The sequence below is a fragment of the Triticum aestivum genome, chromosome 6B (assembly GCF_018294505.1).
Source record: "Triticum aestivum cultivar Chinese Spring chromosome 6B, IWGSC CS RefSeq v2.1, whole genome shotgun sequence".
Lineage (NCBI taxonomy): Eukaryota > Viridiplantae > Streptophyta > Magnoliopsida > Poales > Poaceae > Triticum > Triticum aestivum.
Window position 1 is genome coordinate 501,378,275 of NC_057810.1, and position 144,179 is coordinate 501,522,453.

The 144,179-nt window shown below is 45.4% G+C and overlaps 5 protein-coding genes across 5 annotated transcripts; all 5 read right to left on the bottom strand.

The window, feature by feature from the left end:
- Window positions 1-75,567: 75,567 nt before the first annotated feature.
- On the bottom strand, window positions 75,568-75,999 carry LOC123134301 (GDSL esterase/lipase At2g04570-like). Its single transcript, XM_044553570.1, has one exon. The coding sequence runs from the start codon at window positions 75,997-75,999 to the stop codon at window positions 75,568-75,570; it is 432 nt and encodes a 143-aa protein (XP_044409505.1).
- Window positions 76,000-76,502: 503 nt separating this feature from the next.
- Window positions 76,503-76,895, bottom strand: LOC123134302 (GDSL esterase/lipase At5g33370-like). Its single transcript, XM_044553571.1, has one exon. It carries the CDS (start codon window positions 76,893-76,895, stop codon window positions 76,503-76,505), a length of 393 nt encoding a protein of 130 aa, XP_044409506.1.
- Window positions 76,896-79,392: 2,497 nt separating this feature from the next.
- Window positions 79,393-82,982, bottom strand: LOC123137674 (GDSL esterase/lipase At5g55050). The gene is made up of 5 exons (XM_044557499.1): window positions 82,565-82,982; window positions 80,748-80,878; window positions 80,364-80,600; window positions 80,016-80,265; window positions 79,393-79,912 (listed from the first exon to the last, which is right to left on the bottom strand). The coding sequence occupies exons 1-5, from the start codon at window positions 82,824-82,826 to the stop codon at window positions 79,686-79,688; spliced, it is 1,107 nt and encodes a 368-aa protein (XP_044413434.1). The 5' UTR covers window positions 82,827-82,982; the 3' UTR covers window positions 79,393-79,685.
- Window positions 82,983-105,310: 22,328 nt separating this feature from the next.
- Window positions 105,311-110,216, bottom strand: LOC123137675 (uncharacterized). The gene is made up of 2 exons (XM_044557501.1): window positions 109,956-110,216; window positions 105,311-106,024 (listed from the first exon to the last, which is right to left on the bottom strand). Exons 1-2 carry the CDS (start codon window positions 110,110-110,112, stop codon window positions 105,618-105,620), a joined length of 564 nt encoding a protein of 187 aa, XP_044413436.1. The 5' UTR covers window positions 110,113-110,216; the 3' UTR covers window positions 105,311-105,617.
- A 121-nt stretch (window positions 110,217-110,337) lies between these two features.
- On the bottom strand, window positions 110,338-111,616 carry LOC543250 (dehydrin COR410-like). The gene is made up of 2 exons (XM_044557500.1): window positions 111,230-111,616; window positions 110,338-111,129 (listed from the first exon to the last, which is right to left on the bottom strand). The coding sequence occupies exons 1-2, from the start codon at window positions 111,488-111,490 to the stop codon at window positions 110,611-110,613; spliced, it is 780 nt and encodes a 259-aa protein (XP_044413435.1). The 5' UTR covers window positions 111,491-111,616; the 3' UTR covers window positions 110,338-110,610.
- Window positions 111,617-144,179: the final 32,563 nt, after the last annotated feature.

The window sequence follows — 144,179 nt, forward strand, 5'->3', positions numbered from 1 at the left end:
GCCTTGTGGCTTCGGCTTCTCTCCGGCTTCCCTTTCCTGCCCTGTTTATGCGTGGTCGTGGCGGGAGGCTCTGACTGCTCGTGCACAAGTAAAGGGGTCAAAAGCAGAGCCCCTAATTTTGTACACCGACAGTTAGAGAATGTTCTTGATGACCCACTACCTATTGATGATAGCTTTCCTGATGAACAATTAGTTTTCATAAATACTTCTCGTACTACTCCATGGTATGCTGATTATGCTAATTACGTTGTTGCTAAATTTATACCACCTAGCTTCACATACCAGCAAAAGAAAAATTCTTCTATGATTTGAGACATTACTTCTGGGATGACCCACACCTTTATAAAGAAGGAGTAGGTGGTGTTATTAGACGTTGTGTGCCTGAGCATGAACAGGAACAGATCCTACGGAAGTGTCACTCCGAGGCTTATGGAGGACACCACGCTAGAGATAGAACTGCACATAAGGTATTGCAACCCGGCTTTTATTGGCCTACTCTCTTCAAAGATGCCCGTAAGTTTGTCTTGTCTTGTGATGAATGTCAAAGAATTGGTAATATTAGTAGACGTCAAGAAATGCCTATGAATTATTCTCTTGTTATTGAACCATTTGATGTTTGGGGCTTTGACTATATGGGACCGTTTCCTTCCTCTAATGGATATATACATATTTTAGTTGTTGTTGATTACATTACTAAGTGGGTAGAAGCTATTCCAACTATTAGTGCTGATCATAGCACCTCTATTAAGATGCTTAAAGAAGTTATTTTTCCGAGGTTTGGAATCCCTAGATATTTAATGACTGATGGTGGTTCACATTTTATTCATGGTGCTTTTCGTAAAATGCTTGCTAAGTATGATGTTAATCATAGAATTGCATCTCCATACCACCCATAGTCTAGTGGCCAAGTAGAGCTGAGTAACAAAGAGCTTAAATTAATTTTGCAAAAGACTGTTAATAGATCTAGAAAGAATTGGTCCAAGAAACTTGATGATGCATTATGGGCTTATAGAACTGCATATAAAAATCCTATGAGTATGTCTCCATATAAAATGGTTTATGGAAAAGCATGTCACTTACCTCTCGAACTAGAACATAAGGCATATTGGGCAATTAAAGAGCTCAACTATGATTTCAAACTTTCCTGTGAGAAGAGGTTATTTGACATTAGCTCACTTGATGAATGGAGAACCCAAGCCTATGAGAATGCCAAACTGTTTAAAGAAAAAGTTAAAAGATGGGTTTAATGTAGGTGATTATGTATTACCTTTCAACTCTCGTTTAAGATTTTTTGCAGGAAAACTCCTCTCTAAATGGGAAGGTCCTTATGTTATCAAGGAGGTCTATCGTTCTGGTGCCATAAAAATCAACAACTTCAAAGGCACAAATCCGAAGGTGGTGAACGGTCAAAGAATCAAACATTATATCTCAGGCAATCCCATAAATGTTGAAACTAATGTTACTGAAACTGTGACCCCGGAGGAATAGACAAGGGACACTTTCCAGAACGTTTCAGACTTCGAAAGGGAATAGGTATGTGGTACGGTAAGTAAACGGACTCCAAAATAGTTCTAAAGCAATTTTTCTCCGTTTTGGAATATGTAAGAAAATAGGAAAATAAGAAGTAGTCCGGGAAGGACACAAGGCATCCATGAGGGTGGAGGGCGCGCCCCCTGCCTCGTGGGCACCTCGTGTGCTCTCCGGACTCCGTTTTCTTGCACGATACTTCTTTTGGTCAGTAAAAATTCATTATATAATCTCCTAAAAGTTTTGACCACCGTACCATGATGAAATCCTCTGTTTTTGTTTCGAGCTATTTTTCTGACAGATCTGGATCACCATGATGTCTTCAAGCGCCCCCAAGGACAAGTTTTCCGTGAAGGTCATCAATCCCTACCTCGCGGAGGTGCTGCAACACCCTCAAACCATTGAGATGTGTGAGGGGGTGCTGCACATCTATGATGTTGAGGGACCAAGGAGGACCGGAAGCATGGAGACAAGACTCGAAGCAATGGAACAACAAGTTTTCAAGTGCCAAGGGATGGTAGAACACGGACTCAACGCTAACCACATGATGATCGCGGAGTTTACCAACAACTACAAGCTGGATGCCAAGAACATTGGGGAGGCCATCTTCAAGCTTCATGAGAAAATCGAGCACCTCCAAGCCCAGATCTATGACCTGCAAAACCAAAACTGTGAGTATGAATATAGATTCAAGAGGATAAGTTTGGCTGCAGATTTGAGGATCCCGGAGACTCGATCATCCTTCTATGATGGTGAGCCTATGCCTTGGAAGACGGACGACAAGCCTACCTCATCAACAACTCCATCATCTTCACCAGCAAAGAAAGAGATATGATCACATGGGTATGGGTACTCCCCTTGGCAACTTCCAAGCTTGGGGGAGGTGCCCCGGTATCGTATCACCATCACACTCCTATCTTTACCGTTTTACTTAGTCGATCCTTTTAATAATATCTTGATCTAGTAGAATAAAGTTTTGGTATGATTTAGTTTTGAAGTTTTGCCTTATGATCCTTCTATGTAATTGAGTCTGTGAGCTATATATAATAAAGATTAGTATTGAGTCAAGGGCTTTGCTATCTTGTTATGATCTTGAAGTGAGAAAAGAATAAAAAGAAATAAAGAGATCATATTGATCTTGTGGAGAGTAATGACTTCACATATTAAGAGTATGATGAATAAAAGTTGTTGAGAGTTGGCAAACATAGTTTTGGTCATCATTGCAATTAATAGGAAGTAATAAAGAAAGAGAGGTTTTCACATATAAATATACTATCTTGGAAATCTTTTATGATTGTGAGCACTCATTAAAATATGACATGCTAAAGAGTTGATGTTGGACAAGGAAGACAATGTAATGGGTTATGTTTTCTTATATTCAAAATAAAGTATATTGTCATGGATCATCCAACATGTTGAGCTTGCCTTTCCCTCTCATGCTAGCCAAATTCCTTGCACCAAGTAGAAATACTGCTTGTGCTTCCAAATATCCTTAAACCCAGTTTTGCCATGAGAGTCCACCATACCTACCTACGGATTGAGTAAGATCCTTCAAGTAAGTTGCCATGTTGCATGCAATAAAAATTGCTCTGTAGATATGTATGACTTATTAGTGTGGAGAAAATAAGCTTTATACAATCTTGTGATATGGAAGCAATAAAAGCGACGGACTGCATAATAAAGGTCCGTATCACAAGTGGCAATATAAAGTGACGTTCTTTTGCATTAAGATTTCGTGCATCCAACCATAAAAGCACATGACAACCTCTGCTTCCCTCTGCGAAGGGCCTATCTTTTACTTTTTGTCGTATACATTATGCAAGAGTCATGGTGATCTTCACCTTTCCTTTTTACATTTTATCCTTTGGCAAGCACCTCGTGTTGGAATGATCCTTATATATATCCAAATGGATGTAAGTTAGCATGAACTATTATTGTTGACATTACCCTTGAGGTAAAAGGTTGGGAGGCAACACTATAAGCCCCTATCTTTCTCTGTGTCCGATTAAAACTCCATACCCATAAGTATTGCGTGAGTGTTAGCAATTGTGAAAGACTAAATGATAGTTGAGTATGTGGACTTGCTGAAAAGCTCTTATATTGACTCTTTCCGATGTTATGATAAATTGCAATTGCTTCAATGACCGAGATCATAGTTTGTTGGTTCTCAATGAAGTTTCTGGTTCATACTTGACATTGTGATAGATTGTTACTTTAGCATAAGAAATCATATGACAATATATATATATATATATGTGTGTGTGTGTGTGTGTGTGTTGTTATAAGAATGATCATGATGCCCTTATGTCCGTATTTTATTTTAGACACCTCTATCTCTAAACATGTGGACATATTTTTCGTTATCGGCTTCTGCTTAAGGACAAGCGAGGTCTAAGCTTGGGGGAGTTGATACGTCCATTTTGCATCATGCTTTTATATCAATATTTATTGCATTATGGGTTGTTATTACACGTTATGTCACAATACTTATGCCTATTCTCTCTTATTTTACAAGGTTTACATGAAGAGGGAGAATGCCGGCAGCTGGGATTCTGGGCTGGAAAAGGAGCAAATATTAGAGACCTATCCTGCACAGCTCCAAAAGTCCTAAAACTTCATGGAAGTTATTTTTGGAATTAATAAAAAATAGTGGGCGAAGAAAGTACTAGAGGGGGCCCACACCCTGGCCACGAGGGTGGGGGCGCGCCCTACCCCCTGGGCGCCCCCTGCCTCGTGGGCCCCCTGGCAGGATTCCGGTGACCATCTTCTGCTATATGAAGTCTTTTACCCTGGAAAAAATCATAAGCAAGCTTTCGGGACGAGACACCGCCGCCACGAGGTGGAACCAATCTAGGGCTCCGGTGGAGCTGTTCTGCTGGGGAAACATCCCTCCGGGAGGGGGAAATCATCACCATCATCATCACCATCGATCCTCTCATCGGAAGGGGGTCAATCTCCATCAACATCTTCACCAGCACCATCTCCTCTGAAATGCTAGTTCATCTCTTGTATTCAATCTTTGTCCCAAAACCTCAGATTGGTACCTGTGGGTCACTGGTAGTGTTGATTACTCCTTGTAGTTGATGCTAGTTGGTTTATTCGGTGGAAGATTATATGTTCAGATCCTATATGCATATTAATACCCCTCTGATTATGAACATGAATATGATTTGTGAGTATTTACGTTTGTTCCTGAGGACATGGGAGAAGTCTTGCTATAAGTAGTCATGTGAATTTGGTATTCGTTCGATATTTTGATGAGATGTATGTTGTCTCTCCTCTAGTGGTGTTATGTGAACGTCGACTACATGACACTTCACCATTATTTGTGCCTAGAGGAAGGCATTGGGAAGTAATAAGTAGATGATGGGTTGCTAGAGTGACAGAAGCTTAAACCCTAGTTTATGCGTTGCTTCATAAGGGGCTAATTTGGATCCATATGTTTCATGCTATGGTTAGGTTTACCTTAATACTTCTTTTGTGGTTGCGGATGCTTGCAATAGGGGTTAATCATAAGTGGGATGCTTGTCCAAGAAAGGGCAGTACCCAAGCACCGGTCCACCCACATACCAAATTATCAAAGTAACGAACGCGAATCATATGAGCGTGATGAAAACTAGCTTGACGATAATTCCCATGTGTCCTCGGGAGCGCTTTTCTCCATATAAGAACTTGTCCAGGCTTGTCCTTTGCTACAAAAAGGTTTGGGCCACCTTGATGCACTTTATTTACTTTCATTACTTGTTACCCGTTATGAATTACCTTATCACAAAACTATCTGTTACCGATAATTTCAGTGCTTGCAGAGAATACCTTACTGAAAACCGCTTGTCATTTCCTTCTGCTCCTCGTTGGGTTCGACACTCTTACTCATCGAATGGACTATGATAGATTCCCTACACTTGTGGGTCATCAAGGCCACATTATATTAATGCACACACCAAATTACAGCATGCATGTCATCTCTTAAAAGAATTGCAGAGATAGCACTAAGGGGTTTACAGGGAGGCAGTATTGGATTAGAATCACATCTGCATTACAAAGATAATCTCGCTTGTTTTTATGTTTTCATGCATGTCAGATATTGAACATTGGCAAAATGAATATGAGAATGGGCGCACGAGAGGAATATTGCAGAACAATCCACTGGCTAACAAAATTGGCATGGTGGAGGATGGTCTATCTTATTCACCCATCAAGGTGCTTGCTCTAACTTGGTAAGGTTGTATTGGTCGCACATATTTTGCATCCGACCTCTTGTATTACTTCTACTTTGTTACACCATCATCTTAGTTTAAGCATCATATATGAGTATATGCCATACCTATCCATTTTCTGTACCTATTCCATGTGTCGTCATACTATGTTTTTCCAGTCAAATGTTGTTCTATCGTAATAGATGTCCAAAATGAAGAGGGTGAGTGCAGATCCTCAAGGAGTACAAACTAGGTATTTGGAAAATGTAGTGATACCTTTTAAATCAGATAGATCAGCAGCCACAGAAAACACAGGCCCAACTGTACCACACTTTATCCCTACTCAAATGGCCAAACCCCTATTAGAACTGCTGAGAGCCCACCGTCAGGTACTGTCTATGATATCAGTTCAAAATTTGAACTCCTAAATTTCTGCATGTGCCTTACCTTCTCTCTTGTATGAAAACTAATTTTAGACGAATCTCCTTGCTCAAAGGATAAAACGATCTCACAACAATACTGGGCTCTGCATTGCTCTTGTGAGTACCTCTCTCCCTTTTGCCTTGTAATGATGTACTTAATTAATTGCTATATGATTATGTATCATCAGTCTGCACCTGAGCTTCATTATCCTCTGTTTCTTCTAATATTATTTGATCTATATTTACTCTTTGCAAAATGTAGAATAGTGGCAACGCTTATAAAGAATTTTCTTTGGGGAATTTATTGAATTTTCCTTCCATCAACATGGAGAAGGGCTTTGTCCAGCCCGTGTTAACATGTAATGTAAGTTCATCCTTCTCAAGCCTTCAAACTTTGTTCTAGTATAGATTTTGATAGGCATCATTTCATCCACTGTTGTTTACTTTGTTGTTTACATCTGATTGGATGTTTGCAACAACTACCAGTTTCAAATTGTAGTTGTAAAAACATGTTCCTTATGCAGAACAGATCCATTTATTTGCTTATATAATTGTGAAACCTGTTACATGCCTCCTTGTTTCTCTTTCAGAGTTGTATCTCTTATGCCAGGCAGAACTTTAGGGAATATAGTGAGCCAAACCATCTTGAGGACAGCGAGATGACCCCAAGGTCTTGTCTTGATAAAGACAGTGAGTTGAAGCTACTCAGCAGCAGGTGTGAGACAACCTCTGTGCAGTCGCTGCCTCAATCAGTTCGACTTTCAGTCTCAACTTAAAGCCTAAAGGCTTGCTTCAGCTTAGCTCCGACTTGAAGTCAAAGATGTAATGAAGATGTCAGAGGACTGCCTTGCGCACTATCGTGCCATACAGCTAGGGGTGAAGCATCTATCGTTGACACAACTGAGGTCTAATCAGCTTCTTCGGCTGTTTGGGGGGCCGACCTAGCCAGGCCTAGTGCCTTCTGAAGTTCTCTCAGTTTTGTATATTCTTTTGTCGGCGCGTTTATTTGCACTGGTGGCGAACTTTGATGCCTAGTGGATGTAATATGTGTAATAGTCGTGATAGCCTAGCATAAGTTGCTTGCTTATTTATTTCCTTGTTGTGTTGTTTATTTGTTTGCTTGTAGTCAGTGCAGTTCTTTTTTGGCGATTTGCTAGTGGCCGCAATAACATATTTTTTTAAACTAGGCCACAATAACCATGGGCTACATATTTACTGTAGTGACACTAGGCCTCCTATGGGCCGTAGAAACAATGGGCATTCTATGGGCCGTAGAAACAATGGGCCTTCTACGGGCCGTAGAAACAATGGGCCTTCTACGGGCCATAGAAACAATGGGCCTTCTACGGGGCGTATCATCAATGGGCCTTATACGGGCCGTATGATCGATTGGCCAAACATGGAATAATAACAGACCACATTATGGCCGTAAAAGGGCTAGAGTTGGAATCCTCCGTTCATGGGCCAACCATAAGGGTCATTGTTAATAGGTCGTATTTGATGATGCTATGAAAACGGCCCAATGTATTAACGTGCCACAAACGGGCCGATTGTAACCACGGGCTGAATTTGGCCAACAAGCAGAAAATGACAGTAAAGGGCCATAAGTAACCGAATGCTGGAAATGAGCCCAAGAATAAATGGGCCCTGAGAAGGCCGAAAGATAGCATGAGCTGCAAACGGCCCAATGGATTAATGGGCCGTTAATGGGTATAAAGTGATACAGTGTTCACTATGGGCCAGTTTCACCACGGGCCGTTAATGGGCCAAGAGTTACAAAAGCCCTCATATGGCCCAAATACGTTATGGGCCATACATGGGCCAAAAATTAAAATGGGCTGGAATCATATTGGACGGCCCAGATGACGCTACTGGGCCTAATTCGGATAGGTCGTAACGGGCCCTGGGTTAGCGGGCTATAAATGGGCTATATGCGAACAGGCCGTGAACAGGCTTTCCGTGGGCCGGCCCGCCACCTTTTGACCAAGTCAAACGGGCCTGCCTTTTCACAGGAATGGGCCTCTATTGGGTCATGCCATGTGTCGATGTATCATAGGCGCCTTCGGTCCAATGAGTGGATGACATCTGTCCCAACGGTGAGCCGACATGTGTTTCCTCCAGCCAATGATGATTTTACACGTGGAAAATCCCCATTGGTCGGGGCTGTTAATGGGTTATCGGATCAACCGGACCCGATAGCTTAACGGTGTTCCGTTATGGTGGATGCCACGTGTCGGTCACCCTTGACGAAAGCACTTATGTGACGCGCGATTTATCGTCATGGAAGTGGTCACTTCCGTGATGATAATTTTGGTAATGTCATGGAACACTTCTACGACAGCACAGGTATGACTATCTTGATTTTGTCATAAAATCGTCATGGATGTACACGCATGACAAAAAATGTGACCTACTGTGACAAACACGTATCATCACGGAAGTGTATTTTTTTTGTAGTGCCTACATATTCTACAAAGATCTTGATTGGTCAAACCGCATAACAACATATGTTGTTCCCTTTGTCATCGGTATGTTACTTTCTCGAGATACGATCGTCGATATCATCATACCTAGTTCAATCTCGTTACCGGCAAGTCTCTTTACTCATTCTGTAATGCTTCATCCTGCAACTAACTCATTAGTCACATTGCTTGCAACGCTTATAGTGATGAGCATTACCGAGAGGGCCCAGAGATACCTCTTCGATACACGGAGTGAAAAATCCTAATCTCAATCTATGCCAATCCAACAAACACCTTCGGAGACACCTGTAGGGCATCTTTATAATCACCCAGTTACGTTGTGATGTTTGATAGCACACAAGGTGTTCCTCCGGTATTCGGGAGTTCAATAATCTCATAGTCTGAGGAACATGTATAAGTCATGAAGAAAGCAGTAGCAATGAAACTGTAACGATCATAATGCTAAGCTAATGGATGGGTCTTGTCCATCACATCATTCTCCTAATGATGTGATCCCGTTCATCAAATGACAACACATGTCTATGGTTAGGAAACATAACCATCTTTGATTAACGAGCTAGTCAAGTAGAGGCATACTAGCGACACTATGTTTTGTCTATGCATTCACACATGTACTAAGTTTCCGGTTAATACAATTCTAGCATGAATAATAAACATTTATCATGATATAAGGAAATATAAATAACAAGTTTATTATTGCCTCTAGGGCATATTTCCTTCAGTCTCCCACTTGCATAGAGTCAATAATCTAGTTCACATCGCCATGTGATTTAACACCAATAGTTCACATCTGTAATTGATTAACACCCATAGTTCACATCACCATGTGACCAACACCCAAAGGGTTTACTAGAGTCAATAATCTAGTTCACATCACTATGTGATTAACACCCAAGGAGTTCTAAGGTGTGATCATGTTTTGCTCGTGAGAGAAGTTTAGCCAACGGGTCTATCACATTCAGAGCAGTATGTATTTTGCAAATATTCTATGTCTACAATGCTCTGTATGGAGCTACTCTAGCTAATTGCTCCCACTTTCAATATGTATCCATATTGAGACTTAGAGTCATCTGGATCGGTGTAAAAGCTTGCATCGACGTAACTCTTTACGACGAACTCTTTATCACCCCCATAATCGAGAAACATTTGCTTAGTCCTCACTAAGGTTAATTTTGACCACTGTCCAGTGATCTACTTCTAGATCACTATTGTTCCCCTTTGCCAAACTCATGGCAAGGTACACAATAGCTCTGGTACACAGCATAGCATACTTTATAGAACCTATGACTGAGGCATAGGGAATGACTTTCATTCTCTTTCTATCTTCTGCCATGGTCGGGCTTTGAGTCTTACTCAATTTTACACCTTGTAATACAGATAAGAACTCCTTCTTTGACTGATCCATTTTTGAACTATTTCAAAAATTTGTCAAGGTATATACTCATTGAAAAATCTTATCAAGCGTCTTGATCTATCTCTATAGATCTTGTTGCCCAATATGTAAGCAACTTCACTGAGGTCTTTCTTTGAAAATCTCCTTTCAAACTCTCATTTATGCTTTCCAGAAAATTCTACATCATTTCTGATCAACAATATGTCATTCACATATACTTATCAGAACGGATGTAGTGCTCCCACTCACTTTCTTGTAAATACAGGCTTCTCCATAAGTCTGTATAAAACCATATACTTTGATCACCTTATCAAAGCATATATTCCAACTCCGAGATGCTTGCGCCAGTCCACAGATGGATCGTTGGAGCTCGCACACTTTGTTAGCACCTTTAGGATTGAAAAAACCTTCTTGTTGCATCATATACAACTCTTCTTTAAGAAATATCCATTTAATGAATGCAGTTTTGACATCCATTTGCCAGATTTCATAAAATATGGCAATTGCTAACATGATTCGGGCGGATTCAAGCATCGCTACGGTTGAGAAAATCTCATTGTAGTCAACACCTTGAACTTGTCAAAAACCTTTTGCGACAAGTCGAGCTTTGTAGATAGTAACACTACTATCAGCATTTGTCTTCCTCTTGAAGATCCATTTATTTTATATGGCTTACCGATCATCGGGCAAGTCCACCAAAGTCCACACTTTGTTCTCATACATGGATCCCATCTCAGATTTCATGGCCTCAAGCCATTTCGCGGAATCTAGGCTCATCATCGCTTCCTCATAGTTCATAGGTTCATCATGGTCTAGTAACATGAGTTCCAGAATAGGATTACCGTACCACTCTGGTGCGGACCGTACTCTGGTTGACCTACGAGGTTCGGTAGTAACTTGATCTGAAGTTTCATGATCATCATCATCATCATTAGCTTCTTCACTAATTGGTGTAGGAATCACTGGAACTAATTTCTGTGATGGACTACTTTCCGATTTGGGAGAAGGTACAATTACCTCATCAAGTTCTACTTTCCTCCCACTCACTTCTTTCGAGAGAAACTCCTTCTCTAGAAAGGATCCATTCTTAGCAACGAACATCTTGCCTTCGGATCTATGATAGAAGGTGTACCCTACAGTTTCCTTTGGGTATCCTATGAAGACGCACTTCTCCGATTTGGGTTCGAGCTTATCAGGTTGAAGCTTTTTCACATAAGCATCGCAGCCCCAAACTTTTAAGAAACGATAACTTTGGTTTCTTGCCAAACCACTGTTCATAAGGCGTCGTCCTAACGGATTTTGATGGTGCCATGTTTAAAGTGAATGCAGCTGTATCTAATGCATAACCCCAAAACGATAGTGGTAAACTGGTAAGAGACATCATACATCACACCATATCCAATAAAGTGCGGTAACGACGTTCGGACACACCATTACGCTATAGTGTTCCAGGTGGCGTGAGTTGTGAAACTATTCCACATTGTTTTTAAATGAAGGCCAAACTCGTAACTCAAATATTCTCCTCCACGATCAGATCATAGAAACTTTATTTTCTTGTTACGATGATTCTCCACTTCACTCTGAATTTTTTTGAACTTTTCAAATGTTTTAGACTTGTGTTTCATTAAGTAGATATACCCATATCTGCTCAAATCATCTGTGAGGGTCAGAAAATAATGATACCTGCCGTGAGCCTCAACACTCATTGGACCACATACATCGGTATGTATTATTTCCAATAAGTCATTAGCTCGTTCCATTGTTCCGGAGAATGGAGTTTTTAGTCATCTTGTCCATGAGACACGGTTCGCAATTATCAAACGATTCATAATCAAGTGATTCCAAAAGCCCATCAGCATGGAGTTTCTTCATGTGCTTTACACCAATATGAGCTAAATGGCAGTGCACAAGTATGTTGCACTATCATTATCAACTCTGCATCTTTTGGCATCAATATTATGAATATGCGTATCACTACGATCGAGATTCAATAAACCATCAATATTGGGTGTATGACCATAGAAGGTTTTATTCATGTAAATAGAACAACAATTACTCTCTGTCTTAAATGAATAACCATTTTGCAATAAACATGATCTAATCATATTTATGCTTAACGCAAACACCAAATAACATTTATTTAGGTTCAACTCTAATCTCGAAAGTATAGGGGGGTGCGATGATGATCATATCAATCTTGGAACTACTTCCAACACACATCGTCACTCCACCCTCAGCTAGTCTCTGTTTATTCTGTAACTCCTGTTTCGAGTTACTAATTTTAGCAACCGATCAAGTATCAAATACCCAGGGGCTACTATGAATACTAGTAAAGTATGCATCAATAACCTGTATATCAAAATATACCTTTGTTCACTTTGCCAAACTTCTTATCCGCCAAATGTTTGGGGTAGTTCCGCTTCTAGTGACCATTTCCTTTGTAGTAGAAGCACTCAGTTTCAGGCTTGGGTCCAGCTTTGGGCTTCTTCCCAGGACTGACAACTTGCTTGCCATTCTACTTGAAGTTCCCTTTCTTTTCCTTTGCCCTTTTCTTGAAACTAGTGGTCTTGTCAATCATCAACACTTGATGCACTTTCTTGATTTCTACCTTTGTTGATTTCAGCATCACGAAGAGCTCGGGAATCATTTTCGTCATCCCTTGCATACTATAGTTCATCATGAAGTTCCAGTAACTTGGTGATGGTGACTAGAGAACTCTGTCAATCACTATCTTATCTGGAAGATTAACTCCCACTTGATTCAAGCGATTGTAGTACCCAGACAATCTGAGCACATGCTCACTGCCTGAGCTATTCTACTCCATCTTTTAGCTATAGAACTTGTTGGAGGCTTCATATCTCTCAACTCGGGCATTTTCTTGAAATATTAACTTCAACTCCTGGAACATCTCATATGGTCCATGACGTTCAAAACGTCTTTGAAGTCCCGATTCTAAGCCGTAAAGCATGGTGCACTAAACTATCAAGTAGTTATCATATTGAGCTAGCCAAACGTTCACAACGTCTACATCTGCTCCTGCAATAGGTCTGTCACCTAGAGGTGCATCAAGGACAAAATTCTTCTGTGCAGCAATGAGGATAAACCTCAGATCACGGACCCAGTCCGCATCATTGCTACCATCATCTTTCAACTTAGTTTTCTCTAGGAACATATAAAAAACATAGGGAAGCTACAACGCGAGCTATTGATCTACAACATAATTTGCAAAATACTATCAGGACTAAGTTCATGATAAATTAAAGTTCAATTAATCACATTACTTAAGAACTCCCACTTAGATAGACATCCCTCTAGTCATCTAAATGATCACGTGATCCATATCAACTAGCCCATGTCCGATCATCACGTGAGATGGAGTAGTTTTCAATGGTGAACATCTCTATCTTGATCGTATCTATTATATTATTCACGCTTGACCTTTCGGTCTCTAGTGTTCCGAGGCCATATCTGCATATGCTAGGCTCGTCAAGTTTAACCAGTGTATTCTGCGTGTGCAAAACTGGCTTGCACCCATTGTATGTGAACGTAGAGCTTATCACACCTGATCATCACATGGTGTCTCGGCACGACGAACTATAGCAATGGTGCATACTCAGGGAGAACACTTATACCTTGAAATTTACTAAGGGATTGTCTTATAATGCTACTGATGTACTAAGCAAAATAAGATGCATAAAAGATAAACATCACATGCAACCAAAATATGTGACATGATATGGCCATCATCATCTTGTGCTCATGATCTCCATCACCGAAGCATCGTCATGATCTCCATCGTCACCGGCTTGACACCTTGATATCCATCATAGCATCGTTGTCGTCTCGCCAACTATTGCTATTGCGACTATCGCTACCGCTTAGTGATAAAGTAAAGCAATTACATGGCGATTGCATTTCATACAATAAAGCGACAACCATATGGCTCCTTCCAGTTGCTGATAACTCTGTTACAAAACATGGTCATATCATACAACAATTTATATCACATCATGTCTTGACCATATCACTTCACAACAAGCCCTGCAAAAACAAGTTAGATGTCCTCTAGTTTGTTGTTGCAAGTTTTACGTGGCTGCTACGGGCTTCTAGCAAGAACCGTTCTTACCTACGCATCAAAACCACAACGATTTTTCGTCAAGTGTGTTGTTTTAACCTTCAACAAGGACCGGCCATAGTCAAACTCGATTCAACTAAAGTTGGAGAAACAGACACCCGCCAGCCACCTATGTGCAAAGCACGTCGGTAGAACCAGTCTCATGAACGCGGCCAATGTCGGTCCAGGCTACTTCATCCAACAATACTGCCGAATCAAAGTAAGACATTGGTGGTAAGCAGTATAACTATTATCGCCCACAACTCTTTGTGTTCTGCTCGTGCATAAAACATCTACGCATAGACCTGGCTCGGATGCCACTGTTGGGGAACATAGTATTTCAAAATTTTCCTACGATCACGCAAGATCTATCCAGGAGATGCATAGCAACGAGATGGGAGAGTGTGTCCATGTACCCTCGTAGACCGAAAGCGGAAGCGTTTAGTAACGCGGTTGATGTAGTTGAACGTCTTCGTGATCCAACCGATCCAAGTACCAAACGTACGACACCTCCGCGTTCAGCACACGCTTAGCTCGATGACGTCCCTCGTGCTCTTGATCCAGTTGAGGACGAGGGTGAGTTCTGTCAGCACGACGGTGTGGCAACGGTGATGATGATGTTACCGGCGCAGGGCTTCACCTAAGCACTACGACGATATGATCGAGGTGTGTAACCGTGGAGTGGGGCACCGCACACGGCTAAGGCAAAACTTGGTGTGTCCTAGGGTGCCCCTGCCCCCGTATATAAAGGAGGGAGGGAGAGGCTGGCCGTCCCTTGCTAGGCGCGCCGGGAGAGAGGAGTCCTACTAGGACTCCAAGTCCTAGTAGGATTCCACCGCAAGGAGGAGGGGGGAGGAAGGAAGAATGGGGGCCGCGCCCCCAACTCCTTGTCCAATTTGGACTAGGCTTGGGGGGCTGCCACCTCCTGGCCGCTGTCTCTCATTCCCACTAAGGCCCACTAAGGCCCATCAACTCCCCGGGGGGTTCCGATAACCTCCCGGTACTCCGGAAAATACCCGAACTTCTCCGGAACCATTTCGATGTCCGAATATAGCCTTCCAATATATCAATCTTTATGTCTCGGTCATTTTGAGACTCCTCGTCATGTCCGTGATCCCATCCGGGACTCCGAACAAACTTAGGTCATCAAAACACATAACTCATAATACAAATCGTCATGGAACGTTAAGCGTGCGGACCCTACGGGTTCGAGAACTATGTAGACATGACCGAGACACATCTCCGATCAATAACCAATAGCAGAACCTGGATGCTCATATTGACTCCTACATATTCTAGGAAGATCTTTATTGGTCAAACCGCATAACAACATACATTGTTCCCTTTGTCATCGGTATGTTACTTGCCCGAGATTCGATCGTCGGTATCATCATACCTAGTTCAATCTCGTTACCAGCAAGTCTCTTTACTCGTTCCGTAATGCTTCATCCCGCAACTAACTCATTAGTCACATTGCTTGTAACGCTTATAGTGATGAGCACTACCGAGAGGGCCCAAAGATACCTCTCCGATACACGGAGTGACAAATCCTAATCTCGATCTATGCCAACCCAACAAACACCTTTGGAGATACCTGTAGAGCATCTTTATAATCACCCAGTTATGTTGTGATGTTTGATAGCACACAAGGTGTTCCTCCGGTATTCGGGAGTTGCGTAATCTCATATCCTAAGGAACATGTATAAGTCATGAAGAAAGTAGTAGCAATGAAACTGTAACGATCATAATGCTAAGCTAACGGATGGGTCTTGTCCATCACATCATTCTCCTAATAATGTGATCCCGTTCATCAAATGACAACACATGTCTATGGTTAGGAAACATAACCATCTTTGATTAACGAGCTAGTCAAGTAGAGGCATACTAGGGACACTATGTTTTGTCTATGCATTCACACATGTACTAAGTTTCCGGTTAATACAATTCTAGCATGAATAATAAACATTTATCATGATATAAGGAAATATAAATAACAACTTTACTATTGCCTCTAGGGCATATTTCCTTCAGTATTCATGCCATGTTTACAACAATTTTGTATGATTTTGGTATGATTTGAATGGAACCAACCCGGACTGACGATGTTTCAGCAGAACTACCGTGGTGTTGTTTTTTGTGCAGAAATAAAAGTTCTCGGAATTGTACGAAACTTTTTGGAGATTTTTTATGGAACAAATGAAGAATATTGGAGCAAAGAACCACTGGAGGGGGGGCCTGCTGCCCACTAGGCACCAGGGCGCGACACCCCCCCCCCTCTAGCACGCCATGGTAGGTAGTGGGCCCCTCGAGGCCCATCTCAATGTGAGACTGACGCCAAAAAATCATATAAATGCAGAAACCCCCAGAAATAACCCTAGATCAATAGTTCCGCTGCCGCAAGCCTCTGTAGCCATGAAAAACCAATCTGGACCCTGTTCCGGCACCCTGCCGGAGGGGGAATTCATCACCGGAGGCCACCTTCATCATCCCGGTGGACACCATGATGACGAGGGAGTAGTCCACCCTCGGGGCTGAGGGTTTGTACTAGTAGTTGTGTGTTTAATCTCTCTCTCTCTCTCTCTCTCTCTCTCTCTCTCTCTCTCTCTCTCTCTCTCTCTCTCTCTCTCTCTCGTGTTCCCGATTTGGCACGATCTTGATGTATCGCGAGCTTTGTTAATATAGTTGGACCATATGGTGTTTCTCCCTCTCTATCTTGTTGTGATGAATTGAGTTTTCCTTTTGAGGTTTCATTATTATCGGATTGAATACTTTTATGGATTTGAGAGCACTTGATGTATGTCTTGCTATGAATACTCGTCGTGACAATGGGGTATCATATTGATTCACTTGATATATGTTTTGACACTCAACTCGCGGATTCCCGAGGTGACATTGGGGTAACCTATGCATAGGGGTTGATGCACGTTCTCGTCCTCATTTCTTTGGTAGAAATCTTGGGGCACTCATTGAGATTCTTTGTGTTGGATTGAGTATTATGAATCTAAAATTGTTTGATGCATATTGTATAATAAACTTACAGATACTCGCGGTGACGTTGGAGTATCTAGGTGACATAGAGTTGGTTTATGTGTATCATATGGTGTTATTTTAGTACGAACTCTAGGGCTATTTGTGACACTTATAGGGATAGCTCAAAAGATTGATGGGGAAAAATAAATTTGAGGTGGTTTCGTACCCTACATACAATTTCTTCTTATGTTCTCCGCTAGATAAGAACTTTGGAGTGATTCTTTGTCGCACGTTGAGGGATGGTTATATTATCCAATTATATTAGCATTGTTGAGAGATTTCTCTAGTGAAAGTATGAACCCTAGACCTCATTTTCAAGCATTGCAATACCATTTTGTGCTGACTTTTGTTATTTGTTACCTTGCTGTTTTTTATTGTTCCTATTACAAAAATCAATATCTACTACATTACTACACTTGTATCACCATCTCTTCGTCGAACTAGTGCGCCTATATAATTTACCATTGTATTTGGTGTGTTGGGGCCACAAGAGACTCTTTGTTATTTGGTTGCAGGGTTGATTGAGAGAGACCATCTCCATCCTACGTCTCTCAAGGATTGATAAACCTTAGGTCATCCAACTGAGGAAAATTTTCTACTGTCTTACAAAACTCTATGTTTGGAGGCCCAACAAGTCTATAAGAACAAGTTTTGTGGTAGACATCAAGGGTACCGATTTAAGGGATTTGAATGTGAGGGTCCAGTTTTGAAGGGCGCACGAGTTCAAGTTTTTTTCCAGACTTTACTCTTGTGGGTACATGGGTCGGATACATGGATACAATGAAAGCATAAAATGTGACAGATTTTCTCTTGTCAAGCCTTTGGCGTTCCCTACTTGGCGCCCGGTGATTCGAACCCGCGATCTCGGTGTACTAGATAAACTCCCCTAACCATACGCCCACAACGCATCTTGTGATAACTTTTTCCTTTTCCTCACATTCTTCTTTCCTTTTCTCTTTTTCTTTTTTCCTTTCTTTTCTTTTTCTTTCTCTTTTTTTTCCTTTTTTCTTAAATTCGTGAAATTTATCAATATCCATGAACTTGTTTCAAGTTGTTGACATTTTTTTCAAAATCGATGAACTTTTGTTTCCCTTTTGTGAACTTTTTTCAAATCGATGAACTTTTTCGAAATTGATGAACTTTTTCTCAAAATCAATGAACTTTTTTCCAAATTTCTGAACTTTTTCAAAATCGAAGAACTTTTTTCCATATTCGTGAACTTCTTGTTGAAAATTGATGAACTATTTTGAAAAAACGATGAACCTTTTTCAAACTTGTGAACTTGTTTTAAAAATCTGTGAACTTTTTTCAAAATTAATGAATTCCTTTTTGAAATCGATTAGCTTTTTAAAATTTGTGAACTTTCTAAAAATCAATGAAGTTTTTCTCAAAACAAATGAACTTTTTTCAAAATCAATGATTTTTAATAATTCATGGAATTTTTTAGTAAATAATTTTATTTTCTAATTCATGATTTTTTATAAAATCTGTGAACTTTGAAATTTTGTTCACATACTTTTTTTTTGAAAAAGGTCACCTATTTCTAATATGTATGTGCAATAAATAGCGTGGCTACAATATGTGCAATAAATAGCGCGGCTACAATTGTTCTTAAACTAGTGCTTGCCGTATAGGAGCTTCCAAGCCTTTTTTTTGGGGGGGGGGGGGGATCCTTTGTGACGCGCGCTGCGCCAAGTTGTTGAGCTTTCACATAGAGGTTCGCGAGGAAGGGATGATCTGGGCCGGCCCGCCCACCACTTCTGCCATCCCGGTTTTGGGAACCTTCTAGGAGGTTTCTGAATTGTTTTTTTTTCAGTTTTGGGAACTTTCTAGGAGGTTCTTGAACCGGTTATTTTGCTGTCCCAATTTCTTTTATTCCTGTTTCTTTTTCTTTTCTCTCCTTTTTTGGTTCATTTTTATTTTTCGTTTTTATTTAAAAAAACATCCGTGTTTCTTGACAATACTTCACAAATTTATAATAATTTGCATTTACAAAAATGTGGGAGTTTCAAAAAATCTAGTTTCTCAAGAAATGTTTGTGTTTCCCAAAATTGTTCACGTTTTCGAATTTCTTTCGTAGTATCACAAAATGTACGCGTTTTAAGAAACCCTTTTCTTTTTCTGTATTTGTGTTTCTTTACTTCATTTTTTCTATTTCTTTGTAATTTTCTTTTTCTTCTCTTTCCTGTTCAAAAATTCAAAAAATGTTGCTGTTATTATCTTTGTTCACAAATTCAAAAACCAGTTCTCCATTTTTTATAATAATGTTCGCATATTTAGAAAAAATCACCTTTCAAATAATGTTCATAATTTAAAAAAAATGTTCGCATTTTCAAATTTTCTTCAGGAGCTTGAAAAAATGTCCCTCTTTCAAAATTCATTCGTAAATTTAAGAAAAATGTTCATTTTTCCAGTTCTATTCGGTAGTTTCAAAAATTATTTCCATTCCAAAAGTTATTCACATTTTTCAAAAATGTGTCTGTTTCTAATTTTGTTTGGGAGTTTCAAAAAATGTTCGTAATTTTTTTTAAATAATTACATTTTCCAATTATTTTCAGGAGTTAACATTTTTTGTCCAATTTTTAAGAATGCTCACATATCTAAAATTTGTTTTGGAATCTGAATAATTTGCATCCTCTTTTTTCGTTTTTAATGCTTATTTTCTCTTGTTCCTTTTCCATTTTCTAAGAATATTTCACAGTTTTAGAAAATGTTCTTGATTTCATCAAAACTTTTCATGTTTTCCAAAAATGTTCAAATATTTAAAAAATGTTTTCATTTTCAAATTTGTTCTTAGTTGGAAAAAAATTTCTTGTTTCAAAAATGTTCATGGATTCCAAAAATATTCGCGTTTCCAAACTTTTGTTCGGAGTTTCAAAAAATGCTTCCTTTGACATTTTTTTCACATATTAAAAAATGTTCATGATTTTCAAAAAAGTGTTCAGTTTATCAAAAAATTGTTCACATATTCAAAAAATATTCACACTTTTTCAAAATAAAAGTTTGCTTACAGAATTTGACAAAATGTTCGGATCTACGTTACATTTAGCTTCGCATGCCATAGTAACCAAGAAAGCTTATCTATCCCGTTGCCTAGGCTCGCGCGAAAGCAATTGGAGGTTTGTTTGATGCCTCCCTTGAGCACTCTTTTTTGGGATTTTTCACTATGTTATGCTAATGGACCAGCCCACCTGGAGTCGCGCCTGTGCCTCCGCTCGACAATTCACTGCAATGAGCGGCATAGGAACTCCCCTTTTTGGCAGTAAATTTCTTATATGAGGCTCTCTGTGTCAAAGGGTAGATCAAACCCACAAGGACGGCCGAGCGAGCGATGGACAGGGCCGGCCTATTATCTAGCTTTAGCATATTGTTTTCTGTAATATTTTCTTCCGGTTCCGAGAACCTTGTAAAATATTACTGTACACGTTTTACTTTCTATTGGTTTTCGTTACAGTTTTTTTCTGTTCCATCTAGGTTTCAATTTTTTTGTACCTTTTTTTGTTTCCGTTTTTCATAAATTCACAATTTTGTTCGTCATTTCAAAAAAGTTTGTCCGATTTTCCGAAAAATGTTAATGTTTTAGAAAATATTTATTTTTTTAGAATAGTTTGTAATTTCAAAAATGTTCACATTTTCTGAAAATTTCAGTTTCAAAAAAAACATAATTTCAAATAAAATACATTTATCCAAAATTGTTTGATTTTCCACAAAATGTCCACAATTTTCAGAATTTTTTGCCTGTTGTTAAAAAAATTGCTGGAATTTTCCAAAAAAATGATACAGTAGATTGCTAAACATGCAACTTTTCTAATGTACCGCACGAACAAATAGGTATACTAGAGTAATTGCTACAAGGCTAGTGGCCAACCCAGTTGCTGGGGTGGGACGGCCAGTTTGCATCTTCGTTCATTTTTTGTGCGCTTGTTTTTCTCGGGAGCTCTTATATGCCGCCCTGTACTGTAGTCTAAAAAAATCACGCTCCCCAGCAGATCAATCCCAATAGACAGAGGATGAGATGCTATCCAGTGGAGCTGGTGAGCGTTCCTAACATTCTCAAATGTTACAGCGCAGCGCAAAAACAATAAGAACCAATGCCAGCACGGATCCAAACATTTTTAAAATTTCGAACATAAAACTTATTTTGGAAAACAAAACATGAATGTTTTATGAACCGCTGACACTTTTCAATTATTTACAATTTTCTAAAAAATACAAACATCTTAGAAAAAGGAAAACATATTTTGAGTCTCATGAATCTGTTTTGAAAACACAAATATTTTTCTAAAAATCAGATTTGTTTACAATTCCAAATCAAAATTTGGAAACATGAACAATTTTAGGAATGTGAACATCTTTTGAAACTCCCGAGCAATTTTTGAAAAACACAAACATTTATTAAAATTTCCAAAAATTCTTCAAACAGAAACATTTTTTGAAACCCACAAACAATATTTGAAGAACACATTTGTTTTGAAATTTATGAACAATTCAAGAAACAAGAACATTTTGGAAACTCCCGCACAAAATTTGACAAATCAAATATTTTTTTAAAAAAATTGTAACATTTTTTCAGAACACAAACATTTTTTTGAAATTACATGTTTTCAGAACACAAACATTTGTTGAAATTTCCTGAAAATTTCGAAATAGAGAAATAGAAATTAGAAAGGAAAAATTAAAAAAAAAGTAAAAAAATTAACCAGAAAAAACGAAAACCAAAAGAAACCGTAAAAATGTTTGAAAGAAAGAGAACTGGAAACTTTTTTATGGTTCCCAAATCTGGCAGGCTTGCTGATGTAAAGTTAGCATTTCTCGTGCTGGGGGTTTGTGGATGTCCGCGCGCCCGACAACTTAACGCAATGTGCGGCAAAGAGGGTATTTCCGATCATTCATTTGTCTTTTGTGATTTTGTTTTTTCCTCTTTACTCTTTTCCTCTTGTTTCTATTTCAATATATTCAAAATAATTATGTTTAAAAAATAATTTACTGAAATATTTTGTACATTTGCTTATTTACAAAATGTATGCAGTCTTGAAATTTTGTCTGCACAATTAGAAAAATGATTATATGTAATATGAAAAATGTTTGTCACACTTGAAAAATGGTCACGCATTTCTAAAATATTTTGTTGACATTTTATAAAATGTTTCCACGCTGTAAAAATTGTTTCGTATCATTCCAAAAGATGCTCATGGAATTTAAAAACAATGTTCACATGTATAAAAATTCTGTTTGTGCCATTTCAAAAACATATACAACATGTAAAAATTATGTATTTAATTTCTCTTACCACTTCACGTGCCCCCACCTCCGTCCCATAGCTCCATACCACCCAGCTAATCATGATGGTAAAACTGCATGCAAGAAAAAGTAATGGGATTAAAATGGTTACTGCTAGTCATGACAACACTCCGCTTCGCAAATTACTTTGCATAGTAACTTGGAGTGAAAGAAATAGTAATCAAACTAATTAAGTTACAACCGCACAGACCATTTCTCTGTCACTCCGTCCCAAAATAAGTGTCTCAACTTTGTACTAGTTCTAGTACAAATTTGTACTAAGCTCAAGACACTTATTTTGGGACGGAGGGAGTAGAATTTAAGCACATAGTAAAAGATCGTTCAAACAATGGTAATGGAATTACTATCGCACTCGCAATTTCCATGTCACGTACCGTAATTAGGGCACATAGTTTTCCCTTGGTAGTAACCAACACTAGAAAATATAGTAACTGAATTAATACATTACTGCTCACACACCACAAGGCAAAACAACATGCATTACTATAAGATGCCCATACTTTACGACCAATACCTTACGAGATTGCATGCAACCACACTACACCCAACGTCTTGTACCATTATCCATGGTAAAAAAACTGGCACATATGGTAACAGACTAAATCCGTTACGAGATGCCACACACCTCTCCTTAATTCTCTGACATAAAATGATAGCTTTTGTGCAACCAGTAACCCAATTAATTATGTTACTATGTTTTACATGGTTGATTACCATATGTGATTGGAGCAGACAAGTAATAAAGCAAAACCGTGGTGATGTGATGAACCATCGCATACATACGTAACCAAATTAATATGTTACTACATTTTCCATGGGTGATTACTAAAAGTAATCAGGAGGACGCATATAATAGACAAATTGTGGGGGAACGGTGAACCATTGCTGCTGCCAATAACCGAATTAATTCAGTTACTATATCCAACATGGCTCATTACTAGTAGGTGGAAGAAAAATTGGAAGCCAAGGCACTAGCCATGCGCGGGTTGGTTGCGCGATGTTAGGCCGGAGCGTAGAATAAACGCATTGCGCTCAGGCTCATTTTAGCGCAACGGCAGAGGCGAGACGGTAGCTCGGCTCGTAATAGGTGATACATTGCCTGCAAACTGAGCATAGATTAGATGGTTGGACTTACTAGATACGTCCCCGTCGACTACGATAGTGTGAGTGGCGACTTTTGTCAATCCCAAGATGATGTGTCAGCTCAGTATCTAGAAGATGCTCAAACAGGTTGTGTGTGCGCGCGTTATACCTGGCCATACCTCGGGTCGGGTCGGGCTTCGTGCCGGGCCTAGCCAAGCCCGACGCAAAAAACCTAGGCCCGAGCCCGGCCCGGCCCTAACACGTAAAAGCCCGTCGGGCTTCGGGCCGGCCCGGCCCGTCCTTCAGGAAAACACGAAAACGACTCAGGCTCAAAATCTAGGCCCGAGCCCGGCCCGGGAGCGGCGTCGGGCCGGGCCGGGTCGGGCTTTTTCGGGCCGGGCTGCCCATGGCCAGGACTAGTGCGCGTGCATTCAAGGCTGAGTGTACGTGCGTGTATGTGAGCATTGTTTGTACTGTGTTAAAAAAAAGGTGAGACATAGGCGTGGCAGAGCCTTTGACCTCTCAGCGCCTTGATTAAGGAGAGGGGCATCCCTTTATCTCGCCTTCAGTGAGAGGGTAGGAACCCTCGCTGAAGGGGGGGGGACCGGGATGGGCTGGCCCAAGAGCGCGGGTGCCCACAGCCTCCCTTTTTGTTTTTTTGTTTTCACTTTTGTTTTTTTACTTTTGTTTATACTTAAAAAATTCTAATCATATAGATATTACAAAGCACACTTTATAGAAATATTTGAAAAATATTGACCAAGCATTTTAAAAAGGTTAAATGAATATAGAGAAAATGTTTATCATGTATACAAAAAGTATAAAAATCTTTATAAATTTTATGATCATTTATTTAAAAAATCTTAATCAAGCATTTGAATTTTTTTGGAAGATATATAAATTTTTCATCAAGTATTTGAAAAATGTTAAATGTGTATAGCAAATTTTTTGATCATGTATTAATAAAATGATGATTTTTTTATCACGTATATAAAAATGTTAATCAATCTTTGAAAAATGTTGATAAAATATTTGAAAAGTGCTGATGAAGGATTTGAAAAAAATATGAAATATGTTTAAAAAAATGTTGACCATGTATTAAAAAATAATGAATTTTTATCATATATAAATAAATGTTAATCAATTATTTGAAAAAACATGTTGAAAAAGTATTTGAAAAATGTGGATCGAGTATTTGAAAAAATTTAAATGTGCATACAAAAAATGTTGACCATGTATTTGAAAAACAAACTTTTTTTTGATCATTTATATAAACAATGTTAATCAAGCATTTGAAAAAATGTTAAACAAATATTTGGAGAATGTTGAATGTGTATTGAAAAAATGTTGACCATGTGTTCAAAAAATGTTAATTTTGCATTTAGAAAATGTTAATCAAGGATTTAAAAAATGTTAAATGTGCATAAAAAACGTTGTGCATGTATTAGAAAATGTTAATCTAGTATTTGAAAATTGTTAGTCAAGCATTTGAAAAAGTTTAAAAGTGCGTATAGAAAAAATGTTGACCATGTATTCAATAAATGTTAATCTTGATTTTGAAAAACCCTTAATAAAGCATTTGAAGTATGTTAAAAAATATGTATAGAAAAATGTTGACCGTGTATTGAAAAAATGTTAAATTTGTATTTGAAGAAAATAATTAGCGTTTATTAGAAAAATGTTGTTGATACATAAAAAATATAGAATGAAAACAGGAAGAAACAAAAGAAAACTCGAAATATGAAACGAGAAAAAGGAAACAAAAATAAACCAAAGAAAATAAAAAATAAAACCGAAGTAACAAATCCAGAAAGAGTAAAAAAAAGAATGAAAAAAAGAAACTAGAGAAAAATAAGAAAACCAAAAAAAGCATTGGAAACTAAGAAAGAAACAAAAAACCGAAGATTAAAACATGGAAAATGTGTAAGAAAACGTAAACGATAACAACAATGAACGAAAAAAAAGAATGACAAAAAAATGGAGAATTAACAAAAACAAACAAAAAAACAAAAAAAGGGGGGGAGAGAAAAAACCCGGAGATAACCGAATATAAATGAAAAAAAAGGAAAACCCCAGTAAGAACAGGAATAAGAAAATGGACCAGTGTGAAAACCCGTCTCTATTCTCCTTCTAATAAGTTGTGCCCTAGCTATTCTACATGAAGTCGGTGCTAGCACAGTGGCTGCTGCCACGAAGAAACATGGAGGTCCTAGGATCGATCCCTTGCAAGCACATCGTTTTTTACTCTATTTTTCTGAGAATATGCGCTAATAGGTCGGCTCAATACGGCGAAATATGTGCGGTGAGTTGTTAGATGAGGATTTGGTGGAGCTCATAATTGCGTGTAGTCATGACGATGCGAAGCTATGGCTGGGAGAAGTCCAAGATCAATGGATCATCAAAGCTTTGTGAGAACGCTAGTGACCTTATCACCCTATGGTGGGCACGAAGAGAAGCAACACCAGTCTCCTCTCACAATGTTCAGGTTCATCAAGAATTACCTAGATAATCGATTGAAGTTTCAGGAAGGGCACAAGTGAGACTTTAAGTTCGTCAAACTGAAGTGGAGTGGACTGCGCCACCCTTGGGTGCAATTAAGATTCATGTGGATGCAACTATTGGCCGTCGTGAAGACAGGGGTGCTTTCGCTGCAGTCTGCCAAGATGAAACTAGCATGTTTTATTTTGGGGGGGGGGGGGCATCGGCAATCATAGTCCGAATCTAACGTCACTATGTAACGATGAGGCATTTGAAGGGTGAATACTTTACGTGTTATCAAACATCACTCTGTAACTGGTTGATCATAAAGGTACTCTACAGGCATCTTCGAAGGTGTCCGTTGGGTTGCATCGATCGAGAATGGGATTTGTCGCTCCGTATGACGGAGAGATATCTTTAGGCCCATTCAGTAATACAGCATCATAAGAAGCTTCATGTGACAAATGATTTTAGTCACGTGATCTTGTATTATGGAACCAGTAAAGAGACTTACTAGTAACGAGATTGAACTAGGTAAGGAGATATCGACGATCGAATCTCGGTCAATTAACATATCACCGGACAAAGGGAATTGCATACGGGATTGATTGAATCCTTGCCATTGTGGTTCAATCGATAAATATCTTTGTTGAATATGTGGATATCAATATGGGCATCCAGGTCCCGTTGTTGGTTATTGACCGGAGAGGAGTCTCGGTCATGTCTACATTATTCTCGAACCCGTAGGGTCGCATGCTTAACGTTCGGTAGCGCTAGGGTAGTATTGAGATATTGAATAGCGGAAAGTCCGAAGGTTGTTCGGAGTCCCAGATGTGATCTGGGATATCACGAGGAGCTCTGGAATGGTCCAGAGGTAAAGATTATATATGGAAATTTGTTGTCGGGGTTCTGGGAAAAAGTCCGGTTTGTTCGGTATTGTACCGGGAAGTCACCAGAAGGTTCCAGAAGGTTCCGAAGGGGTCCGGAAGTCATCGGAGGGTTCCACCACATCCCATACAGTAGCATAGGCTTATTGGGACATGCGCACCAGCCCCTACTTGGCCCATGCGCCTAGGACAAGGGAAACCCTAAGGGGGAGGCCCTCCACTTGGGTTGGAGGGCACTCCTTCTCCCTTGGATATCTCCCCTCCTTGGAGGAGGGGCTAGGGCTACACCCCCATCCCTCCCGCACTGCTATATATAGTGGCGAGGGGGCACAAGGGCTGGAGACACAAAACCCAAGCCTCCTCTCTCTCCCGATAAGCCTCCACCCCGATCTGTCAGCGCTTGGTGAAGCCCTGTCGGGGTTTCGCTGCCATTATCACCACCACACCGCCGTGTTGGTTCAGATCTCATCTACCTCCTCTCCCTCGCTTGCTGGATCAAGAAGGAGAGGACGCTATCGAGCCGTACGTGTGCTAAACTTGGAGGTGTCGTCCGTTCGTCACTAGATCGGATTGGATCGTGATTGGATCACGACGAGTATGAGTACATCAACTATGTTATGACGCTAACGCTTTTGGTCTACAAGGATACGTAGACACACTCACCTCTCATTGCTATGCATCTCCTAGATTAGATCTTGGGTGATTCGTAGGAAATTTCTTAATTTTCATGCAACGTTCCCAATCAGCTGTGTGGATGACGAGGTAAATAATTGGCAAAAGGCTATTTTTTGTCTGATGTGCAGTTCGGCAGAGGATACGTGGAATCATGTGTTGATACAGTGCACAATGGTGAAATATGTGTGGTAACTTGTTAGATGAGTATCTGGTGGAGCTCATAATCGCGTGTAGACATGATGATGCGAAACTATGGCTGATAGAAGTCCAAGATCAATGGATCATCAAAGCTTTGTGAGAATGCTAGTGACCTTATGGTCCCTGTGGAGGGCACGAAGAAAAGCAATACCAGCCTCCTCTCACAATGTTCAGGATCATCAAGAATTAACTAGACAACCGAGCTGAAGTTTCAGGAAGGGCACAAGTGAGACTTCAAGTTCCTCAAACTGAACTGGAGTGGATTGCGCCACCCTTGAGTGCAATTAAGATTCGCGTGGATGCAGCTATTGGTCGTCATGAAGATACATGTGCTTTTGCTGCAGTCTGCCAAGATGAAGCTGTCATGTTTTGGGAGGCATAGGCAATCGTAGTCCGGATCTAATGTCACTCTGTAGCGATGAGCCATTTGAAGGGTGAATACTTTATGTGTTATCAAACATCACTCTGTAACTGGTTGATCATAAAGGTACTCTACAGGTATCTTCGAAGGTTTCCATTGGGTTGCATGGATCGAGAATGGGATTTGTCGCTTCGTATGACGGAGAGATATCTCTGGGCCCATTCAGTAATACAACATCATAAGAAGCTTCATGCGACTAATGATTTTAGTCACGTGATCTTGTATTATGGAACCAGTAAAGAGACTTACTAGTAACGAGATTGAACTAGGTAAGGAGATATCGATGATCGAATCTTGGTCAAGTAACATATCACTTGACAAAGGGAATTGCATACGGGACTGATTGAATCCTTGACATTGTGGTTCAATCGATAAATATCTGTGTTGAATATGTGGGAATCAATATGGGCATCCAGGCCCCGTTGTTGGTTATTGACCGGAGAGGAGTCTCGGTCATGTCTACATTATTCTCAAACTCGTAGGGTCGCACGCTTAACATTCGGTAGCGCTAGGGTAGTATTGAGATATTGAATAGCGGAAAGTCTGAAGGTTGTTCGGAGTCCCAGATGTGATCTGGGATATCACGAGGAGCTCTGGAATGGTCCAAAGGTAAAGATTATATATGGAAATTTGTTGTCGGGGTTCCGGGAAAAAGTCCGGTTTGTTCGGTATTGTGCCGGGAAGTCACCAGAAGGTTCCAGAAGGTTCCGAAGGGGTCCGGAAGTCATCGGAGGGTTCCACCACATCCCATACAGTAGCATAGGCTTATTGGGACATGTGCACCAGCCCCTACTTGGCCCATGCGCCTAGGACAAGGGAAACCCTAAGGGGGAGGCGCTCCACTTGGGTTGGAGGGCACTCCTTCTCCCTTGGATATCTCCCCTCCTTGGAGGAGGGGCTAGGGCTGCACCCCTAGCCCTCCCGCACTGCTATATATAGTGGCGAGGGGGCACAAGGGCTGGAGACACAAAACCCAAGCCTCCTCTCTCTCCCGATAAGCCTCCACCCCGATCTGTCAGCGCTTGGTGAAGCCCTGTCGGGGTTTCGCTGCCATTATCACCACCACACCGCCGTGTTGGTTCAGATCTCATCTACCTCCTCTCCCTCGCTTGCTGGATCAAGAAGGAGAGGACGCTATCGAGCCATACGTGTGCTAAACTTGGAGGTGTCGTCCGTTCGTCACTAGATCGGATTGGATCGTGATTGGATCACGACGAGTATGAGTACATCAACTATGTTATGACGCTAACGCTTTTGGTCTACAAGGATACGTAGACACACTCACCTCTCATTGCTATGCATCTCCTAGATTAGATCTTGGGTGATTCGTAGGAAATTTCTTAATTTTCATGCAACGTTCTCAATCAGCTGTGTGGATGACGAGGTAAATAATTGGCAAAAGGCTATTTTCTGTCTGATGTGCAGTTCGGCAGAGGATACATGGAATCATGTGTTGATACAGTGCACAATGGTGAAATATGTGTGGTAACTTGTTAAATGAGTATCTGGTGGAGCTCATAATCGCGTGTAGACATGATGATGCAAAACTATGGCTGATAGAAGTCGAAGATCAATGGATCATCAAAGCTTTGTGAGAATGCTAGTGACCTTATGGTCCCTGTGGAGGGCACGAAGAAAAGCAATACCAGCCTCCTCTCACAATGTTCAGGATCATCAAGAATTAACTAGATAACCGAGCTGAAGTTTCAGGAAGGGCACAAGTGAGACTTCAAGTTCCTCAAACTGAACTGGAGTGGATTGCGCCACCCTTGAGTGCAATTAAGATTCGCGTGGATGCAGCTATTGGTCGTCATGAAGATACATGTGCTTTTGCTGCAGTCTGCCAAGATGAAGCTGTCATGTTTTGGGAGGCATAGGCAATTGTAGTCCGGATCTAATGTCACTCTGTAGCGATGAGCCATTTGAAGGGTGAATACTTTATGTGTTATCAAACATCACTCTGTAACTAGTTGATCATAAAGGTACTCTACAGGTATCTTCGAAGGTGTCCGTTGGTTTGCATGGATCGAGAATGGGATTTGTCGCTTCGTATGACGGAGAGATATCTCTGGGCCCATTCAGTAATACAACATCATAAGAAGCTTCATGTGACTAATGATTTTAGTCACGTGATCTTGTATTATGGAACCAGTAAAGAGACTTACTAGTAACGAGATTGAACTAGGTAAGGAGATATCGATGATCGAATCTTGGTCAAGTAACATATCACTTGACAAAGGGAATTGCATACGGGACTGATTGAATCCTTGACATTGTGGTTCAATCGATAAATATCTTTGTTGAATATGTGGGAATCAATATGGGCATCCAGGTCCCGTTGTTGGTTATTGACTGGAGAGGAGTCTCGGTCATGTCTACATTATTCTCAAACCCGTAGGGTCGCACGCTTAACATTCGGTAGCGCTAGGGTAGTATTGAGATATTGAATAGCGGAAAGTCTGAAGGTTGTTCGGAGTCCCAGATGTGATCTGGGATATCACGAGGAGCTCTGGAATGGTCCAAAGGTAAAGATTATATATGGAAATTTGTTGTCGGGGTTCCGGGAAAAAGTCCGGTTTGTTCGGTATTGTGCCGGGAAGTCACCAGAAGGTTCCAGAAGGTTCCGAAGGGGTCCGGAAGTCATCGGAGGGTTCCACCACATCCCATACAGTAGCATAGGCTTATTGGGACATGCGCACCAGCCCCTACTTGGCCCATGCGCCTAGGGGAAGGGAAACCCTAAGGGGGAGGCCCTCCACTTGGGTTGGAGGGCACTCCTTCTCCCTTGGATGCCTCCCCTCCTTGGAGGATGGGCTAGGGCTGCACCCCCAGCCCTCCCGCACTGCTATATATAGTGGGGAGGGGGCGCAAGGGCTGGAGACACAAAACCCAAGCCTCCTCTCTCTCCCGATAAGCCTCCACCCTGATCTGTCAGCGCTTGGCGAAGCCCTGTAGGGGTTTCGCTGCCATTACCACCACCACACCGTCGTGTTGGTTCAGATCTCATCTACCTCCTCTCCCTCACTTGTTGGATCAAGAAGGAGAGGACGATGTCCAGCCATACGTGTGCTAAACTTGGAGGTGTGGTCCGTTCGTCACTAGATCGGACTGGATCATGATTGGATCGCGACGAGTATGAGTACATCAACTACGTTATGACGCTAACGCTTTTGGTCTACAAGGATACATAGACACACTCACCTCTAGTTGCTATGCGTCTCCTAGATTAGATCTTGGGTGATTCGTAGGAAATTTCTTGATTTTCATGCAACTTTCCCCATCAGCTATGTGGATGACGAGGTAAATAATTGGCAAAAGGCTATTTTCTGTCTGATGTGCAGTTCGGCAGAGGACATGTGGAATCATGCGTTGATACGGTGCACAATGGCGAAATATGTGTGGTAACTTGTTAGATGAGTATCTGGTGGAGCTCATAATCGTGTGTAGACATGATGATGCGAAACTATGGCTAATAGAAGTCCAAGATCAATGGATCATCAAAGCTTTGTGAGAATGCTAGTGACCTTATGGTCCCTATGGAGGGCACGAAGAAAAGCAATACTGGTCTCCTCTCACAATGTTCAGGATCATCAAGAATTACCTAGATAACCGAGCTGAAGTTTCAGGAAGGGCACACGTGAGACTTCAAGTTCCTCAAACTGAAGTGGAGTGGACTGCGCCACCCTCGAGTGCAATTAAGATTCGCGTGGATGCAACTATTGGTCATCATGAAGGTACATGTGCTTTTGCTACAGTCTGCCAAGATGAAGTTGTCATGTTTTGGGGGGCATCGGCAATCATAGTCTAGATCTAGTCGGATTTCGGGTTCTGCAAACCCTTGAGAGGTTTGAACTCTAGGGTGCGTGCGGAGATCTCAACCTACCCAGCCTGCCTACTCGCGATCCTCACAGCCTAGCGCGTCGAGCTCAAAGGGACAAAGAGACACAACAGTTTATCCTGGTTCGGGCCACCTTGTAGTGTAATACCCTACTCCAGCTTTTTGGTGGATTGCCTCGAGGGGCTGAGGATGAACTAGTATAGTGGATGAACAACCTCAGGAGGATAGGTGTTCTTGAGCTCAAGCGAGCTAGTGAGGTGGTGAGGGAGGAATGGTTTTGATCCGTTCGGCCTTCTCTCTATGGTGGTGGCTAAGTCCTATTTATATTGGACTTGGTCCTTTTCCCAAATGTTGGCGGGAAGGGATCCCACAACGGCCAGATTTGAAGGGAGACAACAAGTACATCATATCTTGGCTAAAGTGGTCTTCGCCTGCAAAAGCCCCTGGTCGTGACGCTGCGGTGCGCTCGGCGGTGACCTTTGTCCTGGCGGTCTTGGTCTTGTTGCAACAGAATGGAAACCTTTGGCTAATTCCTCCGGACTCTGCGCCTCCTGCTTGCCTCCTTTGCACCAAAGAGGAAACTGGTACTCTGCGCCCACTGGCGCCTGCCTGGGCTTGATCGTCATGGCTCACGTCAGCTAAGCCTCATGAGGTGCACCTTGCATAGAAATCTCCACTCCTCGGGAGCCAGCCTGATGAGGCTGGTCCCCTTGGAGGTCTTGGCGTCGTCCGCCTCGCGAAGCTTGGCCCCTCGCGAGGGTCTTGAGTTGTTGATGCTGAAGCTAGGACATACCAAGCCGCCGATGGAGCCATGCAGTGGGCCACAGCAGGCAAGTATGGGTACCCCCTTATCCAGAACACCGACAGTAGCCCCCGGCCCCAAGGTGCGCTCATACTTGGCTTCTAGGCGAAGCCAAAGGGAAAGTGTGGAGCGCCGCATGCTCTAACCGCCTGCGGCCTTGAACGACGCGTGTTGATTGATGTGACGTGGGCGTTTCCACTTCCCCACGCTGCCTTGAAATCCATTCGACTTGATGAGTCGATGTCGCATGCGGAGGATCATCATTGCGCGAGTTCGTGGAGACTGGCGGTTGGCCTCCCTCTGGCTATAAATGAGGGGAGGGGCAGAGCCCCTCTCGCTCATCTCTCCCTCCGTCTTCTCGCTTCTCGTCCTTTCTCCTTCTCCACCTTGCTGTAGCATCCATGGCGCCGACGAGGAGGTTCTCAGCTGCTGAGAAGGGAAAGGCTTCCAAGGAGGGGCCGGCTTCTCCACCATCCAAGAAGGGTCGCGACCGTCCCCGCAAGCATGCCATGACCCCGGCAGTGGCCCCCAGGGGGCGCGGGCGTGCATCTCCAAGGGCCGGCGTCTCCCTTAGCATCTGTGGTGGTACTACTTCATGTGACAGGGGCCACTGGCCCCGGGGCAGCCCCCACGACGAGGGGAGGTGCACCATGGTTGCGCGCTCTCCTTGGCCACGCTTCTCCTTGCTGGACGTGCTCCTAGAGTTTGTGGTGTGGTCAGAGAGGCCCGCTGGTACCTCGTTCCGGCTTCCACGCTTCTTCTCCGGCGAGCTGCCGTCCTCGAGGCTCGATGACCTCTGGCTACAGGTCAACGGCTGCTGTAGCAGGGCCTCGTGGATGGGGACTGAGGTCACCACCACGGGCAGCGTGGTCCTGACCCGCGGCTGGCAGGCGTTCGCCCGTGCATGAGGCCTGAGCGGGAGGTTCACCCTCCACTTCAAGTACGACGGCCTGGCAACCCTTTTCATGAGGGTGTTCAGGGAGGAGGGCCGCTGCATGGGGTGCTACCCAGAAGACAGCAGCAACGATGAGCTTGGCCTTGACATCGGCCGCACCGACGGCGGGGGTGAGCTTGGCCTTGACGACGTCCACTCCTCCTCCCACAGTGGCAACTCCTCCTCGGACGAGAGCTCGAGCAGCAGCGTCTACGATCAGCCTCTGCGTTGCTGAGCTCGGATCGAGGGAGGCAGCGGATCATCTCGCCGCCAGGTCCCAGTGAAGCAGGAGGAGAGCCCGACCTGAGCTCGGGGCCACCAAACTTGGACTCAAGACCTGCCGTGGCCCTTCAGGCCACTTTTTGTTTGACCTTTCCTTTCTTTTGCAATTGGAAAAAAGCAAGGTGCCCCGCTAGGGTGTGTAATGAACTATGGCAGTTATGCCCCTTTATGCAATGCTTATTATCTTAATGTTGTGCCATGATGTCTGTATTCTGGGTAGGAAAGGGTAGGATAACTTAGCTTGACATGTTTGTGGTGGATTCCCACCTCACGAGGCCGAGAACCTTCGCATCTGGTGAAGCCCCCATTCCTGGTGACTCGGGAGGCGTTTAAGGCCTCGAGAGGCGCTGTGGACCTGCTGTAGAGTTGTTTAAAAAAAGGAACTAATGAGCACCTCATTCCTCCTTGCGCGAGCCCCCTGTCATAGGTTAGCCGTGTCTTAATGCCCCACGTCACGCTGCCCGAGGGGCACAAACATGAGGGGGTGCTGGTGCTCGTGAGCTTGATCGAGGGCTCCTTGCGAGGATAAAGCCAAAGCACTAGGGCAACGGGGTTCGGCGAGGTGTGCTCGTGCGAGGGCGGGCCCGTGTGCACACACCTGTCTAGCCCCCACGCGCGAGGCGCGTGAGGAAGAGCGACGGGAAACTGCCACATCTTCCTGGCCAAGGCTAAGAACGAACGAAACGAGAGGAGAGAAAATACAACTTGGCGAACCAAAGCACGAAAACACCAATTCCATTAAAGATCACTAAAAGATTGCGAATCAACTCCGAAAGAAAATGACCAGTCACGTCCGGCACCTAGTCTAGTCTTCTCACCAGCGCGGAGCTAAGTGCTGCCACTAGGACGTGGGAGGGAGCCCCCGTGAGGCCCCAGGGCGGCTCTCAGGAGAGTCCGGGGCGTGTACAGCCCCACTCATTATTACGTGAGAGTGTCACGAGTGGAGACCTTCACAGGCCGGAGCCTTGCTTCATGGGTAGAACTTCCGGAGGTGCTGGATGTTCCAGGCGTTCTGGATGGGGACCCCGTCCTGTGTCTCCAGGCGCGCGACGCCAGGCCTGGAGACACGGGCAATCCTAAATGGGCCCTCCCACATGGGAGAGAGCTTGTACAGCCCCTCCCTGGAGAGAACCCACCTCAGGACAAGGTTACCCACCTCCAACATCCTGGAACGGACGCTGCGGCAGTGGTACCGCCACAGCGCCTGCTGGTACCTTGCCGCTCGGAGCGAGGCTTGACGGCGGCATTCCTTCCCCAACACGAGATCCATCCCCGCGTGGCGTCCTGACGTGCCTCGTCGAACGTCAGGACCCGCGTGGAGCGATGCTTGACCTTGTGTGGGAGAACCGCTTCAGCTCCGTAGATGAGGAAGAATGGAGTCTTGCCTGTCGCCTTGGTCGCAATGGTGTGGATGGACCACAACACAGACTGGAGCCCGTCGAGCCAGCCCCTGCCGCAGGCCTCAAGCTTCTTCTTGAAGGCCCTTGCCTTGAGGCCCCTCAAGACTTCTGCATTGGCGTGCTCAGCCTGGACGTTGCTCCTGGGGTGCAACACTGAGGTGTAGCATATCTGCGTTCCAAGGTTAGCACAGTATGTTTTGAAAAGGTTTCTAGTGAACTGCGAGCCGTTGTCGGTGATGATGCGGTTAGGGACCCCAAACCGGCTCACGAGGTCTTTGATGAACTTGACGGTTGATCCAGCTGGGATGGTGCGAACGGCTTCTACCTCCGCCCACTTGGTGAACTTGTCGATGGTGACATAGAGGTAGCATTAGCCCCCTGGCGCTCGGGGAAACGGCCCCAAGATGTCTAGCCCCCAGACCGCGAACGTCCAAGTGAGCGGAATAGTCTGGAGGCCTTGCGCGGGCTGGTGGATCTGCTTGGCATGGAACTGGAATGCATCGCAGGAGCACACCAGCTCAGTGGCGTCATTGAGTGCAGTGGCCTAATAGAACCCACTGCGGAACGCCTTGCCCACGAGGGTTCGTGACAAAGAGTGGTGTCCGCAGTCCCCGCCATGTATGTCTGCCAGCAGCTTGAGCCCCTCCTCCCTAGAGATGCATCACAAAGAAACGTCATTGGGCCTTTTGCGGTACAGCTCACCATCCCAGATGCAGTACGCCGTGGCCTGATGAGCCATGCACTCGGCATCCTCCTCCTTCTCCGACATGGTCCCCTAGAGCAGGTACGTCTTGAACTCCTCAGTCCAGCACCCCTCCTGACGCTCGAGCATGAGGAGCAGGTGGGCCCCTGAGGATGGGCCGCATGCCGGGGCACCTATCGCTGGTGCTTGGGGTAGGTCCTCCTGAGGTGGTGCTGGTGCTGCGGTGGGGGGAGCCGCCAATGGCTTGAAGAGCCGCTCTTCGAACACTCTTGGCTCCTGAGGTAGTAGTCTAGATGCCCTTTTGGCTATGTTGTCCGCCTCCTTGTTCGTACCTTGCGGCACATGCTGCAATTCCAAGCCCAAAAACCGTTTCTCCATTTTGCGTATATCTTCCAGGTATGCCTCCATGTGCTCGTCCTTGGGTGTGTACTCTTTGTTGGAGAAGTTGATGAGGAGTTGGGAATCGCCCCTGATGGTGAGACGTTTCACCCCCAGTGCCACCACGGCTCTAAGGCCGGCGAGTAAGCCTTCATACTCTGCGATGTTGTTGGAGACCTTTTTGCCCTACTGGAAGCAGAGTTGTACAACATAGTGGAGCTTGTCCTTGGCGGGTGAGATAAGGACGGCTCCAGCCCCCGCGCGTTGCCATGAGAACGCGTTGTCGAAGTACATGATCCACCCGTCTGGTGCCTTGTCTCCAGGCAAGAGGGAGTGATCCTAGCATATTCCATAGTCAAGGATGCCAGTCCATTCTGCCACGAAATCCACGAGGGCCGCGCCCTTGATGACCCTGGTGGTGCTGAACTCGAGCTGGAACGCCTGAAGCTCGATGTTCCACTCTCCAACCTGCCCAGGGCGTTAGTGCTCCTGAGCACCCTCTCCAGTGGGTAGGCTGAAACGACATTGATAGGGTGGCCCTGGAAGTAATGGCGCAACTTTTGGGAGGCGACGAGGAGCGCGAGCAAGAGATTTTGGGGCATGGGGTAGCGCGCCCGTGTCTCTCGTAGCACCATGCTGATGAAGTAGACCGGGTGCTCGATGAGGGAAGAGGTGTTGGTGAGGTCTTGTGTCCCTTGAGTATGCTGGCCTTCGAGAGTCCCATGACCTGCCGCGTTGACTGCGGCCTCACGAGACTCAGCCTCTGCAGCTCCTCCGGCCGAAGGGTCGGTTTGAGCCCTGGGAGGGATGTTGGCTGTCGGATCAGCTGAGGCCTCAGGAGCATCATCCTAAGGTTGTTGTGCTTTGCTTGGTGACCGGGTGCCCTGCTGAGGGTCCTTGATCGTGCGGTCTTGAAAGTGCAACTATCCCTAGGTGGTTTTGGTAATTCCTAACAACATATAGCTCATTGGGCTAACATTATTCCAAGATGAATATTTCAGGAAAAGCTCAATGAATGGCATGCCATGGATGAGAAAAGTGGACCCCTCAAAATGCTAAGGACAAAAGGATTGGCTCAAGCTCAAAAGCTCAAGACTCTACATTTTATATTTTAGTGATCCAAGATCACATTGAGTCTATAGGAAAAGCCAATACTATCAAGGAGGGATGAGGTGTTGCTTAATGAGTTTCGTGCTCCATAGTGCTTAGTGATATGCTCCGAAGCCCTCTACTTCTTTCTCACATCCGCATATGACCTAAACCGAAGTCAAACTCGGCCCTACCGATTCCTTCTATCCGGCGCCACCGAGTTCATATGTCATAGCCACTGCCACAAACCCTAGGAAAATCGGTCTCACCGATAGGGATATCGGTCTCACCGAGATGGGATTGTAATCTCTCTGTTTCCCTTCATAACGTTTCAGTACCACCGAGATGAGCAATCGGTCCCACCGAGATTGCAATGTAAACTCCATGTTTCCTTTTCGTAACATTTCGGTCCCACCGAAATGAGCGAACCGGTCCCACCGAGTTTACCTGACCAACTCTCTTGTTAGCTTATTACCAAAATCTGTCCCACCGAGTTTGTGTAATCGGTCTCACCGAGATTACGTTATGCCCTAACCCTAACCATATCGGTCCTACCAAGTTGCATGTCGTTCCAACGAAAATCCTAACGGTCACTAGATTTGCTGAATCGGTCCGACCGAGTTTCTCAATTCGGTCCCACCGAGTTTGGCAAGTTGTGTGTAACGGTTGGATTTTGTGTGGAGGCTATATATACCCCTCCATCTCCTCTTCATTCATGGAGAGAGCCATCAGAACAAACCTACACTTCCAACTTGCTATTTCTGAGAGAGAACCACCTACTCATGTGTTGAGGCCAAGATATTCCATTCCCACCATATGAATCTTGATCTCTAGCCTTCCCCAAGTTGCTTTCCACTCAAATCTCCTTTCCACCAAATCCAAATCCTGTGGGAGAGAGTTGAGTGTTGGGGAGACTATCATTTGAAGCACAAGAGCAAGGAGTTCATTATCAACACACCATTTGTTACTTCTTGGAGAGTGGTGTCTCCTAGATTGGCTAGGTGTCACTTGGGAGCCTCCGACAAGATTGTGGAGTTGAACCAAGGAGTTTGTAAGGGCAAGGAGATCGCCTACTTCGTGAAGATCTATCGCTAGTGAGGCAAGTCCTTCATGGGAGACGACCATGGTGGGATAGACAAGGTTGCTTCTTCGTGGACCCTTCGTGGGTGGAGCCCTCCGTGGACTCGCGCAACCATTACCCTTCATGGGTTGAAGTCTCCGTCAACGTGGATGTATGATAGCACCACCTATCGGAACCACGACAAAAACATCTATGTCTCCAATTGCGTTTGAATTCTCCAAACCCTTCCCTTTACATTCTTGCAAGTTGCATGCTTTACTTTTCGCTGCTCATATACTCTTTGCATGCTTGCTTGAATTGTGTTAAGATTACTTGACTTGTGCTAAGATAGCTAAAATCTGCCACAGACTAAAATTGGAAAAAGGATAAGTTTTTATTTGGTCAAGTAGTCTAATCACCCCCCCCTCTAGACATACTTTCGATCCTACTAGTGGTATCAGAGCTTTGGTCTCCATTTACTTTGATTTTCATAGCTTTTGGTGGTCATAGCCTTGGTTTCACAACCTAGGAGAGTATGGCGTCTAGCGAGGGAAATTATCACCGTAGAGGTCCTTACTTTGATGGTAATAATTTTGCTAGTTGGAAGCATAAGATGAAAATGCATATTCTTGAACATAACCCCGCCGTTTGGGCTATTGTGTGTATTGGCTTGCAAGGTGAATTATTTGATGGGAGAGAACCGAACCATGAAGCTAGCGCGGAAGAGTTGAAGATGCTGCAATACAACGCTCAAGCTTGTGATATCCTCTTCAACGGATTGTGCCCCGAAGAATTCACCAAAATCAGCCGTCTTGAGAATGCAAAGGAAATTTGGGATACTTTGATTGATATGCATGAAGGTACCGACTCCGTCAAGGAATCCAAGTTGGACGTGCTTCAAAGTCAACTTGACAAGTTCAAAATGAAGGATGGTGAAGGTGTCGTTGAAATGTACTCTAGGCTTGCTCTTATCACAAATGAGATTGCCGGCTTAGGAAGTGAAGAGATGACCGACAAATTCATCATCAAGAAGATCCTAAGAGCTTTGGACGGAAAATATGATACCGTGTGCACATTGATCCAAATGATGCCCAATTACAAAGATCTCAAGCCAACAGAAGTCATTGGAAGAATTGTTGCTCATGAGATGTCACTCAAGGATAAGGAGGAACTTCACAACAAGTCAAGTGGTGCTTACAAAGCCTCATGTGAAGCCCCCACATCATCAAGTGAGAAACAAACCTTCAACGAAGAATTAAGCTTAATGGTGAAGAACTTCAACAAGTTCTACAAGAGTAAAAGCAAAGAGAGAAGCTCCAAGTCAAGGTCCTACAATGACAAAAGATCTTCTAGTCGAGAGCGCAAATTCTACAATTGTGGAAGACCCAAACACTATTCCGACGAGTGTACGACACCCTACAAAAGAAGAGAAGAATCACCCAAGAGGAGAAGTAGGAGAGAAGAATCACCACCAAGAGAAAGGAGGAGTAGAGATGATCGTTATGAACGAAGAACATCCCGGAGAAGCAAGGATTCGGAAAGGAAGGACAAGTCATCAAAGAGCTACACAAAACAAAGACATCAAGCTCATGTTGGTGAATGGGTATACGGCTCCGACTCCGACAATCACTCCGAGAGAAGCTATCACTCCGACTCCGAATGTACTCAAGATGAAGGTGTTGCCGGTCTAGCACTTGTGTCAACCAACTCCTATGACATATTTGATTCACCAAATGAAGGACTTGGAAGATGCTTCATGGCTAAAGGCCCAAAGGTAACACACCCCGAGTATGTTGATTTCAATAGTTATGAAGATGACTTGTTAGGTGATGATGATTTACTTGTTGACAACTCTAGTGATGAATACTATGATGAAACGTCAATTAATCATGCTAATCAAGATAAAACGAATGACAATGATAAGGATAATATTGAGCTTATAACTAAAGAACTAAACACTCTTAAGTTAGCTCATGAAACTATCTTAGAAGATCATTGAGAACTTTTAAGGACTCATGAGAAGTTACGCTTTGAAAAGCTCAACCTTGAGCAAGAGCATGAGTTCTTAAAGGCAATCAATGACGATCTCCGTAAGAAAAGTTCTTCTTACATTGCCAAGCGTTTACTCTTATCTACTTACATGCCTCAGGTCAAGTCTATTAACAAGAACAAGAAGGATTCTTCCTCTAGTAGTAACAATAATTATGCTAAATCCAATGTTGTTGCTTCTAAAAGTTCTCTTGATTCCACTAATGATTCTCTTAGCCAAGTTACACTTGAGCAAGAAAATAGCTTATTGAAGGGAATTATAGAGAAATGTGTTTACAAGAGCCTTGCCAGGAGTAAGCAATTTGAGGAAATTGTACGCAAGCAAGGAAGGCACCGGAAGAACGAAGGTGTTGGTTTTGAACAAAAGTTCAATGCCAATGGAGTTGAGTGGGAAGAAGATCAATACCCCAAGACGAAGTTTGTTCCTCAACAAGAGAAGTATGATCCTACTTCCTTCAAAGGGACACACGCTCAAGATGATCTTCCACCACAAGACCACAAGCAAAAAGGCAAGGACAAGCTTCAAGAGGATATTGATGCTTTTGAAGAAGCTCCAAAGGCCTTGGTCAAGTGGGTTCGCAAGACTACGTCAAGCTCTACTTCATCAAGTACGACTACAACTCCAAGGATTCCCATCAAGATGATGTGGATCCCGAAAAAGAAGAACTAGAGAGTTCTTGAGGGTAACTCCGTTAACATATTTCACTCACATCATTTTGGCAACAACAAGTGCAATCAACTTTCATATCTTGCACTAGTTCAAGGAGTCACAAACCCTCTTGTTGGTAAGACAAGGGACAAGGTAACCTAATGCTTTCATAGACATCATCTTGTGTGTGCATCACTCTATGTCTATGGATATCCTTGTTTGTTCCTTGTGGGACTAACCCGTGTAGGTATTGAAAGTGCAACTCACTCCAAAGGATTGCTCCAAATGATCTACATCAACATTGAGCACCCACGTCTTCAACACCTACATGAAGTCATCATCGACAAAACCCAAGGTTAGTTCATCCCTCTAAGGGGGTATCTCACATCTAGGGGGAGCTTTACTCTAAGAATTGAGTCAAAGCAACTCTAATGGTGTGAACACATCAATGCATTATGTAAAAGTGGTAACCCCACTTGAGCTTAAACGATGAGTATGAACTATGATCAAATGTTCTCATTTGACTCCTAAGTCAATATACTCATATATAGATGACCTAGTCATCGCCAATTGCTTGATAGATGCTAGAATTGGTTATGCATGCTTTGCCACATATTTCATTTGCCATTTTATTGTGTGAGCATGTTGGTTGCATATTTTACTCATTCGAGGACATCCACTTGTTGCTTTGATTGATTGGTTTCTGTTTCTTTTGCCAAGTGGATGGACAAGAGTGCCTAAGAAACTTCTCTAGCTATCTATGCTTTTCTCGTCTCAAATTCTATTCATGCTACATCACAAAATTTGATCAAGTCAGATTCGAACCACTCTGTGTGAGGAGCACTCGGAGTCCCCAATTCGTCATAGACTTAAACTTCCAAAACTTCTTTGTGTGTTTCGGTCTGACCGATTCTTCCATTTCGGTCATACCGAGATCACTAAGTCTATCTAGGTTTTCAATCTCGGTGATTTGAACTTTTCGGTCACACCGAGTTGCTGTAACTATCAGCAGTTATGCATCTCGGTGCCACCGAGTTGTTCCACTCGGTCACACCGACAGGGTTGGGCTATATATACCCACGGGCAAAAATTTGGAAACTTTCTCCGAACTCTTTCGCCCGCGCGTAGCCCGCTTTGCCTCCAGGGTCTCCGGATCGTCCTCTGCTACGTCTTGAGCTTGCGTTGGTTTTCCTCGAAGAGGAGAGGGTGATGCAGCAAAGTGTAGTGTAAGTATTTCTCTCAGTTTTGAGAACCAAGGTATCAATCCAGTAGGAGGCTCCTCAAAAGTCCCACGCACCTACACATACAAACTGAGAACTCGCAACCAACACAATAAAAGGGTTGTCAATCCCTTCATGGCCACTTGCGAAAGTGAGATCTAATAAAGATATGTAACGCCCCGGTTTCGATGCGCCAGGTGTCCGCCAGTTATTTGCCGTTGTTGCCATGTCATTTGCTTGTGTGTTGCATTTTTGTCATGTCATCATGTGCATTGCATTGCATACATGTTCGTCTCATGCATCCGAACATTTTCCCCATTGTCCGTTTTGCAATCCGGCACTCCTATGCCCTCCGGCGTTCCCCTTTTGTCTCTATTGTGAGTGGTTATTAAACCTTCTCGGAATGGCCCGACGTTTGCCAAGCGGCCTTGGCATAGCACCGGTAGACCGCCTGTCAAGTTTCGTGCCATTTGGAGTTCGTTTGGTACTCCAACGGTTAACCGCGTAGCCCGAAACCCCCCTTCTCTTTGCAGCCCAACACCCCTCCAAAGTGGCCCGAAACCCATCAAACTCCCCTCCATGCTCTCGGTCGTTCGATCATGATCGTGTGGGCGAAAACCGCTCCTCATTTGGACTCTCCTAGCTCCCTCTACCTATAAATATGTGTCCCTCCCCGTCCAAAACGCAGACGAAACCCTAGCCCCGCTCCCCTTGTGCACCGGACATGTCCAACCCCGCCGGACATGTCCAGCCTCCATGTCGCTGCAGCCAATCCCCACGCGACACGTCAGCCCGCCGCCGCCCTCGTCCAACTGCGCACCGCCACGTGGCGCCGCGCCACCCTCCTCCGCCGCCGGGCCGCGGAGCCCGTCCTGGACCCGCGCGGGCCCGGATCCAACCGCCGCCCGGCCCGCTCCGCCGCCGCCGAAGCCCATCCCCTCGCCGCCGGAATTGCTCCGCCCCGCCGCCTCCCGCTCGCCCGCCGGCGCCGCCCCGGCCGGACTGAGCCTCACTGGCGACCGTCGCCGCTGGCCGCCCGGCCGCGCCCCGTCGCCTCCCCGTCTCCTCGCGCCGCCCCCGCCTCAGCTAGCGTCCCCGCGCCCCGCCTCCTGGGCCACGGCCTTGCCTTCGTCCGCCACCGCCGGCCACCAGTCCGCCGCCGCGTGGCCCCGCGCCTCCTCGCCTCCGTCGCGCCTCGCCCCGGGGCGGATCCGGCGAGATCCGCCCGGGAGCACCCCGTCCCCGCCTCCGCCGACCTCGTCCGGCGCCTCCACGACCTTCTCCGGCGAGATCCGCGGCCGCGTTGACTTTCCACCCGAGGTCCATTTTTCTCTAAGTCCCCGAATCTGTGATATTATCATGCCATGTTCATCGCATCATAACTCTGCATCCATAGCTTCATTTCGTGCGTGTAATATGTCAAATTGTTCGTCTCAATGAGTAATTCATTTAGTTACATTGCATCGTGTTCATTTGAGCTCATATTGATGCCTGAATCATCGTTGCAAGAGTGTTTCATAATATTGGCTGCTGTCTGTTAACAGAACATGCTCTTTTGTCATTTTTGCCATGATTGATGTGTGCATCCTATGAGGTTGATGTCTACATGAGTTTTGATCTATGCCATGTCTTCTTTACAGAGGTTCTTACCATGTATTTTTGTGATCAATGTGGTGACTAGCACAAGCATGCAAACTAGGCATCGTGATGTTATTGATTTTAGTCCATGTTCTGCTGTTATTTTGATGCCATGTAAACTTGATGCTACAGAGAGATCCATGCTTATTTTGAGATACTTCAGTAAGGATGTTTTGAACATATGGTTTTTATCTATCCATTCATGCCCCTAGTTGCAATTATAGAGTAGTCTAGCATGTCATTTTCGTGCTCTACTTTTGCTCCAAAATGTTTCCTGGCAGATTGTTTACATGTTATTCAATTTTGCCAAGGTTGTTGTAGTTGATCCTTGCATGCTATGAACTTGCTCTTGCCATGCTTAGCTTCACAAACATGCCTTGTTACTGTTGGTTGCCTTTCCATGCCATTTGTTGCTCTGTGGTGAGTGGTACATGCTCATCTACATGCCTACTTATCGTTGTTTCTGCCATGTATGAATCTGTATTATAACTTGCTATGTTTACGTGGGTGCCATCATATCTTCTGATCCTTTTTGGCTCATGGTCAGTAAGGGACTTTTGATCTATGCAATTAGTAGATTCATTCCATGCCTTTGTTTGCCATTATAAGTTCCTGTAACATGTTGTTTGATAGCTCTAAACATTGCAACCTGATATTATTTTCTGCAAAGTCTGAACTGTTATTATTTGCAATCTTGCCATGTGTGTTTGAGCATGTTCTAGTGATTGTGGAGATAGCTCAGTGTTCATGTTTTGTTATGATTTACCTGTACATCATCTCCATGCCTTTTGTTTTCTTGTTGTTTTGATGCTTGCAATATGCCTAGTTGCTATTTTGGACAGATTGTTGCCATATCTTGTATAGTGTGTGTGTTGAACCGTTGCTCCGTTTTGAGTGTGCTCTATATGAAACTTGCTTAGTTTTGCATGTAGTTTCATATTATCATGTTGCATCCATGTTTTGAGGTTTTTCTTGATGTTTGTGTGCATTTTGCATCAATGCCATGTTTAACTTGTTTTGCTCATATCTTCTAGGCCGTAGCTCCGACTAAATGAACTTTATATGTAACTTGACTAGAATCTCGTGTAGATCATCTTTGTGCATCTTAACTTGCTGTTTAACAACTTGAACATAAGGTTTATTCATATCTGGACCAATTTCGAAATATGCATATGAGGACTTACCGGAATTGTTATATGTTGCTCCCGGCCTCATTTAAACTTGCCTTGATGTGTTGCTATTGTTTGCATCATCTCTTGCCATGAGTAGCTTCATGTAGTCTTGTCTTGCATCATGCCTGTTTGTGCATCATGCCTTGTTCATGTGTGGTGTGTTTACCATGTTGTTTGCTTCTTTTCGGTTGTGCTTCTTCTCGATAATTCCTGTTTCGTTGCGATCGTGAGGATTCGTTCGACTACTCCCGTTCGTCTTCTTCATGGACTCGTTCTTCTTCCTTGCGGGATTTCAGGCAAGATGACCGCTACCCTAGATCTCACTACTATCATTGCTATGCTAGTTGCTTCATTCTATCACTATGCTGCGCTACCTATCACCTGTTTATCAAGCCTCCCATATTGCCATGAACCTCTAACCTTTGATACCTTTCCTATGCAAACCGTTGTTTGGCTATGTTACCGCTTTTGCTCAGCCCCTCTTATAGCGTTGCTAGTTGCAGGTGAAGTTGAAGATTGCTCCATGGTGGACATGATTTTGTTGGGATATCACAATATCTCTTATACTATTAATGCATCTATATACTTGGTAAAGGGTGGAAGACTCGGCCTTATGCCTGGTGCTTTGTTCCACTCTTGCCGCCCTAGTTTCCGTCATACCGGTGTTATGTTCCCGGATTTTGCGTTCCTTACGCGGTCGGGTGATTTATGGGACCCCCTTGACAGTTCACTTTGAATAAAACTCCTCCAGCAAGGCCCAACCTTGGTTTTACCATTTGCCTCACCACCACCTATACCCTTCCCTTGGGTCGGCCAACCCGAGGGTCATCTTTATTTTATCCCCCCTGGGCTAGTGCTCGTCGTGAGTGTTGGTCCAACCTGTCAACCGCCGGTGGCCACCAGGGGCAAATCTGGGCTGGCCTACCGGAAGTTTGGACAATCCGGTGTGCCCTGAGAACGAGATATGTGCAGCTCCTATCAGGATTTGTCGGCACATTCGGGCGGCTTTGCTGGTCTTGTTTTACCATTGTCGAAATGTCTTGTAAACCAGGATTCCGAGTCTGATCGGGTCTTCCTGGGAGAAGGTATATCCTTCGTTGATCGTGAGAGCTTATCATGGGCTAAGTTGGGACACCCCTGCAGGGTATAAACTTTCGAAAGTCGTGCCCGCGGTTATGGGCAGATGGGAATTTGTTAATGTCCGGTTGTAGATAACTTGACACTAGATCCGAAGTAAAACGCATCAACCGCGTGTGTAGCCGTGATGGTCTCTTCTCAGTGGAGTCCGAGAAGTGAACACGGTTTTTGGGTTATGTTTGACGTAAGTAGGAGTTCAGGATCACTTCTTGATCATTGCTAGCTTCACGACCGTTCCGTTTGCTTCTCTTCTTGCTCTCATTTGCGTATGTTAGCCACCATATATGCTTAGTCGCTGCTGCAACCTCACCACTTTACCCCTTCCTTTCCCATTAAGCTTTGCTAGTCTTGATACCCATGGTAATGGGATTGCTGAGTCCTCGTGGCTCACAGATTACTACAACAACAGTTGCAGGTACAGGTTACGCGATGATCATGACGCGAGAGCGATGTTACTTGTTTTGGAGTTCTTCTTCTGCTTCTTCTTTGATCAGGGGATAGGTTCTAGGTCGGCAGCCTGGGCTAGCAGGGTGGATGTCGTTTGAGTTTCTGTTTGTGTTTCATCCGTAGTCGGATGATGCTCTTATGTATTGTGATGTTGTATTCATGTGGCACTGTATGCCTCTTGTATGTATCCCCATCTATTATGTAATGTTGATGTAATGATATCCACCTTGCAAAAGCGTTTCAATATGCGGTTCTATCCTTGGTGGGACCTTCGAGTCTCTTTAGGATAGTATCGCATATTGGGCGTGACAAGATAGTATGATAAGATAAATATATTTTTGGTATTTTTGATATAGATGCAAAAAGTAAAGATGCAAATAAAGGTAGACGGAAAGCAAATATGATAAGAGATAGACCCAGGGGCCATAGGTTTCACTAGAGGCTTCTCTCGAGATAGCATAAGTATTACGGTGGGTGAACAAATTACTGTCGAGCAATTGATAGAAAAGCACATAGTTATGAGATTATCTAGGCATGATCATGTATATAGGCATCACGTCCATAACAAGTAGACCGACTCCTGCCTGCATCTACTACTATTACTCCACACATCGACCGACTCCTGCCTGCATCTAGAGTATTAAGTTCATAAGAACAGAGTAACACATTAAGCGAGATGACATGATGTAGAGGGATAAACACATGCAATATGATATAAACCCCATCTTGTTATCCTCGATGGCAACAATACAATACGTGTCTTGCAACCCTTTCTGTCACTGGGTAAGAACACCGCAAGCTTGAACCCAAAGCTAAGCACTTCTCCCATGGCAAGAAAGATCAATCTAGTAGGCCAAACCAAACTGATAATTCGAAGAGACTTGCAAAGATAACTCAATCATACATAAAAGAATTCAAAGAAGATTCAAATATTATTCATAGATAAACTTGATCATAAACCCACAATTCATCGGATCTCGACAAACACACCGCAAAAAGAGATTACATCGAATAGATCTCCATAGGAGAGGGGGAGAACATTGTATTGCGATCCAAAAAGAGAGAAGAAGCCATCTAGCTAATAACTATGGACCCGTAGGTCTGTTGTAAACTACTCACAACTCATTGGAGGGGCAAGGATGTTGATGTAGAGGCCCTCCATGGTTGCTTTCCCCTCCGGCAGAGTGCCGACAAGGGCTCCAAGATGGGATCTCGCGGATACAAAAGGTTACGGCGGTGGAAGTTGTGTTTCGTGGTGCTCCTGGATGTTTTCGGGGTACGTAGGCATATATAGGAGGAAGAAGTACGTCGGTGGCCGCCCGAGGGGCCCACGAGATAGGGGGCGCGCCCTGCAGGGGGAGGGCGCCCTCCTATCTCGTGGGGCCCTCGGAGCTTTCTTGACTTGCACTCCAGGCTCTCCGGATCAGATTTGTTCCAAAAATAACGCTCCCGAAGGTTTCATTCCGTTTGGACTCCGTTTGATATTCTTTTTCTTCGAAATACTGAAATAGGCAAAAAAACAACAATATGGACTGGGCCTCCAGTTAGTAGGTTAGTCCCAAAAATGATATAAATGTGTAAAATAAAGCCCATAAACATCCAAAAGAGGTAATATAATAGCATGGAACAATCAAAAATTATAGATACGTTGAAGACGTATCATCCTCCTCATCGCCAGCCGCCTCCAGTCGCTGGTCTCCGCTGCCGTCAACGGAAATCATCCCCGCCGTTGCCGCCGTAGCGAGTTCATCACCGAACTAGGGTATGGACTCGATCACTGTGCTATCCCCGTCTGATTCCTAGCACATTGTGTTCGCCATGAATCTTGCCACGATTGAAAATATCCTATCTAGTCAAAACACTTCGTAGATTAGAGATGAATTGAAAATTTAGGGTTAGGTTTCCGCCGAAACCATCTCAGACCCACCGAGTTGTAGAACTCAGTTCCACCGATTCGGCTTAGGCCATTGCACATGTGATTCTCGGTCTGACCAAGAATTGCAAATCGGTGTGACCGAGTTCAGGACTTTGTGAAACCCTAGCAGTCTCGGTGCCACCGAACTGTGACTCGGTCTGACCGAGTTCACTAGTTTAGGTTCCAAAAGCTGCTTCGGTATCACCGAGTTTACAAATCGGTTGATCCGAAATGCTTTCTGTGGAAAACTAAAACTAAGTTTTTGACTCATTCTTTTGCAAAAACCTCTGTATTTTGTGATGCTCATCCACTCTATCTCATCTATATCTATTCACAGGGTCTGCAGTCAGTGTTTGCAATATGTCTGATCAAAGTGATAGCCAGAACAAGTCAGAGGAGCAGGTTCAAATGAGTGAGGGCACTAGTCCCTCTAGCAGCTCTGATGAGGGTAGCAGGAGCACCCCAAGCAACTTACCCAAAGCTGCCACCAGGGCCAGAAAGAAGAAAACCTCAGAATCTGATGAAGACTATGTGGCAGTTGAGGATGAGGCCACTTCCAAGAAGAAGGTGCTCAAAAAGGAGTATGGCTCAGCTGCAACCACTAAGCCAGGAGTGCAGAAGAAGGCACCTGCAAGAAGGATTTCCACTTCCAAACCTAGGAAGGTTGCGACTGGAGAGACCATGAAGTTTACTATTGAGTCAGAAAATGAAGTTGTTGGCCAAGACAAAAAGAAAAAGAGAGTCAGAACCACTACTGCCAAAGTTCTTGGCAATCCCTCTATGAGGAGAGACACTGAAGAAGAAGAAGAAGAAGAAGAAGAAGAAGAAGAGGTTGCTGCACCAGCACCCAAGGCACAGAAGCTTATGGGTGATGCTATCAGGTCAGGGGCTGCATCTTCAAAGCTCAAAGAAGCACCCAAAGCTGCCTCCAAGCCCAAGACTGCACCTAAGAGGAATACCAGGAACATATCTGCTGCTGAGAAGAACAAGCCCCCAGTGCTTGAAACTGTTGCTGAAGAGGAAGATGATGAAGAGCATGTCTTGAGAAAATTGAAGCCAAAGATTCCAGATCATAATGATGCTCATCCTATGGCTGAGAACATGAAGCTGAGAAAGGATGCAGGCCTTAGACAGTGGAGGTCGCCTGATCCTTATGCAGTTAGGAGGAGGACTGCTGTTGACTACAGGTTCCATACAAAGGAACAACAGGATTTCTATGAGACTGTGTTGCTGGATAAGAAGCCAATAGTGTGTGACATGAGGTGGGTTGACTGGACCTACATGAAGGAGAATGAAGAACGCTATCCTGGTGTGTATGACAGTTTTAGTGCTTGTGGAGTGGCAGACTTTGTTGGGCAGAAGCTCACAAAGGGGAATGATGAGCTCATAATGCAATTCTACTCCACAACACACTTCTATCCAGATGGCAGGATAGTATGGATGTCTGAAGGTACTAGGTACCAATCAACAATTGAAGAATGGGCTAATCTGATCAATGCACCTATGGAGAAAGAGGATGACTTGGATGTCTATGCCAAGAAGAAGATGGACCACAACTCTATGGTACATATGTACAAGGAGATCCCAGATGCTGCTGTTGAAACACATAAGTTTGGATCAGTACATTACCTTCTGTCAGGACTGCCAACCACCAAATGGATCCTCAGACACACTCTCTTGCCCAAGTCAGGTGATCACAACATGATCAGAGGCCATGCAATAAATCTACTACACTTATTTGATGTGCCACGGAAGTTCAAGGTCATGAGCCTTATAGTTGAGACTATCAAGAGGATAGCAGCTGACCAGAAGAGAAGTTGTGGGTATGCCCCATAGATCCAGGAGCTGATTAACTCCAAGATGGGCACTGGCACATACTTGTTGGACAAGGATCACACGCCTATCTATCTAGACTTTGAGGACAACCAAGTGGTTATGGATGAAGACGAACCATCTTCTGTGCATGCTCAAGCAAAGAAGGAGAAGGCAAGGACAGAGAAGGCTACCAAGATGCCAACAATGGAAGAGGCATCTCAGTACTTTTTGAAGAGCAAACAAGATCAGCTTGGCTACTTGATTGCATCCACTCTGAGGATTGAGAAGGGGCTGGCCACCTTGACTCAAAACCAGGAGAGCCTGGAGAGGATCATGGAGCAGAAGTTCTATGACTTGGATGTAAAGGTAACTAAGAACCAGTCTATTATTGAGCAGCTTCAGGATGATATGCAGGAGAGGAAGGGCAAGACTACCACTGATGCATTTGCCAGAGTGCCTAAAGCTCAGAGATCAGCTGCAGTGCCAGTGACAGACACCAGAGCCACTTCATCTACACCAGCTACAGCTCCTACAGCTCCAGTACAACTAGCTCCAGCACCTACTCCTCCAGCTCCATCCACATCTATTGAAGTCTTTGTCCAAGGATCCATCTCTACACCACCACCTGAAGATCAAGCCTAAGAGACGATTTAGTGCTATGCATTTTCTATGAACTTTTTGGTAACTTGTTGCCAAAGGGGGAGAAAATGTATAGATCATAGGCTTCAAGAGAGTGTGTCGCTTTTTATTCTCTCTTGCTTTGGTGGTTGAACTTTACTTGCTTGTTTGAGATACTTTATGTCTGTATGATACTTGGATGATCATGTGTTTGATCATATGCTACATTTATGCTTGTTGGATGACATTATCCTCTTTATCTCTATATGATCATTCACTTTGCTTGGTGATGAGTGCATGTATTGAATTATTATCATTTTGAGCTCTCCACCAAGATGTATGTGACATGGAAGAGTAACCCATGAGCCTAACTCTTTGTGCATTTGCAGTCCAAAGCAAATCTTAAACTATGCACAAATTTAGGGGGAGCTCTTGCTTATCACATACTTCTCAAAGCGACAATGTTTTTCACTCTTATTATCATTTGTCGAAGCTTTGATCTATATGTTGTCATCAATTACCAAAAAGGGGGAGATTGAAAGTGCAACTATCCCTAGGTGGTTTTGGTAATTCCTAACAACATATAGCTCATTGGGCTAACATTATTCCAAGATGAATATTTCAGGAAAAGCTCAATGAATGGCACGCCATGGATGAGAAAAGTGGACCCCTCAAAATGCTAAGGACAAAAGGATTGGCTCAAGCTCAAAATCTCAAGACTCTACATTTTATATTTTAGTGATCCAAGATCACATTGAGTCTATAGGAAAAGCCAATACTATCAAGGAGGGATGAGGTGTTGTTTAATGAGTTTCTTGCTCCATAGTGCTTAGTGATATGCTCCAAATCCCTCAACTACTTTCTCACATCCTCATATGACCTAAACCAAAGTCAAACTCGGCCCTACCAATTCCTTCTATCCGGCGCCACCGAGTTCATATGTCATAGCCACTGCCACAAACCCTAGGCAAATCGGTCTCACCGATAGGGATCTCGGTCTCACCGAGATGGGATTTTAATCTCTCTATTTCCCTTCATAATGTTTCGGTACCACCGAGATGAGCGATCGGTCCCACCGAGATTGCAATGTAAACTCCCTGTTTCCTTTTTGTAACATTTCGGTCCCACCGAAATGAGCGAACCGGTCCCACCGAGTTTACCTAACCAACTCTCTGGTTAGCTTATTACCAAAATCGGTCCCACCGAGTTTGTGTAATCGGTCTCACCGAGATTACGTTATGCCCTAACCCTAACCATATCGGTCCTACCGAGTTGCATGTCGGTCCCACCGAAAATCCTAACGGTCACTAGATTTGCTGAATCGGTCCGACCGAGTTTCTCAATTCGGTCCCACCGAGTTTGGCAAGTTGTGTGTAACGGTTAGATTTTGTGTGGAGGCTATATATACCCCTCCATCTCCTCTTCATTCGTGGAAAGAGCCATCAGAACAAACCTACACTTCCAACTTGCTGTTTCTGAGAGAGAACCACCTACTCATGTGTTGAGGCCAAGATATTCCATTCCTACCATATGAATCTTGATCTCTAGCCTTCCCCAAGTTGCTTTCCACTCAAATCTCATTTCCACCAAATCCAAATCCTGTGAGAGAGAGTTGAGTGTTGGGGAGACTATCATTTGAAGCACAAGAGCAAGGAGTTCATCATCAACACACCATTTGTTACTTCTTGGAGAGTGGTGTCTCCTAGATTGGCTAGGTGTCACTTGGGAGCCTCCGACAAGATTGTGGAGTTGAACCAAGGAGTTTGTCAGGGCATGGAGATCGCCTACTTCGTGAAGATCTACCGCTAGTGAGGCAAGTCCTTCGTGGGCGACGGCCATGGTGGGATAGACAAGGTTGCTTCTTCGTGGACCCTTCGTGGGTGGAGCCCTCCGTGGACTTGCGCAATCGTTACCCTTTGTGGGTTGAAGTCTCCATCAACGTGGATGTACGATAGCACCACCTATCGGAACCATGAAAAATACATCTATGTCTCCAATTGCGTTTGAATTCTCCAAACCCTTCCCTTTACATTCTTGCAAGTTGCATGCTTTACTTTTCGCTGGTCATATACTCTTTGCATGCTTGCTTGAATTGTGTTAAGATTGCTTGACTTGTGCTAAGATAGCTAAAATCTGCCAAAGACTAAAATTGGGAAAATGATAAATTTTTATTTGGTCAAGTAGTCTAATCACCCCCCCTCTAGACATACTTTCGATCCTATAGCTCTTGTGTTAGTGCCACCAGAGCGGTGCTGGCGGAGTGAGGGGTGGCGGCCAAATAGAGCACCAGCACTACAAGAAATATGTCAACTTATGACCTTCTGTCAGTGACCCTGGAAGAATTGGTCATAGATTTATGACCATTTGAGACCATTTGGTCAAAAGCTGTTCGAGGGGCTCCAAACCCTAAACCATTGCGACCATTTTGGTCAGAAAGGTCATAATTTCCTTACATGAAATGGTCATAAAGCTAACAGCGCTAGTCTGCTGCCTTATTTCTAGTTGTTAACGACCAATATAGATGGTCATAGCCTTGTAAATTGTGGTGGGTTGTGATGACTAGGTGCCATCTCATCAGTTTTGCCTATGTGTCATGTCCATGTGGCAGTTTTTGCCCTAGGTTGTGAAGCAACCTATATTTCTGTCATTCCCAAAATTCCCAAAAAAATCTCATAAATTCTTTGGGTCATATCTTCGTCAAATATGTAAAAACCTTCCTTTCCTACAAAAATATTCATTTTCCTATTCTGTTCAGAACAACAGTTTGTGAAGGAAGTACCACTTTGGCATGTCCAAATGGTATCCATTTTCTACAGTGCTTTCCTATGCCCAAATAACCATCCTCCACCAAATGCCAGCTCAATCCATTCATTATTTTGAGCCGAGCTTCAACATTTGTATTTATGTCCTGTGTGGTGGTTTGCAAAGCAAGTACCACCTAGGCTCCTCCTTTTGAGCTGAAAATTTGTGAAGACGGTCTTCTTAGTAACTAATCATCCTCAGCCAAAACTCACGCCCATTAGCCATGTACATTTCCCGTACCGCTAATCAAACACTTGGCTGCTTATTCATGTTTGAGCATCGATCGGTCTCCTCGTGAGAATCTTATGTTGTGATTTTCTTCCTAGCACCTACCTGGGGATTTCCCAACCAACTGGACATGCCTAGGCCGCCCAGAACACATGGCAACGCCACGGTCACGCGGTGACCACGCGGCGGGCATGCGAGCTTACGCGCTCTAGAGTTGGGGCCCTCGGCCACCGTCCAAACGTCGATGTCTCGCCATAAAACCATGTATTTCTAATTAAATCGATACTTATTTAACTATAAATGATTTTTGTAAAAAATAAAGAGTAAACTATGAGGCAGCTGCAGTTCAAAATTGACCCACTTCCAGCTGAATCGGCGACAATTTGTCTTTTTCACGAGAGGTGGATCAAAACTTTTTACACCCAACCATTTTGTCAATTGTGCACTAAACATGGCCTAGTATTTTATAAAATTTATTTGGTCCATTTTTGCAACAATTATTTGGTAGTTCCTTCACAAAAAAACCTCATTTCGGGCACTCGAAAAATGGAAAATGAATTTTCCGTGCAAAGAAAATGAAAACTCCCTTAGGCAACATTGTTTGGAATTCCAAGATGCACCCTTGTGCACAATATGAGATCATTTGAACAAACTATGCCATGAATGTGGCCATAATATTGATCATTTGGCTTGAAAGCCATGAATCTTCACGCATGATAGCTCATTTCTGAGGACACTTTTTTAAAATAATTACCGTATTACAAGTTTATTATTTTTCCTGGAAACTCGGTCACATATAATGACACAATGTGAAGGTTTTCCAATTTTTTGATTTTTTTGAATTTTTTATGCCCGTTTCAAAATGCGGTCAAAACGGCGGGCTTGACCGTTCCTACCTAGTGGTTGAATCTTGGAATTTTTTTGGTGTTTCTATGATTAAATAGATACTTATGTACCTAGAAATGATTTTTGTAAAAAATAAAGAGCAAACTATGAGGCAGCTACAGTTCAAATTTCACCCGCTTCTAGCTGAATCGACGACAATTTGTCTTTTTCACCAGAGGTGGATCAAAACTTTTTTCACCCAACCATTTGGTCAATTGTGCATTAAATATGGCCTAGTATTTTAAAAAATTGATTTGGTATAATTTTGCAACAAATATATGGTAGGTCCTTCACAAAAATACCTCATTTCGGGCACTCGAAAAATGGAAAATGAATTTTCCGTGCAAAGAAAATGAAAACTCCCTTTGGCAACATTGTTTGTAATTCCAAGATGCACCCTTGTGCACAATATGAGATCATTTGAACAAACTATGCCATGAATGTGGCCATAAGATTGATCGTTTGGGTTGAAATACATGAATCTCCTCGGGAAGGTGCTAGAACCGGCGAATGCTACAACTAGAGCATGTTGGGGTGATGCCAACATTTAGGCGACAGACTACGGTTGTGCGCGACAGTGCAATGGTGGGAGGGTCAACTATGTGTTCTATCTGATAGAGAACGAGCAAGATGGGGAAGAAAGTATAACTTGGGGGTGAATCAAATGGTTACACACGAAAACATCGTAGGGTCATGAGGCGACCGACCCATATTTAGGCCGATTGACCGACACCTAACAGCCGCCTTTTGGAAAATGGTATGGTCCAATATTGCAACACACATTTGTAGGCATTTGTAAAAAAAATCAGAGTTCTGGGTCCAAAATTTGGATTTTCGAGCGTGAGCCAGCCAGCCAATGAGAAGCGAGGAACCACCTCCACGCGGATCACCAAGTTGGACACGATCCAAGCCATCCATCACGCGCCCATCCAACGGTTGATCCTCTCCTGAAAAAACCAAAACCCTAACCCACCTACCCACCCACCGTTTCTCCAGATCCGATCCATCCCCACCCTCCTCTCCCTCATCTCCTCTCTGCCTTCGTCTCCCTCATCTCCCACCGCCGCCATCCCCACCCACCACCGCCGCCATCCCCACCCACTGCCGACCCCCTCCCCTCGCCTTCAACTCCCATATCCACTCAGGCCAGGCACGGCCATGGCGTCCCCCCTCCTCCTTCTCTTCTAGGGTTAGGATTTCCACCTAACCCTCCCCCGATCTGGCAGCCACGTTGCTCCACCAGTGACCTCCCTGCCCGTCTCCGGTCTCCCCCACCGGCAGTCCCCCCCACCCCGATGCCCTCCCCCCCGGGCGGCACCACACCCTCTTCCCCTCTCCCACCTTCTCTCTCACACCTTACCGCCGCCATCGGGATGGGGATCTTCGACCTGCTCGACCTGGCCGATGGCGCCTCGGGCAACGAGGCCGTCGCCCGCGTCGTCAAGAAGGTCGTCCCGCCCGACAACCCCGACAAGCCCACCAGGGCCAGCAAGAAGGCCGCCAAGTACAAGGCCAACGCCGCCGCCGCCCCCGACGCCCACGAGGCCCAGCCGCCGCAGCACCACCACCAGCAGCACTACCCCGACCCCAGGAGGTAACGTCCCCCGATCTGACCTCCCCCTTCTTCTCCGACCTCTCTTCTCCTCAATCCCCCTCACCACCCTTGTCGTTTTTTTAGGGGAGACCATGTTGATGACGGAGACCAGCCGGACCAGGGAGAGCAGGCGGACCCCCATGGCTACCAGGAGGAGACCTACGCGGATCGTGAGGATTGGGACAGGTGACCATCTCATTTCCCCATCTATCTTATTAATTGATGACATCTAGGGCTCTGACATTATTATCTTCCCAATCTGAAATACATGCTCAGATGTGTGTCTATTGTTCATGTTCAAATGTGTGGCCTGCTTATTTCTGTCAAATGGGTTGGGTTGATTCCTCTAGAAATAGTCAGATGAATCATTGTTGTAATTTGTAAAGCTGTCAAGGAAAGTAGTTTAGCCAAAATATTTATTGTGGGCATTCTGTTAGCTAGTGTGCATTGCCAAGTACAACTGTTCTACTTTGTATGGAATCATCTCACTATTCTGAACATCTGAAACTTGCTATGTGCAGGGTGAGGAGGTGGAGGAGTAGGGGTGCACCCAGCCGGCAGCCCTGTCCTGCTTGAGGGGGTGGGGGGCAAGAGGGGTCTGCTCCTCTGCTTCCATTGCGACCGCGGCAGGTAGCTCCTCCATCTCCCTCCCACTCTTCTCGTGCTCACTACTTCTGATGCTAAGTTGCTGAATATGTGATGCACTTGTGCCAAGGTATTTTAGAGGGATCTGTACTCAATATTGAACTGGATGTCCTGATCAACTTAGTTCCAGTTCAATATTGAGTACAGATCAACTTAGTTCCATTAACAAGTAGATGTTGCTGCTGTACTCAATATTTGAAGTTGCTTTTTTCTTTTTTGAGAGAAGTGTATTAGGTTGATGAGATTAATTAGCTCAGTTGGCTAAAGTAGCAACAACAGCAGCCACACTTTTCCATCCACTTTATAGCTGGACTGTACTTACATGCTTAGTATAACCTTGGACATGTAGCTGGACTGTACTTACATGCTTAGTATAACCTTGTACGTGGTTCGTTTGATTTATAAATGATTATTTGTTGCTGCTGCAGGAGCAATGTTGCTGATGGCGACGGGTACATGATGGTGGCTAGTGTGGTGGACGACCCGACCAAACCAATGATGCAAGGCTTCTCCTGCTGCTACTGCATGTCCTGATCAACTTAGTTCTTCCACAGGGAGAGATAAATTTTTCACTTGTTCACTGTGTAATCTGCAGATTACTTCCATTAATCACCTAGTGCTCCTGTTAGTGAGATTCATCTAGTATTTCTTTTTGAAAAGCATGCGATGCTCTGGAGTACTTGATCATGGCCTGATGGAACATGTCGTTACAGCAGCTAGAAGCAATCCATTTTATTAAATGCATTCTGGTTAGGATTTGGTCATGGCAGCACCTTGCTATTTTCTTTTCTTTAAATCTGGTTGCAAGTTTACTATCTTTCTAGAACCATCATCTTACATTTTGGGCATCGGGCATTGAAATTTAGGCATTTATGTATAATTTTAGTTCTGGATATGTCCTATGCAAACATTACTATCAATTGTCAAGTTGATTCTAAAATGTCTCATTAACTAAATTTTAGATGGTGATTTCTAGATTTAGTACCAATTTATTGTTGGCCTGGTCTATGCTCAGTACCTTGCTCTATACCAATTTATTGCATTATTCTGTTATTTACGGTTAAATATGCTATCATTAACTCTGAGAAAATGTTATGTTTTTGCTGATTAGTGGCAGTACATCTTTGCTTTACTATTCCTAGCAGCTGCAGTTCATCTACCATAAACATGCTGTGTACATTTTGAACCCCCAAACATGACACAAGTGATATGTATATGCAGCAGGGAATCGTCAACTTGTACAGTTTGTTTACTGGAATGTAACTTGTACAATTTTTACTTGAATATGTTCAGTTATGAAGTCGTGTAGTTGTTTTTTCTCATCAGTTCTAAACTGCAGTACTTTACTGAATTGTTGATGATGCTGAAGTCTCTAGTTTAGATGGAATAGCACCCCATCACCTGTTGTTGTTGTTATTCACCTTATCCTTGCTGTTCTGTTTTCTTGTTGGCAGATATTTTGAGTAAATTCAAGACGAAAGATGTTCAAAGAAGCTCCAAGACATTCTTATATAGCAAGTTATGTAATAATAGCTGGGTTATCTGGGAATTTAATGTATCTTCTCTCTGTTTGTGAATGAAATAGTAATTATGTATGTGAATTAATGTATCTTCTCTGTTTGTGAATTTCATGTATGTTTCAGAATTACAATTTCTGTTTCATATGAAATAGTAATTATGTATGTGATTTGAAAATGTGTGCAATGAAAACATGACTCATGCGACCCACTTATCAAAATAATTTGAGCACATTTGAAATTTCTGACGTGTGGGACCAGTGTATGATATTATGATATTTGGGACAAATGTAAAACAGTGGAAAATAAAATAGCAAAAAGTAAAAGATCATACGCTGTAAAAGGCCGCATCTAGAAATAAAAAGGCCAAATTGTTGGGCCAGGCCCGTGTAGCTAGAGAAAATTAATAGGAAAAAATACAGTAAAAAGGCTGAATTAATGGGCTCAGCCCATGTAGAAAACCGAATTGGACCGGGCTGAATCTTGTGCCACATCAGCTTGCCACGCTGGATGCCTACGTGGCTTGGGGAGGTTGCTAGTGACCAAAACGCCACAGTAGGAATATTTTGGTCGTAAACGTCTTTGACCATTCCAGAAGAAAGGTCGCTATAGTCAGTTTACGACGGCCAGCTTTTGACCTTCTATTTTTGGTCACAAAAAGGTCATAAATGGAAATTTGTGACCTTTTAGTGACCAATAGTGGTGGTCACAAGTTGACATATTTCTTGTAGTGCAGGGGCTCGAGAGGGCGCGGTGCCACCATCACCGGTCGGCTGGTCAGTTATCTCTTGAGGTCTTGAAAGGTCGCATCAGCTTCAGGGGTCCACTCAAATGACCCCTTCTTTTTCATCAGCTTGAAGAATGGGAGGGCGCGTTCCCCCAGTTTGGAGGTGAAGCACCCCGGAGAGGTCATGCAGCCCGCCAGCTTCTGCATCTCCTTGAGCATCTGCGGAGGGTTCATGTCTTCTATGGCCTTGACCTTCTCCAGATTAGCCTCGATTCCTCTATGCGACACTAGGAAACCCAGCAGCTTGCCAGAGGGAACCCTGAACACGCACTTCTCAGGATTGAGCCGCAGGTCCACCTTGCGCAAGCTGGCAAACGTTTCCTTCAGATCCTCAATCAGGGTCTTAGCCTCCCGATACTTCACCACTATGTCATCAACATAAGCCTCAACGTTCCTCCCGAGCTGCCGGCCCAGGGCGATGTGCATCAGTCGCTGGAAGGTAGCCCCGGCATTGCGCATCCCGAAAGGCATGAAGGTGTAGCAGTACACCCCGCAGGGGGTCAGGAACACCGTCTTCTCCACATCTTGCACAGCCATCTTGATCTGGTGGTAGCCTGAGAAGGCATCCAAAAAGCATAGCAGGTCGCACTCGGTGGTGGAGTCGATGATCCGGTCGATGCATGGAAGCGGAAAGGGATCCTGAGGGCAAGCCTTGTTGAGGTTGGTGAAGTCGGCAGACATGCACTCCTTTCCTCCTTTCTTGGGGAAGATGACCGGGTTTGCCAGCCATTCCGGGTACCGCACCTCCTGAATGACTCCAGCATCCTGCATCTTGCGGGTTTCTTGGACAATGAACGCCTGCTTCTCTATGGACTGCCGTCGAGCCTTCTCCTGCACTAGGCGCATGTTTGGGTATACCCTTAGGTGATGCTCGATTATTCCCCTTGGAATCCCGACCAGGTCCTTGGGCTCCCATGTGAACACTTCCTTGTTGGCGCGCAAGAAGCTGACCAACGCTTTATCTTGGTCCTGGGGGAGGCCAGCTCCCATGGTGAAGGTGGCTCCTGACGCCCCATCCTCATCAACTGGCACTTGCTTCGTCTCGGCTCGGTCTTGGGAAAATAACTGCTTCTTCTTGGCTGGTGCTGCCCTTGGAGCCTCAGGGCCCCCTTTCTCACTCGGCTGCACGGACGATGCAGTCTTGAAGATGAGCTTGAGGGCCTGCAGCACATCCTTGGTGTCCCCTGCCACCGTGAGGACACCGCTGCTACCTGGCATCTTCATGAGGTTGTAGGCCGGATGGGTTGCCGCCATGAACTTGGCCAGGGCTGGGTACCCAAGGATGGAGTTGTATGGCAGATCGATATGGGCGATGTCGAAATCGATGAGCTTGGTGCGGTAGTTGTCACGGGTCCTGAAAGTGATGGGGGGCGGATTTGCCCCAGGGGGCTGGTGGAGCCATCACCGACTCGGGAGAAGGGCTTGGCGGGGTGGAGTAGGCCATGTGGCACGTGAAGCAGGCTGAATGCCTCCATGGAGAGCATGTTGAGGCCGGCTCCGCCGTTGATGAGGGTCTTGGTGACTGCCATGTTGCAGATTGTGGGGGTGCAGAGCATCGGGAGCGTGACTGCCCCTGCCGTGGTAATTGGATGATCTTCTGGGCCGAAGGTGAGGTCGGCCTTAGGGGCCGCCCAGCCCGGGGGAGCCCCCGAGCTCACCTGGGAGGCACTTACTGAAGGAAATATGCTCTAGAGGCAATAATAAAGGTATTATTTATTTCCTTATATCATGATAAATGTTTATTATTCATGCTAGAATTGTATTAACCGGAAACATAATACATGTGTGAATACATAGACAAATAGTGTCACTAGTATGCCTCTACTTGACTAGCTCGTGAATCAAAGATGGTTAAGTTTCCTAACCATAGACATGAGTTGTCATTTGATTAACGGGATCACATCATTAGAAGAATTATGTGATTGACTTGACCCATTCCATTAGCTTAGCACTTGATCGTTTAGTATGTTGCTATTGCTTTTTTCATGACTTATACATGTTCCTATGACTATGAGATTATGTAACTCCCGTTTACCGTAGGAACACTTTGTGTGCTACCAAACGTCACAATGTAACTGGGTGATTATAAAGGTGCTCTACAGGTGTCTCCAAAGGTACTTGTTGACTTGACGTATTTCGAGATTAGGATTTGTCACTCCGATTGTCGGAGAGGTATCTCTGGGCCCTCTCGGTAATGCACATCACTATAAGCCTTGCAAGCAATGTAGCTAATGAGTTAGTTATGGGATGATGCATTATGTAACGAGTAAAGAGACTTGTCGATAACGAGATTGAACTAGGTATTGAGATACCGACGATCGAATCTCGGGTAAGTAACATACCAATGACAAAGGGAACAACGTATGTTGTTATGCGGTTTGACCGATAAAGATCTTCGTAGAATATGTGGGAGCCAATATGAGCATCCAGGTTCCACTATTGGTTATTTACCAGAGACGTGTCTCGATCATGTCTATATAGTTCTCGAACCCGTAGGGTCCGCACGCTTAAAGTTCGATGACGGTTATATTATGAGTTTATGTGTTTTGATGTACCGAAGGAGTTCGGAGTCTTGTATGAGATCGGGGACATGACGAGGAGTCTCGAAATGGTCGAGACGTAAAGATCGATATATTGGACGACTATATTCGGACATCGGAAAGGTTCTGAGTGATTCGGGTATTTTTCGGAGTACCGAAGAGTTACGGGAATTTGTATTGGGCTTTAATGGGCCATACGGGAAAGGAGAGAAAGGCCCCAAAGGGTGGCCGCACGCCTCCCCATGGACTAGTTCGAATTGGACTAGGGAGGGGGCGCCCCCTTCCTTCCTTCTCCTTCTCTCTTCCCTTCTCCTACTCCCACAAGGAAAGGAGGAGTCCTACTCCCGGTGGAGTAGGACTCCCCCCTTGGCGCACCCTCCTCCTAGGCCGGCCGCCTCTCCCTTGCTCCTTTATATACGAGGGCAGGGGGCACCCCATAGACACAACAATTGATTCCTTGGATCTCTTAGCCGTGTGCGGTGCCCCCTCCACCATAATCCACCTCGATAATATCGTAGCGGTGCTTAGGCAAAGCCCTGCATCGGTAGAACATCATCATCGTCACCATGCCGTCGTGCTAATGGAACTCTCCCTCAAAGCTTGGCTGGATCGGAGTTCGAGGAACGTCATCGAGCTGAACGTGTGCTGAACTCGGAGGTGCCGTACATTCGGTACTTGATCGGTCAGATCATGAAGACGTATGACTACATCAACCGCGTTGTGCTAACACTTAACACTTACGCTTTCGGTCTACGAGGGTACGTGGACAACACTCTCCCCTCTCATTGATATGCATCACCACGATCTTGCGTGTGCGTAGGAATTTTTTTGAAATTACTACGTTCCCCAACAGTGGCATCCGAGCCTGGTTTTATGCGTAGATGTTACATGCACGAGTAGAACACAAGTAAGTTGTGGGCGATACAAGGCATACTGCTTACCAACATGTCATACTTTGATTCGGTGGTATTGTTGGATGAAGCGGCCCGGACCGACATTACGCGTACGCTTACGCGAGACTGGTTCTACCGACGTGCTTTGCACACAGGTGGCTGGCGGGTGTCAGTTTCTCCAACTTTAGTTGAACCAAGTGTGGCTACGCCCGGTCCTTGAGAAGGTTAAAACAGCACTAACTTGACGAACTATCGTTGTGGTTTTAATGCATAGGTAAGAATGGTTCTTGCTTAGCCCGTAGCAGCCACGTAAAACTTGCAACAACAAAGTAGAGGACGTCTAACTTGTTTTTGCAGGGCATGTTGTGATGTGATATTGTCAAGACGTGATGAGATATAAGTTGTTGTATGAGATGATCATGTTTTGTTGAAGTTATTGGCAACTGGCAGAAGCCTTATGGTCGTCTCTTTATTGCATAAGATGCAAGCGCCAAATAATTGCTTTACTTTATCGCTATGCGATAGCAATAGTTGCAAGAGCAATATTTGGCGATACGACCATGTGACGACACATTAATATAGATCAAGATGATGGAGATCATGGTGTCGTGCCGGTGAGGATAGAGATCATGATAGTACTTTGAAGATGGAGATCAAAGGCACAAGATGATCATGGCCATATCATGTCACACATTTTGATTGCATATGATGTTTATCTTTTATACATCTTATTTTGCTTAGTTTGACGGTAGCTTTATAAGATGATCTCTCACTAAATTTCAAGGTATAAGTGTTCTCCCTGAGTATGCACCGTTGTGAAAGTTCTTCGTGCTGAGACACCACGTGAAGATCGGGTGTGATAGGCTATACGTTCAAATACAACGGGTGCAAAATAGTTGCACACGCGGAATACTCAGGTTAAACTTGACGAGCCTAGCATGTACATATATGGCCTCGGAACACTGAGACCGAAAGGTCGAGCGTGAATCATATATTAGATATGATCAACATAGTGATGTTCACCATTGAAAACTACTTCATCTCACGTGATGATCGGACATGGTTTAGTTGATTTGGATCACGTGATCGCTTAGATGATTAGAGAGATGTCTATCTAAGTGGGAGTTCTTAAGTAATATGATTAATTGAACTTTAATTTATCATGAACTTAGTCCTGAAAGTATTTTGCAAATTATGTTGTAGATCAATAGCTCGCGTTGTTGCTTCCCTATGTTTATTTTTGATATGTTCCTAGAGAAAAACTATGTTGAAAGATGTTAGTAGCAATGATGCGGATTGGATCCATGATCTGAGGATTGTCCTCATTGCTGCACAGAAAATTTATGTCCTTGATGCACCGCTAGGTGACATGACCTGTTGCAGGAGCAGATGCAGATGTTATGAACGTTTGGCTAGCTCAATATGATGACTACTTGATAGTTTAGTGCACCATGCTTAACGACTTAGAATCGGGACTTCAAAGACGTTTTTGAATGTCATGGACCATATGAGATGTTCCAGGAGTTGAAGTTAATATTTCAAGCAAATACCCGAGTTGAGAGATATGAAGTCTCCAACAAGTTCTATAGCTAAAAGATGGAGGAGAATTGCTCAACTAGTGAGCATGTGCTCAGATTGTCTGGGTACTACAATCGCTTGAATCAAGTGGGAGTTAATCTTCCAGATAAGATAGTGATTGACAGAGTTCTCTAGTCACCATCACCAAGTTACTGGAACTTCGTGATGAACTATAGTATGCAAGGGATGATGAAAACGATTCCCGAGCTCTTCATGATATTGAAATCGACGAAGGTAGAAATCAAGAAAGAGCATCAAATGTTGATGATTGACAAGACCACTAGTTTCAAGAAAAGGGCAAAGGGAAAGAAAGGGAACTTCAAGTAGAATGACAAGCAAGTTGTCACTCCCGCGAAGAAGCCCAAAGCTGGGCCAAAGCCTGAAACTGAGTGCTTACACTGCAAAGGAAATGGTCACTGGAAGCGGAAATGCTCTGAATATTTGGTGGATAAGAAGGATGGCAAAGTGAACAAGGCTATATTTGATACATAGGTTATTGATGTGTACCTTACTAGTGTTTATAGTAGCCCCTGAGTATTTGATACTTGTTCGGTTGGTAAAAATTAGTAACTCGAAACAGGAGTTACAGAATAAACAAAGACTAGTTGAGGGTGAAGTGACGATGTGTGTTGGAAATGGTTCCAAGATTGATATGATCATCATCGCACACTCCCTATACTTTCGGGATTAGTGTTAAACCTAAATAAATGTTATTTGGCGTTTGCATTGAGCATGAATATGATTTGATCATGTTTATTGCAATACGGCTATTCATTTAAAGTCAGAGAATAATTATTGTTCTATTTACATGAATAAAACCTTCAATGGTCATACACTCAATGAAAATAGTTTGTTGGATCTCAATCATAGTGATACACATATTCATAACATTGATGCCAAAAGATGCAAAGTTAATAATGATAGTGCAACTTATTTGTGGCACTGCCATTTGGGTCATATCGGTGTAAAGCGCATGAAGAAACTCCATAAAAGATGGATTTTTGGAATCACTTAGTTATGAATCATTTGATGCTTGCGGACCGTGCCTTTTGGGCAAGATGACTAAAACTCCGTTCTCCAGAACAATGGAACGAGCTACAGACTTGCTGGAAATAATACATACTGATGTATGCAGACCAATGAGTATTAAGGCTCGTGGCGGGTATATCGTTATTTTCTCACCTTCACAGATGATTTGAGCAGATATGGGTATATCTACTTGATGAAACATAAGTCTGAAATAGTTGAAAGGTTCAAATAATTTCAGGGTGAAGTAGAAAATCATCATAACAAGAAAATAAAGTTTCTGCGATCTGATCGTGGAGATGAATATTTAAGTTACAAGTTTGGCCTTCAGTTAAAATAATGTGGAATAGTTTCACAAACTCATGCCACCTGGAACACCACATCATAACGGTGTGTCCGAACGTCATAACCGCACTTTATTGGATATGGTGCGATCTATGATGTATCTTACCGATTTACCACTAGCGTTTTGGGATTATGCATTAGAGACAGCTACATTCACTTTAATAGGACACCATCAAAATCTGTCGAGACGACACCGTATGAACTATGGTTTAGCAATAAACCTAAGATGTCGTTTCTTAAAGTTTGGAGTTGCAATGCTTATGTGAAAAAGTTTCAACCTGATAACCTCGAACCCAAATCGGAGAAGTGCGTCTTCACAGAATACCCAAAGGAAACTGTTGGGTACACCTTCTATCACAGATCCGAAGGCAAGATATTCGTTGCTAAGATGGATCCTTTCTAGAGAAGGAGTTTCTCTCGAAAGAAGTGAGTGGGAGGAAAGTAGAACTTGATGAGGTAACTGTACCTGCTCCTTTATTGGAAAATAGTTCATCGCAGAAACCGGTTCCTGTGACGACTACACCAATAAGTGAGGAAGCTAATGATGTTGATCATGAAACTTCAAATCAAGTTACTACAGAACCTCGTAGGTCAACCAAAGTAAGATCCGCACCAGAGTGGTACGGTAATCCTATTCTGGAGGTCATCTTACTTGACCATGGTGAACCTACGAACTATGAGGAAGCGATGATGAGCCCAGATTCCACGAAATGGCTGGAGGCCATGAAATCTGAGATAGGATCCATGTATGAGAACAAAGTGTGGACTTTGGTGGACTTGCCTGATGATCGGCAAGCCATAGAAAATAAATGGATCTTCAAGAGGAAGACGGACGTTGATAGTAGTGTTACTATCTACAAAACTCGACTTGTGGCAAAAAAAGGTTTTCGACAAGTTCAAGGTGTTGACTACAATGAGATTTTCCCAACTGTAGCGATGCTTAAGTCTGTCCGAATCATGTTAGCAATTGCCACACTTTATGAAATCTGGCAAATGGATGTCAAAACTGCATTCCTTAATGGTTTTCTTAAAGAAGAGTTGTATATGATGCAACCAAAAGGTTTTGACAATCCTAAAGGTGCTAACAAAATGTGCAAGCTCTAGCAATCCATCTGTGGACTGGTGCAAGCATCTCGGAGTTGGAATATACGCTTTGATAAGTTGATCAAAGCATATAGTTTTATACGGACTTGCAGTGAAGCTTGTATTTACAATAAAGTGAGTGGGAGAGCACTACAGCCTTTCTGATAAGTATATGTGAGTGACATATTGTTGATCAGAAATGGTGTAGAATTTTTCTGGAAAGCATAAAGAAGTGTTTGAAAGGAGTTCTTTAAAAGAAAGACTTCAGTAAAGCTACTTACATATTGAGCATCAAGATCTATTGAGATAGATCAAGACGCTTGATAAGATTTTCAATGAGTACATACCTTGACAAGATTTTGAAGTAGTTCAAAATGGAACAGTCAAATAAAGAGTTCTTGACTATGTTGCAAAGGTATGAAATTGAGTAAGACTCAAATCCCGACCAAGGCAGAAAATAGGAAGAGAATGAAAGTCATTCCCTATGCATTAGTCATAGGTTCTATAAAAGTATGACATGCTATGGACCAGACCTATTGTATACTCTGCCATGGTTTGGCAAGGGAGTACAATAGTGATCTAAGAGTAGATCACTGGACATTGGTCAAAATTATCCTTAGTGGAATAAGAATATGTTTCTCGATTATGGAGGTGACAAGAGGTTCGTCGTAAAGGTTTACGCCGATGCAAGTTTTGACACTGATCCAGATGACTCTAAATCTCAATCTGGATACATATTGAAAGTAGGAGCAATTAGCTAGACTAGCTCCGTACAGAGCATTGTAGACATAGAATATTTTGCAAAATACATACGGCTCTGAATGTGACAGATCCGTTGACTAAACTTCTCTCACAAGCAAAACATGATCATACCTTAGTACTCTTTGGGTGTTAATCACATAGTGATGTGAACTAGACTATTGACTCTAGTAAACCCTTTGGGTGTTGATCACATGACGATGTGAACTATGAGTATTAATCACATACAGATGTGAATATTGGTGTTAAATTACATGGCGATGTAAACTAGATTATTGACTCTAGTGCAAGTGGGACGCTGAAGGAAATATGCCCTAGAGGCAATAATAAAGTTATTATTTATTTCCTTATATCATGATAAATGTTTATTATTCATGCTAGAATTGTATTAACCGGAAACATAATACATGTGTGAATACATAGACAAACAGAGTGTCACTAGTATGCCTCTACTTGAGTAGCTCGTGAATCAAAGATGGTTAAGTTTCCTAACCATAGACATGAGTTATCATTTGATTAACGGGATCACATCATTAGAAGAATTATGTGATTGACTTGACCCATTCCATTAGCTTAGCACTTGATCGTTTAGTATGTTGCTGTTGCTTGTTTCATGACTTATACATGTTCCTAAGACTATGAGATTATGTAACTCCCGTTTACCGGAGGAACACTTTGTGTGCTACCAAACATCACAACGTAATTGGGTGATTATAAAGATGCTCTACAGGTGTCTCCAAAGGTACTTGTTGAGTTGACGTATTTCGAGATTAGGATTTGTCACTCCGATTGTCGGAGAGGTATCTCTGGGCCCTCTCGGTAATGCACATCACTATAAGCCTTGCAAGCAATGTAGCTAATGAGTTAGTTACGGGATGATGCATTACATAATGAGTAAAGAGACTTGCCGGTAACGAGATTGAACTAGGTATTGAGATACCGACGACCGAATCTCGGGCAAGTAACATACCAATGACAAAGGGAACAACGTATGTTGTTATGCGGTTTGACCAATAAAGATCTTCGTAGAATATGTGGGAGCCAATATGAGCATCCAGGTTCCGCTATAGGTTATTGACCGGAGCGTGTCTTGGTCATGTCTACATAGTTCTCGAACCCGTAGGGTCCGCACGCTTAAAGTTCGATGACGGTTATATTATGAGTTTATGTGTTTTGATGTACCGAAGGAGTTCGGAGTCTCGTATGAGATCGGGGACATGACGAGGAGTCTCGAAATGGTCGAGACGTAAAGATCGATATATTGGACGACTATATTCGGACATCGGAAAGGTTCCAAGTGATTCGGGTATTTTTCGGAGTACCGAAGAGTTACGGGAATTCGTATTGGGCCTTAATGGGCCATACGGGAAAGGAGAGAAAGGCCCCAAAGGGTGGCCGCACCCCTCCCCATGGACTAGTCCGAATTGGACTAGGGAGGGGGGCGCCCCCTTCCTTCCTTCTCCTTCTCTCTTCCCTTCTCCTACTCCCACAAGGAAAGGAGGAGTCCTACTCCCGGTGAGAGTAGGACTCCCACCTTGGCGCGCCCTCCTCCTAGGCCAGCCGCCTCCCCCCTTGCTCCTTTATATACGGGGGCAGGGGGCACCCCATAGACACAACAATTGATCCCTTGGATCTTTTAGCCGTGTGCGGTGCCCCCCATCCACCATAATCCACCTCGATAATATCGTAGCGGTGCTTAGGAGAAGCCCTGCGTCGGTAGAACATCATCATCGTCACCACGCCATCGTGCTGACGAAACTCTCCCTCAAAGCTCGGCTGGATCGTAGCGCGAGGGACGTCATCGAGTTGAACGTGTGCTGAACTCGAAGGTGTCGTACGTTCGGTACTTGATCGGTCAGATTGTGAAGACGTACGACTACATCAACCGCATTGTGCTAACGCTTTCGCTTTCGCTACGAGGGTACATGGACAACATTCTCCCCTCTCGTTGCTATGCATCACCATGATCTTGCGTGTGCGTAGGAAATTTTTGGACATTACTACGTTCCCCAACACTTACTTGGCAGTAGAACTGCTTTATGTGGCGGTCGAAGGGTGGTGCTTGCGAGCCACCCAGGAGAGCCACGACAATGGGGGGCGCCGGCGCCGTGAAGTGTGTGATGAAGAGGCCGCGCAGCTCCTCCCAGGAGGCCACAGAAGACTCCGGCAGGTTGAGCAGCCAGGCGCGTGGTGCGCCTATGAGGGCCATGGGGAGCCAGTTGGCCATCACCTTGTCGTCTCTGCTGGCCGCCCAAACTGCCTCCTCGTACGCCTAGAGGAAGCCAGCCGGATCCGTCGCACCGTCATAGCGTGGAGGCATCTCTGGCCTGAACTTGGGTGGCCACTCCACCTGTCGCAGGGCGGGGGTGAAAGCGCGGAGGCCCATAGCTCCCCCGAAGGCGCGCGATAGCCTAGTCGACGAGGGAGCACCTGCCATCAGAGCCGGTGGTGGGATGTGGCGGACGGAGCAGTGGATCTCCGACTCACTCCTACCTGGAGCGCCAAATGTCAGATTTCGTGTTCCACAAACCCTTGAGAGGTTTGAACTCTAGGATGCGTGCGGAGGTCTCAACCTACAAAGCCTGCCTACTCACGATCCTCACAGCCTAGCACGTCGAGCTCAAAGGGACAGAGAGAAACAACAGTTTATCCTGATTCAGGCCACCTTGCGGTGTAATATCCTACTCCAGCTTTTTGGTGGATTGCCTCAAGGGGGTGAGGATGAACTAGTACAGTGGATGAACAACCTCAGGAAGAGAGGTGTTCTTGAGCTCAAGCGAGCTGGTGAGGTGGTGAGGGAGGAATGGATTCGATCCGTTCGGCCTCCTCTCTATAGTGGTGGCTAAGTCCTATTTTAGTGGCCTTGGTCCTATTCCCAAATGTTGGCGGGAAGGGATCCCACAATGGCCATATTTGAAGGGAGACAACAAGTACATCCTATCCTGACTAAAGTGGTCTTCGCCTGCAAAAGCCCCTGGTCATGATGCTGCGGTGGGCTTGACGATGACCTCCGTCCTGCTGTCCTGGCGGTCTTGTTCTTGTTGCACCAGAATGAAGACCTTTTGCTGATTCGTCGGAACTCCGAGCCTGCTGCTTGCCTCCTTTGCACCAGAGGAAACTAGTACTCTGCGCCCGCCTGACCTTGATCGTCATGGCTCACGTCAGCCGAGCCTCATGAGGTGCACCTTGCATAGAAATCTCCGCTCCTCGGGAGCCAGCCTGATGAGGCCGGTCCCCTTGGAGGTCTTGGCGCCGTCCGCCTCGCGATGCTGAAGCTGAGCCATACCAAGCCGTCGATGGAGCCACGCAGTGGGCCGCTGGCAGGCAAGTCTGGGTACCCCCGTATCCAGAACGCCGACAGATCTAATATTGTCGAAGATTGTCGAGGCGATGGCAAGCAATGAAGCTCTGTCCCTGGCTATGACCTTGCTTGTAATAAAATTGTTGTTGCTACCGATGAGCCATTTAAAGGGTGAATACCTTGAAACGTCTGCGACTACCTCCCTCTCTAAAAAAAGTAAGAACGTTTGGATCACCAAATTAGTGATCTAAACCCTCTTATATTCCTTTACAGAGGGAGTATCATTCAGGAAGTAAAGTATGCGACTACATTAGAAAGGTTTTGCATCAGCTGGGATTGCCCATGAGAGGAGAAGCATGAACTTAGAAGCTCACAGCCTAGCGAAGGCTGCGACTACATTACCTTATGGTCGACATTTGGGGCTGGTTAGTAGGCCAGAGATTATTTGTGTTCCCGAAAACATTTGAGTTAAGGAAGCGACTAACCACCAGTCGACTGGTCGCTAACCATCAGATCCGCACGATATCTTCGATGGTTGAAACAACGCTCCACATCTAGGTGCAATCTCGCATGCAGCATTGCGGTGCAATCTTCCATACACATATCTTTGCTTTGCATGGAGTGCACGTCCTACTGAACCCAATTAACAATGCATGCATGTAGATAAAAAAAGAAGATGATGTCAGCAAAGATTCCATTAGAAATTAAACTTCAAAATGTTTTGTAGCTCAAACCGTTGGTCCGATTGAAAAACCGTTTTCACATAAAAGATTTGTCGCGACGAAACCTTCAAAACTAGATCCCATGTTGGTATGTTTCGATGATTTTTTTTTCGGGTGAAAAGTTACCAGACCTAGGCTAAATAAGTTATCACGTGTGTGGTACGTCAGTTACCATCATGTTTACATGGAAATTACCGGGGCATAAAAATTGCTCCTCCAACATTCTCTCCTCATGCAAAAACAGTAGAGCACAGAAAACCTGATGTAATTGTAAATCCTCACTATTTCGAAGATGTTTTATAGCTCAAACTGTCATTTTTGATTGAAAAATCGTTTTCACATAAAAATCCACCACGATGAGAACTTCAAAACTAGATCTCGTGTTGACATGTTTTGATCATTTTGTTTGGTCAAAAGTTACTGTAAAGTTATCAGTTATGTTATATGTATATTAACATGTTATTTATACAGAAGTGACCGGAGATGTGTTTTAAACGACTTCTTCCCCCTGGGTCAAATTTACTGTGGTATTTATATTTAAGTTATCAGCTCCCGGATGCATACATTACCGTTCTATTTGCACATAATGAACCGGGGTATGATTCAATAAATTTTTATCCGGGTATAAAGTTACCGCGTTGTTTATACCTAAGTTATCATGTCTATGATGTGTGAGTTACCATGATATTGACAAAAGTTAACAAGGTATATTTCATCAACAACCCTCCAGCACTCCTCACCACCGTCGCCAAACTTACAAGGACTGGGGCACATAAATTATCAGGTCTGCGATGTGTGAGTTATCATGTTATTTACACAAAAAATTACCATATATTTCATCAACCACCCTTCGCCCACCCAGTCACCGAATTTACCAACGAGTGGGGTACATTAGTTATCAGGTCTACAAGGCGTGAGTTACCGTGCTATTCACATAAAAGTTATCGGGGATATATTTCATCACCCCTCCCTCGCAAAAAGTACCAGGACCGGGATGCATAAGTTTCGGGTCTCCGATGTGTGAGTTACCATGCTATTCACACGAAAGTTACCGGGGGATACTTGATCACCAAAGTTATCAGGTCTATGATGTGTGAGTTACCATGATATTGACAAAAAGTTACTGGAGGTATATTTCGTCAACAACCCTCCCCCACCACTCACCACCATCGCCAAAGTTATTAGGACTGGGGCACATAAGTTATCAAACTATGATGTGTGAGTTATCATGTTATTCACACGAAAAGTTACCAAAGGGTATATTTCATCAACCACCCTCCCCCCACATGGTCACCAAATTTACCAAAAAGACTGGGGCACATAAGTTATCAGGGCGGAGATGTGTGAGTTATCATGTTATTCACACAAAAAGTTATCAAGGATATATTTCATCAACCCCCCCCCCCCCCAAACCAAGTTATCAGGTCTATGACGTGTAAGTTACCATGATATTGGTAAAAAAGTTACCGGAGGTATATTTCATCAACAACCCTCCCCCACCCCTCACCATCGTCGCCAAAGTTACCAGGAGTGGGGCACATAAGTTCTCAGGTCTGCAATATGTGAATTATTATGTTATTCACACAAAAATTTACCAAAATGTATATTTCATCAACCACCGTCCCCCCACCGAGTCACCAAATTTACCAAAAGACTGGGGTGCATTAGTTACCAGGTCTACGAGGTGTGAGTTACCGAGCAATTCACATAAAAGTTATCGAGGGTATATTTCATCACCCCTCCCTCACGAAAAGTACCAGGACCGGGGGCATAAGTTATCAGGTCTCCGATGTGTGAGTTACCATGCTATTCACACGAAAGTTGTCGAGGGATACTTGATCACCCCCCCCCACCCCACCCCCCGACAAATTTATCAAGACCAGGGTACATAAATTATAAGGTCTGTGATGTGTGAGTTATCGGGGTGTTTGTATGTAAGTTATCAGGTTCGCGGTGTGTTAGTGACCACGTTATTCACACAACATTATTACGGGATGTTTCAACAAAAAAATGAGGTCAAAAGAATCACATTAGTGGGGAAATCATTGACCGGACCACTACTTTTTAATGTTCAAATTCGTATTAACCAAGAACAAGTATCATGTAAACTTGTTTCAAAAACAGCAAGTCTGAAGCCGGGCTAGTGGTTTGTGTCGTAGAAATTACTACTTGAGGAACAGGGTTCGATTCTTATCCAGCACAGGAAGCTATCAATTTTTTTGGAACGTGGGCAAGGATGCGATCGGTAAATGGTCCTCTTAATTTAGGAACATGGGCCGATGGGATGTGATGATGTGAGGAAAAAAAGTAGTGGGAACGGGCCTGCATCGGGGAAAAAAGGAAGAGGGAACGGGCCAGCGTCGGGATAAACGTGGGTTGTGCGGGCGATCCAGACGGGGTGCTTGGGGTCGTGCGATCCACAACGAGCAACGATCAGGTCGTACAGATCTATCGCTAACTTCCAGTCGAGATTTAGGAATTGGCGCAAGTACTACACCACGCAACAATTCTTCAAAAAAAATTCATGTCCCTCGTCACAATTCTTTGATTTTGGAGTCTGACTCTAGCTCCCAGCAAAAAAAATCTGGAATTAGCACAACTTTTATTTTGATGCTATGAGGTATAAAAGGTTAAGTTCTTATGTTTTCCAGTTTGAACAACCAAGATGTTGTAGCTTGTTGGTCGAAGGGAGCATGCGGAGCTTGTGCGTCCTGTGTTCGATTCCCATCGGATGCTTTATTTTTTTCCTCGAAAAATAAAGTATCTAGCGATCTATCGGGAGGTCGAACGTGGATCGGTCGATGCGGATCGTGCATCGAGCGAATCGTGTGTGTCTGTCGCTAATGACCAGTCGGCAGGTATTTAACTTTGTCGTTGAGTTAATAAGGTGTTTTTTTCGTGAGAGTTAATAAGGTGTTACCAACGCTCAAGAAAAAGGGAGCGGTGGGACCACCAAACATCCAAGCCGAGCTTAAATCGCTGTGGGTGGTTATAGGTGGCTCAGTTTTACTATTTCTTGTATAGCAAGGCATGTTGATTGATTGATTGAGAGACTCTTCCAAATCCATTTAAATATCTTGATAAAGTTGCAATACAAATTCCAAATCCTTATAAAAAGATATTTCTAATCCAAACACAGATGAATTGGGGTAAGTATTATCGCCGTGCATGTCGGTAAGATAGTGTTTTATAACCGCTTGATTACCCGGTAGCCCTATATTAGCTGACTACTCTTATTTAGATAGAGAAGACAAAATACATATCGCTATAAATTTTGCGCACAAGCACGGTCACAGCTTGGTCAGTTGGAGGACGTTGATGGGGTTGACGAACGTGTGGTTGCCGGCGAACAGCGTCTGCGCGGCGATGGTGGACACGGCCTGCGTCGGGTGGTTGGCGTCCCAGAACAGGTAGCTGTCGCGGTTGCCGCACAGCGGGACCGTCTGGTTACACCCTGACGCCCCGAACGGCCCCTCGCCGCAGCACGCCGCCTGAAGCTCCGTGAAGCCTATAAGAGCAGGCCGGCAAAATCACAGTTAGAAAAGATCCACGGGCTATTTGCACAGGCAAGGAGCCGTGCCAAGGCGATTTGCTTACTCCAGTCGTTTGTGTGTGGGTTGGCGAAGACGAAGGAGACCATGGTGAAGGCGTCTCCGAGGGAGTAGGCCATGCCAGGCAGCTCGTGGGCCAGTTCCTCCAGCATCGCGGACAGCAAAGGGTACGACTGAAGCGAGAGATCGTTGAGTGGGTCGAAGCAGCCCTGCGTGCCCATCTGCGCCAGCCGGCGCAGCCTCTGCGACGGAGTGCAGCCCAGCGGCGGGATGCTGACGATGCTGAACTTTCTCGCGCCCAGATGGTAGAGTGCCTGAGCAGGATTGTACAGGTTCAGTTTGCAGTTCTTGTGGTTCGTCTGATGCTGTGGAGATGAACACAACTGCATACTAGCAAACTGATTTGCTGAGTACTATGTAGTGGTACCTTCAGATACAACTTGTAGGCGGCGACGAGGCTGGCCAAGAACTTCCTGTCGTTGCTACGGGAGAAAGAGTACTCGAACATGTCGTTGCTGCCGGTACTGATGAAGAAGATGGACTTGGAGAGGAGACTGGCCGTTCTCCTCGAGCCTGAGCTCTGGTGCATGTGCTTGACAACCGTCGCGAAGGACTCCACCTGCTGGGTCATCGGGATCACCTCACCAACCTGCACATAATGTTCACATCATGTCATACGGTTGAAATGAAAATTAATTAGTAAGTAATGCCTAACAATGTAGGAGTACCACTGAGCGGCCGGTGTGATCCCCAAGTCCGGACCCCGCTGAAGCGAAGTTGAGGCCCTTAAACATCTGTGATCTGACGGTACGCCTATTCAGGGAGAGGTACGCCGGCGGGCTCAGGGGGAACCCAAGGAATTGAGCTGTTCATCATCGAATGGTGTAACTTGTTAAGCACTGCCGATCGAGCTCGTGCTGAAGGAAGTGACTGCCGATCGAACAACTGCAATGCACGTAGTACCTAGCCGGTCTGCCGTGTTGAAGCCATTGCTGAACCGACCGGTGGGCTTGGAGGTCGGGAAGTCCACGCCGTACTGCGGGAAGTTGGCCCTGCCCTCCTTGCGCGTGCCGCCCAGGAAATTGTTGTTGCCGACGTCGACGGTGGAGTCGCCGAACACGAATATCGCGGGGACGAGCCGGGGCTGCCTCGCCTCGGCGTGCCTCGCCACGAGCACGAGCAGGCACAGAGCCACGACCACGTATGAGGCGGTTTGGTTAGCCATCTGGAGGCTCTGCCGCTTTGCTGTACCTGGGACTCTGTGTTCAGGTGCTGAATGTTTCATGGTACGTCATGAAGTATATATAGGTCCCAGGGAACAGAAATTACCCAGCAGTTTTCATCGAGTTTATCGCCCGCTAGCTGGTGTTTTGGAGGGTTGTCTACTTGTAATTTCAGCTGACTGCGTGTCCTCATTATGCATCTTTTAAAGAGGTTTGAAGCTGTAGAATACGGCCGTATATTCAAACGAAATCAAACAAATTTTGTTCCAGATCGTTGTTAAACAAGTCCGGGCCTGCAGAACGGTGCCCTGGCTGGAGGCCAGAGACGAGGAACCGCGACGGAGACGCCCGGCAGCCACGCACTCACAGCTGGTGCGGCTTAGGACGGACCAGCTGGATGCATGGGACCAAATCGGCATGGCCTGCGTAACTGTAGTGACACGTTTGGAGCTTGCGTTCGGATTTAGCACTAGGTAGAGCATCTGCTACCACAGGACACTCAAAATCCTTCTGGCCTGGTCATCCCACTTTGAATTTGGCGCTTCAGGCGTCACTTGCAGGCGTTTTTACAAATGGCGCACTTCAAGGGCACATAGGAAATGGGCCGGCCCATGTAGGTTGCCTTTTTTATAGAAGCTACATCATCCGGTTTTGTGAAAATTCTAGGAGCTTTTTTTGTAGGTTTTGTAAAGCTTCTAGCTGGTTTTTTTTCCTAGTTTCTGTTCCTTTTTTTCGTTTTTGTTTTATCTTCTAAAATCCACAAACTTATTATCAAACTCATGAACTTTTTCAAATTCGTGAACTTTCTGGAAACCACGAACAATTTTCAAATTCGTGAATAATTTTCAAACCCGAGAACTTTTCACCAATTCGTGAACAATGTTTAAAATCCACAAACTTTTTTAGACTCAAGTACTTTTCTCAAAATGTTTAGATTTGCAAACTTCTTTCAAATTCGTGACCTTCTTTTCAAATTCATGAACTTTTTCAATTTCATAAAATTCTTTTAAATTCGGAGAATTTTTTCAAATTCATGATAAATTAAATTTTGTAAACTTTTTAAAAATTCATGAACTTTTTCAATTTTGTATTTTTCCCCAAATTTATTAACTTTTTTCAATTTTCTGAATTTCTTGAGATACATGGTTTTTTCTCAAAAGTCAATGGTCAATGATTAATCCGTTAAATTTTGGGTGCTTAAGGCGCCAATTAGGAGGTCTCCTTGGTCACTGTCTGGTAATGAAATTGCTATCCAAGCGGACCCCTATACGCAGCCCAAACGCCTGGGTTGTCTCGCACCCCCAAAACCTAGCCCATATATGGGGCGAATACGAGGATGCCTGGACGTATGTGTCTGCCATGTCGGACTGACGGGCAAGTCCCGCGCCAAAACACGTTGGTCCGCCAGGAAAAGAATGTAAAGTTAATTGGATAAATATTCATAATCATTTGGGCGAAGTATATTAACATGCCAATCACTTCTAGACTAACCCTCAATACAAGACCGAATACAATCACTTATTGTATGTTTGCTCTATTTTACAATCTTCACAATTCAAAATTTAAGCGCAAGTATGAGTTTATGCCCTAATCAAGGCAAATAGAAAATAATGTTGGGAGTTAAAATAAGTGAAGAAGAAGAAAGTCTTGCAACAACGCAGTTGACCATTAGGACAAGAGGAAGACCTCATGATCGATATTGTGCAAGTAGTATGGATTGCCATGCAACTATGATGCACAAAGAGCTATATATAAATGAAAAGCTCGCATATGAACTAATGGGGGCGCCTCCAACTTGCCTGCTCACGAAGACCTAAAGCTCATTTGCCAAGGCTCATCAATGAAATATAGAAGCCAAGTTCTATAATGTGGATTTTTCCACTAGTATATATGAAACTCATGGACTATCAACAATGAAATGCAATGAAGCTATGCTACTTTGAAGCACTTATGGAAATTTTCAACCATGAACACTTAGTGCTACTTTGAAGCATTTTATATGTGTGCTCTAAAAAGATAATGGTGTTGCTCCTTCTCTCTCACACTTTTTTGTTCCACCTTCGCACACCTTTTTTTATCCTTTCTCTCTCTTTGTTGGATCTTTATTTTCTCTCAAGCTAAAAGAAACAGTCATAATGATCACTACATTTTATTCAACTTCATCTAAATGCAAACATAGGTCTTTCTATGAACATGAAAGGATCCCTCTATATGTTGCTCTGGCAGTATACCGGGATATGCAATGATCTAGCGGAACTCGTGACAACACGATCCATAGGATTGCGGGGGATCGGTATCCTGGGTTACAAGCCCTCGCCCACGAAGAGGAGGAAGATGGTGGTAGGTGAGAACCCCAGCTCTAGGATGATCCAGAATGTGTTGGCCCCCTAAGAAGGTCATTGTCATATGCATTGCCCAATCATTATAGCTAGCATTTCATTTTGTGGCTTTCGAATTTTTCATTATAGATATTGCCAACACGATCCACCGTGCAGGAGTCGGCCGCTCGATTCAGCCAGCGAGCGCGCGCACACTGTTAAGTAATTGGGGAAAAACAAATGATGTAAAAATACTAGAATAAATTTAATTAAATTTTAGTTCATTTGGATATACAGTACTACATACGAACCTCGAGAAGTAATTCACCTGCATTACAGTACAGAGATGGCACCATTTTGATCTTTAGATTCCACACTACGCCAGGCACCCACCTAATAATACACAAATGAAACCAGAGACGAACACCACTGTGCATACATATCCTACACACGAGCATCACCATCACAGACACGTGAAGCAAACCTAATAACGCAGCAGACACCGACCGCGCACGCGGCCCGTGCGTGCTCTATCTAGCACTGGTCCTCCGCTAGCTGCCTGAAATTTATGGGCGCTGCGAAGTGCAGCGAGCCGTTGTAGATGGCCGCGGCGGCGAGCTTGGACGTGGCGTGCGTCGGGTGCAGCAGGTCCCAGAAGAGGTACTCGTGCCGGTTGTCGCACAGCGTGGCGTTGGGCGTGCAGCCCGACTTGCCGTTGAACTTGCCGGAGCCGCAGCACGCCGTGGTCACCTCCTTGAATCCTGCAAAAACCAAACTCGCCATCACCCTGTGAAGTCTGAACTCTCGGCCTGACGAACGCATTTGTGACGACCAGTTCCCTTATGGTAAATCAAGTTGATGTACCTAGTCTTTGGGGGTGCTTCATGATGCTCTGCACGACGGCGTGTGAGCTCCCGATGGAGTACTTGAAGCCACCCAAGCTGGCGCTGAGGCCATGCATGGCGTCCTTGACGCCCTTGTTGAGCCCACGGGTCAGCTCGTTGAGGACGTCGATACACGCACCGAGAGGGTGCAGGCTTCTCGGGTATGGGCAGCACCCGATCGGCGGGACGTCGATCACGGCCAACTTCCTCGCCCCGAGGCCGAACAGAGCCTGCCATACAGTACACGCCCATTCCGGTGAGATCTTACATCTTAGGCCCATACTGCAATAAGTACTGTAGTGACAAGAGGCTGGTAAAATAAATATACCTTCACATGATTTTTGTACTGCGAAACGAGGTTGGAGGTGAACATCTGCTTCTGCGCGGCCGTCGGCGTGCTGTTAGCCGAGAAGAAGGCGAAGATGTCATTGCCGCCGGTGCTGATGACGAACAGGGACCTCGACAGCACGGTGTCGGCCGCCTCTTCGCCGATGCGCGCAGAGATGTTGCATCGCAGAGTGGCGAACTGCTCCACCTGCTTGCTCATCGAGACGATGGAGTCCCCCTGCAAGGAATCATGGCTTGAACGTTACTGAGCATGCGTAAATTAACAGCGCAGCAAGTTTACTAACTTTGAGTAGCGTCTACCATTCATGCCGAAAGCCGAATGGTGAGCTATCTCAAAAACAATGAACTTTGGGTAGCGTCTTACCGTCGTGTCAAGAACGCCTGATCCTGCAGAGGCGAAGTTTGCTCCCAGCAGCCCTCGCGTGATCTGCCTGTTGGTTCTGTTGGCCACCGAGAGGAACGGCGGGGGGCTGCGCTTGAAGCCCATGTTCAGAGCTGCCAAGGTGACACAGAATTTTGGTCACCAGTTGAATACCAAACACATGCTGCTTTAGAAATTGTATCCCATCAGAACATCAGAGTTTCAGTGGAGATTGAGTGGTTGTCATAGTTCTTGACTCGAAGAATTTTGGGATCGTCTATCCATCACGTAATAAATTTGCATCAATCACATTTATTACCGGCTGTTGGATCAGGGATGAACGGCCAGATCTCCTTATTCCTCCTCCGACCGTTCATGTTCATGTTCATGTTCTTACTTCAATCGTGCAGCCCCGCCTTCGATCCGGACCTAACCGCCTGCCACCACCTCCCGTGGGCAGCGGCTATCGCCACCTCGCTCTTCCCTCGAACTCCCCCACCGCCGTGCTGGCCACTGGCCCGACCATCCCTCTAAGCCCCGCGGCACAGGTGAACAATTCCAGCGATCCCCTGCACCCCTCTCCCTACCCCTTTGATAAATAATGGGGTTATGCTTCCCTCTAAAATAGATAGTGGGGTTGTTTCTACTCTGGCGAGGTCTAGCTTCCCCAATAGGAACGAGATCCGGATGTCAGGGAAGCTACAGTACCCTGACATCTTTTCTTCACATCCATATGATTAAGCTTAAAATGACTTTGAATTAATTTGCAAATTACAAATCTACTGTATACATTTATAAAAATTACATACAAGCAAAATTATGGTGCAATAAAATTAATTTCAGATCCCCAATGCGTGCGCTCGGGATAAAGGAAGGAAGAAGAAAAAAGTAACTGATGCAACAAAAAATAGGAAAACCGAAAAAACCTCTTGCTACGAAAATCCAATGAAATTGCAGTGCAGCAAAGCAATCCATAGAATTTTTACTGTTATTTTGTAACGAAATTGCTAAATCTCAATCGACTGAGATCTAGCCATGTCATTTGTAAAGGGGAACCCTTGAACCGAAAAGGCCAAATACTGAAACAAACGCATGTCTGCAATTTGTGCATGCTCTACACTGAACGATGCTCCACCCGGGAAAAAAAAGGATACTGCTGAAGACTGTACTCAGACTGTCTCATTTATGCGCGCTGTGCAAACTCGTCAGTGGTAAGCGCCAAACGATCCACTCTCGAAAAGAAAGACCGGTCCCTTCGCTGCACTGCGGAACGCTGCCACGCTCTGCGAGAGTTGCCTCTTCGTCGCGTCGGGAAGCGAGACGCGGCCACAATGATTACGTGCAGGCCACTTTTCTCTAGCATTTGTTTTTCAACTTTTTTCTACCTTCTTTTTTGAGCGGGAACGAACCTTTTTCTACCTGTATGTTAAAATGAGGTAGCACGCCACCGGATCAAATTAGACAAAAAAAAAACATATAATGAACTTGCTCACGATCACACATGCTAGGAACGGACGGAGGCACTAGATTCAGTTCCGGCTGGCACCCTCTCAGTCCTCTGTTTCCCATCAACTTCGCGTTTGATTCATCGTCCCCAGTGAACTGAAACGGCCGATCCATGCTCTTGTCCGCCAAATAGCGCAGAAAGACAAGCTCGAACGCTTGGCAGTTCACCAGTTGGGCAGTTATGCAGACATGGCGCCGCCGCCGTGAGCTACTCCAAGCCGGTGTAAGCTGCAGCTAAGCTAGTTTGCGACTTGCGAGACATGCAGAGAAGGGCGGATCACATTTTTCAGGGCGCGCGCCGCGCACACACGTACCTAAGAAGTCGATGCCGTTGTAGCCATTGCTGAAGCGGCCGGTGGGGCGCGAGGTGGGGAAGTCGACGCCGTTGTGCGGGAAGTTGGCCCGCGGAACCGCGCTGCCTGGCAGGTAGTTGTTGCTGCCGACGTCGGCCGTGGAGTCCCCGAACACGTACATCGCCGGCACCTTCGCTGGCGACGCCTCCGCCTCCGCCGCCGCGCAAAGGGCCGCGAGGGCAAGCAGCACCGGCACTATCCACGCCGGCGACGCCGTGGCCATGGCTGGAAGGTGGCGGCCGTCTGATACTACTCAACTTCTCTAGCCTAGAGCCGCTCGGTGCAGCACTGCGGTGTACTTGATGGCTGGCTATACCTTGTTTCTTTAGCTTTGGGAGAGGGCCGCCGAGTCTGGCAGGCTGCGCACTTTAAAGGGCGGAGATGGCAGTGGCAGGCTATAGTGGAACCCTTTAAGATCGGTAGGGTACCAATAAGGCGTGGCACGGCACTAGCGCTGGTAGTAGGAGCAGTACAAAGTTGGCTTTGGTAAAGAAAGACGCCACCGCCATGGCCCCTCGACTTGACGACGCAGTCATCGTCGACGGAGGGCTCTCGAGTGTGTATATTCTTACATGTACTACTCATGGTCTTGTTTTCTGTTGCCACAGAGGAACTGAAATGGGAAAGAACAAGAGCAGGGATGGGATGGCGATCTTGTACTACGTCGAAAGGCGCATCTCTCGACATACTTCTCCAGCCAACTTCATGATGGGTTTTTATTCCGTGATGTTTCAGTGATTCTACGTCGTAGTTCCTGTCAATCGTTTTTTTTTCGAGGGTACGCCAAAGGTGTACCGTAGCTTTACAGAAGGGGAGAAAATATGTACAAAAAAGGTTTGTAGCTAGTCACGTGGTCACAAGTCGATCCGGACATCGTCTCCACTCCAAACTCGACACTCTATGTGCTACTCAACTACATGCTCCACTCCAGTTGCTCCGGCCTGCATCCAGATGGCCAATTCGTGAAATATGGCCTCCGTCACGCCGAACACATCTAACGTATCGCTCCTATCAAAGGCTCTCGCATTCCTCTGCTTCCACAAAGACCAACATATTAACATAACCACCGTGTCAAAGCCTTTTCTGCTTGTCTTGGCAATCCGCTTTCTCGCCTCGCACCACCAGTCCGCCAGGTGGGACTGCACCGTGGGGCAAAGAAGATCTACTCCGATCCTGGTGAAACAAAGAAACCACACATGTCTGGCATACACGCACTGAAGCAGGATGTGATCCACATTGTCCTCGTCCTGATCACAAAGGTAGCACGGGGAGGTTTGGTCTTGTAGCCCATGTCTAGCTCTCCTATCCGAAGTCCAAAGGCGCTATTGCACCGCGAGCCACATGAAGATCCGACAGGACAGCGGCGCCCAACATTTCCAGATGGCCGCGAAAGGGCGGAACCGAATGCCACCCATACAAAGCATCCTGTAAGCCGATGCTGCAGAGTAGACGCCGGACTCATTCCATGCCCAAATAGGAGCATCTTCCAGCTCCGAATCCAAGTGTACCTCCATAAGAAGTTCCCAAAGTCGGATGAACTGGGCAAGAGCGTCAACGTCGAGGATCCCGGTAATGTCATCTGTCCAAGCGTGCGAACAAAGCCCCTCGCTGACGAGACGCTTGTTTGCCACCTGCGTCCTGACTCTGGCAGCCACCAAGGGTGCAATCTCTGTGCCTCCATTGAGCCATCTATCTCTCCAAAAAAGGGCGTGCTCTCCATTCCCAACATGCCATTGGACAAGACTCCGGAATGCGAGTGCCACCTGCTTATCCGCGGTGAGGTTTAAGCCCTGCCAGGGCCTAGATGGATCCGTCCTCCTAAGCCATTCCCATCTAAGCCTCAGAGCAATGTCGTGCTTGTGTAGGTTATTGATGCCTAAGCCTCCGAGCTGCTTGGGGCGGCATACTCTCCTCCAAGAAACCACACATTTGCCACCGTTTACGGCTTCCATGCCAGCCCAGAAAAAAGTGCGGCAGCCCTTATCCACTTGTTCCAGGGCCCACTTTGGCGCCTCAGCAACCATGAGGTGGTGCGTTGGCCTCGCTCTCATGACCTGATTTACCAGGATAAGCCGTCCAGGCCTACTGACAAGCCCACGTTGCCAACCAGGCATGATATGGAGAGCCGCATCAACAACCGGTTGCCATTCGTTTCGCTTGAGTTGCTTGATGCTTAACTGTAGACCCAAGTATTTTCACGGGAAGGAATCGATCTTCCATGGTAGAGCACTCCTGACCAGCTCCACATCCTCCTCCTTAGATCTTATGAGAATTGCCGCTGACTTAGCATAGTTTACTTTCAATCCCGATGCCACTCCAAAGATGCCAAGAAGCTCCTTCACAAGTGGCAGCTCCTGTCTGGTCAACCTAATGTAGAACACCACGTCATCCGCGTACAGGGAGAGCCTCTGCATCGGGGTACAACTGGCAATAGGGTTGAGGATCCCTTGCTCATGCGCTTTGATGACCAGTGAGGTAAGAACATCCATTGCAATGATGAAAAGCAGAGGGGAGACCGGATCCCCTTGCCGAAGCCCTTTGGCATGCATGAACTTTGGACCGGCACAACTGTTAACCAATACTCTCGAACTGGCAGTCGTGAGCAAGATGCCAATCCAGGAAATCCATCTGACCGGGAACCCTTTTGCCCTCAGCACCTCAAAGAGGAAGGGCCACGAAAGAGAGTCAAAAGCTTTAGAGATATCAAGCTTGAGCATCACGCCTTTGGCCTTCCGTTGATGCAATCGCCATGCCATTTGCCTAACGAGCGGGAAATTGTCATGGATGCTTCTTCCCTTGATGAACGTCGATTGGTTTATGTGAACTAGCTCTCCCATCCGTGGACCGAGCCTATTTGCCAAGAGCTTGGAAGCGATCTTCGGCAGGCTATGCTCAAGACTTATAGGGCGGTAGTCAAGAGTGGTTGAGGCCTCCGGGTTTTTTGGAATTAAGGTGATCAACGTTTGGTTCAGCCTGCCAAACCCGCGTCCGTTTCCAATGAAAAGCTTGTGCAAAGCCGCGATGACATCCACTTTTATGATCGCCCGGGCCTTCTGAAAGAGGAGGCCGATGAAGCCATCCGGCCCCAGGGCTCGATCCGCCGGCATGCTCCTGATCACCGCCCAAATCTCCTCGTGGCTGAAAAGAAGATCCTGATCCGACAAGTCAAGTCTAGTAATGTCAAGCTTGTCCAAATCCAGGGTGTACTCACGAGCGACGTCCTTCCCAAGCAACTCCTTGTAAGTGTCGTAGAACGCGGCCTCCTTTCCAGCTTGGTCCGTGACAGTGCGCCCATCTACCAAGAGAGACGGAATATAGTTCTTCATCCTTCTACCATTCGCAACCAAGTGGAAAAGTTGTGTATTTGCATCCCCCTCCCAAAGCCAAGTGATGCGCGATCTCTGGCGAGAAATCATTCTCTCCAGCGAGGCGAGGCCAAGGACAAGCTGTTTGAGCGATCTTCTGAGCCACCTCTCCTCCTCCATGAGCACCCGATACTCCTGGGCACGATCGAATCTCAGGATGACAATGTTGGCCACAACCAATTGCATCTTGATGTTGCCCACTCTCTTCTGGCCCCAAATCGCGAGTGCTTTTGCCGTGTTTCTAAGGAGGATGTCAAGTCTCCTGAACGGGTCCGTGATTGTCTCATCACAAGTCCAAGCCTCCTGCACCACCTCCAAGAATCCATCCATCTTCACCCAAAACTTCTCAAAACGAAACCGCCTCCGTGGCCCCATGTGATCGTCCAACGCCCAGTGAAGGGGGCAATGGTCTGAAATTGCCGTGGACAAAGCCTGTAGGAGGCACCCGGGGTGGTCGAGCTCCCAGTTAATGGATACAAAAGCACGGTCGATCTTAGTCATCGTGGGGTTCTCACGCTCATTGCTCCACGTGTAGTTGCGCCCGTGTAGGAAGAGCTCCTTGAGAGCATTATCGTCAACGAAGCCTTTGAACCGTCTCATCATGCGCCTATTGATCAAAGAGTTGTTTTTATCTTGCGCGTGGAGTATTAAGTTGAAATCTCCAATAAGTAACCAAGGCCCAGGGCACAACGATCTATGCTCCGCCAAGTCATGCAGAAACTCAATTTTCTGCTCGTCTTCCTGAGGGCCATAAACCACAGTCAGCCACCAAGGTGGACCCCCCACAGGTGACACGTAACTGGAAATGGAGTGGGTGTCATTGACATGGTTAGTCAATTGGACCCTGGTGGAGTCCCATGCAATAAAAATCCCACCCCTAGTGTCAGACGTCGGAAGATAGGTGTAGCCATCGAAATTAGGCCCCATACATTGCATAATGGTGAACTGATCCACCCTCTCCAATTTGGTCTCCAGGATACAACAAATCGCCACATGCAACGAACCTACAAATTCACGTAAGGTTTTCCTCCTAGCTGGCCCATTTAGACCACACACATTCCAACAGACTAACTCCATCCCTGCGTACGACATGACAAACGATGTCTCCATGTCGACGAGCCCCTCTACAACTACACCATGATCGGTGCAGCCATCTCCGTGTCAGCTCCAAGGTCTAGGGGTATCGCCTTCCCAAAAATGGCTGCGATCGCTCTAAGCTGAGGTTCCTGGAGCGGTGAGTCAAAGACCGTGCGTAGCTGCTCTAGCGCATCATCAAAGACCGCCAGATCGTCGCAGGCAAAACCCAAGGCCTTTAGTAGAACCGTTTCTGCAGCCGATGCCTTAGACTTCATCTTCTGCCCAATAGCACGCCCAGACCTGGTGGCACGTCGCGGTGTGAAAGCGTCCTGGCCAACGCGGACTCCACTGAGCCCTTCAAACTCCTTAAGCAGCGGCGGGGCGAGTTTCTTAAGAAGACCTGCGCAGAAGGTCTTGATGTTGCCGATGGCGATAATCTCCTTGTTGGACAAAGGCGTGGCCAACGCGCCAAAATTTACCTTATCCAGCTACGTCCCAGCAATTTCAGGCGCCTCCTCATGCATGCATGCATGGTACGTAGTCACCCCCGCACCAAGGCCCACGGGACCCAACTCCTGTAGCGCTTCGGGATCCGTTTGCCCCCCATCCTTGTCCTGTGGCGCGGGATCCACCTAGGGCGCTTCAGGATCCGTTTGCCCCCCATCCTTGTCCTGCGGCGCGGGATCCACCTCGGGCGCGGCGTGCAGGGGACCCGAGGCTGGGCCCCTCTCGCCTGCAACGCACGGCACCAACCGACTGGGTTCTGCCCGCTCCAGTGGCCCCACCTCCATGGTGGGCGCCGGCGCGGCATCCGCACAAATCTTCTCCCCCTGGCCCCGCTCAGCTGGCAAGACGCAGTTGGCCAGGGCCTGGGTGCCCTCGCCCTGCCCCGCAGAGAGCGGCGAAACCAGCATGCGCTCCTCGGGACCCCCGGATCCTTCTGGAGCAGCCCTGATGATCGTGATAGGCCCCGTCTCGGCTGGCTACAGAACTGCGTGAACCTCCCGGCACGTGTCGCTCTCCTCCTCTTGCCTGGTTTGAATTAAAGGCGGCTACGGGCCCAATGCTTGGTCAAAAAGCACCTGAGCGGCTCCACCTCCTCCGGCCCAGGCCTGCCCAGCGAACTCCCAGCCACCGTAGTCACCACCGCAGCGCCCAGCATCGGCACCGTGGCCGCCGGAGCCGCAACACGTGGCCGCGCGATGGCAGCGCCACCATCCGCCATAGGGGGAATGCGCCAGTTGGACGGCCCAATGCGCCCCAGCAGAGCCTGCCTGTACGAGCCTCCATGGTGACCATTGAACGGACCGCGATGATCACGCACTCCCCGCGTCCAGGGCAAGGTTCTCCATTCTCCACGGCCAGAGAAGTCGCCTGAGTCATCCGGCATGCCGCTCTGGCCGCTCCCATCGGAGCTGGGAGGCCGTAGCCAAGTGCCCGGCCCCTCGTGCTCCCTGATCCACCCGATACGGATGAGCGCTTTGTACTCCAAGAGCTGACGGGAGGTCGGCAGCCTCGTTGCCGGTCCCTCGTCAACCTCTGGCTCCGGGACCCAAATTAGCTTGTCCGACGGCACCGCGTCTGGGTCGACACACCAAGTGAAAACCTTGAACAGAGACAAGTCCTCCCTGCTAGCTGTCTCCGGTGCGAGGCTGTCAACGAGGCATGCCGTACCCAGAAGGTCCACCGCCGTTTCCCTAGTCCAGACATGAGATGGGACTCCCTCAATCATAAGAACAACCTGCGTGCGCATCATCCTCGACACAGCCTGCGCTTGTCGCAGCCATGGCCGAACAAAGGGCTTGAACGGCTCGGGGTCGACAGAGCCCGCAGACAGAGCCCTATTTCGCCAGATCGCCGAAGAGAAAACCACAAGAAAGTCCTCCGGGTGGTACTTGTGCACCAAGAAACAGTGTCGCGGGATGTTCAGCTCCGTCGCAAAGGTCTCTGCAGCATCCAGGCACGACACCGGCGGTCGAGGGCCGCCGACGTAAGCCACCACAGCGAGCTTGAGCCAGGCTTCAAGGTCGTCCATCTCCGGGGAACGGCGAAGGATGCAGACACCTCCTACAGCAGCTTGCGGTGCCAGGCTGAGCCCCACAGGTGCGGCGTCGGCCGGCACTAGCGAGGGCCTCTCCACCGGAGCGTCCTGCCGAGCGACCGGCGACAGCCTGTTTGCAGGCCCAGCCGGCAACAACTGCTGAGAGGAGCGCGCAACCTTGGCCATGGCCTCACGCCGGAGATCTTCCTCGGAGCGAGGGCTCCACGGCCTTTTACACTCTGGCGATATGTGGCCCTCGAGCCCGCAGCGAATGCACAGAGGCGGAAAAGTGCAGTCTTCCCTCCGATGTCCCTCCCGGAAACACTTGAAGCACATGCCAAACAGATCCGCCGGCACCTCCCGCCTCGTCGGGGAAGAGGAAGGCGAGCGCGAGCGAGGTCCTGAGCTGCCTGCCGCGGACTGCTTCTGCAGCGCCTTGCGCCGGCGCCACATGGCCTTGAGGGAGGGGCCAGGACGGCGCCAGGGCGCAGCCGAGCCCGCCGCCGGCACCGGTGCAGCGTCGCACGCGGCGGCAGGAGCCCGAGCCCACGAACCAGCAGATCCCGGCGACTCCGACAGACCCAGCCCCGAGACGATAGGCTGCAGACGAGACGAGGCCGAAGAGGGGCTGCCGCCACCAGATGCCATGGCAGCCCGCACCCGAGCGAGAAGGGAAGGAACAGGGGAGGAGGGAGGCGCCGGGGCCGGGGTGGCCGCCGACCGGGGGAGGTGGACGCCGGGGCCGGAATGGCTGCCGGCGGAGGGGAGGGGGGCGGGCACGGCTCACCTAGAGGGGTGTGTGAGCATTATAACACGTTCCTGTCAATCGTTGTAGTTCTACGTCTTCGTATGCTAGTACTATCTTAACTAGTGAGGCTACTTGTGAGAGAAGATCCACAGACCCAAGCCGGTAACTTGGCTTAACTAGAACTTATTGCTTCTACCAGTACACTTGTCATTAAGAACATATTCTGCTAGCACCTAACATTCTTAGGCAGATTCGACCTCATCGGCTCGTCTGTACAGGGGCAGCTAGCTACACGTTTACAAGCCTTCAAGGATGGGAAAAACATCCCGAATCTAATGCTACAGCGGTTAATTAATTTCTATGTGTGCAAGTGCAGCATCTGAATAATTGAAGCAAGCTGGAGCATGAAGGCTGGACACCCAAGGTTGCGGTAGCCTATTCTTCTACGTTTAAAGCGTCTAATAATTCTCTCTTTACGCCTAGCTGTTTTCATATTGTTCTTACCATTACTTACAACTGAAGCTAGGGGTGGCAGATGCATGCAGCGGGCAGGGAAAAGAAGATCCTGTGCACATATACTTTGCGTCACTTTTTTTCCTTTTTGAAAGCAACAAAAATAAAACGACAGCAGTGGACAGACCAACCTTTTCCTTTCGAGATTGAGGTAATCTCTGCTTCAGCTTTCAGATGCAGTGATATCTGCATCATTTTTTTTTTTTTGCGGGGATACACCATTGCCTTTTAACCCAACGTTTATTACACCGTGCATCTTTTTTATTTTTTAACGGTGCTACCTGGGCCTTTCCCACGCCGCGGCCGTTTGACAAGCATGCAGTAAAACGATATAATAAAGGTTGTAATAATAAAAACTTTAGTGATCGAGTCATCGTTTCATCAAGTATGTGCTGGGTTGTTTATTCCTGAATCTAGTTGGCGCTACTGGTGTCAGGAGAACTTAGCGAGGTCCAGCTTTTTTTCTTGCAGAGTATAGTTTATACTCAACTTTTTTCTCCACTTCCCAAAGACACATGATCGTATGATTTGTATCCACCGGGTTATGATCGAGCCCTTCTCTTTGGCATCTCCTCTTTCCGGTACGTGCGGCCCCAAGCACTCGACTCATTGATTGAGCACAAATTTTACATGTTCTGTGGGTGACTCACTGACTCGGACCTGCACTGCACTCATTATACGGTGTACTTCGTACTACCTCCGTAAAGAAATGTAAGCGTTTTTAGTGATCTAAACGTTTTTATATTTCTTTATCAAGGAAGTACTAGCATAATTAAATATGTTTTTTTTTCAAAAAGAGGATAAACTTCGGCCTCATGCACATAATTATCCTTATTATATTATTTAACACTGTGTGGCAAAACAAATATATGGATCAAAGCAAAATCATCTATTACGCGATCAATGTCGATACACCTCCTTGTTTGATGATGTTGCTAAGGCCTTTAACAAAGATTTTGATTGCATTAGATTCGGGAGATGTGTTCATGAAGAAACTCTGACGTTGTGGAATGAATTACTTGATATGTGTAGTCAGGTTACTCTGTCGGAGTGGCTTAGCAAGTTAATGGCTTCTTACTAAATCTGGACCCTTTTCGGTTAAATGGCTAAAGTCGTTGTTTTTCCTTTTAAACTTCTTTGGAGGATGAGAATGCCTCTAAATATAAAAGCGTTTATATAGTTAGTGACTAAAGGGAGGATTCTAACGAAGGATAACTTGTCTAGGAAAGGGTGGAAAGAGTCAAATTTCTGTGAGTTCTGTGGTGATGCGGAGACCATCGGCCATATGCTCTTTCATGTTCTTTTGCAAGATTCTTGTGGAATGTCATTTGTCGAACTCTGGGTAACCCCAAATTACATATATCTTTCTTTTATCTTTGTTAAAATTGGATACCACCCTCTTCTAGTAAAGACATGGTTGTTGCTTCTATTGAAACTGCTGCTTTGATTTGGACAATTTGGAAAACTAGGAACAAATCATGTTTTCAACATGTTTTCCTTTCAAGCCTTGTCGATGTTATATTTACCTTGTGTTCTTTGTTGGATTCATGGGTGATTCTACAAGGAAAAAAAAGGAGTGCAAAAAATGCTAGAAGTTTTCAAGAGGCTATCTCGGGTAGCAACGAAGTCTATGGAAGGGCGCACTGATGGAATCCATCTGCTCAAAGACATTGCTTTGTTTCTGCCCGAGTAATGGGTGGCCCCTTATTGCATTCAGCTTAAGACTTGCTTCTGTTTTGGCTGATGTATAATTATATATAAAAAATGTTAGAATATGTTCTCTCCTCTGTAGTGGGTGATTTTGTTCGAAATATGCCCTAGAGGCAATAATATTATATTATTATATTTCCATATTCATAATTAAGTGTTTATATTTCATGCTATAACTGGTATGGTCCTGGAATATGTGATTCAATGTAAAACTCATATTTACATGTGAAATGATAAATGTAAAATAAAGGTTCTTAGTCTTGCCTCTAAGACTAGCTCAAGTGTTTTTGGTGATCACGCTTTCCGGATCTTAGGATCGTTAAGTGTAACGATAGTCCTAAAACATCATTGAGATTACGATGTTGGAAGAACGATCATATTGAATCGACCCAAACTTGTTTGTTATGAATTGAGATAACATCGTCTGTAATCAATTGTAATAACATGGAGTGTTAACATGTGATTTTGCTCCTTAGACCATGAGAGTATCATAGTCGCTTCTTACCGTTGGGGTTGCTCAAATGTGACCTATAGTACAGTGATCATAACGACAACTTACAGATTCATCAGAAAAGTTTGACAAGAGACTAGATAGCTCGAGAGTGGGATTTGCTCATCCGGCAATGGAGAGATATTCTTAGGGACCTCTCGGTGTGACGACATCCATCATCGTCTGGCCATACATAGGTGACTACGTCACGGGGATGCCGGAACACGATAACGAGAAATAAGAACAAAACATGTAATGAGGATAACGGTATAATGAGCATATGATGACTCGGGAGGATACCAATACATCCTGGGTTTTTTGAAGTATCGCAAAGCAAAGGAAACATCACATAATAACTAAAGGTTCACGCGAATATTATTTGTGTGCTCATAGGGATCGATATGGACGTCCACAGTTTCACTATCGGTCATTGAACGAAGGGCCATTCATGTCTACGAGTTACCGAACGTACGGGGTCACAAGCTTAAGGCAGTCATGATATGCTGAGTGTTAGTAGGACATGAGTGTTGGGGAATGTTGCATGGAAAACAAAAAAAATTCTACACACGCGCAAGATCTATCCATGAAGATGCATAGCTCCGAGAGGGGGAGAGAATCTTCATACCCTTGAAGATCGCTAAGTGGAAGCGTTTATCAAGGCGGTTGATGAATTCATACACCTTCACGACCCGTCCCGATCAAGTACCGAACGTACAGCAACTCCGTGTTCAACACACGTTTAGCTCGATGACATCCTCGCCTTCTTGATCCAGCAAGACGGGCGAAGTAGTAGATGAGTTCCGGCAACACGACAGCGTGGTGAAGAACAATCTCCGCAGGGCTTTGCCAAGCACTACGAAAACTATGACGGAGGATAAACTAGAGGGATGGGGTTGCTGGCACATGGCTTGGTGTATCTTGATGTGTTCCAGGTGCTAGCCCTGCCCCTCTATTTATATGTTGAGCCCTGGGATCGTAACTTGGAGAAAGAGCCTCCTCAAATCGGTTTTGCCCGCAAGGAAGAGTCCTTCTCGGACTTCCAGGACCAGACGCCACAAACCTTGGCGTCTGGCCCAAACGCCATGGGCTTCGGCATCTGGCCCAGGGCCAGACGCCAGGGTCTCCGACGTTTGGCCCCCTGGCCTCCGCAAAACTCCTTTTGCACTGACCTAAACCCCCGTGGGCTTTACCCCTTGGCCTAACCATATCATCATATATATTAATCTTTACCTTTGGACCATTCCGGAGCTCCTCGTCATGTTCTTGATCTCATCCGGGACTCCGAGCAACATTTGGTCACCAACATATATAACTCATACAATACTATATCGTCAACAAATGTTAAGCGTGCGGACCCTACGGGTTCGAGAACTATGTAGACATGACTGAGACACCTCTCTAGTCGATAACCAATAGAGGAAGCTGGATGCCCATATTGTCTCCTACATATTCTACGAAGATCTTTATTGGCCGAACCTTATGACAACATACGTAATTGTCTTTGTCCATCGGTATGTCACTTGCCCGAGATTCGATCGTTGGTATCTTCATACCTAGTTCAATCTTGTTCTGGCAAGTCTCTTTACTCGTTCCATAATACATCACCTTGTAACTAACTCCTTAGTCATTCGCTTGCAAGCTTATGATGTGTATTACCAAGAGGGCCCAGAGATACCTCTACGATACTCGGAGTGACAAATCCCAATCTCGATCCATGACAACTCAACAAATACCTTCGGAGATACCTGTAGAGCATCTTTATGATCACCCAGTTACGTTGTGACGTTTGATAGCACACAAGGTATTCCTCCGGTATCCGGGAATTGCATGATCTCATAGTCGAAGGAATATGCATTTCACATTAAGAAAAGCAATAGCAATAAACTGAATGATCATATGCTAAGCTAACAGATGGGTCTTGTCCATCACATCATTCTCCTAATGATGTGATCCCATTATGAAATGACAAATCATGTGTATGGTTAGGAAACCTTAACCATCTTTGATCAATGAGCTAGTTTAGTAGAGGCTCACTAAGGACACAGTATTTGTTTATGTATCCACACATGTATTTAAGTTTCCGGTCAATACAATTCTAGAATGAATAATAAACCTTTATCATGATTAAGAAAATATAATAATAACCATTTTATTATTGCCTATAGGGCATATTTCCATAAGTCTCCCACTTGCACTAGAGTCAATAGTCTAGTTCACATCGCCATGTGAATAACACCCATAGTTCGCATCGCCATGTGACCAACACCCAAAGAGTTTACTAGAGTCAATAATCTAGTTCACATTGCCATGTGATTAACACCCAAAGAGTACTAAGGTGTGATCATGTTTTGCTTATGAGAGAAATTTAGTCAAGGGGTTTGTCACATTCAGATCTGTATGTATTTTGCAAATTTCTATGTCTATAATGCTCTGCATGGAGCTACTCTAGCTAATTGCTTCCACTTTCAATACGTATCTAGATTGAGACTCAGAGTCATCTGAATCGGTGTCAAAACTTGCATCGACGTAACCCTTCACGACGAACTCTTTATCAGTTCCATAATTGAGAAATATTTCCTTAGTCCTCTTAGGTAACTAAGGATATTCTTGACCGATGTCCAGTGATCTACACCTAGATCATTATTGTACCCCCTTGCTAAATTTATGGCAAGGTACACAATAGGTCTGGTACACAGTATGGTATACTTTATAGAACCTATGCCTGAGGCATAGGGAATGACTTTCATTCTCTCTCTATCTTCTGTCATGGTCGGGGCTTGAGTCTTACTCAACTTCACACCTTGCAACATAGGTAAGAACTCTTTCTTTGCTTAATCTATTTTGAACTTCTTCAAAACTTTGCCAAAGTATATACTTTGTGAAAGTCCTATTAAGCGTCTCGGTTTATCCCTATAGATCTTGATGCCCAATATATAAGTGTTCGCACACGAACATGTCACCATGTACCTCCAACGCCGAGGGTGATGCACCGCAGCTCATGTTGAAGGAGGCCCGTCCGGAAGCGTGGTACGCAAGCAATCCGGCGGGTACTTTTCAGGACCCAAAACCCCATGCGTCCGGGAGGAACCCCGTCTGGACACGCGGCGGCTATGGGCTACCCAAGGTCGGTTCGCCCGCCCCTAGAGCCTCGAGGATCGCTGCCCTTCAACACGAAGAACAAACGAAGAACGGGAGAGAAAGAACCAGGGAGAGATGTAAAGCTAGGGTAAAAAGTAGATGGATTTTGTGATTGTGTGTTGTTCAATCGGCCGCCACCCCTTAGGTAAATAAGAGGCGGATGGACTTCCCGTACAAGAAAAGGACTCTAAATCACGTCCAAAGCTTTCCAAAATTAACCGAACTCGGATTTAGGTAAGTATGGAACATCAGTTCGGTTTTTAGGTCCCACATGCCACAAACGACCTTGGATGAATATGAGCCTAAAAGAAAATTTGACCGTTTCGACGACACGAACAACTTTCATGTTGAACGTTTTTAGATTCGAGGCCATATTCAGGGCCGAATAACTCTTGCAAAACAGACGGTTACTCGCGCTACCCATCAGACACCATGTCTGATCGGGCGCGTCACTTTTGCCCCGTGACAGGGCCGCACTCAGGTGGCTATAACTTTTACATATGATCTCGGATTGATACAATTTGTATATCAAAATCGATCATTTCGACGAGGCGAAGACAATTTGTGTAGATCAGTTTTCCATATGAGGTCGTCTCGGGGGCGCAATCAGCCGAATAGTGTTGTGGACACAAAATCTCAGTATTTCGAACACAACTTCGGCCTTAGAAATGAGGTCGGATGGCTATGACCCAAATATCAAAGTTTCTCCTCTTGATGATACAGAAATTTCTCACTTTGAGCACTTTTCCATTTAAGGCCTTCTTAATTATGTTTTTAACCATGCCAAAATCTGGTGTCAACACGTGCCTCCCTGTTTTTCCGCAAAACTTTTGTGCCGAAAAATAACTTGCACGAAGTTTTTCTAAGCGCGATGTCAACACTCCATCGGCCATTTTTTACATGCTTAGGATGATAAGTATATATCCGCCATTTATATTAGGAACAAAAGTGAAGCTAATCGAACATATAATGATTTGGTAATACCCTTTCACGATGTAAGAAATTGTATTGCATCCATGGATTGAAATAATCCCATTGAGGGTAATCAATCATACCTGATGAGGAATTCCATAGCATAGGCATCAACGACATAGTTGAGGAACATGGATAATGTGTGGACCGAAGATGTTGAAACCTTCGGCTTGGTCCTTCGTAGGTTTCACCCTTTTCCTTCTTCACCTTTGCCGCACTTCTTGTAATGAAAGCTTGCACATAATTATTATTTTGTGTACTTCCTTTGGGAAACCCATGCCATGTTCCTTTCTTCAAGTTCTTGTGCACTAAGTTTTTATAATTTCTTCTTTTATCAATATGATAAGCCGAGTGAGCACCCCGGTTGTGATTTTGTTTGAAGCAATGGCAATTCATATTTACCTTGTGCACTCTCAACTTTGTCTCTTCAGATTTGGCACTTGATTGACTTGTCTCATTTCCTTTAGTAGCCAATGTCAATACTTTAATTGACTCCTTTTCATTTGAGATCGAATTTGAAGTAGCACTCTTACGACCATCTTTTTGACATGGTAAACTTGCTTGAACACCTTTTTCTTGTTCCTTGAGCTCCGGACCGATTCCTTATGATTAAAACGGTCTTTGACATGTGCTTGTTCAATTGTTGATCTTTTTGGAGCTGCATAATGTTTGTGAGATGGTCTAAAATAAGATGAATAATGCGTCCTTGTATCATACCTGTCCCACGATGGATATGGATTTACATTATCATAGGAAGGTACCCGTGGCATTGGCATTGGCATTGGCGGCACAAAATATGGATACAAATATACTGCATTATAATTCTCATTTTGCCAATACCGATCCTCGGGTTTGCGCCTAGGGGGTGGTCTTGATGCTCTTGAATTACTTGGCCGATAAACACTGTTCTCCTCACTTATCTTCTGATATTTTTCCAATAGCTGCGCAAAAGTGACTTTCCACTTTTTACCTTTGTGCTTACCTTGGCCTTTGCTTTCTTTGGTTGTGCTTGCACCGATCTTTGGATTTTCTTGTTGCCCCCCCCTAAGTACGTGGCTTATTTTGCGCAACCTCGATGCAATTTTCACCCTCAAGAATATTATCGTTGTGCTCTCAAACAACTTCCTTACTTGAAAGCTAGATCCCATTATCCACAATTTTTACCTTCTCATGTTGAAATGGACCGGTTTGAAGCAGCCGATGCAAAAATCATTTGCCATCAGGACCAATCGGAATAGACTGGTCATCTCCTGGTGTCTCAACAAATTTCAATCGCCCTCTATCAATGGCCAATTTGACTATTTGACGAAACATGTTGCAATCCTCAAAATTATGCTTGGAAGAATCATGCAATTTATAATACATTCGTCCTTTGATTGATGGCTTGACATGGTGATCTAATGTAATTATTCTTCAGCAACAAGTCAAATATTTGACCACACATGATTGAATTGAAGGTATACTTCTTGTTTTCTAGCCGATCTTGGTGTCCGAAGAGCTTTGGAGTTAAGTAAACGAATGGTTCAAATTTGGAATATCCCCATTTGGCTATGCAATGTGTTTTGCACCCTATCACAGATGTATTTTGGACAAGATATTATATTGACATCGGATTTCTCAAAAGAATTTGACCTTGGCTTTAAATTTCTGAGACGAAAATAGTTAGAATACACATGTCTCAATTGAGACTAAGTGCAAGCCAAGTATGAAACAAGCAAAGCTACCCACTTAGATATGAAATTTTGATAAAGCAACGGAGAAATCTTTAGCTGCAATAATAAGTCACTATCGGTCTTTACAAATGGCACAATAGGTCGACCTATATGTTCTATAACAGTTTTATTGCAAACAAGTAAATTTCCCTTCTTCATTGGTCTTTCAAAATTAATTATGAGAATTTTTCTTATAGAAGCATCAACAATAAAGTTGCGACCAAATCGGAAGATAGGTAAATCACTTGCTAGACATACCTTTTCAAACACATTGGGGGAGCATGATATTTGCGTTACTTGAACGATATGTTGTTCCTATTTTGAATAGCTCCCCAACACCTTGTCGTCCTGTTTTTCTAGAACAGATTCGGCATACGCAATATTTGATTTGGTCTTTTCAATAGCCGAATTAACTTTGTTATCCTAATCACCACCTTTTTTGACAATTCTATCCACACCCAATTTGATTCTCTTTTTGACATAATCTAGCTTGGATTGTAGCAGAATTAATAGGCTTTCCCTTTTTTATTAATTCATGTAGAACAACATTGCATTCGTCCCGAAAAGACGTAAGATTTTTCTTAATGGCCCATTCTGGATATAATTGCCCCTTGACACTTTTAGACTCTTTCGGTAACGAAATGTCACCAAAATTCTGTAATTGTGCAGGGTAGACATTGTATGCTACGATACTAGGTGAAGACACATGTGATCCTATAGATTTTTTCACTTACTCGGCTATTTGCGTGAAGGTGGGAAGCCGAATTATGAATACCTATAGTTGCATATGGTGCCAAAAAAATTAGTAGCATGAGGTGTAGCATATGATGATTGAGGGTAATTCGCCAGATAACTAGTAGTAGCATGGCCAATTCACCTATCCACCGGCATGTTTTGATTAACATATTGCAAGCTAGTTGCCGATGAATAAAAAGGTGAAACACTTTGTTGCATACTATCGGAAGTTCCTATGTGGGGTGTTTCAACTTGATTAACGAAACTCATCATGTTGTTCATCGGCATATGAATTTGTGGGGCTACTGATGCATGGGAGTTGGTATACATATGTTCCATGTTGCTAAAATTATATGAGACAGAAGCATGGAGATTTTGTTGCATCGGCTCTTGCACATAATTATATGCATGATTGATAAAGCTAGGGCTAGCCGATACATTATGCTCATTAAACGATCTAGCAACAACGTATGCATTATTTGCATCTACATAAGTGAATTGGGTATTCATGTTACCTTTGAGATTGCAAACCCTAGATGACGATCTCTTCGAAGCAAGAACGGGTCGGAGATCGTTCAAAGCTTCGTCCCCAGCGGAGTCGCCAAAAAGTGTGTTTGCACACAAAAACATTGTTGGAAATCATTACATGCAAAAGAAAAAAAAATTCTACGCACACGCAATGATCTATCCATGGAGATGCATAGCAACAAGGGGGAGAGTGTGCCTATGTAACCTCGTAGACCGTAAGCGGGAGCGTTTCTCAACTAGTCGAACTTCTTCGCGCGTCAACCGATCAAGTACCAAACGCACGACACCTCCGTGTTCTGCACACGTTCAGCTCGGTGACGTCCCTCGCCTTCTTGATCCAGCAAGAAGTCGAGTTAGTAGATGAGTTCCGTCAGCATGATGGCATGGTGACGGTGATGGTGAAGTGATCCTTGCAGGGCTTTGCCTAAGCACTACGAAAATATGACCGAGGGTATAAACGGTGGAGGGGGGGGGGCGCCGCACACGGCTAATAATTGATCTCTTGTGTGCTAGGCGCCCCCCTACTCATATATATAGGTGGGAGGGAGAGGGGAGAGTCCAAGGGGTACCCCAAGTAGGTCCGAATCCTACTTGGGCTCCTGCCCTTGGCCGCGCCCCCTGCCATGTTTGTCAGAGGGGGAAGGAAAGAGGGGGGAGAAGGAAGGCAGTGAGAATCCTAATCCACACTTACTTTCCCTTCTCCCTTTCCTTCTCCTCCTTAGGCCGGCCCATATGGGGGGCACACCAGCCCCTTGTGTCTGGTGTGTTTCCCCTCCTAGCAAATAAGGCCCATATCTTTTGTCGGGGGTGCGCGGAATCCCTTCCGGTGACCCGATAAGTACCCGGTACCCCTGAAACACTTTTGGTGTCTGAATACCATCGTCCTATGTATCAATATTTACCTCTCGACCATTTTGAGACTCCTCGTCATGTCTATGATCTCATCCAGAACTCCGAACAACATTCGGTCACCAAATCACATAGCTCATATAATATTATATCGTCATCGAACGTTAAGCGTGTGGACCCTACGGGTTCGAGAACTATGTAGACATGACCGAGGCACCTCTCCAGTCAATAACCAATAGCGGAACCAGGATGCCCATATTGGCTCCTACATATTCTACTAAGATCTTTATCGATTGAACTATTATGACAACATACATAATTCCCTTTGTCCATCGGTATGTTACTTTCCCGAGATTTGATCGTCGGTATCTTCATACCTAGTTGAATCTCGTTACCGGCAAGTCTCTTTACTCGTTCCATAATACATCACCTCATGACTAACTCCTTAGTTGTTTGCTTGCAAGCTTATGATGTGTATTACGAGAGGTCCCAGAGATACCTCTCCGATACTCGGAGTGACAAATCCTAATCTCGATCTATGCCAACTCAACAAACACCTTCAGAGATACCTGTAGAGCATCTTTATAATCACCCAGTTATGTTGTGATGTTTGATAGCACACAAGGCATTCCTCTGGTACCCGGGAGTTGCATAATCTCATAGTCGAAGGAATATGAATTTGACATGAAGAAAGCAATAGCAATAAACTGAACGATCAATATGCTAAGCTGACGGATGGGTCTTGTCCATCACATCATTCTCCTAATGATGTGACCCCGTTATCAAATGACGACACATGTCTATGGTTAGGAAACCTTAAACATCTTTGATTAACGAGCTAGTCTAGTAGAGGCTTACTAGGGACACGGTATTTGTTTATGTATTCACACATGTATTTAAGTTTATGATCAATACAATTCTAGCATGAAAATAAACCTTTATTGTGAATAAGGAAATATAAAATAACAACTCCATTATTGCCTCTAGAGTCAATAATCTAGTTCATATCGCCATGTGATTAACACCAATAGTTCACATCGCCATGTGATTAACACCCCCATAGTTCACATCGCCATGTGACCAACACCCAAAGGGTTTACTAGAGTCAATAATCTAGTTCAAATCGCCATATGATTAATACCCCAAGAGTAAGGTGTGATCATGTTTTTCTTGTGAGAGAGGTTTAGTCAACGGGTCTGCCACATTCATATCCGTATTTATTTTGCAAATTTTTATGTCTACAATGCTCTAAACAAAACTACTCTAGCTAATTTCTCTCACTTTCAATATGTATCCAGATTGAGACTCAGAGTCATCCGGATCAGTGTCAAAGCTTGCGTCGACGTCACCCTTTACGATGAACTCTTTGTCACCTCCATAACCGAGAAACATTTCCTTAGTCCTCTTTAGGTACCTAACGATAATTTTGACCATTGTACATTGATTTACTCCTGGATCATAATTGTACCCCATTGCCAAACTTATGACAAGGTACACAATAGGTCCGGTACACAGCATGGCATACTTTATAGTACCTAAGTTGAGGCATAGGGAATGGCTTTCATCTCTCTCTATCTTTTGCCGTGGTCGGGTTTTGAGTCTTACTCAACTTCGTACCTTGCAACACAGACACGTACCCTTTCTTTGACTGATCTATTTTAAACTTATTCAAAATTTTGCCAAGGTATATACTTTGTGAAAGTCCTATTAAACGTCTCGATCTATCCCTACAGATCTTGATGCCCAATATGTAAGTAGCTTAACTGAGGTCTTTTACTGAAAAATTCTTATTTAGGTATCCTTTTATGCTATCCAGAAATTCTATATCATTTCCAATCAACAATATGTCATCAACATATAATATCAGAAATGCTACAGAGCTCCCACTCACTCTCTTGTAAATACAGGCTTCACCAAAAGTCTGTATAAAACCATATGCTTTGATCACCTCATCAAAGTGTATATTCCAACTTTGAGATGCTTGCACCAGTCCATAGATGGATCACTGGAGCTTGCACACTTTGTTAGCACATTTAGGATCGAAAAAACCTTCTTGTTGCTTCATACAACTCTTCTTTAATATTCATTAATTAATGCAGTTTTTGACATCCATTTGCCAGATTTCATAATTATAAAATGCGGCAATTGCTAACATGATTCGGATGGACTTAAGCATCGCTACGGGTGAGAAAGTCTCATCGTAGTCAACCACTTGAACTTGTCGAAAACACTTTTGTGACAAGTCGAGCTTTGTAGATGGTGACATTACCATCAGCGTTTGTCTTCTTGAAGATCCATATATTCTCAATGGCTTGCCGATCATCGGGCAATTCCACCAAAGTCCACATTTTGCTCTCATACATGGATCCTATCCTCAGATTTCATGGCCTCAAGCCATCTGTCGGAATCTGGGCTCATTATAGCTTCTTCATAGTTTGTAAGTTTGCCTTGGTCTAACAACATGACTTCCAGAACAGGATTAACGTACCACTCTGGTGCGGATCGTGCTCTGGTTGACCTACGAGGTTCAGTAACAACTTGATTTGAAGTTTCATGATCATTATCATTTGCTTCCTCTCTAGTTGGTGAAGGCATCACGGGAACAGATTTCTCTCATGTGCTACTTTCCAATCCGAGAGAAGGTGCGATTACTTCATCAAGTTCTACTTTCCTCCCATTTACTTCTTTCGAGAGAAACTCCTTCTCTAGAAATGTTCCATTCTGGGAAACAAAGATCTTACCTTCGGGTCTGTGGTAGAAGGTGAACAAATTTATAAAATGTTCATGTTTTCAAATTTTGTTCACAAATTGAAAAATGTTCGTAAAACTCCATAAATTTTGTTTGGGAGTTTGAAAAAGTGTTCCTATTCCAAAATTTGTTCAAAAATTTCAAAAAATGTTCATATTTACAAGTTTTGTTCGGAGTTTCGAAAAATGTTTCGTTTCTGAAGTTGTTTGCAAATTTTTAAAAATGTTCATTTTTTCAAATTTTGTTCTGGAGTTGCAGAAAATGTTCGCGTGAAAAAGTTGGTCGTGTTTACAAATTTTGTTTTGAAATTTGAAAAATTGTTCCTGTTCAATTTTTTGGGTAGTTTAAAAAATGTTTTCCGTTCTAAAAAATATGTTCGCATCTCCAAAATTCATTTGTGTGCTGAAAAATGTTTGAGTTTTCTCAGAATTTGTGGACAAAATAATGTTCGAATTTGATAAAATATTCACGTTTTGTTTTTGAAAAAAAGGTCTTGTGTCCGAATTTTTTAAAGATGTTCGGATCGGCGTTTAAGTTTTCTTAAGATTTTGCAATGTTCTGTGATCAACAAAGCTAGCTAGCTCAACTGTTTCGAGGTGTATGCTCGTAAGCAGCAGGTCTTGTGTTCGATTCCTGGCAACACATCTTTTTTTATTCCACCGTGAGCTACTGTTCGCGAGAGAGATGAGCCAGCCCAGTCTGTCGATCCCCTATGCGATCGCTCGACTGCTTGACGCAGAGAGCGTTACATAGGAGCTCTCGTATATGAGGTCCCCTGATCCAAATCTCGGTTCCGTCCTTTTTAGATAAAAGGCCATGTGTATTTTGACCCCGAATAGAAGCCCATGTCAGTATTTTTGAATTTTTTTTCCACCGTGAGCTACTGTTCACGAGAGAGATGAGCCAGCCCAGTCTGTCGATCCCCTATGCGATCGCTCGACTGCTTGACGCAGAGAGCGTTACATAGGAGCTCTCGTATATGAGGTCCCCTGATCCAAATCTCGGTTCCGTCCTTTTTAGATAAAAGGCCATGTGTATTTTGACCCCGAATAGAAGCCCATGTCAGTATTTTTGAAATTTTTTTCAAGTACACGAACATTTTTGGTTCATTTAATTCCAAAAATGTTCACCAATGTTAAAAAATGTTCATTGAATTCATTTTTTGTTCATGGATCAAAATTAAATTTTTTTCTTTAAACTAAAATTTTTTCAGCAACTTTAACATGTGTTCATTGATTTTAAAAAATTGTCCGTCAAATTGAAAATTTGTTCATCCATTTTTCCAAAAGATTGTTCTTGAATACAAATTTTGTTCATCAAGTTAAAAACATGTTCATCAAATTAAAAGTTTGTTGTTCAAATACAAAAAACTACTAATCATTATTAAAAAATGCTCATAAATATTGTTCATCAAAATAAACATTGCTCAGTAAAAAAAAAATGTTCATTCTTTTGAAATCACAAACATTTTAGAATTCAAGAACTGTTTTTGACAATTCAATTTTTTAAAAAACTTTTGAACCTTTTTGTAATCCCATATTATTTTAACATAGAATAAAAAAATGAAAAAAGGAAAGGGAAAGTAAAAACGAAAAAAAGAGGGGGCGTCCAGCCCCGCAAATGGGCCAGCCCAAACTGGCGGGCAGGGAGAGGGTGCGTGTGTATTTTGACTCCTGGTCCATATATGAGGTCCCTTGATCCATATCTCGGTTTCGTCCTTTTTAGATAAAAGGCCATGTGTATTTTGACCCGGAATAGAAGCCTATATTTATCCAGAAGCCTACAAGAATATTGCATGACTTCTTGCGCACGAGGAAAAAACAATGTAACGATATTATTTCTTTAAAGAATCCGCAAGCTGCCATGATTTTATAACATAAGGCATCAAAAGCATCGGTTCAAAATCTTGTAAATCCAAATAAAGACAAAGGGAAGTTGAGGACACTAGTTTACCATATACCACAAGCAAAACAAAAAGTAAGATCAGTCTGTTGAAGTCGAAAGTCTATTAGCCAAGCAAAACTCACGAACGAACATATAATCTTCTGCAGCTCTGAGTCCCAAAACCCAGTTCTATGTTCTCCAGTTGTAATTTTTATCACCTCTAGTGTTCTCTGTCCTGCCATGTTTGATGAATAGATTGAAATTTTTTAGACTATCAGGAGGGTAAACACCCCCCCTGGTTCCATTTTTCATTCAAAACGAAACCAGAGCAGAATCTGTTACATGACTCCAAGTTTACCAAACCAAGAAATAGAAACTAGAGAACCGGCAAGCCAACTGCCCCAAGTGCAGTTATTACAGACCACGTATCCTTTCCAAACTAAGATCAACGAAAGTTCAAGCCGGGGTCTTTCCGTACTCCAGCCCTGAATAGTGACCAGCATCTAAAGCCCCAGCACCACCCCAATGCTGCTCCTCAGCGCTTCCATCTCCATTGCTTTGTGGTACTCACCACTCTTGATTCGCTTGATTGCTTGGATCGAAGACAGCGGCAGCTCCAGCGGCGTGATGGGACTGAGTGAAGACATGGTCTTGAAGCTCCTCCCAGGGCTCCTAGGAGGCGAGTAGTGCCCTTGCGACAGCTTACCGGAGCTCACTCCTCCTATCCACAACGACATTTTTGTGAGAGAACCTTGGCTCAGGACACCTTCAGTGTCCATGCCATCAGTCACCCCATAGTCAGCAGGAAAGGGGAAGTGAGTATCGATGCTATCTTCTGCAAGATGAGTTTCAGGTTTTCCAGCTGTGGGTACTTGAAAAGGATCATCCACCTCTTGAGGGTTAAATGGATCTACCACCAAATTTGTTTAATGTCAGACCACAGTACACCATTAAAAATCATGGAGTTTCTGTACTTCCAAATGCACCACATTACACAGGCACACACTGAATTTAAGACTAAATGCTTCTTATGTGCTGGCCAATATCTAGCCACAGACAAGTAGGTAGCACCTAATTCACAAGAGAAAATATCAGAGATACCAAACCAGATCTGTTTAGCAACCACACAGTGGAAAAGCAAATGATCTACAGTTTCATGTTCATTGCAAAATAAGCACTCTGGAGGTTTCACAATGCCTCTTTTTAAAATATTATCTTTAGTCATTAGCTTATTATGAGACAGTAACCAGAGAAATACTTGCACTCGAGGTGGGATGACTATAGTCCATACAGAAGGTATGAAAACAGGCTGCACCCCTCGGAAATTAATCACATTATAAAGCGAGCTAGTAGAGTAAACCCCATTATTCTCATATTGCCAGATCAGAGAATCTTCTCCTTCAGAGAGCACAGTGCTTCTGATGATCTGTTCTAGACAGTACCAATCCTCCATCATGGCAGCTGAGAAGGTCCTCCTAAAGGTCAATTTTACATTTGTGCCATCCCAGGTTTGAGCTACAGTCGCACCTTGTTGGTGACATATAGTATATAGGGGCCAAAATTGAACTGACAAGGGGGATGTGCTAAACCAAATATCCTCCCAAAGTCTAATTTTGGTACCATCTCCTATTTGCCATCTATATCAAAACTTTAAAGCTTTAGCTACCCACATAACACCTTGCCAAAATTTGGAGGTATTTTGTGTGCTAGCAGCAAAGATGTTTGGGCTCCTTTTTAATGTATTTACTATCAACTATATCTCTCTAGATTTTGCCCCCATCCTGGGTGTATCTCTTCACCCAGGTGCCCAAGAGACATAGGTTTACATCCCTGATGTTTGGGATACCTAGACCACCATACTCTTTCTTCATACAGACTAGATGCCAATTAGCAAGGTGTAACTTCCTGTTCCCTTCAAAGTCACTCCACAGACAGTGAGCCATCTGACTATTGATTAAGTCAAGTGCCCATCTAGGAAATTTAAAGAAAGCAAGCAGGTATACAGGGATACTTGCAAGGCAGGTTTTAATCAAGACAATCCTGGCAGAATAGGAGAGTAGCTTTCCTTTCCACCCTGCCATTCTCTTGAGGATTTTATCAATAAGAGCTTGTATGTCCTCTCTTCTAAGCTTGTCATAATGAAGAGGAATGCCTAGGTATTTTATTGGGAATGTACCCACAGTACAGCCCATGATGTATTGAAAGGGTTTAATCTCTTCCTCAGATAGACCTATAGGTATGATTTCACCCTTAGTGTAGTTAATTTTCATACCAGAAACGTTCTCAAAGCAAGTCAAAATAATTTTGAGTTTAGCTGCTTTTTCTACATCATTATCTAGGAACAGGATAGTGTCATCTGCATACTGCAAGCAGATGACCCCGCAAGGGATGAGATCAGAGCATAAGCCTTTCACTAGGTCATGTGATGCAGCTTTAATTAGCATCCTGGTCAGAACATCAATGACAAGATTAAACAACAAAGGGGAAGCAGGGTCCCCCTGTCTAAGCCCTTTACTAGTAGTAAAAAAGTTCCCTTCTACACCATTAATCTTCACACCAATAGACCCTAGCTGAGTAATTTGTTTTATCCAATTAATCCATCTAGGGCTGAAGTTTCTTTTCTCCAGCGCCTCATACAAGAAGTCTAGATTAACTTTGTCAAAGGCTTTTTCATAATCTAGTTTAATCACTGCACCAGAATTACTAGAATGGACAGTAGAGTGCAGCACCTCATGTGCTATGACCACACTCTCCAAAATAAACCTGCCTTTTATGAAGGTAGACTGGTTACTGGAAGTGAGGAGGTTCATCAACTTGGCTAATCTATTAGTTAAAACCTTTGTAAAAGTTTTAAAAATACAGTTCAGAAGGCTAATTGGTCTAAAAAAATTCATACTAGTAGCATCTTTCTCCTGAGGGATTAGAGTGATCATAGCAAAGTTAAGTCTATATATGTCAAGCTCTCCTTCAAAAAAATCTTTGAAGAGAGCCATAATATCAACTTTCAAAATCTCCCAGAATTGCTGGAGAAAGAGGAAAGAAAGGCCATCAGGACCAGGGGCTCCATCTGAGTAGGATCCAAAAACAGCCTTTTTTACCTCTTCTTCAGTAAAAGGGGCTTGAAGGGATAGATTATCCTCATTCTTGACTTTCTCTCCTTCAGAGAAAAAAATCATCACTGAGTCTACTAAAACCGTTTCTCTCTTCCTTCTTAAAAAGTTCTTTATAAAAAGAGGTGGCAATTTCTAGCATATCTCTAGTTTTAGTGACATTGCCATTAGGGCCTTCTAATGCATGGATCAGTGTTTTCCTTCTCTTTGGTTGGCTACAGTTTGGAAGTACTTAGTATTCCTATCTCCTTCTAAAATATCCTTGTCCCTAGATCTTTGTTTGGCTTTAATCTCATCTTTCAGCCAAATTTGCTGAAGATCCTGCAGTATCTTTTTCATCCTATCAACCTCAGGTTCTGATAACTGTTCAGTTTCAGCCTTGATATCTAGAGAATCATATTCTAGTGTGAGGCTGGCTTTATGTTTCCTAAGCTCAGCCTCAATATTTTTACTCCATCCCTTAGGAAATTTCCTGAATCTCCTAGCTTTCACCTGCCAAATATCTATAGCTTTCTTCTCTTTAACATGGGCTGTCCAGTTTTTAATAACTAATTCTCTGAAATCTGCCCTCAACAACCACCACTTTTCAAATTTGAAACTGGTGGGTTTGGGGGGGCTATTTAAGCCAGAGTCCCACAGCAGTGGGGTGTGATCACTTCCCACTCTGGGCAGGGCTTGTGAGCTACTCAAAGGGAACAAAGCTTCTAGCTTTGTATTGCAGAAAATTCTATCTATGGTGGTCATAACCAGATTACTTTGGTTATTGGCCCATGTGAATTTTCTGCCAGACATTTTGATCTCTAAGAGACTCCAAATCTCTATCCAGGCATTAAACTTATCACACCAGTGGTGATTGATGTTGCCATTACTTTTATCTTGTTGATATCTAACCAAGTTAAAATCTCCTTCTATCAGGGTAGGCTGGTTATCATCTATAAACAGGCTATGGAGCTCAGAGATGAAAGCATCTTTCCCTTCATCATAAGGTGAACCATAAACACTAATCAGTCTAAACTTGATCCCACTGGATCTAACAGTGAGATTACATGAGACAGAGAACTTAAAGGAACTCCAATTGTTCACTTCATAAATGTCTGCATCCACACCTACTAGGATCCCTCCAGCAGATCCTTCAGCAGGCAGGTGGTGCCACACAAAATTCCTGTTATTGCTAATAGATTTCAAGAAAGCAGAAAAGAGCTCTTCTTTTTTTGTTTCTTGGAAGGTAATAATACAAGCTTTGGTCTTGCTAAGTACCTCCACTATGCAGGTTTTCCTCCCTGGGGCAGTTATGCCCCTAATGTTCCAGAAGAGGCAATTCATCTAAAAAGGCTTTTCTTAGGGTGCTTGCCCCGTCCATATTTTGAAACTTTGGTCCAGATCCCACTATAATCTACTTCAATACATGTGTCTCCATTACACCCTTCAGATGTGTGTGAAGAGTCTGTAAGATTATCTAAATTATCAGGCAGTTTTGAAGCTATATTGGTCTCTCCAGTCTGATTTGGGCCCCCCTGGCTGGTGCCGGCCACTTTCTTATCTAAACCAGATGAAGCATCTATATGAATGTCAGCTCTACAGGACCCCACAGGTCTCTTAGAGTGCTTACTTTTCTTAGCTATCTACCAGCTTTATTTAACTCAACTACATCTACTTCTACACCTATTTTTTGAGCAGTAGCAATAAATTCAGGGTCAGAGAAATTCTTAAAAGAGTTATTGAGTAGAGTACCTTGATAAGTGTCCTTCTCCTTCTCCAGGTTCTGGATCTTCTTCTTGTTGACAGCTATCTCCAACATGGTTTTCCCTCCTACATCAACTCTGGTACTTCTTCTTTGCACTTGCACTGGCCCCCATTTTTTTGATGTGTCCTTTTGAGCTTCCAACATTTGTTCAATGGTATCTTGGGTGGGGTTGAGTACCACTTCAGTCCCATCATTGGTGATCTCTTCATTATCTTCTATCAGGTTGTTATAGATTAAAATTTTCTCTCGCAACAAAAAAAAAACACACCATCTTTCGAGCAACAATTAACACGTACAACACAACAATATATTTCTGGCAAAAAAAAACGCAACAATGTACGCTATATATCTTCACAAAATGCAACAATATGTACTGGGCGGAAATCTTTAATATCAAGGCATAATGCCCAGCAAATAACCAATACACAAGCGCCCATAATAAGTAAACAAACTTAACAACATCCAGGACCTGACTCTGAACCAAACTGAAACACAAGCATCCGTCACTGAACGGGCTTCACGGACCGAACCTTCAAAGACGATCAACCCCTCCCACCTTGACACCAACTTAACGTAAAGCAAACACAACACACGCCAACAATTCAATCGAGGTCCGGTCACGAGTCTCGGGCACGGCGGCGATCAAGCGCTGGGCTTGTGCTCGCCTGCAGCGGCGGCGGCCCTGTCCTCCTCCCCTGTCTTGTGGTAACCAGGCAGCTTGTCCATGATCTTGCCCAGTAGGCCCTTCTTCTCCTTCGCGTCAGGGCTGCTCACCTCCTCGGCGGCTGGCGCCGGCGCGTGCACTGGTGCTGGAGCAGCGTGCGTGACGGGCACCGGAGCAGCGTCCTCCGGTTTCTTGTGGCCGCCGGGCAGCTTCTCCTTGATCTTTTCCAAGAAGCCTTTCTTCTCCTCCTCGGGCACTGCCGGTGCCGCCTCTGTCTTCACGTCACCGTCGATCTTTTCGACGACGACGTCGGTGTCATGGTGGGTCTGCACAGACGCGGGGGCCGCCGGTGCGGGTAGGCCCGTCACGTGCTCACCCTCGGTGTCCTTGTGGCCGGGCAGCTTCTCCTTGAGCTTCTCCTTGAGACCCTTCTTCTTCTTCCTCTTGATCACCTCACCGTTGTCATCGATCACCTCCTCCTCTTCCTCGTCACTAGACTGCACAGACGATCAATCACGAGGTCAGTGACCGCAACAACCATGCCATATCCGAATTTGCTAATACAGCAAAGCGCTAGTAAATCATGTTTGCACTTACCGAGCTGGAGCTGGAGCTGGATCGGTGCAGCTTGGAGAAGAGGGTCTCCTTCTTCTCGCCATCCTCGTGCTCCTCCTTCTTAACCTCGGGCTCTTCCACGGAGACCTTCTCCATGCCGGTGACCAGCTCCTCCTGCTTCTCCTTGTCCTCCTCCGCCTTCTTCTTGCCGAGGAGGTTGCCGAGGAGGCCCCTGTCTGTCACCTCCACCTGCTCGGCGGCCTCACCTCCCTGGTATGACTGGGTGCTCCTCTCATCCTCCATGATCGAGATCGATCGGTGCAGCTAAAAGGTCTTCCGGGAGCTAAAGAAAACAACAGATCAAGTATTGGTTCTTGGCTTGTGGCTTTTGCTTTGGCTTTGTGACTGATGAAGGTGTCCAGGCCAAGAGGCTTCCTTATATAGCCGCTGTCAAGGAGGTCGATCGGGAGCCGCTGCCGAAAGGTGTACATCTGTCCTCTGTAGCGCTGTACGTGAGGACACAAGCAGGAAAGAAGGACGGTTCAACGTTGCGAGTGACAGCGTGTCGGCCGGAAATAATGGCGTGACGAGGCAGCGCGTGAGCCAGTGGAGCCCCGACGCATGTCGTGGGGCGGTCAGTCCAACGTGGCGAACGCGCCATCGACGGCATCGGGAGAGGTCGGCGGGCGCCATGTGGAGTGGTGGGCAGTTACGCTCACCGAGGCGTGGCCCGGTGCGAATGGTCGGTGGGGTGCTCCCTCTGGCCTCTCTCCGTGGCGTCTCCTCCGCATCCGCTGCCGACGGGACGCTTGTCCACGCCCGTCGCTGTCCGGCAATACTTTAGGGAGATAATTCAACCAATTGATTAAGTGATCGATCGATTTTGGAACAGTGGCGTGAGCCATTTTGTCCACAAACGATTGGCCGATTCTTAAAAAAAAACACAAACGATTGGCCGGGTTTATTTAAGTGGTTGTGTGGCATTAACATTGATTCTTTTGGATGCTCAATCACCAGTAGCGGACGAAGATAAGAGTTCGTGGTGGATTTTGTTAGTAAATGAAGGGTTGCAAGTTGGCAATGGATGCACGTCGGGAGAGTGATTGCACATGACCAGGACGACGAGAGGAGTCTAGAAAGAGAGCCCGACGTTGACATGTGGGGTCGAAACGTTTATCCGCTCACCGGCCCGTCGTGCCGAACCTAGCAAAGCGGGTGGGATTGGGTTTCCTTGCTTGAGTGGATTTGGTCCGGCGGGGTAAGCAGACAGATAAAACTGCCACCCCGATGTCCAGGGCTTCTAATCAGATCGATCGGGCTGGCCGTTCTTTTCCCCCTGCTTTTCTCGCTTTGATGAACGCTTTCGTGGCCAAATGCCGGTGGCGTGTCGGCCTTTTGATTTCTTTTTCACCGTCCATTCCTGGGAAGAAACTCACCGGCCAAGCTCGGGCACCGACCGTACGAAACTAGCTGGAGTCATTATTGGCCGGCTTTCGGTGCACGGGATGCCGTGATAAACAGCGCTGGAAAGTTTGGCGCGCGGGATCGCGATATGCAACGGCGATGATGGGTCGAAACGCCTCCCTCATGAGGCTTTACGGTGGCAAACCCGTAGTGCGAGTGTGACCAGCTCGCCGGATGTACTATCGGCCCTCGTCGTCGGGACGCGAACGGATCGGCAGATAAACTAGTCAGCAGCATCGGATCCTGCCTGGGCGGCCGCTGGCAAGGGCTCCGACTTTTGCACACGGGTCGTACGACGCTGGCAAGGGATCGATTCAGTTGAGCGGCACGCGAGGCGATCGCTTGATAGCTGCTTCCCCCCGCCACATGGCTGCACAGGGCAAGACTGTGCCTTCAGCGCATCTGGCTCGCTCCCCGGCGCACCCAGCCACCCACACGTACGATTTGCCGACTACGTGGGCCACCCGGAATCGCTGCGTCGTTAACTGCGCGACCGCACGCACCCAGGGCTATGTCGACGGTGGGACGTCACGATCTGTACCTTTTTGTTTTTTTTTGCAAAAAATCAGATCATGAGAAGTACAAAACGCCTCAAATATAATAAAAATTACATCGAGATTCATGGACAATCAAACGATCATTGTCATCGCCAGAACGAGCCGCCGACGCGCCGCTGTCACCGCTCCCATACCGGAGCCGTCCTGACATTGTCCATGACAGCCGGAAAGTCTTCGTGCACGTGCCCCTAAGGACCAACACCCTGGAGCCACAATCGTCGTTTTTGAATCCTTGAATAAATCTGAATAACCTGACACCAAATATCGCCGTTGCGTACGCACGACAAGAAACCCTAACCTCGCCGCCCGAGGAGCTGGCAGGAATCTATGCTGGAGCTCCGTCTAATCCGTCTCAACGGATGAACTTGAGGAGGATCGAAGCCCGAAAGACTGACTCGAAGAAGAAGCGACGCCATCCCTCCAAACTTCGCCTCTGCGAGGATTAAAACCCTACCTATCTACTAGCCGGATCCGAGGCACCACAAATCTCCTCCCTGCCATCGGTCGCCGGAGCGGCAGATGGAGGGGAGGCGAATCTACGGGCTCGCCAATTTAGATCGAGGGAAGGAAGGCTTTTCCTAGTCGTCTTGGGAGAGGGGAAAGAGAAGCAACCAAATTTCAGTACTCGTGAACATTGTCCAGATGTGCGAGATGTTTAGATTTCTTGTGGTGGATACCAGAGTTCAGGCCACCTGTAATGGCGGACCCGTAAATTTTCTTCCACATCCGTCCACAGACAAAGGGCAATCAGTCCGGGGACACTGACGCGGGAGGTCGTCATCCAACCTTAGGCGACAATAGTTTGAACCAATTGAACAAAATTCGTGCAAACCGGGCGAATTTTGATATAAACACGACGGTTTTTATTTGAAATGGGATAATTTGTACATAAAACCGCACGATATTTGTGAACTAAAAACCTTAAAATAAAACCCTAAATTAGCCAATACTTGACGGTGACCTAGTACGCATTGTCGGGCTGGTCGGCGGCTCCTCCTACGTCATCGTCCCCCGCTTCGTCGTCGGAGTCGTCGTCGTTGTGCTTCGGACTGCAGAAGGTGGAGGTGTCGCAGCAGGGCTTCCCGTCAGCCGCCTAACGCTCGTGGATGATCTTCTCAGCTTCCTCCTGCGTCGTACGTAGTGCGGCCACGGCCACTAACGAGGTGAGCGGGGGGATATTGAAGGAGGCGAAATTGGCGGCGGCGATCTCAGTGAGAGACCACTCCTCGCCGTACTTGGCCATCTCCCAGTCGAGGCGGCGGAGATGACGCTTGCTCGTCTCCGCTGTTGTCACCAAGTGGTCCAGAGCCCACGCGTACGCCAGCTTCGGGTCCGCCGTGACGTGTGGCGGGGAGACATCGGAGTGAGCGAACTCCGGTCAGCGCGCCCCATTGCGCCTGTCCCGCTAGCGCGGCTCCCTGATGGCGTACTCCTGCGCCATTAGGGTGCTCCGGGATGAGGAAGAGCTACCGTTGGCGCAACCACTGAGGTAGTGTTAAAGCCGACCGCGTACTTTCACGGTCACATTGGGCATGGGCGGCGGCGAGCGGCACTCCTCCTTGGCGTGTCAGGGCGGAGAGAGCCGCTCCCCTTGACGCGTCGGGCCGACGGTGAGAGCCGCTCCTCCTTGACGCATGTCGGTGTCAAAATCGACAGACCTCGAGGTAGGGGGTCCCGGACTGTGGATCTCAGATCGGTGGTAACATGAACAAGGGAGACGATGTTTACCCAGGTTCGGGCCCTCTTGATGGAGGTAAAACCCTACGTCCTGCTCTTTTGTTTATATTGATGATGGTGTATCGAGTACAAGCTTGATCTACCTTGATATCGTAAGTTGTGTTCTAACCCTAGGGCTAGGTGAATGGAATTGTGTCAAAGTCCCCTCTACAAGGTAAACCCTTTGGCTTATATACACGTCAGGCAGGGCATTTAGGATTACATGGTCGGTATCCAGGGGCACACATGGAGGTGGCAGGACATGTCTTGGAGTATACGCCAAGTCTTCGGCAGATGCAGTCTTCACCACGTTCCACGCGTGTGGCTTCCGGAGTCCATGCCAATGGGAATGAGGGCCCACTGGCCCATCCCGAGGACTATGGGCCGACCAGGTTAGCACCCCCTAGTTCAGGACACTGTCAGTAGCCCCAAACTGGTCTTTTATGCCGAGAATGTCCTCCTTGATGTAAACAACTTCGGATCCAAAGTCCTTGGCTTGACAGATGAGTTCCCTTTTTTCGGGAATTCGAGATATCTTTCCTTTAAAGGCCACCATGGACCACCCCTCAAAGGAATGTTGTCCCCCGACCATGGCGTAGCTGAACTCACTCGGCATCCGAAGATGCGAGATTACTTAACCACGAAGGTCGGCCACAAAGGTGTGAACAGTGCTTTCTAGCCTGACAACCTTATCAAAGCGGCGTCACCCACGACTGGGCGGACAGTTACTGCTCACATGAATCGCGGACTGGGGTCATCCTCCTATTGGTATGTCCCATCGATATGGAGATCGTGCCCGTCTTCTCATGGATATCATTAAGATTTTGTTTCTCCCCATTTGCTAACGACAACTTTTGTGGGGAGTGGAGATTTCAACGATGCGTAAGAGGGACTCTTGGCCTTTCATTGGCCTATAAGAGTAAAGAGATAGCGATAGAAAAAGCACGCTCTCATTCTTCCTTGCCCGCTGCACCTCTGCCCAGATCCAATCTCAACCCATCCTGCGTAGTGCATCCTAATCTTTGTCCCCAGTGACGGTGTCATGGGCTAGGGGGTACCAATATAGCCTGTCCATGCACTTCGGGATGGGACGAAGGGCCCTCATTCTTTGCGAGATGGACTCCAGGGGCCACACGATGGGGAGGAGATCAAGACTACATCTACCGAAGACTTGTCGTACACTCCAAGACCTCTTCCATCTCCATGTCAAGATGCCAACTTTGCAACCCTAGATGCCCTACTCGGTGTGTATATAAGCTGAGGGGTTTAGCCCCTAGAGGGAACATCAACGCAATCTCATTCTCCTAGCCCTAGAGTGAGGCCACATCTATAGATCTCGAGGTAGATCAACTTTGTACTTGTAACATCTTCATGAATATAAACAAGAGCAGGACATAGGGTTCTACCTCCATTAAGAGGGCCTGAACCTTGGTAAACATCGTATCCCCTATTCTAGTTACCATTTGTTTAGGATCCACAGCTCGAGACCCCCTACCCCGAGGTCTTTTAGTTTCTACACCGACGCTGGTGCTTTCATTGAAGGTTCTACTGTGAGATCGATAGAAGGATTGATGTCTCATTTGTAGGTCAACTATGATAACGGTTGCGGGAATGTTTACGTCCCCGGACAACTTTTTGTATTCGACGACATGACCTTCTGCGCTGACTCGGCTGGCCATCTGGCCTCCGTGGAAAACTACGCCCCAGGTCAGATCGTGACCTTTGGAGGTCTGAAGTACACCACGGATGCCCGCACGCGAGCTCATCCTGACAAGCTGGGCCCTCATCCAGAGGATGGAGTTTTCCAATGATGGAATCCCAACTTTGGGACCGATCGCCGTTGAGAACATCGGGCCGAGGTCTCTGGTGTTGCCGGAAGGCCCCGACGTTACGACTTCAAGCAACCACTCCTTGGCCCCTGCCTCGGATGGGCCCTATCTCTGAAGCTATGTCAAATGTAGAGCCAACCCTAGCGCTGGACCTAGAGCCGCCCGTGGGTCTTCTCTATGCTGAAAACACACTGAGTTATACGCTGGTCGTACTTTGTGTCAGCCCCGCCTACAACCTGACCCTAAGCACCAAAGAGATGTCTCGCCTAAACAAGATTCTTGACCGTATCCAGAGCATGACAATCTCGGATGGCAAAACTTTGGTTCACAATACGATTGGACTTAAAGCCAATGACCTAGAAATTTACATCCCACCCACCATCCACCTAGTGGGCACCATCGATGGTTTAACCGCTGTATTAGACTATGATGAGGCAACCGACATGGATGAAGATGTCGAAGGCCTCCTTGGAAATGCCTCGCCGTTGACAAATGGACCGCAACACCCTTCGATGTCTATTGTTAGATAAAATGAGAATAAAACGAGACACGAGAGACGCGAATTTTTACGTGGAAGCCCTCATGGGAGAAAACCACGGACGCACGAAGACACAATCACTATGAAGATGAGTATTACAAGCACAATACGACAGTCTGTCTCTAGGTGCAACTACATGGGGTATATATGAGGGCAATACATAAGAGTCCTTGGAGGACAAGTAAACAAGTTGTACTCGTACGCGTCGATGTCAACGCAACGCCCACACCGGTTGTCCTACGTCTAGTCCAACATGGTACTATAATTTGGATCATAATTTAACAATATCCACCTTGAGCCAAATTCCCTCCAGTAGTCGAAGAAAGTAAATATCTCCATCCAAATCAGTATAAACACCATGTGCGTCAAAGTCCATAGGACTAGTGAGAAATACCAACTAAGACTAAGCAAAGCTCAAACTTATTGGTAGAAACTGGCTTTGTCATCATATCAGCAGGATTATCATGAGTACTTAGCTTGCATACCTTCAAATCACCTTCAGCAACAACATCTCGAATATAGTGATATCTTGACATCAATGTGCTTTGTTCTCTCATGATACATTGGATTCTTTGTAAGATATATAACACTTTGACTGTCACTAAATACGGTACGACAAGATGAATCTCCACAAAGCTTAGTATACAAACCTCTCAACCAGATAGCTTCTTTGTATGCCTCAGAAATAGCCATATAGTCGGCATCAGTAGTGGAACAAGCCACAATAGACTGCAAAGTTGCTCTCCAACTCACAGCAGAACCACCAATGGTGAAAACATAACCCGTGAGTGATCTTCTCTTATCCAAATCACCAGCAAAATCAGAATTGACAAAACCAACAAGTCCATCTCCAGTTTTCCCAAACTGTAAATAAGCATTAGAAGTACCTCACAGGTATCTGAAAATCCACTGAACTACTTTCCAATGCTCTTTTACAGGATTAGCCATGTATGTACTAACAACACTCAATGCATAAGATAAATCCGGACGAGAACAAACCATGGCATACATAAGTGAACCAACTCCACTCGAATAGGGAACTCTAGACATGTACTCAATATTTGCATCTGACTTAGGACATAAAACTGATGATAATTTGAAGTGTGCAGCTAATGGGGTACTTACTGGCTTGGCATTATGCATATTAAAGCGACGAAGAACTTTATCAATATATCCCTTCTAACTTAGATACACTTTTCGAGATAGTTTATCTCTGGATATTTCCATGCCAAGTATTTTATTTGCTACACCCAAATCCTTCATCTCAAATTCATTCCTCAATTGCTTCTTCAGTTCATTAATCTCTAACTTGCTCTTTGCAGCAATTAGCATATCATCAACATAAAGGAGAAAATAAATAGCTGAACCATTGACAGTTTTCAAATAAACACAGCTATCATAATTAGACCATTTGAAACCTTGAGAGAGCATAAAGGTGTCAAGTCTCTTGTACCACTGTCTAGGAGATTACTTCAGTCTAGAAAGAGATTTCTTTAACATATAGACAAGCTTTTCTTTTCTAGGAATAACAAAACCTTCAGGTTCTTCCATAAGTATCCTCTTCTAATTCTCCATGTAAGAATGCAATTTTAACAACCAATTGTTCAAGCTCAAAATCATTCATGGCAACAATACTAAGTAAAGTGCGAATAGAGCTATGCTTCACAAAAAGAGAAAAGTCTTTGTTATAGTCAATACCTGGAATCTGAGTGTAATGTTTAGCAACTAACCTTGCTTTATATCTTGTCTCCTCTTGAAAACCCACTTGCAACGAATAGGTTTCTTCTCTCTAGGCAATTTTACTAAATCCCAAGTGCCATCCTTTTCAAGTGATTCCATCTCATCATGCATAGCGGTCATCCACTTATTACTATCACAAAAAATAATAGCCTTGGAACATGAAGAAGGCTCAGCATTACCTTCAATTTTTTTGCAACCGATAAAGCAAAAGAAACAATATTGTACTCTTCAATTAACTTTTCAGCTTTATTAATACCCTGCCTAACTCTGTCACATGCGAGATTCCAACTGGGTGGAACAATAAGCTGATTTGTTGTGACATGTTCATCATCAACGACGGGTTCATCATGTGCATCAACATTTTTCTTGTCAGATGTATCACCTGAATCAATAACATGCTCCACCTGAACAGTAGGCTCCTGAACAGTAAGTTGTTGTTCACTCTCAACATGAACATTAGTAGATAGAATATCATGTAACATAGCAGATTCATTAAAGATAAAATTTCTGCTAATAACAACCTTCTATGTTTTAGAATTCCACAATTTAAAACCTTTAACACCGGATTTATAACCAAGAAAGATGCACTTAGCAGCCCTAGGCTCCAACTTTCCATTATCAACATGATCATAAGCAGTGCAACCAAAAACTCTCAACTGTGAATAATCAGCAGGTGAACCAGACCATACCTCAATTGGAGTTTTCTTTTAAAAGCACTAGATGGTGAACAGTTAATGAGATAATAAGCAGTGGAAGCGGCCTCAGCCCAAAAACGCCTATGCAAACCTGCATTGGACAACATGCAACGGGCTATGGAACTAATGGTCCTGTTCATACGCTCAGCAACACCGTTTTGTTAAGGAGTATAAGGAACAATGTAGTGTTTGACAATGCCTTCAGACTTGCAATAATTCTTAAATTGCTTAGAACAGAATCCATACCATTATCAGTGCGAAGTATCTTTACCTTCTTTTCAGTTTGTCTCTCAATCATAATCTTCCACTCCTTGACTGCTGAGAATGCTTCATATTTATGCTTCAAGAAATAAGGCCAAACTTTTCTCGAATAATCATCAATAATAGTCAGCATGTAACTAGCACCACCTAGTGACTTCTTGCGAGATGGTCCCCATAAATCAGAATGAACATAATCAAGAATACCTTCGGTTGTATGAGTCGAAGTGTTAAACTTCACCCTCTTGTGCTTGCCGAAGATACAGTGCTCACAAAATTTCAATTTACCAGGTTCATATCCATCAAGAAGACCTCTCTTATTTAACTCTGCCAAACCAAGTTCACTCATATGTCCAAGACGCATATGCCAAAGGTTAGCAGCATCACAATCAGAATTCTTTGAAATAACTGGAGTAGCATTACCTGAAACAGTAGAACCTTGAAGGTAATAAAGACCATTGGTCGAACTTAAGTCAACTTTCATCACAATAAGAGAACCTTTAGTGACCTTCAAAACACTATCTCCACCTGAATACTTGTACCCCTTTGCATCAAGGGAACTCATAGAGATAAGATTTCTCTTCATCTTCGGAATATACTGAACATCTATCAAAGTTCTGATTATGCCATCAAACATCTTGATTCGAATAGAACATATGCCTTCAATCTTGCATGGTGAATTATCAAGAACCAAAACAAAACTAGAAGTAGTGGTAGAATCAAAAGTATTAAACCAATCCCTATGCAGGCACATATGAAAAGTACATGCAGTACCAAGTACCCACTCATCATTGGTCTCAGCACATCCAACAATAACGACAAGAGCATCATTGGAATTATCATCACGAGCAACGTTAGCAGAATTTTCACCTTGTTTGTTACCTTTCCTCTTTTCTTTATTCTGCAACTTGAAACAACCTGAGTTGCCATGCTCGTCTCTCTTGCAGTATGTGGAATATTTCTTGTCTCTAGATTGCGACCAACACTTGTAGCCATTCTTACTTTTGCCTCTGTTTCCATTATGTGAGTTCTTCTCCTTTGTCCTGCCACGAATAGATAATCCCTCTGCTTGGGATGAACTTGAACCATCATGAAGCACAATTAGTTTCATCTTTAGAGTTCAAAGCTTCATAAACTTCATTAAGCATGAGAGTATCATGATTGTATAATATGGTGTCTCTAAAATTGGTATAAGAACTTGGAAGTGAACAAAGTAACATTAAAGCAATATCTTTCTCTTCATACTTAACCTCCATTGCAGCTAGATCAGATATGATCTCTTTAAATTTTGAAATATGATTCAAAACATTACCTCCCTCGGGTAACCTATGCAGGAATAATTTTTGCTTCAGATGCATCTTGCTGGTGAGATCTTTAGTCATGCAAATCCCTTCCAGCTTTAACCATAGAGCGGCGGCAGTTTTCTCGCTCAAAACTTCTTGCAAAATATTATTATGCAAATGAAGTTGAATTTTTGACAAAGCCTTACGATCAATTCTTTTCTCCTCATCGGTCCAGTCTTGAATTCTATTCTTCCCAAAATTATCTAGTGCTTCATCATAGTCGGCATGTGCCAACAACTCCCACATCTTGACTTGCCATAGGGTAAACCTTGTGTCACGGTCCAGCAGCGGAAGATCGTACTTCATGGATGCCATGAGTAGATCAAGTCTGTGTTCACAAAGTGGTACAAACCGGTAGAACAATTCTGGACATAATTAATTTGCGGTCAAACGAAATAGAATAAATAGCACCTGGTAGCCTTGGTGTACTCGTAGCAATTGAAGATAAAACATAGACCTTCACATGATGAACAGAAGTACTAGTAGTACTTGGCTGATCAAAGTAGTACTTTCCTTGATTGGTGATGAAAGCTAAAAAATAAATCTAGCTTCTCGTGATGGAACGATGACTTGGGTTGATTGCTTCTCCTCGGGACTTGCTTCCGCCATTGTTGTTGCTTTATTTGTCCCGCGAGTAGGCTAGCAATGAATCTGACCAGGACACAGGCGACTTGCTGAAGCAGATGTCGTCTCGGTTTCAACGGCGGCAGTTGCAGTAGATATCGGCATGTCTTCATATTCGACGAATCGCCAGAGACGCGTGCAGTGGCGCACACATTGTAACCCTAACCTCCTGATCTCAATCTCGTATCTGAAACTTGGCTCTATATACCACTTGTTAGATAAAACGAGAATTAAATGAGACACGAGAGACACAGATTTTTATGTGGAACCCCTCATGGGAGAAAACCACGGACGCACGATGGCGCAATCACTATGAGGAGGAGTATTACAAGCACGAGACGACAAACCGTCTTTAGGTGCGACTACATGGGGTATATATGAGGGCAATACATAAGAGTCCTTGGAGGACAAGTAAACAACTTGTACTCATACACGTCGATGTCAACGCAACACCCACACCGGTTGTACTATGTCTAGTCCCACATGGTACTATAATTTGGATCACAATTTAACATCTACATGGTCAACACCCCCAAATCCCCTCCAAGATGTCGGTGGAGACGCAGAAGGGGTACCAACAGGGAACCCAGCGGGAACAATGCTACCACCAACACGGCGGCCAATGACGTAGAGCATCATGAGGAGGACGTTCAAGCCTCTCCAGATCACCACATCGACACTGAGGGAATCCTTGGGGACTCGGATCCCGATGACCTCTTTGAAGGGGCCGATGATAACTACATACCGGAATCCGAGGTGGACGTGAGCCTCAGAACCAAAGACTTCATAGTTCCCCGAACCCCTATTGAGCAGGAATGTTTCTAACGGTGCCTAGTTGCCATCGCCCGAAGCATGAAGCGGAAGCAGCAATAGCTGCAGGCAACGAAGATGCACTAAATGACAAGTGGGTCGAAATTCTTTTGGTTGAACAAGATCTCGAAGAGCGGCGCCATACTGCACCTAAATCCTACCCACGCCGGCGCTTACTACCTGAGTTCAACGAAGAACCGCTGATGTACCTGATCGGCCCCCTCGAGACGAGACAAGCCAACACGGGAGGATTTCCTCACTCAACCCGCTCCACGCCATTACGGCAAGGACCCAGTGGATTACTTAGACCCCCACGATGTTCGAAGACATATCGAGGCAAACCGAGCGCCTCCTCGGTCCATCTATGGATCACGAGGACGTGCACCTGCCGGGATGGATGGTTATAACGCCTGGCTAGACAGGAATGATCGAGCCTGAGAACAAGCCTACACACGGCTTTCCCCCGACCTCCGAAGGGATACTACTCGGTTCCGAGGTCCAACACACCCGATCTGTTTCACAGACAGGGTAATGGAACATGAATTCCCAGAAAACTTTAAGCCCATCAATATAGAATCATAGGATGGCACTACGGACCCAGCTGTATGGATCGAAGATTTTCTTCTCCATATTCACATGGTGATGGCCTCCACACCATCAAATATTTGCCGCTCAAGCTAAAAGGACCGACAAGGCATTGACTTAATAGCCTGCCTCCGCACTCCATTGGCAGCTAGGAGGCCCTTGAGGACGGCTATTGGGCGAACTTTCAAGGAATGTATGTCTGACCCCTAGACACCGATGACCTAAGCTGCATTACCCAACAGCCTGGCGAGTCAGCCCAGAAATTTTGGAATCGGTTCCTCACTAAAAGAACTAGATCATAGACTGATCGGATGTCGAGGCCATTGCGGCTTTAAAAAATAATATTCCAAATGAATGGCTAGCACGTCAGCTCGGCCAGGATAAGCCGAGGACCATGGCAGCCCTCACCTTGCTAATGACCTACTTTTGCGTGGGAGAAGATAGCTCGCTAGCTCGTAGCACCCATAATGGTGAAGCAAGTACCTCAGACACTCAGGACGCCAATGGTAAGCCCAAGCGCAACAAAAACTAGTGCATGCATAGAAATGACACAAGCGACACAGAGGACGTCGCAATCAATGCAGGGTTCGCCGGACTTACAGCCGGACCAAAAGGAAAACCCTTTAAAAGGAACAATGACGTACCAAGGTAGCTCAACAAAATCCTTGAAAGACCTTGTGAAATTCATGGCACCACGGATAAGCAATCGACCCACACCAATAGAAACCGCTAGGTCTTGAAACAAGCTGGTACGATAGCGACGGAGAGTTAAAATAAAACCCAAAACCGCAGTGAAGACGAGGATGAACCTCGGCGGCCCAATAATGGGGGCCAAAAGAAGTTTCCTAATGAGGTGGCAGAAGTCAATATGATTTATGTCACCCACATCCCTCAAAGGGAGTGGAAGCGCGTACTTCAGGACATCTATGCGTTAGAGCCAGGCCCCGAAGTTTAACCCATCGCAGCGCTTACCCGATCATGTTCGATAAGCATGACCATCAGACCAGCATCAGGCATGGCGAGACTGTGGCACTTGCTCTGGACCCAATTGTCGATGATTTCCACTTGAGACATGTCCTTATGGATAGAGGAATCAACCTCAACCTCATCTATGAGAGCACTGTTAGAAAGATGGGCATTGACTCATCTCAGATAAAGCCGAGCAACGCCATATTTAAAGGTTCCATCCCAGGCGTCGAGGCCCGCTGCACCGGAATGGTGACATTGGAGGTAGTCTTCGGGTCATCCGAAAATTTCAGGAGTGAGGAGTTAATCTTCGACATAGTCCCTATCGGTGTCAAAACCGGCGGATCTCGGGTAGGGGGTCCCGAACTGTGCGTCTAGGCGGATGGTAATAGGAAACATGGGACACGATGTTTTACCCAGGTTCGGGCCCTCTTGATGGAGGTAAAACCCTACGTCCTGCTTGATTAATATTGATGATGTGTGTTACAAGAGTGGATCTACCACGAGATCAAGGAGGCTAAACCCTAGAAGCTAGCCTATGGTATGATTGTTGTTCGTCCTATGGACTACAGCCATCCGGTTTATATAGACACCGGAGAGGGCTAGGGTTACACAGAGTCGGTTACAAAGGTAGGAGATCTACATATCCGTATCGCCAAGCTTGCCTTCCACGCCAAGGAAAGTCCCATCCGGACACGGGACGAAGTCTTCAATCTTGTATCTTCATAGTCTTGGAGTCCGACCGATGATGATAGTTCGGCTATCCGGACACCCCCTAGTCCGGAACTCCCTCAGTAGCCCCTGAACCAGGCTTCAATGACGACGAGTCCGGCGCGCATATTGTCTTCAGCATTGCAAGGCAGGTTCCTCCTCCGAATAATTTATAGAAGATTGTGAACACCAGGATAGTGTCCGGCTCTGCAAAAATAAATTCCACGTACAACCGTAGAGAGAATAATATTGCACAAGATCAATCTGCTGACGTATTCTGTGGCGTGACATCACACCACTTCCAAGCCTTTACTTGAATTGTTTTTATTGTTCCACCTCAGCGCGTTTAGCGAAGCGGTTTCCTTGGCACATCTTGTCGAAGCAGAGATCGTGTCCCCCTTATTCCGGGATTCCCATCAATACGGACGTGGGTAACCCAACCGCGCCCGTTGCCACGCCCCCTCCATCGAAGGCGGGTTCCAAACGGTCACGGGGACGGCTCTTGGTATTCTTCCTCTTTATAATGAGACCAAGGCCTGTTCTTTTTATTCAATCCTCTATCGAATCCGCCCCTCGCCTCGAGTTCCAACACCCAAGGCTCCAGATTCAGGTACCTTCGATCTTCAACAATGTCCAGCCCCGACCTACGAGGCCGGTGGATGCCCTCCTCCGTCACGGAAGAGGACATGCTGAAGCTGAGAGACGCCAGGTACTTAACCTACGAGATTTCGCATAGGCTGCCCGCCAGAGAGCAAGTTATCCCTACTCCCGAGCCTGGCGAGAGCGTCGTGTTCGTGTCTCACCTCCGTCGAGGTTTAGGCTTCCCGACGGATCCCTTCGTAAGGGGGCCCATGTTTTACTATGGGCTGGAATTCCACGACTTGGCTCCGGAGTCCATCCTCCATATCTCATCATTCATTGTCGTCTGCGAAGCCTTCCTCCGCACTACCCCTCACTTCGGCTTGTGGCTCAAAACCTTCAACGTGGAGCCGAAGATGATTGAGGGGCGTAAGGCAGAGTGCGGAGGGGCGGTTATAAGCAAGAGGGCCGAAGCTCCATGGCCCGAGGGCTCTTTTCAGGAGGAGCTCGGCTTGTGGCAACAGGAGTGGTTCTATATTACCGCTCCCCGGGGCAGCAGGCAGAAGCCGCCGCCCGTCTTTTGCTTGGGTCCTCCACAACAGCTGACGTCATGGGTGAGCAAGGGGCGTGACTGGGGGCCGCCCAAAGACGTCCCCTTGTTGCAGGACCGGATTCGAGGCCTCCAAGAAAGGGAGATCAATCTGGTCGCAGTGGTACAGGTCATGTTGATCCGGCACCTACTGCCCTGCAAACGTCGCCCCCTTTGCCTGTGGGAATTTAATCCGGAGGGGCCACGAGCTCTTCAACACTTCATGGGTTTGACACCCGCGGAGATGTATAAACTGTTCTTCGGATCGCAAGAGACGCATCCGGAATTGACCGAGGACGCTGGCCTAAGCTGCAATCGCCCGGATACTCAAGTAAGTAGCCCTGTGTCCGGACACGCCGTCCATTTATTTATCGTGGGTTTGCCTTTTAACCAGCTATCCCTGAACAGGAGTGGATAGCGCAAGCAAAACTGATACGGTGTCCGGCCCCCCTCCCTGAGACCACGCAGGATCCCGTGTTAATCAAAATGTTGGAGGTTGCACCTTCGAAGGAGGGCGAAGGGGGGCGCAGGGAAGCTACCACCTCTACCAAGGAGGCTTTTAGTAAGGGAGGAATCGAGAGTCCCTCCTTCCAGGGGGAGAAGAGGACCGCTTCCGAAGACCCAGAGGCCAAGGCCTCAAAGCGGGGAAAGAAATCACCGGAAGGTCCTGTGCCGGGAAGAGCCCCAGCCATACTATCTCCTCAGAGGAATCAGCCCTCTAACAAGCCGTAAGTAAAAAAGGAGGAATTTTGTAATAGTAGACACCCCTGCTTAATGTCTAAAGGTAACCGAAGTTTTCACCTTGTAGTTCGGATCTCAACCCATCTCAGCACAGCTCATCATCGGGAGACCTTCGTACGGAGATGATGGAGAGCGAAACGCCTCCATCTGCCGCCCCGTCGTGCGGGGCAGGCGACCCTGAGGTGTCGTCATGGAGGGTCTCCCCGAGTCCGGCGGGGCCGGAGAGTTCGGCACCCGTTGGAGTACGGCCGGTGGAGCTGCAGGATTTGCTCAAGAGGGCGTCTATCTCAGAAGATCACCACACATTAATGGGTAATGTGATTGAGAGGATCTCGTCCGCCGAAAGCAGGTTGTATGAGGCCGTCAGAGGTTTACTGATGGGGTTTGAGGTACGCAAAAAATGACATACCTTTTGACAGTTTTGCACATAAAGTGCGCCCTGTATAGATAGTAGCCCCTGAGACTTGGTATGTTGTCGAAAGCGACAACGTGCCTAGGATCATAACCTCAGTAATTAATTGTCGCCTTTCCTATGCAGGTGGCGGAACATTCGGTGGCCAGCCGGACTGATGGAGTCGCCGAGCTGAAGAGGCAACTCGACGCTGTGGATGCGGACATCTCGCTAGTCAATAAACAACTTGATGAGTCACAAGGTATGTGGTTGCTCCGTGGTCGCCTAGTAAGGGAGCTGACGCCCATTCCTTACAATTTGTATGCTTGATGCAGATGGCGCCGCTGCTGTGGAAGACCTTCGAGCAGAACTTGCTCGGGCCAAGGAGCAAGCCAGAAAAAGCGAGGCGGTTGCCTCGAAGGCAATGGAAGAGCTAGAAGCCGAAAAGGCTGCTCACTGCCGAAGCACGGAGGAGATGGCCGGAATGGCCGCAAAATTAAAAGTTGCTACCAATCGCCAGGAGGTTCTTGAAGGAGAACGCCGAGCGGAACGAGAGGACCTGAAGAAGGCCGACGCCGAAGCCAAGGATGCCCGTAGTGCGATGCAGGCTATGAAGGAGGAACTGCGTTAGATTGGAGACATTGTGGCTGGAAAGCCCTTTATGCTGCGTAGGAAGTTCACGGATCTGAAGTATGCTCAGCTGGGCCGGTTGTACGGTGCGGAGGATCCATATCGGGACTTAGCAACGAGTGCAGCGGACGCAGTCGTGCACTTCCAAAGCCAGAAGGATCACGAAATGGAAGAGTTGTTCTGGTCTCAGTTCCATAGTCCGGAGCGTCCACTTCCGTTGAGTGATCGGTTGGTTGAGTCGGCCGAGCTGAATAGATTGTCCGGACTTGCCATGACGGACGTGGTCACTCATCTGTGGCCAAAAAGGCCCAAGCTGAAGAGTTATTTCAGCTTGTTGCAGCAATTCCTTGAGGCGGTGCCGCGTGTTGAGGCGATGAAGCGATCGGCATGCATAGAAGGTGCACGGATGGCTCTCGCCCGTGGTCAGACATACTGGGCGGAGATGGGTGCCACCGCTGTTGCGTCCCGGGGTTCGGACAGAAGCCGATTCCCCACCGAGCACTATTTTGAGGAAGTCCTACAAGGCGCTCGTTTAATAGAGTCGCAGTGCTCGAAAGATGTTATGTTTGAATGACATTTATGATTTCGGAGATCATGTTTATAATGCAATAGCTTTTTATACTTGTGCGTTCAAGTATTGGACTATCTCCTGTGCGGCCGTATATGTATAATCTGAAAGATGGCAGTCTTTGGCTTCAGCCCCCACGCACATGGTGCGGGGGTGTTTGCAAAAAGAAAAGCGCTTTTTCACACTTAATCCAATGTCTTGGTCCTTTTAAGGAGGTGATAGCGTAGCAAACTAGGCAACCGGACTATAATGCTTTATCACTTTCACTTAGCCATAGGAGCTCAAATGTGGGGCTACTATATAGCCCCTGGTGGCACCGCTCTTCTCCGAACTCGGGACGCGTATGTGCCTCACCGGGAAGCGGCCCTTCGTCAAAGCGGAGGAATTCTAAACATTCCAATGGTCGATCGAGTGGTTTACCAGTCTCTCGCTATATCATGACAGTCAGTTTTCGGCTTTCTCTACTGAGGTGCTCGCCCGGCTGAACCGGGGCACAATCGCAGTAGTTCTCCTGGTGCCGCGTTAGCCGATGATACGGAACGTAAGGCAGCAAAACACAGGAGCCGGGCAAACCCAACATTTGACCAAAGACATGATTGAGAGCTGATGCATATAAGGCCTAACTCGAGACGCCGAACACTCCCTGAGGTGTTCGATCTTTATAATACCGGGCAGAATAATGCCCTAAGCCCCTAGTGTCCAGGTACAGACGGGAACTTCTGACGCGGCCGATGCCAAAACGCCATCCACCTCCTCGGCTATAATAGGAACCCGGGGGATGTGTATCAACAAGAGACAGTAAGAAAGGTTTACGCAGGGTCTTAATCTGAAAAGAATCCTTGCAACGGGTCCCTGCTGCACGTCTGCGCCTCTGTCTCCATTGTGCTGTATCCTGGACGGGTGTAGCACGTGCTTCATCTATAAAAGAGGAGGACTTAGTTTCTAAGAAATATCGTGCAAAAGTTGTATTAAAATGAAGTATAATCATGAGGACGAAGAAAATTGAGCTTTATTGGATCTCATCATTTATATGCGCGGCCCTTTATAAAAAAGGGGAAATGCGGCTGGGAAGCCCCTTGTTAAGTTACGCCGGACTTGTCTAACCATGTCCGAGGTCTAAATGACCTGTTTTTTTAGGGGTTTTGACCTGCAAGGTCTGATTAGTGTGTGGCTGTCGAGGCAGTCGCACATTCTCTGTGGTCGAGGGACACTCGGAGTTATGAGATTATGCCACGTGGATCGGGCATTTCTAAATGTAAGAGACGCGTAATTTGGTATTGCATTAAAGCGGGCGAAAGCTCCGTGCCCCAGTAGTGCTTAAGGGCTACTGCTAAATGGGGCGATGGACAGTGAGCTTTTCGCGACGAAGGTTGTCGGATGAACCGAACACAACCTCTAGTGGTACAGAGCCTGTATAATTGGCTTAAAGGCCTGGCGTCACTCTTTTGAAGGGAGTGCTGCTATAGCGAATTTTAGTAGGTTCTATCCCCTGTCTGCGGACGGTCTCCTGGTATGGAAGGTGCCGCGCTGTGTGATATCACATGAAGTGAGTTCACTGTTTTGACTTCAAGTGGGAAAGCCTTTTGTTTTCTGGAGTGCTGCTTTTGGGTTTCGTCACTTTCACTTGGCGTGTCGAGCCCCTTGTGTTCGGTGTTAAGTCGGCCGGACTGCTTGAAGACCCAACAATCTCTGTGGGTATGGTTTGCAGGCTTCCCGGAGGTACCATGTATTTGACACAGTCTGTCCAGAATCTTGTTTAGGTTGGATAGCTCGTCACTGTTGTCCTTTAGGGGCAGTGTTTTGTTGTTCGGCCGAGAGCTTTTGAATCCGGCGTTGACCGCTGTACTATTTGGGCCATTATCCTTATTCCGGCGCTGATCTTTTCTGCGTCGTGATTTCCCATTTCCATCCCTGATTTCGGATGTACTCGGGTCGCTGGTGCTGCATCTAGCCAGTCAGCTGTCTTCCCCCCCGCAAAAGCAGGTCATGAGGCTTGTTAGTGCGGCCATTGTTCTTGGTTTTTCCTGGCCGAGGTGTCTGGTGAGCCATTCGTCTCGGACGTTGTGTTTAAAGGCTGCTAAGGCTTCAGCGTCCAGACAGTCGACTATTTGGTTCTTTTTAGTGAGGAACCTGTTCCAGAATTTGCGTGCTGACTCTCCGGGCTGTTGAGTTATGTGACTTAAATCGTCTGCATCCGGAGGCCGGACATAAGTCCCCTGAAAATTTGCTCGAAACGCATCCTCAAGCTCTTCCCAACTTCCAATGGTATTTTCTGGGAGGCTTTTAAGCCAATGCCGAGCCGGCCCTTTGAGCTTGAGGGGTAGGTATTTTATGGCATGGAGATCGTCTCCTCTTGCCATATGTATGTGTAGGATATAATCCTCAATCCAGACTCCAGGGTTTGTTGTTCCGTCGTATGCCTCTATGTTTACGGGTTTGAATCCCGCTGGAAATCCATGATCCAGTACCTCGTCGGTAAAACATAGTGGGTGTGCGGCGCCCCTGTATTTGGGTGTGCCGTCGTCTTCAAATGCTCGGCGCGTTATGTTGCTTCCTGGAGTCTTCTTTTTTGGCCCATAGATAGACCTGGCTGGGTCATCCTTTTTCCGAGGATCCGTATGCTAATCGTGTGCCGGCTTGTGTGCGGTGCCCCTTGTTGCTCTTGGCCTGTCATCTGGTCGTCTATCCGGCCAGGCGGCTTCTTTCTTTTTTGACTGCGGGGGCTCTAAGGCCTCCTTGTCAAATTCGGGCAACAGCTTGCGCTTCGGGTAGCTCTTTGTCTGGTGACTAGCGCCATATTTATCTGCGGTGTGGATTACTTTGCTCCATTTCATTCTGAGTGCGTCCTTCGCTGTTTTGAGCTTCCGTTTTTGCTTCTTCAAACTCCTTGCAGTGGCGATGAGCCTTTTATGAAGGTTCGTATGCTCTGGTGATGTGAGATCGTCTTCGCCGGGGATTGGTTGCTTGTCCAGTTCATCATGTCCGGCTGGCTGCTTGGTGACATGTGCGTCGTCCACTGCTTCGCCCTGCTCTAGGGCCGGGTCCATATGGGTGCCGTTTTTATCGAGGCCGGTCTTGGGGCGGTGCTTGCGTCACCGTTTTGGTTGTTTGTTGGGGGAGTTGTCCTTCGCCATGTCCTGTTTTTCCTCATTGTCGCTTCCCTTTAGTGTATCCACCATGCATACGTCGTGAGTTGGGGTGGCTTTCCAGTGCCCAGTAGACGCTGGTTCTTGGTCGTCTCCGGCATCGTTGTCTTCGGAGTCGTAGTCTAGCATGTCGGTTAGATCGTCGACAGCGGCTACCAAGTGGGTGGTGGGTGGGCTTTGAATTTCTTCGTCGTCCGCATCCCAATCGTCCTGACCGCAGTCCGGTCAAGGCTCTCCTGATAATGAGAGATACTTTAGCAAACTCAAGATGTCGCCGAAGGTGAGTGTTGAAAGATGTCCGCTGTGGTGAACTCCATGATCGGCGCCCAATCGGATTCGATCGGGGAGGGCGCGGGAGGTTCGGAGTCCGGCACCTCGGAGTCACGAGCTTTATGAGGGACAAAGTCAGTGTTCGGCTCGATCGCCATAGAGGTTGCAGCCCCCGAGGCGATGTCTAGGCATCCGTCCTCGATCTGCACAGCCGGCTCCGGATTGAAGACCGGAGCGGTTTCGAGTGCGGACTCCAGGGTACTGTCTGGCTGCAGAGCTAAATCATGCTCGCCGTGACAGTGCGGCACGCTCGGCTGTGGCTTGAATCCATCGAGGATCAAGTCCCCGAGGATGTCAGCCGTGAAGTTCAAACTTCCAAATCTGACCTGACGGCCAGGGGCGTAGCTTTCGATCTGCTCCAGTTGGCCAAGCGAATTGGCCCGCAGTGCAAAGCCGCCGAATACGAAGATCTGTCTGGGGAGGAAGGTCTCACCCTGGACTGTGTCGTTGATGATGATTGAAGAAGCCATCGAGCCTATCGATGACGGCACAGAGGAACTCTCAATGAAAGCACCAATGTCGGTGTCAAAACTGGCGGATCTCGGGTAGGGGGTCCCGAACTGTGCATCTAGGCGGATGGTAACATGAAACATGGGACACGATGTTTTACCCAGGTTCGGGCCCTCTTGATGGAGGTAAAACCCTATGTCCTGCTTGATTAATATTGATGATGTGTGTTACAAGAGTGGATCTACCACGAGATCAAGGAGGCTAAACCCTAGAAGCTAGACTATGGTATGATTGTTGTTCGTCCTATGGACTACAACCATCCGGTTTATATAGACACCGGAGAGGGCTAGGGTTACACAGAGTCGGTTACAAAGGTAGGAGATCTACATACCCGTATCGCCAAGCTTGCCTTCCACGCCAAGGAAAGTCCCATCCGGACACGGGACGAAGTCTTCAATCTTGTATCTTCATAGTCTTGGAGTCCGGCCGATGATGATAGTTCGGCTATCCGGACACCCCCTAGTCCGGAACTCCCTCAGTCCCCTTCCGGAGTGGATATCACGCGCTCCTAGCATGCACATCGTTTGCTCACTTCAATGCGGTCGCACATTATGCTTACCTTAAGCTTAAAATGCCAGGACCCAACGGGGTTATCACCGTTAATGGTAACATGGAGCGGACACTCCAAATAGAGGAGTAGACTTTGGCTTTCACAACAGAAGTCTAGGCATCCGAGGAGGCAGCCCGCGAGGACAGACGCACTGCCAACTCTTCCAAGCATACCCGTGCTGCGCCTGTTGACCTTGGACACAAGACTCCATACCCTCAATAGGCGTGCAGGCTCCTCATGCACCCCCTGGGAAGGGCAGTACATCCCTAGGGTGCACAACTTTGCACTCAAAATTCCCTGGGCCACCGAGGAGCCATGTTCATGGAACTCCGCACCTGTTAGACCGAGGAGCACCAAAGCTTCGAGCTCCCCTAGTGGCAAGGTTCTGTCAAAAGAGCGATCACACCCATGTGTACCTTAACACACAACAGACACATGCGGACCTTCTTGAAAGGACTCAGCAGGCAAGCGCATAAAGTGCATGCAAATCCGAGGTTGCATACAGTCCATACCTGCCATCGCCTTCAAACGATGACAAATTTACAAGAAATCATGGTGACACAGACGTGCAATGGGAAGCAGCCCGGGCTCATAAACCCGATGGCAAGGCCCGCCCTGTTCTTTCGCTCCCCCTTCTCAGACCCGCCCTGTTCTTTCGCTCCTCCTTCTCTTAGCACTTTGCATTGTATTCGCGCAGTTTTCCTCGTTACAGCTTGGCATGTAAAGCTTGAATTTATAATACAAAGAAATCATACCTCTTAAAGGTATTTATTGTATTTCTGTATAAGCATTGCCTGCTAACTACGTCTTTTAAATTATAATTGCGAAAGGGATTTGCCTTTTCTATTTCAAACCACAAGTCCGAGGTACTCGGCGTCTCAAATGTTGCATTATATGCATCAGTTTTGAACCTAGATTTTTGTCAATAGTTGGGTTGCCCGGCTCCTTTGTGTACCCATTACGTTCCCGAAAATTCGGATAAGGATGTAACGGGAGAACCACTGCGATAGTGCCGTCACCTTAATTGGCAGAGCAGCTCAGTGGAGAAAGCTGAAAACCGACTATCTGGGTACGCGTAAACTTCCCGACAATACGTAGGCCGCATCAAGCAACGTGTCCTTAGAGATCACCAGTGTTAAATGATGGACATCTTCCTCAAATTAGCCGAAGTGTGCAATAAATTTGACATCGGCCACCTAGGCCGGCCACTTCCCACACCAGGGGCTCATCACCAGCGCCCACTATCAAACTCCTATTGCCAGGTGAAAGTCATAAAGCAATTCACAGTTTGATCGCCTAGTTCCTATGAGCACAGATCACCTCCAGGCACAGAGACGCCGGCTAAGGATCGCTCGCTGCCTCAAGGAACACCCCCTGTATATTCTACACGGGGTTGAAGCCGACGACTAGCAACTTTCAGTTCAAAGCGCGTGCACAAGAGAGCTATCAAGTAAATAACAACACAATTATATGAGGAAATCTAAACACATAGCCCATTAACACAAAAGAGCTTTTTTTACATCCTCTGCACTTTGGCATTCCGAAGTACCAAACTAAAAATACAATGCGTCTTTGGGACACTCGACCTCGGTAATCTGAGCACCATCTTCCACTTCTTCATAAAATTGCTCCACAGCGCGTGGCTTCCCCTCAGCCGGCCCAATAATCACATTTATCATGTCTACTTTCTAGAAGTGCGTCTTCACGCACGCATAGGCCCATTGTGCCCCTTCGAAGCATGCTGATCACTTCCAATGATCCACTTGTGGGGCCGCAACCCGAAGACGAGCTACTAGGCCAAAGAGGCAAAGAGGCTGGTCGGCAAGGCTTCGGCAGACAACAGCCTTACACAGAGGTCCTGGAGCGCAGGCCTTGCCATGTGGAGCAGCTCCACCAGCTGCTTCATCTGATGATTTAGCAGTTGTGACGACAGCGACTCCGGGAACTGCCGCCAAAAAGACTTCTCCTACTCGTGGCCCTCCAATTGGCCGAACTGTGCAACGATGTCCGCCATGCTCTTCGGAAAACCCACGAAGACCTTTGTGGAATGCCATAGCTGGGTGAGCTCAAAGCACCCTTTGCTACCAAACACACTGTTGGGGATATAACTCCTAGGTATGACCCTCCCAGGAGGGGTCAGGTCATGCCATTGGCGACTTAAGCATGAAGATGGCGGTTCATGGATCAAGATGATTGAAGGCCCAAGGCCCGGAGGCGACTCAAGGCCCAGAGGGATGAGCCGCCATATGTTTAACTTGTTCTGTAAGGCAAGCTTAGTTAGAAACCAAGCCGGTCACGTTTTTGTGAGCTAGCCGGGACTCCGTAAGCCGTCGGGCATCAACCTGTATATAAAGGGGTGACCCGGCGGCGGGTTAACTCAAGAAATGATCAATCGAGCACTAGGTCAAGCGTATTCGCTCCTTGGTAATCGAAACCCAAGCAATACAACCGAAAGCAGGAGTAGGCTTTTACCGCATTGAGAGGGGCCGAACCTGGGTAAACCCTCTGTGTCCTTTGCCCGTCCAACCCCTTTAAGCTAACCTAGTTGCGATGGATCCACACCTAAGTCCTTTTGCTAGGGAATCTGCCATGTTAAGTCCATGACAGTTGGCGCCACCGTGGGGAAAGAGCATGGTGGTTTCAAGTTCTTGAAGGGCAGCTTCTTAGGGATCAAGGGATACGCCGTGGGCCGAATGACCAAGAGTCGTCGCGGCAAAATCTACATCGATGACGCAGGCTAGGATCCCGAAGTCGATTCAGTCGAATACAGGTATCGGGTCCCCTTCAACGGAATCCACGTCTTCATCGGCAAGATCGGCGAGTCGGAGCCTGAGCCGGACACCTGCACCAGCATCATCAAGACGGCTCAGCGCGCATGACTCGCCAAGGGTCAAGCCGCTGTGAAACATGCTTTTGTGGGTTTTACTCATGGGGTGGATCTTGAGGAAGGATTTGTATCCGGTGGAGAGACAGTCGTCTACTCTGATGATGAGTCCTCAACCGGCGAGACCAATTCCATGTATCAATTGCAAGATGTAGGCTTGGGGGCTGTTCCGATGGCAACAGTATTTTGGACTCCTATGAGCCGCCAAACAGAGTTGCGATCTTCATGGCCAGCACACAACCGGTGCAGAACTCATCAACTGTGGTGGCAATAATTTTTGGTTCATCAACCGGCACGGCAGCCGGGTAGGAGGCCATGTGCGCCCGCTAGCTCAAGTTTTATCTGAACTATTGTAGGCTTTGCCAACTTTGCTAATGGTGGAGGTAACCCCAACGAATCAAGCACAACATAACATGGACGTTGCAAAGTTGCGTGATGAGATAGCTCAGGCTAAGGAGGATCTTAACGCTAAAAATACCAGGATGGCAACAGAGCTAGCCACCTTGGAGGTGGAATCGCAGTGGATTCAAGCAGCTAAAGCTTGGATCAGAATGCATCAAACGCCGTTTTCATAGGAGATACCAGAGTCGTCTGCCTCACGAGTTTGATGCAGGGAATCTTTTCAATACGCCTAGGGAAGGACCAAGTAACCTTCCCAGCATGACCCGGGACCCTAAAGAGCCTAAGAACGAAGTGGCGGTTCAACCCCACTGTAAGTGCAACTGTCCCTGGGTGGTTTTGGTGATTCCTAACAACATATAGCTCATTGAGCTAATGCTATTTCAAGATAAATATTTCAGGAAAGCTCAATGATTGGCATGGCATGGATGAGAAAAGTGGATCCCTCAAAATGCTAAGTACAAAAGGATTGGCTCAAGCTCAAAGCACAAGACTCTACATTTTCCATTTTAGTGATCCAAGATCACATTGAGTCCATAGGAAAAGCCAATAGTATCAAGAGGGGATGAGGTGTTACTTAATGAGCCTCTTGCTCAAAGTGCTCAGTGGTATGCTCCAAAGTACTCAACTACTTTCTTACATCCACATATGTCCCAAACCAAAAGTAAAACTCAGCCCCACCGAAACTTTCTATCCGGTGCCACCGAGTTCTCTTGACATAGCCACTGCCACAAACCCTAGTCTTTTTGGTCTCACCGATAGGGATCTCAGTCTCACCGAGATGGGATTGTAATCTCTTTGTTTCCCTTCGTAACATTTCGGTCAAACCGAGATGAGCGATCGGTCCCACCGAGATTGCAATGCAAACTCTCTGTTTCCCTTTCGTAATGTTTTAGTCCAACCAAGATGAGCGAATCGGTCCCACCGAGTTTGCCTGACCAACTCTGTGTGTGTCTATTACCAAAATCGGTCTCACCGAGTTTGTGTAATCGGTCTCACCGAGATTACGTTATGCCCCAACCCTAACCATATCGGTCCCATCGAGTTGACATGTCAGTCCCACCAAAAATCCTAACAGTCACATTATTTACTAAATCGGTCCGACCGAGTTTCAGGATTCGGTCCCACCGAGTTTGTTAAGTTGTGTGTAACGGTTAAATTTTGTGTGGGGGCTATATATACCCCTCCACCCACTCTTCATTCCTGGAGAGAGCTATCAGAACATGCCTACACTCCCAACATACATTTTCTGAGAGAGAACCACCTACACTTGTGTTGAGGTCAAGATATTCCATTCCTACCACATGAATCTTGATCTCTAGCCTTCCCCAAGTACTCTAGGCTTCAAAGTCTAAGGAATCCAAGTTGGATGTGCTTCAAAGTCAACTTGACAAGTTCAAAATGAAGGATGGTGAAGGTGTTGCTGAAATGTACTCTAGGCTTGCTCTTATCACAAATGAGATTGCCGGCTTAGGAAGTGAAGAGATGACCGACAAATTCATCATCAAGAAGATCCTAAGAGCCTTGGATGGAAAATATGATACCATGTGCACATTGATCCAAATGATGCCCAATTACAAAGATCTCAAGCCAACGGAAGTCATTGGAAGAATTGTTTCTCATGAGATGTCACTCAAGGATAAGGAGGAGCTCCACAACAAGTCAAGTGGTGTTTACAAGAGCCTTGCCGGAAGTAAGCAATTCGAGGAAATTGTACGCAAGCAAGGAAGGCACTGGAAGAATCAAGGTGTTGGTTTTGAATGAAAGTTCAATGCCAATGGAGTTGAATGGGAAGAATATCAATACCCCAAGACAAAGTTTGTTCCTCAACAAGAGAAGTATGATCCTACTTCTTTCAAAGGGACACAAGATCAAGATGATCTTCCACCACAAGACCACAAGCAAAAAGGCAAGGACAAGCTTCAAGAGGAGATTTATGCATTTGAAGAAGCTCCTAAGGCCTTGGTCAAGTGGGTTCCCAAGACTACATCAAGTTCTACTTTATCAAGTACAACTACAACTCCAAGGATTCCCATCAAGATGATGTGGATTCCAAACAAGAAGAACTAGAGAGTTCTTGAGGGTGACTCCGCCAACATACTTCACTCATACCATTTTGGCAAGGACAAGTGCAATCAACTTCCACATCTTGCACTAGTTCAAGGAGTCACAAACCCTCTTGTTGGTAAGACAAGGGACAAGGTAACCTAATGCTTTCATGGACATCATCTTGTATGCATCACTCTATGTCTATGGATATCCTTGTTTGTTCCTTGTGGGACTAACCCGTGTAGGTATTGAAAGTGCAAATCACTCCAATGGATTGCTCCAAATGATCTACATCAACATTGAGCATCCACATCTTCAACACCTACATGAAGTCATCATTGACAAAACCCAAGGTTAGTTCATCCTTCTTAGGGGGGATCTCACATCTACGGGGAGCTTTACTCTAAGAATTGAGCTAGAGAAACTCTAGTGGTGTGAACACAACAATGCTTTATGTAAAAGTGATAACCCCACTTGTGCTTAAACGATGAGTATGACCTATGATCAAATGTTCTCATTTGACTCCTAAGTCAATATACTCATATATAGATGACCTAGTTATCGCCAATTGTTTGATAGATGCTAGTATTGGTTGTGCATGCTTTGCCACATATTTCATTTGCCATTTTATTGTGTGAGCATGTTGATTGCATATTTTACTCATTCGAGGATCCACTTGTTGTTTTGATTGTTTGGTCTCTTTTCTTTTGCCAAGTGGATGGACAAGAATGCCTAAGAACCTTCTCTAGCTATCTATGCTTTTCTTGTCTCAAACTCTATTCATGCTACATCACAAAGTTTGATCAAGTCAGAATTGAACCACTGTGTGTGAGGAGCACTAGGAGTCCCCGATTCGTCATAGACTTAAACTTCCAAAACCTCTTTGTGCATTTTGGTCTAACCGATTCATCCTTTTCGGTCATACTGAGATCACTAAGTTGATCTAGGTTTTCATTCTCGGTGCAACCGATTAGAACTTTTCGGTCACACCGAGTTGCAGTAACTGCTTGCAGTTTTGCATCTCGGTGTCACTGAGTTGTTCCACTCGGTCACACCGATAGGGTCATACTATATATACTCACGGGTCAAATTTTGGAAAATTTTCCGAAACCCTTCGCCCGCGCATAGCCTGCTCTGCCTCTTCGGGTCTCTGGATCATGCTCGTCACTGCCAGCGACCTCCCACCGCTAGTCTCCGCCGCCGTCAATGGCATTCTTCCCCGCCGTTGCCGCCGTAGCAAGTTCACCACCGCATTAGGGTATGAACTTGAAACTTTGTGCTATTCTTTAACTCCGATTCCTAGCACATTACTTTGCCATGATTCTTGCCACGTTTGAAATCATTCTATCCAGCGAAAGCACTATGTAGATTTGATTTGATTTGAAAATTTAGGGTTAGGTTTCCACCGAACTCATCTCGGACCGACCGAGTTGTAGAAATCGGTCTCACCGATTTGGCTTAGGCCATTGCACATGTGATTTTTGGTCTGAGCGAGAATTGCAAATCGTTGTGACCGAGATCGATTCTTTGTGAAACCCTAGCAGTCTCGGTGCCACCAAACGGTGGCTCGGTCTGGCCGAGTTCACTAGTTTAGGTTCCAGAAGCTGCTTCGATATCACCGAGTTTACAAATCGGTAGCTCTGAAATGCTTTTTGTGGAAAACTAAAGCAAAGTTTTTGACTCAACTGTTTTGCAAAAACCTCTGTACTTTGTGATGCTCATCCACTCTACCTCATCTACATCTATGCACAGGGTCTAGTGTCAGTGAGTTTGCAAAATGTCTGATCAAAGTGATAGCCAGAACAAGTCAGAGGAGCAAGCTCAGATGAGTGAGGGCACTATTCCCTCAAGCAGTTATGATGAGGGCAGCAGGAGCACACCCAACAATTTTCCAAAAGCAGCCACCAGGACAAGGAAGAAGAAAACCTCAGATTCTGAAGATGAGGATTATGTGGCTGTTGAAGATGAGGGCACTTCAAAGAAGAAGGTGTTGAAAAAGGAGTATGGCATAGCTGCTACCACTAAGCCAGGCATGAACAAGAAGGCACCTGCCAGGAGAGTGCCTACATCCAAACCCAGGAAGGTTGCCACATGTGAAACAATGGAGTTTATTCTTGAGTCCAAACAAACTGGAGATGGCAAGAAAAGAAAGGAAAGGGTCAATAAGACCATGGACAGAGTTATTGGCAAGCCCTCTACGAGGAGAAATTTTGATGAAGAAGAAGAGGAAGAGGATGCTGCACCAGCACCCAAAGCTCAGAAGCTCATGGGAGATGCAATCAAGTCAGGGGCTGCTCCATCTAAGCCCAAAACTGCTCCCAAGACTGCTGCTCCAGCACCAAAGCCTAAACCCAAGACAAACACCAGAAATATACCTACATCAGAGAAGAACAAGGCCCCAGTGCCCGAAGCTGCTGAAGAAGATGATGATTCACTTGTTTTGAGGAAGTTGAAGCCCAAGATTCCTGACCATAATGATGCTCATCCAGTAGCTGAAGACATGCATATTAGAAAGGATGCTGGACTGAGATTGTGGAGATAGTCAGATCCATATGCTATGAGGAGAAGGACAACAATTGACTACAGATTTTACAGAAAGGAGCAACAGGATTTTTATGAGACAATTTTGCTTGACAAGAAGCCCATTGTGGTGTGACATGAGATGGATCAACTGGGAGTACATCAAGAAAAATGAAGCTCACTATCCATGAGTATATGACAGCTTCAAAGCATGTGGAGTTGATGAATTTGTTGCCCAGAAGCTCACCAAGTGGAATGATGAGCTCATCATGCAGTTTTACTCCACAACTCACTTCTATCCAGATCGGAAGATCATATGGATGTCTGAAGGTACTAGGTACCAATCCACAGTTGAAGAATGGGCTGAGTTGATCAATGCTCCAAAAGAAACTGAAGATGATTTGGATATATATGCTGAGAAGAAGAAAGACCACAACACTATGGCTCAAATGTACAGAGAGATCCCTGATAAAGCTTTGGAAACTCACAAGCTTGGATCTGTACACTTCTTGTTGTCTGGTATGCCTACAATCAACTGGATCCTTAGGCACACATTGTTGCCAAAGTCAGGAGATCACAAGATGATCAGAGGTCATGCTATCAACTTGCTGCATTTGTTTGATATACCTCAAAAATTCAAAGTCATGAGTCTGATTATGGAAACAATCAAGAGAACAATAGATGATCAGGAGAGAAGTTGTGGGTATGCTCCACACATTCAGGAGCTCATCAACTCAAAGATGGGCACAGGCACATGTATTTTGGATAAGGAGCATCTACCCTTATATCCTAAGTTTGAAGATAACAAAGTTGAGATGAATGAGGAGGAACCATCATCTGTGCAAGCACATGAGAAGAGAGAGAAGGCAAGGGCAGAGAAAGCTGCAAAGATGCCAAATTCTGAAGAGGCATCTCAAATATTCCCGAAGAACAAGCAAGATTAGCTTGAATATTTGATTGCCTTCACCTTGAGGATTGAGAAGGGCTTGGCCACCCTGACTCAAAATCAGGAGAGTTTGGAGAGGATCATTGAGCAGAAGTTTTATGCTCTTGATGTAAAGGTCACTGAGATCCAAACTGTAGTTGAGCAACTTCAGGAGGATGTGGAGGAGAAGAAGGGCAAGTTTACTACATATGAATTTGCTAGAGTGCCCAGAGGACAGAGATCTACTGTAGTGCCTGTTCCAGACACCAGAGCTACATCATCTGCACCAGCTGCCACAACTTCTGTGCCACCAGCTCCAACAACCACTCCACCAGCTCCAGCTACATCAATTGATGCTTTCGTCCTTGGAGTCATCTCTACACCACCTCATGAAGACCAAGCCTGAGAGTCGTTTAGCACTACACATTTTTGAACTTTTTGGTAACTTGTTGCCAAAGGGGGAGAAAAATGTATAGATCATGGACTTCGAGAGAGAGAGTGTTGCTTTTGATCTCTCTTGTTTTTGGTGGTTGAACTTCTTTATTTATTGTGTTTTCTTGATACATTATGCCTTTTGTGAGATACTTGTTTGATCATGTGTTTGCTCATATGCTACCTTAATGCTTGTTGGATGATATTATCCTTATATGATCATTCACTTTGCTTGGTGATGAGTGCATGTGTTCAATTATTATCATTTTGAGTGCTCCACCAAGATGTATGTGACATGGAAGAGTGACCCATGATCCTAACACATTGTGCATTTGGAATCCAAAGCAAATTTTAAATAATGCACAAATTTAGGGGGAGCTCTTGATTATCACATACTTCTCAAAGCGACGATGTTTTTCAATCTTATTATCATTTGTCGAAGCTTTGATCTATATGTTGTCATCAGTTACCAAAAAGGGGGAGATTGTAAGTGTAACTATCCCTGGGTGGTTTTGGTAATTCCTAACAACATATAGCTCATTGAGCTAATGCTATTTCAAGATAAATACTTCAGGAAAGCTCAATGATTGGCATGGCATGGATGAGAAAAGTGGATCCCTCAAAATGCTAAGGACAAAAGGATTGGCTCAAGATCAAAGCACAAGACTCTACATTTTCCATTTTAGTGATCCAAGATCACATTGAGTCCATAGGAAAAGCCAATACTATCAAGAGGGGATGAGGTGTTGCTTAATGAGCCTCTTGCTCAAAGTGCTCAGTGATATGCTCCAAAGTCCTCAACTACTTTCTTACATCCACATATGTCCCAAACAAAAAGTCAAACTCGGCCCCACCGAAACTTTCTATCCGGCGCCACCGAATTCTCTTGACATAGCCACTGCCACAAACCCTAGTCTTTTTGGTCTCACCGATAGGGATCTCGGTCTCACTAAGATGGTATTGTAATCTCTTTGTTTCCCTTCGTAACCTTTCAGTCAAACCGAGATGAGCGATCGGTCCCACCGAGATTGCAATGAAAACTCTCTATTTCCCTTTCGTAACGTTTCGGTCCAACCGAGATGAGCGAATCGGTCCCACCGAGTTGCCTGACCAACTCTCTGTGTGTCTATTACCAAAATCGGTCTCACCGAGTTTGTGTAATCGGTCTCACCGAGATTACGTTATGCCCCAACCCTAACCATATTGGTCCCACCGAGTTGACATGTCAGTCCCACCAAAAATCCTAACGGTCACATTATTTACTAAATCGGTCCGACCGAGTTTCAAGATTCAGCCCCACCGAGTTTGGTAAGTTGTGTGTAACGGTTAGATTTTGTGTGGAGGCTATATATACCCCTTCACCCACTCTTCATTCGTCGAGAGAGCCATCAGAACATGCCTACACTTCCAACATACATTTTCTGAGAGAGAACCACCTACACTTGTGTTGAGGTCAAGATATTCCATTCCTACCACATGAATCTTGATCTCTAGCCTTCCCCAAGTTGCTTTCCACTCAAATCTTATTTCCACCAAATCCAAATCCTGTGAGAGAGAGAGAGTTGAGTGTTGGGGAGACTATCATTTGAAGCACAAGAGCAAGGAGTTCATCATGAACACACCATTTGTTACTTCTTGGAGAGTGGTGTCTCCTAGATTGGCTAGGTGTCACTTGGGAGCCTCTGACAAGATTGTGGAGTTGAACTAAGGAGTTTGTAAGGGCAAGGAGATCGCCTACTTCGTGAAGATCTACCCTAGTGAGGCAAGTCCTTCGTGGGTGACGACCATGGTGGGATAGACAAGGTTGCTTCTTCGTGGACCCTTCGTGGGTGGAGCTCTCCGTGGACTCGCGCAACCGTTACCCTTCGTGGGTTGAAGTCTCCATCAACGTGGATGTATGATAGCACCACCTA

Bases quoted from the DNA above. Each gene is read 5' to 3' on its own strand.
- LOC123134301 (XM_044553570.1), bottom strand. From the start codon at position 75,999: ATGCAGTTGTGTTCATCTCCACAGCATCAGACGAACCACAAGAACTGC.
- LOC123134302 (XM_044553571.1), bottom strand. From the start codon at position 76,895: ATGAAACATTCAGCACCTGAACACAGAGTCCCAGGTACAGCAAAGCGG.
- LOC543250 (XM_044557500.1), bottom strand. From the start codon at position 111,490: ATGGAGGATGAGAGGAGCACCCAGTCATACCAGGGAGGTGAGGCCGCC. The intron at 111,130-111,229 runs GTAAGTGCAAAC...TCGTCTGTGCAG, and splicing joins CCAGCTCCAGCTCCAGCTCG to TCTAGTGACGAGGAAGAGGA.
- LOC123137675 (XM_044557501.1), bottom strand. From the start codon at position 110,112: ATGTTGGAAGCTCAAAAGGACACATCAAAAAAATGGGGGCCAGTGCAA. The intron at 106,025-109,955 runs GTACTCTACTCA...ATTTGGTGGTAG, and splicing joins GGAGAAGGACACTTATCAAG to ATCCATTTAACCCTCAAGAG.
- LOC123137674 (XM_044557499.1), bottom strand. From the start codon at position 82,826: ATGGCCACGGCGTCGCCGGCGTGGATAGTGCCGGTGCTGCTTGCCCTC. The intron at 80,601-80,747 runs GTAAGACGCTAC...GATTCCTTGCAG, and splicing joins CAGGCGTTCTTGACACGACG to GGGGACTCCATCGTCTCGAT. The intron at 80,266-80,363 runs GTATATTTATTT...ACTGTATGGCAG, and splicing joins AGTACAAAAATCATGTGAAG to GCTCTGTTCGGCCTCGGGGC.